This window comes from Uloborus diversus, chromosome 1 (assembly GCF_026930045.1).
Source record: "Uloborus diversus isolate 005 chromosome 1, Udiv.v.3.1, whole genome shotgun sequence".
Lineage (NCBI taxonomy): Eukaryota > Metazoa > Arthropoda > Arachnida > Araneae > Uloboridae > Uloborus > Uloborus diversus.
In genome coordinates this window covers 166915432-167059610 of record NC_072731.1, presented here as the reverse complement: position 1 = coordinate 167059610, position 144179 = coordinate 166915432, and the positions used below count along the sequence as shown (strand labels likewise).

Sequence of the window (144179 nt, the reverse complement as noted above, 5' to 3'; positions counted from 1 at the left end):
TACAGGTTGGATTTCTTGTTTTTACACATGGAATGGAATGGAAATGGCCAAGAAATTGGCACCCGTCATATTATGACTGGTGATTTTCGAGAATAATCATTACGAGGCATATCCATAAAAAAAGAAATAGTGGTGAGGATGCGGTAGTAAAGATAAAGCTTTTATGACCGATATCCACCAGTACACTTCTCATAAAGATCATTTACAGCGTATAACGTGATGTATTTTTATTTCTTGTCAATCTCAACTGATGGGAATCAGTATTCTGGAAATTTTGTATTTAGACCAACGTGACTCAGCTTAAATTATAGCGAATCTTTCTTACCAACTGTGATATGGTTGATTACGCAGAAAAATTTTGGATCTTTATACAATGACGTAGGTCTGGCGCTCACGGGCTCTTGTTCTATATGGTATAGCACACTTTTCTAATACTTTTGAGAACGCATTTGAGAAACGTTTCGGAGACTGACAGAGATCTTTTCGTTTAGAACACTTTGTGGCACACTTTCTACAGCACTTTGGAAACACGTTCCCCTAAGTTTTTGTGAAACAAATAGTATCGGTTATCAACTGCTGCCGGGCAATTGGCGACCTTCGATCAGCGGGAAAGGCAATCCTTTTCGGCGCATTCGCGAAACCAACCAATCGCGATTCGCTGCAACAAAATTTCGAGGAGTACCATATTGAGTGATTCTATGACTGGTAGTAAAATGTTGTTGAAATTATATTTATACGAAAAAAAAAGCAGTGATTTCATGAGTGTTTCTAAACGTGTTCCATATCTGTTCTCAAATGTGCCCCATTCTGCTCTCAAATGTGTCCCTTAGTTTAAATTTAACAAATATCCTGAGCGAGGCACAGTGGGAACAGATTCGGAGCACGTTTCCGTGCACTTTCTTTCTAACGCAGCACATTCGGAACACGTTTCAGAAGGCAACTGGAACACCTTTTCTGAGCAAAAGTGTTCCAAAAATGATCTTAATGTGTGCTCGGAATTTGCAGTGTTTCTGCCACAATATGTATTTGTAATAACTTTACTTTTTCAGAGTTTGACTGGAAAGTATGTTGCGCTCGAGTTTCTGCACTTGTATTCATTTTGATCATGGGATTAGCGATGCCATTTTTTGGAACACTCTTACCATTCATTGGAGCATTTTTGGTAACATTTGTGAGCATAGTACTACCGCCAATTTTCTACATTTCACTGGTACAGCAGAAAAATGACGATTTTCCTGAAAGGTATCGTTTTACTGTTTATATATTTTCATTTTGATGCTAAACAGCACTATCTATTGAAAAAAAAAATTGAACTTTGACATCTTGAATTCAAATTATGTTTTTCGCAATCACGAGTGTGTGTAGGTGTGTTTGTGTGTATGTGTAGGTGTCTGTATGTGTAAGTGTAGGCAAGAAAGTGACGCAATCTACAAACGGTTTTTGATAGAAGAGTAGCATTGTGAGGCGGCCGGCCGACAGTGGTGCTGCAGAGGTAAGCGGGGGGGGGGGGGCAGAATAAAATAAAGGAATTCAAAACAGTCAAGTGAGAACAATAAGCAATCGTGATTGCTCAAAAACTGGTATTTAAATAATGTACTCTGAGTAGTACTTGAACAAAAATTATTGTTAAGTTAAAAATTAAAACTTCAGACTTCTGTCGGCCTTACCTCGTATTAAAACTCGTATTATATATATATATATATATATATATATATATATATATATATATATATATATATATATATATATATATATATATATATATATATATATATATATATATATATATATATATATATATATATATATATATATATATATAATACGAAAAGCCTTAAACCTCGTATTATATATATATATATATATATATATATATATATATATATATACTAGGAGTACCCGCACGGCTCTGCTCGTGCTATAAAACTAAATAAAAAAAACTCTTAGAGCAAGTGTAAATTTCCCTTTCCACTCCGAAATAAAAAGAAAGATTCTGTTTCGTTAGTTAAAATGTGCACATATAATTTTGTCTGAGCTCCAAACATAGTCCATAAAGTAATTTTAAGAAAAATTTTGATATAAAGATTACACTTGTCCGTCAAAATTCTCTCGAAAGAATTTTTTTTCTTTAATTTATTGGAATGATTTTGTAAACTATATCACTCATTACGCCTCATTCATTATGCGTTGGGGCCTTCGTGGCTTTGTGGTAGAAACTTCGCTTCCAATACCGGTAAACGTGGGTCCGATAACCTCGGATGCTCTGAGTGGTGTATTTCCTTTCTTTACGCTAAAAATCTTTCTTATGTTGTCTATGTGTGATTAAAAAAAAAGTCCAAAATCTCGAGGCAATGGCCCTAAATCCTTCCATGGTTATTAACCATGGACACGTAAACAACAGCAGTACTGTCATATAAGTTAAAGGCAACTATTTTTAACTTAAATAAAAATATCGTCTTTTTTATAGCAATGAATGGACTTTAAAAACCACTCCACCGCAGTTATTCGGTCAAAACACATAAACTTGAATTTTGTCAACCTAGTGCATGAAAAATTATTTAAATTAACAGTTTCTTATTGTTACTTCTCTATCACGAAAGTATTCGTCAGTTAAAAGATTGAATTAATACACAATGTCACAAAAATATCCAAAAAGGCCAAAAACTTGGTTCAGAAAAGTGTCATTTCATCACGGAGCAGAAAATAGCACAAACATTGATGAAAAAAGAATAGAATTTTTTTTCTCTGTCTCGTTTTTCATATTTTAACAATGAAGTGCAGTAAAAAAAACAGCTGAAATGAAAATAATTTCACTGTAATCGCTTAAACCTTTAAAAAAAAATAAATAAATAAATAAATAAAATTAAAAAAAAAAAACTCTTTCCGTTACACATGAAATTGCTCTGAACTAAAAGGCATTATTTTCTCTATTGTAATTAAAATAGCAGGGCTGTGGAAATTACCGAACGCTGTGGATCGCTGTAAAATAAAATCCCAACAAAACATAAATGTGAAAAGGAGCCAAGTTCGATCAAAATGAGGCCCTGGGTAGACGGTGTCATCGATAAAATAATTCAGATCTAAACGGGTACCAAGTTCCATAGATGTTCCTCAGAAGTTGGATTGTCCCATGTTTTCCAACTCATTCAGTGGTCGTCAAAAAATAATTTCCAAAATATGTGCCCACTCCAATTATACAGTAACTTGGCAAGTTTAAATCCGGAATGAAAGAGAGTAAAAAAATGTTTTCAAAATGAATTGAAGAACACGGGGCAATCCAATTTCCATGAGGAACTGCTATGGAACTTGTTATCCGTTGAGATCTGAATCTTGTCGGTGACACCGTCTACCCCGAACCTCATTTCGATCGAACTTGGCTACTTTTCACATTGATATATTGTTTGGATATCATTAAGTTTTGAAAGCTAAATCATAGTAATGTTCTTCTTTACAGTTAAATGTAAAAGCGCGTAAGGAACGCTTTTTCCTTACCCATAAAAGTAAAATGGCAATAAATACGATGGACAAAATAGCACTCTATTAGAAACGAAAAAACGGCAGTTAAGAATATACAAATTTTTATTCCAAAATATGAGGAAATTCCAAAATATGAATTTAAACTTCACTTGTTTAAAACGATTTACCTTTTTTTTTTGAAGATATTCTAAAATCGTCTCTATATTGCTATTGAAGAACAAAATCTTAAAAAATGTAGCCGCCCGTAATCCCTTACTGCGATTTAAAATGTTACGAAATTTGCGGTAATCGTTTTGAGATACCTTGGATAAGTCTCCCGCTCCCTACTTTGTAAAACTGTGTGTTACTAATTTTATCGAAGAGATAGATAGTGTCGCCAAATACTGAGATACTTCCGGTGACCTTGAAATGATGCTATCCGAAATGTTTCCAAAATAAGTAGTAAAGTTTGGCAATTGTGCTTGAAATTGTGCGCAAACTTGTGCTGTTTATGGATCTGATTAATTTAGTTGGCGGATCATTTTACATGTTAACAAATGATATAAAGAAAGAAATATTAAAGAAATGGCGATGTTTTGGTTACATAGGGAAAACAGAAAAACAGTATTCGCGTAGTTTTTAGCTTCAAAAACAGCGACAATTGAAAAAGTTGCCACTTGCCTTAGCTATTGAAGAGATTCCGCAAAAAAAAGTTTGCCGAGATTCCTGCTGGTCGATCAAGCACCCAGTCAACACAAATAAATTTAAAAAAATAATAATAATAATTTGAATTTTGACATCTTTGAATTCAAAATATGTTTTCCGCAATCACGAGTGTGTGTATGCAGGCGTGTGTGTGTGGGGGGGGGGGGGGGGTATGTGAGTTTGTGTGTAGGGATAAGTGTATGTGTGTAGGCATGTGTGTGTGGGGGTTATGTGTATGTGTGTAGGCATATATGTTTGTGTCTGTGTGCAGGCATGAATGTGTGGGTAGTTGTGTGTATATGTGTGTGTGTATGTGTAGGTGTCTGTATGTAAGCGGTTGTGTATGTGTTTGTGTACGGGTGTTGGTGTATGTGTGTGTGTAGTTGTGTATGTGAGCGCGTGTGTGTAGGACATGGATGCAACCTGGAGACGGCTTTCGCTATAGGAGCAGCATCGTGAGGAGCCGGTCGACGGTGATGGTGCAGAGGGTGGTGGTGGGAAAATAAAGTCATAGGACATCAAAACAGTCAAATGAAAGCAATAAGCAATCGTGATTGCTCAAAAAAACCCATTAATTGCCTGAAAGTTGCGTAAAACTGGAAAATAATCAGCCAAATCCATGTATTATTTGCCTATCTTGTGCAAAAAATCTTACTTTGAAATTGAATTTGAGAAAAGCCTTAAACACTCAGACGAAAAGCAAAAATAGTCAACAATGCAACAATTGTCGCTATCGACAGGCAGTTGAGATGATACCCTAAATACTATATTGTATTAAGGAAAACCTTCGAATATGGAACTAAAAAGCTCATAACTCATTTTTTATTCTACTTAGAAGTACGGAACAAGTGCCATCTTCAGCAGAAAAATCCAAGCTTTCGATGGACATATAATGTTAACATGTGCAAGTATTTTTTCATCCTCATGTTCGAGAATTTATACGAAAATTGGGTTTTATCGCCCCCTAGGGGGTTTTGCCCCCATATCGGGGTGAAAACTACCCTATGTGTTACTCTGATGCATAAACTATATTATTGTAAGGTTTCATCAAAATCCATTCAGTAGTTTCTTAAGCTGAAAATTTCTCAAAGCTCAATATGAGTACTTCGTGCTCGGTCTGCTTATTTAAATGCAGAAGCTGGTTGGTCGGCACCCTACTTTTCGCCAACATTTAAAGTTTTCTCCCTCCTTAAATATATCAAAAGGTGAGGTTGAAATTGGGAAGCAGGGGGGGGTGGATTAGTTCTCGGCGAAAAGTAGGAGACGCCGATTGGTCGTTGAACAACAACGAAAATACCAAAACTCTGGCTGCAATTTTTGTAGACATTTACTATGAAGAAGTGAAAGTTACAACTTTATACTGCACAAATCATTAAAAAATATGCATGCACGTGCTTCAGAGTTAAAAAAAAACTTTTTTCAAGGCAAGCATCAAAGGTGTAAATTATTCGTTGCTCCTCCCACGTTTAATTTTGCACGAAAGTAATCATTCCATTTTTATATAATCACTGTAATATCTATAAAAATAGTAAATTTCTCAAAAAAAATCTTTTTAATGTCGAATGGGTAATATACATACTCCATATTTATATGGTATAGATTTGGTATAAATTAAGTTAACTCATGATAAATTTTATTAATATAACATGATAATGAATAAAAGTTAAACACGACTTTTCTTGATAGGCGTATCAGCATCAAGGAATGGATTATGCTCATTCAAACAATAGGCATTGGTATCCTTGCCGGATGCTATGCGACCTATGCTTCCTTTGGTATTTGGTGGTCAGAAGAACTTCATTGGTCGTTGCTTGGACCATATTCCCTGAACATTTATTGCGTAAAAATTAAGAGATGAGAATGCAAAGTACAAGAGTATTTATTTTGTGTGTAAATAAATTTTTGCAGGTCTAGTCTCAATCTATTATTATTGTTATCACTATTATTATTTATCGTTTTTGAAAAATTCATGTAGGGCAGACCGACCAGTGAATGAACAATTCGCATTTTTTTTTTTTTTTTTTTTTTTTTTAAGAAGTAGAATTATTTTTGATATTACCGATCAGTTTCTCATTTAGCGTGACAATTAATGCCACCAGACGAAGTGCGCATGAGAGGATAATCCTTCGACTTCAATATCCACCTTCTGGAAAAAGTTAATGGAATATGCATTCTTTTACCTAAGAAAATCTTCCCATTTAAATGACCTTCTAAGGTCTACTTTTCGTGAAATACAGTAGAACCCTCGTTTTACGCGGAGTTACGTTCCACGGAAAATGCCGCGTACATTGAAACCGTGTAAATTGAGACCTAATACTAGTGTTAAAATAAGGGTTTGGTTCCGTAGATAACAGAATATTTCATTCTAGTAAAGACTAATTGTATGATAAGTTTAATGTCTTATATCGACTTTTATGCACAACATGCATAAAGAAAAAATAAATTAATTTCGAGCCCTGTTTACAAAGAGGAGCTGGCTATGATAGTCTTTTGGCAGTCATTAAGATGTTTTCTTTGTAATTCTGCAGAGCATTAACGCATCCGTGATCACTTGCGTCATTTCCATGATAGAATCTTCCTTCACTAACAAATCAGAAAGATCATTTCTATTGTCTAGGAATGGCTCAAATTTTCAATGTGAACACTTTCGGTGTGTGTCACCGACGTCGGTATCCTCGTAAGTTTTGGTCTCCTTTGTCACTCCTAAAGCTCTTCTTCCAGTGAGTTCTGAACTGTGTGAGTTTAATAACTTTACTTCCGGAAAGAGCTCTGGAACCAATCGCATAAAATGTCTCCAGTGCCCAAGCTCGATTATTAGCACGCCAAAATGCAGTTGATTACGCTTAATCTGCAATCTCAGGTGTTTGGATTTTGAAAGAGGGGAAAACTTTATATTTGCATTGCCTCATCCGCGTAAAACCGAAACTCATCCGCGTAAAGTAAAATAAAGGTGTCAAATCTTAAACCGCGTATAATGGAAACCGCGTAAAATAAACCCGCGTAAAGCGAGGGTCTTCCGGTGATGGTGCTGCCATCTATCGGTATATAAAATAATGGAGGCAAGGCACTTAGTATGCAGTCCTCGACATAAATACAGTTGAAGTCCGTTGTGACTCTAGAATAGAATAGAAAGCGAGGGTCTGCTGTAGTGAAAGAGCTTGAGTTAGAGATTTAGTTTAAATGCAGGTAACAGCTCACTCACTACTGTGCAGCTCTGGTTACTTGAGCTGTGACCTTGACTATGTTTACCTGTTTTAGGGGAGTTTAGTGAAAAATAGACGCGTTATTGGCTCGGATTTTAGTAGGTATATTTTTAAAAAACTACTAAGAAAGTTTCTCAACTCAACTTAGTGCCAATTAACGCTTCCTATTTACCGAAACCGAGGTAAACATTGTCAGAGACGGAGCTCAACTTCTCAGAGCCTCACAATAAAAGAGTTCAGGAAAGGTTTCACTCACTGTGCCATCTAGCACTGGTAGCAATACTATTATTTTTGCGGTGGCCGATGAACAAGTTCGAACGTTCACTCCTTCGGCATCAGTTTGGTTAAGGATCATTTGTTATGAAACCCAGTTTGAAATGTGCATTTTATCATTTTCTTGTGCAGGTCCGTACATTAAGTGGATGTCTGAAAATTTCAATTTCTTATTGCGATGCATAGTGTTGCCCAATATAACAGAAAATACCCTTCACTAGGGAAAGATGCTTACCCGTTTGCCATTAATATAAAATAGCCTTCTTCCCACTGAAATGCATATCCGTTGGCAAAAAAGTACACTGCCTCTTATACCTACATTCTTTTACCATTCCAACACACATTTAGCAAATATTCTGTAAAAATGGTTTATATATAAGTAGCAGTAGTGGTTTTTATATTAGTACCAGTAGTTGTTTATACATAAGTATGCAGTATTTATCAGCAGCAAATCTTTATAGAATGTTAAAAAATATATTTTAGTATTAATAGTTTTATTTGCAAGTTATCCCAATAGCATAATAAAATATGTTTTTAATGTTGCTTCGTAGAAAAAATCTACTTTAGAGTAAAAGTCTGCACTATTGATATAAAAGTAACTGAAAACTACATCGATAGTGTGACAACTAATAGTTAATCCTGAGCATAGTTCTTATTTGTACGCTCTCTCTACTTTAAGTTCATACACAAATATTCTGCTCACATAGGTAGAAATAATATTGATTTTTAAAGGTAAAAGACCATGGCTTCTTTTTTATTTGAAAATTCACACCTTATTCAGGACACATTCAATAAGTAATCATTATTGAAACAAAATCGGGCCGTGGTAGCCCGATCGGTAGAGTGTCGGATTCGGGGCCGGAGGGTCCTGAGTTCGAACCTCGATGGTCGAAGACCCACCGTCGTCATTAAAGGGGACTGGGCGACGTTGAATATGCTCGTGGTCTCAATGTCCTCCAAGTGAAACGATACCACTGGGGGTGCTAGCACCAGGTAGCTATTAGCTCCTGGACTAGTTCTAAATTCTCATTTACTGTTCGATCCGGTGATGGTGCTGCCATCTATCGGTATATAAATAATGGAGGCAAGGCACTTAGTATGCAGTCCTCGATATAAATACAGTTGAAGTCAGTTGTGACTCTGAATAGGAATAGGAATAGGTATTGAAACAAAATGAGTAAAAAAGAAATTTATTTCGTCTTCTTAACAGTAAGTGTGTAAATCACTATAAATAATTCACTGTGTATACAGTAATTCACTCAAAATTGAGTAAAAGTTGCCAGCAACTAAAACAAAACAACTTGTTAGTTTCGAAGAATACCTACATGAAAGGCATGGGAAACTTTTGGTAGAGATGGTTTTTGAGTAACGCAATTTGTTTGTACCTTGTTAGCAAACGAGAAATATCCTTTTCCGCAAATGTAAATGTTTGAAGAAGGAAAAATTGAGGTATGATATCGACATCAACTTATATACAATTAACAATTTTAAAATTATGATGTATTGAAGTAAAATTCACTAAATAGTACCAGAAATACACCAAATTTATGAAAAATTAGGGCATTGAACAAAATCTTCATAAACGAAAGTACAAAGTGTTGTAGAAACATGGCGCAGAGCACTGGGACTGCCTCTTCCTCAAGCTTGGCGTGCGAAAATACTTAATTCAACGCTTGGAAGAACGTAGCAAAACCTTTTACAACCAAAAGTTTACTAAGACATGCCATTTACACGATGTAGAAACAAATGTTCGTCTTCTTCTGAAGTAACTTTGTATTGTAGGAACCAGTTCAGTCCATTCCTGCTGCTGTGATATTTACGTAACATGGTGGGTTAAATGACTCTGGTTTTGCAATGTCTACTATCGCAGAATAAGTAGCTATGCCGCCTCCTACAACTCCAACCACCATAATTACCCACAGATACACTTTTTCATAAGTCGGTATGCGCCTGAAATAGTAATATAATTTTAGATTAAAACCTTTTGTTTTGGGGTTGAAAACAAAAAATTCCAATAAATAAATTAGTCATGCATTTACGATATATTTATTTTAGATTGATATTAGCAAAAGAACAAAATTTCATGCATTTTGCTACTTACAGGAATTAACATGAAATTAAATGTTTAAAAAAAAAAAAAAACAGATCCTGAGGGTCGACCTAGCATAAGAACTTCGTGTATCAGAACATATATAAAAACTTATACATTAAACATATTACATTTTTTAGATAACATGGGAAAACACGGAAAAGGAAAGATAATCATAGCTCTACTTAGCATTGCCAATCGCAATGGAAAATTAAGAGGAAATATTGAAAATCATTTTAAAAGCTTTGCATGCAAAAAATAAGTCGTTTATTGGTTAACAAATATCAAATGGCAACTCAACTTATAAAATTTAGAAACCATTCAGATTTCTCGACTTGTCTAACAACAATGAAATCCAGTCTACCAAAAATTATGACAAATCGTGTGAATCAAGCCTTGGAATTGTATTTAAAAATCTACTAAAAAGTTATAATTTCACTTCAGTAACACTTGGAAGTTCCCAACAAATTCTATCATACGCAGGAAAAGAAGTTAAAACATTAGTACCAATTGAATTGATTGTTTCAGAAAGGGGCAAAAGTCTTACGGGAATCCATTGGACTTACGCCCTTTCTGAAATAATCGATTCATCGTACTTTAGATTGGCACTAATATTTCAAATTTCCGAGCAAGTCTTCAAAGCCAAATTGCGAAATAATGCTAATTTTCATAGACCAATATCTGAAAGTTTGATAAGAACACTCGATCAAGTCAACTTTCGAGCAAAAAAAAAAAGCTTCAAAATTGATTCATCTGTTTAGGAGCTACGATGCCCCACAGACAGATACACAGATACACAAGCAAGTCAAACCCATAACCCCCTTTCTTTTGCGTCAGGGGTTAAAAATTTATTGTCGGTGTAATTTTTAATTAATAAAGTACTTTAGATCAAGGTTCGTGATAACTGCTATAGTCTATACGCAACCTTCAATGTTATTTCTGTACTAGAACGTCGCCCGTCAAGGTATGACGGGTGAAAATTGCTTCTACTCTTCTACATTTGAACGAAGCAATTGCCTGTTTGGTGATATTTTGATATTTGACATTTTAACCCGAACACCAGTTGTTAGCGTTCATTGTTGACCGTTTTTTCGTTTCTTCATTCCCCTGAAATGACACAGTCTTACCAGAAAAACAGTTAAGTTACGGGATCGACTTCAGCCTTGTCACAATAAAGACTTTCCTGCATGTTAAACTAAGGCTTCACTTGATACGCGTCTTATCAGGCTTAGTCATTACTCAAAAGATCAAAAGCGCCGACTTGCCCCTAAGAGAGCGCTGTAGTATAACCGGGGAAAATCATTTGTTTATATTAGTTAACGCATTATTTCTGCTGTAAAAAGTGATGCTTTTTCAAACTTTAACGTAAAATGTCATTGATATAGTTAACCGATGTGTAGTACAGGGTGAATTGATGCCGGAACGCCGTACCAGGTCTGTTTTTCAGGGAGCACAAATACCCTTTTCAGGTAAAGTTGGTCCCAACTCAGGATTCAACTATTTCTCATTGGCGTTCACTTCTGGTAAAATGCATCCCTGAAGCACAGGGGACTCTAAAACATTGTGGGCCTTGAACCTCACTTTTAGTAAGTCGGGCCTAGAGATTACGTATAACTTTTTTGAGACATTTAATGTGAGTTGATATCGAGAAGGGTTCAAACATTACTCTTCTTCTAAATTAAAAAAATGTCAAAGAAGGAAACCTTGCTGTTTATTAATTATATAGTACTTGCAAAAATACCCGGCGTTGCCTGGGTCAGTAATAACTATGAGAAACAATCGTTGCTTGCACTTTTTTTCTGTTTTAACTGAAAGAATTCAAAACACACCTTTTTGATTTGATAAAAATCGAGCTTCTTAATTACTCATAAAACTAAAATAGCAATAAGTATAAAGAGCAAAATAGTATTATTCAGAAACGAAAGCACGACATTTAAGCATATACAAATTTGAAGAATTTCCGAAATATGAAATTAAACTGCACTTAATTAAAAGATTTATAAGTTAATACTTTTTTTTTTACAATGGAGTCTTACCTTCTCTGTACTTCTATTGAAATCCGAACTGTTAAAAAAATTGTAGCCTCCCGTAATCCCCTTATACTTTCTTCAGTTATTTTGGCAAATTTCAATTATTGTGGGTTCTTCACTGTAAAAAAAATTCCGATACGTTACTGGGTATTTCCGTGCTACGTTTCGGGATTTTGATGCTTTTTTACCCACTTCCTGGAAAATCAAGTATCATTGTCAAAAAGTTTCCTGAATTGCTACAAGTCAAACGATTGCAGACTTTTCACTGTTGTGAAAAATATTTTTAGCTCCCACTTTAAATATTAACTGAGCGTGCTTATAAAGTGAATCGGCTTGAGTTCAATTACGGCCCGTTCATGCTAATTAAGCTCTCAAAGGGAGCGAATAAGTATGGACTACGTTGCTTTTCAAGAATTGCAGGCGAGTAAAATTCTCGTTACTTACCAGCAGTTTTGGCTTAGCTTTAGCATGTTTGCAGTAATGCTTTTGGAGCTTCCTTGATTAATCAGGAAGATGCCGAGCTATTGTATTATGCCTTCCTATGCTTTCTCGAATTTTCCAGAGACACGACTGGCTTTTAAAGGGAATATTTCTGAATTTCTCAGGAGGCTTTCAGTTTAATGTCAGGAAGGAAAAACGTTCCTGGTTTTTGCAAGATATCTTGTTGGCAGAAATTGGGCACATCAGTTGCCCATTATTTCCCAGAAACGTTCCTAAATCCTTTTATAGTGTTGGTTACTGTGGATGTGTTGGAAAGTGGATAACTTTCGTGGCGCATTATTTCTATGTCTCTTCGTTTTTTGACCCATTTCAAAAAGAAAATCCTTCAATGTTTTGAAAAATCTGCAGGGTTTTATTTAGAACAACATAGGAATGATGTGAAAAAATATTGGACTTCATATTTGAATTCAGTTTCGTGTTATTTTGGTTTTACTAAAAAAATTCAAAGTGTACGGACACTTTTGGGAGCCACTGCATATAAATTTTACTGCACATTAAAGGAGGTATTTAATGGCGCAATCGTCAAGATTTCGACAATAATCGTTTTATTCTCACAATATCGGTAAGACTGCAATATATATTTTCTCTTTTGATATTATTTCGTTGTAGGTACGTCGCTTGGCTTGGTAAGTTTTCTCTTTACCTTGACGAAAACGAAAAAATTGCACTTACATCATCGTCGGCGAAAATTGAAAAATAAAGCTTACATCGTCGTATGTTTGCTTCTTTTTCTAATTTTACAAATTTTACAGACTTTCAATTTTTATTTATGACTCGGTTAATTTATTCAGCTGATTATGTCACATAATAATGGAGAATTGAAATTGGTTTAGCGAAATATTTTAACGAGATTCCTCATATTTTAATAGCTCGTGTTTTATTTGGCAAATTATTTTACTTTGTTTTGATTAAAAATCCACGAAAACGACATAATAACATACTGTTTCGACAAATAAATAAATTAGAAGATCGAAAGCAATTAAAGTTTTATTACATATAGCTTTATTACCTATATATTTATTATAAGTTTCAATAATCCTCCCAGTAAATGAAACCACCCACGAGACGACATTCAAAGTTTCAGTAAAATGTAAAAAAATTCCCTAAACAAACTATATTTGAGAACAATAAAAGCTTCATTTTAATAAAACAAAAAACCAAATACGGGGGACAACAAATAAAATGAAGAATAATCGCCAAGATTTGAAATGCATCGTGACGCACATACTGTCTGACCACGGATTGTATGGAAAAACAAAACATCCGTTTTACATTCGGAAATGGACGAAGCTATTATTTTTTACCCGTGTCAGCTTTTGCAGAAACAGAGTCTCATTCAAATGAGCGGAATACGCGCATTACATTTTTACTTTTCCCCCTTATTCAAATAGATTGGTCTTATCTGGACATTTGAAAATTCCATGCAATCCGTGGTTGGACAGTATATGTAATCCTTTGGCGTCACAAAATTTGACAACATTATGTTTCCTGCCATTTAATATTTACATTACAATCGCGGTGAAATTACCTCCTTGCAGAACATTTGAAATTGGCGAAAACATTTTCTATTGCTAAAATTGCTGCCGACAATGTTGTTCTTCTGATACTTTGATGGAACTTTTATGCTTTTGAAGTAATTGATATATTTATGTGGCGAATTATTTTACACTTTAATTGTTCTTTGGCTGGATTACAGTAACGTGGTTGCTTCCTAACACTTTTTAGTTTTGATTTGGTGGATTACTAAATAGTTTAATTTAATTTTCCGATAAATTATTTTTTGAGCAATCACGATTGCTTATTGTTCTCACTTGACAGTTTTGAATTCCTATGATTTTATTTTCCCCCCGCCTCCATCTGCGGTCGGTCGCCTCACGATGCTGTTCCTCACACACACACATTCACGCCCACTAACAAACACATACACACACACCTAAACATACACACAACTACCCACACATAAACATACCCCCACACAAACACACAACTACCCACACATAAACATATTCCCCACACACACACAAACACGCACGTCTACATACACACACACTCGTGATTGCGAAAAACATGATTTGAATTCAAGATATCAAAGTTCAAATTAATTATTTTCATTTTAGTGTCACTTTTTGTGCTTTTTATACCCTTTTGTTTTAATTTGATCTTTAGCAAATAATTTAAATGTTTGTGGAATTTTTCGTGTTTTTTTATAGCACAATTTATTTATGTGGCGAAATTCTCCCCTTTAAATTTCCTCACAATGTGTTAGCATTTGAATACCGTTTAACTTCTTAACAGGTTTGTTTTTATTTTTTTAATTGTTATTATTATTTTTCTATTTTTCTTTATTTATTTTTTCAACAAGCAAAAGTTTTGTTCTAAAAACATTAGAAGGAATTATTATTTTTTTAATACTGGAATATAGGTTTATAAAAATCTTCAAATGAAAAGTTGCTATCTTTTCCTTTTTTAAAATTTTTATTGGCATGTTTTTCCTGGTGAATTCATTATTGTTTCAATGCACTTTTATAAATGATTTAAATTTCTTGTTCTTTAACATACGACATACTCCTCAATGATATAAATTGAATGATGATCGATACTAATGATCAGTGTTAGCAAAAAATTTATTTGATACGTTTTCTACATAATTTTCTTTAAAATAATTGTATCTCCATGCATCATTTGTACATTTTATTAGTTCTTATTGTGAAAAAAAAATAAAGATATCAAATTGAGCTATTCACAATTTTCAGTATATGCCATAAAAAATAACTAATTTTGAATTAAACTTTAAAGTAGGAAAAGAAAATACTAAAATCTTTTTGAATATTTCCATAAATATATTTATCAACTTGCAAAAATATCCGGCGCTGCCTGGGTCAGTAATAATTATGAGAAACAATCGCTTCTTTCATTTGTTTTCTGTTTTAACTAATAACTATATATTTATCAATTGTGCTTGATGAAGCATATGTAATTATTTTTTGCATAATAAAACATAAAAAAATATTTTTTCTTGATACAAATTATTGGGCATAGTTCATATGTTTAATAGACAGTATGGTTTCCTCCATAAGATGCAATGTTTAATTTTATAATATTACGCATAATTTCATTCAGAACCAAATTCCCAATATTTGTCTCTTGTTAATTGGCAGCAGAAATTATCACCCCCCCCCCCCCCCAAAAAAAAAAAAAGAAAAAAAAAACAATATTTCCAAGACATTGTATTCACATACGTTTTCAAACAGAAAACTTCTTTTTAAGCTCATTCGAAATTGTTATTTAATGTATAAATTGCAATAAATGCTAACTCCTATTTATATTTACTGAAGGTTTGCAATTACATTACTCAAATAATTCTGAAACTGCTTCATTGCGAAAAGTTAAAATAATAATTTATCACAAAAGTTTTTTCATACACGGAATTTACATTGATTCAACTAGAAAAACATCTTCCTCAGCTTACATTCATGTGATTTTGTTTCAAAACTTAATTTTTCTTGAAAATTAAAGTTAAGAAAAGTTAAGAAAATTAAAGTCATATTTTTTCACTTTTTACCTAAAATATCTTTTCAAACACTTTTCCTCAGGAAGAAAAAATTCGCTTTTAAATTAACTCCAATACTTTTGAACTCAATTTTAACTACCTATTCACTTTAAAATAAACTTATCTAATGTTTATATCGTTAAAAGTTGCCACAAAATCTAACAGATGTCGCTGGAATCTGACCGGATTTTTTGTTTGATTAATTGATTTCATACTACAACTTTTATTGAAATGACTAAGCCCGATAAGACGCGCATCGAGTGAAGCCTTGGTTAAACATTACCAAAACATATTATCAAATTATCATACCGTGGTGCGAGTTTCATTGTTGATACACGCTGGTTACTCGATCATCGGCTATTATTTACATGAGGATTTCCCTAGCAACAACAGTAACAGACTTTGATTACCACATTTTCAAATACTTTTTGATCAGCGTAATCCGTTTTATGTAACTGCTGAAATGGTTGTGACAGACTTTTTGTGTCATTTTAGTTAACTTTGCAGAAAATCTCAGTGAAGTAACAGCGTCCTCATTCCCCCCCCCCCCCCCCAACCAATTTTTGTTTACTAATGAAATTTATAATAACATCCCGAAACAAGATAAATTTGTAAGTAAATAAAAATAGGTTCTCGAATATAACAGCAATGAATCAAGCATTGACTGCATTCTCAAAAGTTCCTTAAGGAAAAAATGTATTGTTTTAGAAATATAGTTAAATGCTCCTCTGATGTTTCTTTTTCGGAATTAAACAGTTGCGGACACCATTTTAAACGCGTGGAGTGAATCATACGAACTATCAAATCTTTCAAAAATTTATACTTTTAGGAGTTAAATATTAGATTAGAAAGGATTTTTTTCGAATAAAAAAAGGTTCTAAGAAATTCGTTTTCGGGAAATTGAGTGAAGCAACTCTTGTCAGTGCTTAGTACTCGTAAAATTCTGTTCACTTAGTTTAATCTAAGAATGGACAAACTATATAGTATTAAATGTTAAAAGCATGCACAGTATTACTTATATTTTACGGGTGAAAAAAAAAACTACTTTTTAAATTTCATTGCTTGAAAGTTATTTCAAGCAATGAATGAATTTTAAAATATATGTCAATTGAGCGGAAGCATGGATCATTTTGCATGTAATTGGCCAAAACTTCAGCCTATAAATTTTAAAATACTCATCACCATTGGTAAAAAAATGTACTGTTAGGGGTTCTTTATCGAAATAAAAAACTCACCTTTCAGGCCATTCAGGATTTTGTTGAGAGCAAAGCTTCAGATAAAATAAGCATGGAAAAATGGCTGTTGTTAGAGTAGTTGTTGATCCTCCAACCAAATTCAATACTTTTCCAAATCGGGGGATTGATTGGGCTATGAAAACTACGAGGACCATCATGCCCGTCCTCAGTAAAACACGTTGCCATCCAAATTCTGTAACGAAAATAATCTTCACTAATAAAAAAGCTGTCAGTCTGTCTGGATGTCTGTATCTCTGTGACGCGCATAGTGCCTAGACCGTTCGACCGATTTTCATGAAATTCGGCACAAAGCTAGTTTGTAGCATGGGGGTGTGCGTGCACCTCGAAGCGATTTTTCGAAAATTCGATTTTTTTCTTTTTCCATTCTAATTTTAAGAACATTTTCCGAGCAAAATTATCTGAAGATGGACGAGTAAATTACTAAGTTACCATAACGTGGAACCGTAACATGGGGAAGCCAATTGGCGAGAAATTCACCATACACTATTTGTAAATACACGCAACCAAACGACCTTTTAATTTTCTACTACGGACAAAGCTGTGCGGGTACCACAAGTATATACATATAGAGGAAGTTCACTAATGTCGAATCCCCAGTAAAGGGTAAGACCCCCGGCTTTTATTTGCTTATTGCGTGGCGCATACTATCGGTAAATGTCTTAACTAGTTCAGTTCTTTGTCCCCTACGGGATCACCATTGCTCAATTCGAGTCAATCGTCTGAGAGAAATGTTTGGATGTTTTTCAAGCTACTCCATGTTAGTGTTCAACGAAATTTTTCAACTGTGACTTTGAAGCATCATCACTGACGAAAGAAATTGACTATATGAGTTTTGAAAACAGTTTGCAACCCTTCATAACCAAAACCGACAAAATCAAATTACCCATTGGGTAATTTGATTGGGTAATACCCAAAGCGCTTACTTTTCTGAAGTCCCTATGCCTTCAAAAGTAGGGGCCTCCCCCCCCCCCTCTTTTTTGTGTGTGTGTGTGCTCTTTGAATTATCCGGTAGCATATTTCTTTTGAAAGAAAATTTAAAAAAACATAGAACTATGTAATGAAATTGAGAATGTATCATTTTCGTATTGGAGTAGCATCATTTGTCTACAGAGTGTTCCGTTTTAACCTGCAAGACCTTTATTTTCACAACCGTTAGTCCTAGATTCATACTTCCAATTGCAAAAATGTTCAAAACTAGATACAGAGTTAAGAAATTGAAAATTTGAAGCAAAAATAAAAATGAGTCAAAAAATACAAAATTTAACTTTTTTTCCGGCCCTAGGTCCCCTAACTTATATTTAGGTAAATATTCTCCATTCAAAGATATTACTAACACAAAAAATTTGAAATTTGTGCAACCACAGCTCACGGAGATGTTCGAGTTTAAAGTTTTAAGGGACGGTATAGAGGATGAGAATTGAACTAATCGCCCTATCAAAAGAATGACAGGTTGTCAAAGTTAAAAAAAAATTATAAACATTTTTTATTGCTATTCAAAAATAAATGCAAATGTTATGCCCTGATGCGCAAAAACACACTACAAAACCTCTATTTATTTGAAAAACCACTCTATGCACACGCATAATATTAAACCTTTGTTCACTGCTATATTTCCCCCCAAAAGGTGTTTTTGACGGCGAGTGTAAAGTAGTGTAAGTCACAAAGTAAAGTAGTGAAAGTCCAATTTTGCTTGGACTTTAAAGAAAATCTCCTGAGTCTTCTAGAGGAATACAAAATGATTTAAGTCAAATTACATTCAAATGAATAACCGATGTATTTACAGAAAAATGCATATGCAACTTACTGTTTGGCACTTTAAAAAATTCCTCGAACTCTTGAGCAGGAGCATTGATAACGAGAAGAAAGGCAAAGAACAAGTGTAAAGCCAATAGGACCTCAATCGCAGACTTGATCGAAGAGTTGGGAAGCGACATGATAACATCAGACTTGAGATTATCACCAAACACAGCGTAGCCCATTACTGCCACCGGCAGATACAGCAGTAGCAACGCTATAATAATAAGAGTAACAAATTATTTCTCTCCTTTTTTCCAAATACATGTGAGGTAGAGAGAAGCAAAGGGATGTATGGCTGCGTTCAGAAATAATCCACCGGTTATACCACGTGGTTAGTCCGGTGTGGTTATGACGTATCTGGAATTTCGCAAGGGTGCCTGGTAGAACAGCTATGTTTCCGAACGTTCGTGGTTCCACCGCGGTAGTTCTAGTTCAGCAGCAAACGACGTTCCAATCAAAGCTTAATTTTCGTGATGGGAAAGTCACGTGCGTTACGATCAAAGCATGAAACACGACCGGATTGGCCAATACAGACTTTGTGACGTTTATGATCTCGCTAACCGCATCTATAGGAGTTTTTTGCATGATTAACAGTCGAACAACCACCTATTTGACTCAATTTAACACATGCTAAAGAAATGTAAACATAAGCAGCAATGCTACCGCTACGAAACATTGGATCAAGTTTGCTCCAAAATGGCGGATGCGTCGGCTCCTCCACTATAGGGGCCTTAACCGCGTCCAGACAGCGGTGCGACAGGTTGCTACCAAGTCGAACGCCAGAAAGCGACCGTAGCGTTTCCGAACGCGGTTAGGTGATGTCATCGGTTCAACCGCAAGCGTTTCCGAACGCTTGTGGTGGCACCGAGGCGACCGATCCTTGTTTTCGAATGCACCCTAAGTGGACATTTCCAAGTTTTGAGTAAAACGCGTTTACAGTTGCGGTCTTAGGTAAGCTTTCATTGAAAAGGTTTTCAAATCACGCTGTACGGCAGTCGGAAGTTTTGGTCAACTCTTTGGAGCATGTCGACCGGTATATTGGCAGTTTCGGCTCGGATGCGGTTCTTCAGATCCTCCAGGGTTTGTGGACGATCGTTTTAAACCCGCAACTTCAAATAAACCCACAAGAGATAGTCACGGGGGGCTAAATCAGGCGTGCGTGCAGGCCAGTGTAAGTCCCCCTACGGAACGAGTGACTGTTAGATACATACGCCTTACAGTAAAAGCGCGATGCTGTCTCGATCAAAGCATGATGGCAACTGAAAGCATGATGTAACAAACCTTTCTACACTCAGATCTTTCCGTTCAGCCTCTCCCCACCGCTCTGTGATGCTCCACACTTTTTAAACGCCAAATTGAAAAAAGGAAGTTCCCGAGCGCCACCCTGTAGTTTAGTACTATCTCTTGCCTCAAGACAGAGGAGAGGTTCACTGACCATTTGTCCTGGTTATCTCCAAAGTTTTAATTTGGTACTCACATTCCTTAGCTTATCACTGCTTTATACATCAATTTCAAGCAATATATCTTGACAAATGAAAGAAGACAGTTTTGCGACAGCAAGCAGTAACGAAGGAAAGAGACTTAATATGCAACTAACAAAGCTGAGGAGGGTTCACCGATTTTCGATTTGAATTATTCTCCAGCTAAATGGAATTGAGCTGTACTGCCGTGGAAGGTAAAAGAGTAAATTTTCCATTCTCGCCCCTTACCCCCTTTTTTTTCGCATTTTGTCATCTATTTTAAAGATTTATTGTACTATCTTGTTATTTTATTTCCACTGAATAAAGCACGACAAAAAATAATTTAAAAAACTAAAATATTACGATTTTGTAGCAATATGAACTAAAAAGTAAAAAATAGTCTAATTGTTAAGTATGATGAAATAATTGACCAAACAATTAACTTTAAAAGAACCGTGGGGTGCTGTCGATTTCCATTTTTGCTAGAACAACAAATGGAAGAAATTGAAGACAACTGATATAAAATTCCCCACGCTATTGCGCAGACAACGGGGAATTTTTTTTTTTTTCTCCAAAATTTATCATCAAAGAGGGGATGCTAAATACATCTTCAGCTTGACGATACGGAAAAATTTTGTGCATGTGTAACATAATTTTTACTTTCTCCACTAGTAAATGATGCAGAATTTGAAGAGCAAAGAAAAAGAATCTATAAAACAGTTTTTGTTGTTAGCACAATATCTTCGCAGAGGAAACAACAACCTGTATTCGCAAAATTCGTTTGAGAAAATTCGCTTTGTATACTATTTACGTGTCAGAATGACTCTGATAGCGTACATTTTAGAAAATAAGATGCACAATTTCAAAAATAAAATATAAAATTTTAATCTTTATATATTATTAGTGGTACCCGCACGGCTTTGCCCGTAGTAGAAAATTTAAAGTTCATTTGGTTCGCCTGTACATTTACAAATAATGGATGACGAAATTCTCGCCAATTTGCTATGTTAAATGGCTCGCCCACGTTACGGTTCCACGTTATGATAATTTCGTAATTTACTCTTCCACGTTATGACAATTTTCTGGGTAAAATGTTTTTATAATTGGAATAGAAAAAGAACAAAATCGAATTTTTGAAAAATCGCTTCAAGGTGCACACCCCCATGCTAATATGTTTGTAGCATGGGGGTGTGCCAAAGGCACCCTTTGGCCCTTGGGGGCCAAATTTCATGAATATCTGCCGAACGTTTTAGGCGCTATGCGCGTCACAGAGATCCGGACAGAAACCCAGACAGAGATCCAGATAGAGAGACTTTCAGCTTTATTATTAGTAGAGAATAGGCAAGCCGTTTTCTTTCGGTACCGATTTCTCCTCTGTTTGTGAATCGATTTCACAATTCTTCTTTTGTTCAGTAGCTATTGCCGGGTTTTAGTGTAATCGATAAAAAAATTGAAATTGAACGCTAATTAACAGATAAATTAATTAAAATCGCATTTTCGTCCTAAATGGCTCTTTCTACGCGAACGAATGATCCAATTCTTTCGAATTTGATATGGTTGGAAAGGTCTTTAAAAAATACTCCTAACGAAGAAATTGTCAGGGCGCCCAAAGCCTAATAACCTAAATCCACTAGAAAAAATGTTATGAACCTTTTTTAGTTAGCGAAACTCAAAAATTTTAATTTTATCTCTTTTCCAATGTTGAAATTCATTGTTGGAAGCGTTAAACGAAAAGTTTTCATTCATTTTTTAAACCGCTTTTTCTACACGAAAAATACATTTCAGTGCTTCAAGCTTGGTATGGTTGGAAAGCTCGTGAAAAATACTTCCAAAAGCGTTTGCCTCCCGTTTACGGCTAAAAAACGGAAACCTGCTAAGATGACAAGAAAATTAGCTAGAAGCAATTATACGTCATCGAAAATTCATTTTTATTTGCTTTTTCACGTGACATAGCGTGAAGTAATTGCTGGATTGTGTGTTGCAGTTTCGCGCTTGAGCATAAAGAAATGAAATTCTTGCATTTGTTTTTATTATTGAGACTTCTTGGGTAATTACAGGAATTTAAAATATTTTCATTTTGATTTTGTTTTCACGATTTTAATATTTAAATAAATCATTTTCCAGAGAGAGGGAGGACTTTCAGTTTCAACAAAATTACCTTCTTAAATAAAAAATAAATAAATAAATAATAAAAATTAATTTGAATTTTTACATCTGGAATTCAAATTATGTTTTTCGCAATCACGAGTGTGTGTGTGTGTGTGTGAAGGCGTGTGTGTTTGTGTCTGTTCGCAGGCATGAACGTGTATGTGTGTGTGTGCATATGTGAGTGTGTGTAGGTGTGTGAGTGTGTAGGTGTTTGAGTTTGCAAGTGTGTGTATGTATGCGCGTGTGTGTGTGTAGGATATGGACACAACCTGGAGACTTTTTTCACAAGAGGAGCAGCATCGTGAGGCCGGTCGACGGTGGTGCCGCAGAGGGAGGTGGGGGAAAATAAAGTCAAAGGACGCCAAAAACAGTCAAATGAGAACAATAAGCAATGTGATTGCTCAAAAAAAAAAAAAAAAAAAAAAAAACAGCTCACAATAATACCTGCATTTGCTATCACCAGCAACAGACATCAAGGTGAAACTTTTGATAAAATTGGCGTATTATTACGACGTCCAGTGCTTTCGCATGGACAATTATATGTTACCTCGAGTATAGTTCGTTCATTTGACTGTTGGAAATTTTATATTTAACGGCAAAGGTCATGCCTACTAGAATATTGTTTATACAGAAGTTTTACGTATTAAACGAGTTTTGCAGTATCATTTCAATCAGCAAGACTTCCATAATTGCGAAATTGGCAAACTTTATCCATTGGTGACAACCTTTTGACACTAATGCTAGTGCGAGAAATATTTTTCTTTTTCGTTCGTAAAAAAAGCGTAGAGAAATGTTTATTAGCAAGGAGCTGACGACGAATAAAGTCCCTCTTTAAGGCGGGGCTCATTAAGTTGTAACAGTTCGTGACAAAGGGGAGGAAATAAATGACAAAAGGGACATACAATAGGAAAAATGTGACATCAAGCCTTTTTTTGATAAGAACATTTATTAAAAACAGTATGACATGTGGCAAAGGGAACAGGGGGTATGGTAAAGTGTGAAACTTGGTGACAAATGGGGAGAGGGATTAAAATTTTTGAAAATTACATTAATCAGTTACTCCCTAAACGATAAACAAATCACAAATACGATTTTTTTTATAAAATTGCACTATTATTCCGACGTCCAGTGTTTCTGAATGGACAGTTTTTAATGTAGCAAGTAGGATTCGTTCATTTGACTGTTTGAAATTTTACATTTCTAATGGAAGAGTTCAAGGCAACTTACTCAATAATATTAAACTTTTTGGAAGAAATATTGTTCATGCAGAAGTTTTACGTATAATCGTTTTACGTTTTGCGGCATCATTTCATTCGGGAAGATTTCGATAATTGGGAAATTGGCGCTCTTCATCTGTTGACTTCAAGTTTTTCGCACCAATTGCAGCGCGAAAAAGTTTTTTCTTTGCATACGTAAACAAAGAGTTGGGAAATATATACTTGCATACGGTTACCACAAAACGGGGGCTGTCCACGAATGAAGTTCCGCTTTAAGGTGGGGTTCATGAAAGTGTAACAGTTTGTGACTAGGGAGAGGAAAGAAATGACAAGAGGGACATACAATGGGGAGAATGTGACAACAAGCCTTTTTTTAAATAGGAACATTTATGAAAAACAGCGTGGCATGTGACAAAGGGAAGAGGAGTATGGTGAAGTGCGAAACTTTGTGATAAAGGTCGAAAAAGTTGAGAAGTGTGACATCAGTTATGCACCGCCCTTAATTATAAACAAATCTCAAAGACATTTTTTTTAATTGTACTATTATTGCGACTTCCAGTGTTTTCGAATGAACAGTTATATGTTGCCACGAGTAGAGTTCGTTCGTTTGATATTTGGAAATTTATATTTCTAATGACGAAGAAGCAACTCTTACTCAGTAATAGTAGACGATTTATAAGTAATATTGTTCACACAGAAGTTTTAAGTATAAACTGAGTTTTGATGCTTCATTTCATACGGGAAGATTTCTAAAATTGGATAATTGACGAGTTTTATCCACTGGCGTCAAATATTTTGGCTCCAATGCCTGAGCGAAAAATGTTTTTCCTTTGCATACGTAAACAAAGAGTAGGGAAATATCTATTTGCATAGGGCTAGCACAAAGCAACATGGTATCCAAAACAAAATTATTCAAGCCAAGAATTTGACAACCACACCAATTCCTCAATGGGGTTGTTTTCTTCAGTCAAAAGTACTTCTTTTAATCACTGAAATTAATAGAATAAACAAAAAAAAACAAAAAAAAAACCTGGTGCCAGAAAAAAACTTTAAATTTCCTGACAGTTATTTTTTATTATTCTTTTTAAATGTTCGATTTTGGAAATGAAGCGTGGGCTTCATGACGTTACAAGGGATGTACTTTGGCGTGCTACTCCATTGCCACGCTAAATGTTTACGCTTTGCTGTCAACCGCCTTTCCAGGTTATGGTAATTTGCGATGTGCGCTAATGGCATTAGTGAATGGCATTTCATCGTTTTTGATGCCATGTGCAGAAGCGAAAAAAAAATTAATATCAATCTGCTCGCCAATTAAAAAATTTGTTAAAAAATATTAACTGTTTTTCAAATTATTTAAAAAATGGTTTAAAACTATGTTTTTAAGCATGTTGTTTCAGAAAAAAAAAACTTAAAATTTCGGAAACGACCCCATTGCCAAAATATGTCCTTTTATCCATTTATTTTGAGATTAACAGACAAAAAGCAAAACTGGAATAAATTATTACTGTTTGGTATTGTGTTTACATATAAAAATTGTATGTTTTCAGATATGCAGGAAACATGAGTAAGAGTAAAAATAAAAAAGTCGGAAATAGTTAAATTCATTCAAGTTTTCTCAAACATTCATTTATGAGTATGGTCGAATTTCGACCACTGGGCGAACACTAGTAAACATTTAATGTAGGATATTCAGCCGGAGGATTATTATTATTTTTTAATGTTTTCCACGACTATTACCTTGATGAGCCGAATAATGCATAAGCTCTTCACATGTTAAGGAGCAAATGAGCCGCACCGAACTTTAATACGTACTACGTTTGATAAATGACATGTTATCTTAGATTTTAGATGTTTCAAGCGATTTCTAGACAAATATCAAATATTTGACGATTTACAGAAACATTTTAGTGGTATAAAAAAACATATAAAATCTCCTACATTCTATCCAAGTTTTGTCACGAGGGAAGGTAAGTGACAGTCAATAAATTATGTGAAATAAATAAATTAGGTGACTAATTAATAAAGTTTGAGCGTAACTGAAAGAAAGCTGCAAACAATTAAAGCTTGAAGTGTGGTTTATTGAAGCATATGCTGGTGTCGTTTATCTAAATATTTTTTGTTCATTTTCACAGAAGCGTCCCGTGTGTTCGCATAAATATATTTGACTTTCTTTTAAACCTTCAGAGCTTGAGCAGTGAGTGAAAAAAAAGAAAAAGAAGAAGAAAGGGATGTATCCAGTATTCTATGCTATGGGGGAGGGGGAGAAGGTGCTGGTTTCTCTAACTTCTCCTTGTAACCTACTCTTGATTCCCGATATCCCCCTTGTTTCGCAATGATTAATCTTTTTATGAATGTAGTGGGGGTGGAGTGAGGTGGCGTCGTTATCGGACTGGATGAAGTGTGAGTGTTGTTTGCATCGCGTAAGTTCAATTGGAACTATCTTTTTCGAATTCGCGCGTGTTCATAACGAGCTAATGAGATTTGCCAAAAATATGTTTTTATTTTGTTTTATTCAAAATTGAACCAGGTATGTACCGCCCAATCCTTTTTGAGGTTCAGTCACAGGCCTCAACGTGCGGATGTTTTCCTGGGAGGTTACGGGGGGTCGACTCCTCCAACTGCTAGTCCATGTCCCCCGGAATCGATTGTATTTACCCCCGACCCTCTCGTTTTTACACAATCATCTTTAGACAAAAACAGCATCCACCACATATCTGGCTGGCATTCATTTGAATTTCGACATCTTGAATTCAAATTATGTTTTTTCAATTTTGGCTGCGATAGGATCCATCTGTAGAAACAAAAAACCCAACGAGTAGGATCCTATCACATTTCGTGGACGCAAAAAAAAAAAACTTAATTTAAATTCAAAATGTCAACATTCTAATTAATGCTTGTGGTTGGATGCTAGATGTTGCAAGCTAGATTTTGTTTTTCGCTTTTGTTTTTAAAATTAATTTCAAAATCAACTGCTAAGAACATATTGTTTCATTTTGTAATTACATAAAATGTGCTTAACAGATTATTCAAATCAGTGGAAATATCATACATCCAAACCCAATAGAAGCAGCTTTTGAAAATTGTGTTCTGTCTCTCATATCATTCTGGAATGTCGGAAATGACGCCGCACCACCGAATGAGAAAAGTATCGTTCCAAAGGCCAGGAAGAAGGACAGAACATCAGGCTTGTCGTAGGTAGCATGATGCGATGCCGCCTTTTCTTTTCCAATAGCCACCATAAGTAGAACACACGCAGTCACGGTTGTGACCAACGCCATGATTGCCGCGGGCCTTTAAAAAGATCTGCGTTAAAGATAACTGCATTAAAGATGCATAAATTGAAAGAACAAAAATGGTTTTCTATCATAATGATATTTTTATAAATTGGTCCTCATGATACATGCAGATGTGTTCGACAGACAATATACAGGGTGTTTCAGTTACCTGTTTCAGAACATCTGCGAAAGGTAGGGTGCATCGTGATGACTTGAAATCATAAAGCAATATGTGGTCGGAGATGCTTTCCTGAACACAGAAGCACCACAAAGAAAAAAAGGTCGAAAGTGAAAATGTTTTCAATAATATATGTGAAAAAGTCAAAGATACATGAATGATAACAGAATTAAAAAAGAAAAAAAAAGCACTTTTCAACTGCACTCAAAAGGAAAAAATAACTTTTTTGGATCAGAAAGGACAATTTAAGTATTCCTGTAGTTTTCAAAAATTCCAAGAAAATGACACCAGATACAAAGGAAACTGCTGCTCAAGCTATGTAGAGAATTTTTTTTATCGTTATCTGTCGCTTTCAATCATAACTTTGAGTGTTGAAGCATGCATATTTTTCTTATTGGGAAGGTTTGGTTTGAAATGACTAGAACCACACTTTTCCTCGTTTGTGGTGTCATTTTCTTGGAACTTTTGAAAACTACAGGAATACGTAAATTGTCCTTTCTGACCCATTAAAGTTATTTTATCCTTTTGAGTGCATTATGAAAAGTGCTTAGTGTTTTTTTAAAAATTCTGTTATTTTATTCTTTTTAGTGTAAATGCATTTCAGAAATAGAGTAATGTGATAATCACGAAATCTCACCAAATTTTTTCGTGTAAATGCCCCGTACTAAAAGGAAAAAACCTATACACGTGTCTAAAACTTTAAGCAGTTGGCACTAAAAATGAATCATTGTTCGTCTCTAGGATTTATTTGTTAATTTAATTAACACCATATGAATATTAAGGGTTTGCTAAACTAATTTATGTTTCAAAACATACAAGTTACTCGTGATAAAGATCCTCATTCGTTACTTAGCCCCGTTTTTGATTATTGGCATAGATGAGGGTAAAAATACTAAAAAAGCAATGATTGTGGATAAATTTCATGCTTGCTCCAGAGAAGCCTTGATTCAAAATTTTTATCATGATTACTATTATTATTGCTGTTGTAAGGAAACAAAATTTGTAACAACGGGTTTTACATTTAAACATTTAATGGGGAAATTACATGAAATTTGCTGTTTTCCATCCTAACCCAAGAGTGCTCATATAAGGGAGCAAGGGGGGCTCGAGCCCCCCCCCCCTTTGAAATTAGAACTTCCTTGCTTTTAGTGCTTTTTTCTTTGCAAAAATGTAAAACCATTTCTTCTTCAGCCATTAATGAATAAGTTATTAAAAGTGTCAAATTTAAATGACTCAAATCTGTTCTGAAATCAGTTTCCACGGGGAAAATATCCAGCTAAACTACGGGGAAAATATTTGAGCCCCCCCCCCTTGCAACTTTGCATATGGGCGCCAATGTCCTAACCATAATAATAATTTTATTTTAGAATTGAATTTTTTAGCGTTGAGTTGTATTTAAGATTAAGCAAATCATTTAGCGAAAGCCCGAAGTCTCCAAGTGGTCTAGTTGCTGAGATATAAGCAAAAGCAGGCCTCAGATATTTCCGTGACAATGAGGCCAAGTATAATAAAAGTGCTTAAAAATAAGTGTTTTAAGTTTCTTTTCCAACCGGCTACAACGCACATTTCACACCTTCGGTACGCAGAACTTCAAACAGTCTAGAATGCTCTCGGCATATATCACATTTCTCGCTTCTGAAAAGCATTCCCGACCCCACATTGCTGTATGATTTCGAGTCGTCACGATGCACCCTACTCCTCTGAAGAGTTCTGAAACAGTCAACTGAAACATCCTGTATGTATACAAATATTCCGATATATTAGGACCACCTAGAGGTCATGCCAACCTAATCGGAAACTAGAGGCCCGGCCCTTAAGCCCCTAATTACGACTGATCCCCCCCCCCCACTCGTAATCGGAGTAGTACAAATTTTATAAGCTGGGGGGGGGGAGGGAGGGTGCACACAATTGAACTGATAAGGGGAGCGCCCGGACTCTTGGCGGATACAAACCAAATAAGATTGAGAGTCCTAAATTTGATAACAGATGTGCACTCGATAAAAACAACTGACTTACGTATGAATACCCGCCATTTTTTATCCCTTAATCCGATTTCTATAAAAATTCTCCATTATTCACACAAAAAATCAAAAAGACTTCAATGAAATAATTTTAAAAATATTGTATTTACACTAAAGTTTTGGGTGTTGAGTCCCACTTTAAAAAGACGTAAGAAAAAAGGGGAACAGATATTAATGAAAACAAAAATCTGGAGAAAAAGTAAAACATCGTAATATTTTTATGAAATAATTCAACAAGATTAAGTTTAAATTCGCAAAAATAAGTACAAAATTCCGACATTTTTTTCCTTAGCAAATCTATGTTTTAAGATATTTCACATATGATGATGATTATTATTATAATTTAAAAAGAACACAGATAATTTTCTAACGAGATAATACAGTTGTTACTGTATCAAGTTAAAAATGTGATATCACTACATTTTTCGTATCAACTTCTCCATTCTACTTTTGAAAGAATTTGTAGTTGTCATTTTTGTACTAATAGTACAATGTTATGACGGTACATTTAACTCAGTTCATTTTTCACAAGAAAGCCTGCATCGTAAAGTTGGTCATTTTGCAAGGTGGGTCTTAAATTTGGTATGAAATAAATGCAATGACAATACAAGCATACATTGTAATGCAGAAATGATGTGTATTTTACGGAAAATCAATGAACGTGACTTCATAAAGAAGAAAAATTTTAGCCAGGATAAATTGTACCGAGACTTGGCACTTGACTTTTTTTTTAGTATCTCTACATAGTATAAAATGAAGTCCCGAAAAAGCGTCTGTGTGTTTGAACTCGCAAAACTCGAAAACTACCCGGCCGATTGCGCTGAAATTTTCACTGTTTGTTCTTTTAAGTCCTGAAAAGGTTTGCAAACCAGATCGAAAAAATTCGATGAGTAGTTCTTTTTTTATTCCGATTTACGTCCAACTTTCACATAAATTCTCAAATATGGGGATGAAAAATTACTTGCTCATATAAATATTACACATCGTTAGAAAGGTTAGAATTTTCCGCGTTCTACGCAATTTATGACAATGCTCTAACTTTATTACGGCTGGAATTATTTGCGTTTTTAGCTCGAATTTTTTTAGGCTTAGCTGAAATTTAGGCACTACTTTCTTCATTAAATAAATCAATAAGAGCTTAAGGAAGGAATTGTCCCAAAGCTTCCTTTTTGAAGCCATTGGAAAAAGCGACCCTTTTTACTCCAGATCTAACTCGACCTAAGGTCGAAAAAATAAGCTTTTATCTCGAAAGGAAAAAAAATTACAAGCATTTTTAAATCAAGTTTCAGAAATCTCGATTCCATTCAAATTGTGAACCATTTTCTTTCGCATTTTAATTCCTTAAACTTATTTCATTTTGTGTTTCCATGGTTACGCATTTTAAACCCATCTTTTTGGTTTTAATTTCTTAAAAGTATTTTAATATCTGTCGTCGTTGTTTGGAAGGGAAATCATGATGTTTTTTTTATTTATTTTTTACGCCTGATTGTTGAATGTACGTCACTTGACACAATTTTTATTTTCAAGGTAGACCGGGCAAAGCCGGGCAACGCAGCTAATTTCAAACTAAATGATTCCTTGCTGAATGGCAAATGCACGTTGTAAAGCACAAAAAAACAAAGAAAGAAAGAAAATACTACACTTTATTACAGTGGTTCTCAACATTGGGGACGTAAATTCAGAGGGGCGTGAGCAGATAAAAGATAAAATAAAAAATAACACAAACAATAGTTTACCCAATTTTGTGGTTACGTCTGAAAATTAAATAACAGGGTCAGCCCTCATTAAAGTTGTGAAAGTCACTGACGATGCAGTCCAACTTTTTCTAGATCTTAGATTACTTCAAAAAAGTTTGTATTCATTTTTATAAAAATAATATGTTCAATATATTGTCTTGTACAGTCAAGTTAAATTTTGTGTATGAAGTTATAGTTCATCTCTCTTAACACGATCACGTTTAATACGAAACCACGGCTAAAAGGAACATTTTGTTCGTTAAGTTTGTCTAATTACATTAAAAATTTCACACATAATACGTGCAGTAAATTGAAAGTTTCGGTTAAGATGAACAAAAGTTTCTCACCTCTTTACTTGAAATGTTCGTGGTAGAATACGGTAATTTTCTTTTTTAGAAATTATTCATCATTTTGTTAGGTGAAGTCCCATTGTGTATCGAGAAGAAAATATTAAATATTTTTCATATAAAATAAAGCTCGCACACTTGTTCACCTGTGGACATTTCAATTTACTCGGAGATAAAACTTCGTCTTCGATTGCAGATAACAGCCTATTCCGCGATATTCGATTATCATCTTCCTTTCTTCAATATTTTACAAAAACATTCATTTGCAAGAAATAAGAGATTTTATTTTTCTGAATATACTAACATATTACAATGTGTCTATTAATAGTAATAATGTCCAAATACATAGGTAAGCATTTCTTCGTTTTTTCACAGAATCACTCATTCACGGTTGTTACGAATAACGGCTAATGCGAATAAAATCGTGGATTTTTGACATTCCGTATTAACCGAGTTTAACTGTATTAAGATTTTTACTTAATGTCTCCAACTTCAGATTCCTTTTGTACACGTTGGCTAGGGGAATGTAGGACAAAGTGAGTGAAATATTTACTCTGCTTTATGCACCACCTATCTAGTTATATTTTAACTATGTACTAACACATGTAGTCTATTCCAGTCAAGAAGAAATTACCTCTAAAAATCAAAGAATATGATAATACAAACAATTTTCAAAAATTGATACTCGTACTGTCATATTTTGTTGTAAGTCAAAAATTATTTTTGTTATCTATATACATAAAAGTGACGGTGCTTCTTTGTTTGTTTTTTGTAGCAGACCCCATAGCATAGCACCTACAGCCCTGAAACTTGGCACAGAATTCAAACGTATCCCGGGGGTCGGCACATCAAAGCCGAAATTCTAAATTTCGAATTAGTTTTTTCTAATTAACTGATTAAGATAAACTTCGTCTAATTAAGGGGTAAAAAAATCCCCTACCCCCTAACATTAGATATCGTTGGAAAGAGTTTTAATTTCCGAACAAGATGATGTTTGTTCCATTTCTCTCAATTAGTTAGAACAGGAGATATAAGCGAATCTAATTTAGCGAATTTTCAAGGCTTTTCTTTCGAGAAAAAGCTATAACACTATGTGCATTTCCCAGACAATTTCGACCATAGGTTGAGAGAGATCTGGAGCAAAAAATGTCGCTTTTTCCAATGTTGTCAGAAAGAAAACTGTGGGACAATTCCTTCACTTTTTATTGATAGATTTAATGAAGAAAGTAGTGGTAAATTTCAGCTAAGCCTAAAAAAGTTCAAGCTAAAAACGCAAATTACTCCCACCGTAATTAAGTTAGAGCAATGACACAAATTGTTTAGAATGCGGAAAATTCTACCCTTTTCAACGATGTATAATATTAATATGTGCATGTAATTTTTCACTCCCATATTCTGGAATTTATGTGAAATTTGGGCCTAAATTGGAATAAAAAAGAACTGTTTATCGGATTTTTTTCGAATTATAGCCTATGTCACTCAGTAAGAAAGCACCTTTCATATAGTGAAGGAATGTTTCAAATAGCTGCAGTGGTTCCGGAGATTACCTGGAACATATAAACACACAAGAATCCGCCCTCTCTCTTTATAATATTAGTATAGATTTCATTTACATTCCTCCCTTTAATAATTCCCATATTTATTCATTCATTCACTTACTTTCTTATAAATTCACTATTTTACTAACCGATTTTTTCTCATTTATTCCCTTTTTATTTTTTTGCTCGTTTATTGTTTCATTTCCTTTTCATTTATTTATTCAGTCCTTTATTTACTCAATGATTGAATCAAAAATATCTATAATAATCGAATAGAAAATATTTCATTAGAAAAGTATTTTAACTTTTCCCTATGAAAAAAAGAAGCAAAAAAATTCCACCTTTTTTTTGGAGGTACAAATTTATTGCCAAAAAAAAATAATTTTGCAATGCAAGTTATATTATAAAGTATATTGTTCTTTCCTTATGTCGGGGAGACCGGGGTTAGTTGCTACACGGGGTAAGTTGTTATATTCCAATTTAAAATTAACCACCCGTAGAAATTGACTTTCCTTGCACTAGGTTATAGCACTCACCCATCTGCATTCCCTGACAGTCACTGTAGGGCTTGCAGTCAGTAGCAGGGACAGTGCTCAAGGAAAACGATTTTTTGAGTCTGGAAGTAATTTTTCTTTCCGCTGTTATTTTTCTATTTGTGACGAAAACGTTGCATATAGCGGATTGATTTCTGTACCATGTGAAAGCCTACATTTTCCGGTAAGTGCTAACATATTTAAAAGTTTTGTGCAAAGATATACTAATACCAGTAATATGTGCCAAGAACTAAAGTTGCGTCGTATGGGGCAAGTTGCTGCAATTTTGTTGGGGTTAGTTGTTACAAGTAACAACTTTCCCCATGCAATTTTTAATTTAATATTATGTTTTCTTTTTAAATGTGTTAGGCGGGGGATTATAAAAATAAGACAGACAGGGGCAAAACATCTAAAGAAACATACTTGGATGTGACTAAAATGTAATTTCAGGGAGCTCATTACGAAAGGCAGCCGAAGAATTTCATGACACTAGAGAGATTCTGCAGTAAGATGAAAAATGCTAGTAGTGATCAGTAGCATTTCTGATCTATTTTATTGCATGATTTAATTCATATAAAATACTGTAGCTGGATGACGATAGTAATAATAATAGTAATTCTGATCTCTTTCATTCTATGATTTAATTTATTGTTAATATGTATGGTTGAATAAATAATAATAATAATTACAACAATGATAATAATAATCAATAGCGTATTATTCGAATGAAGGTCTTTCTCTAACGCTGCAGGCAGTGCAGAAGTGAAGATGGTTCGCCAACGGAAACCATAGATCAGCGCCACTCTAACAGATACACCAGTAAAAAATGTTTTGCAAGCCGAAACTGGGAAACAAAAATCTGTGAAAAGGAAATTGTGTCTAATAGAGAAGAAATCAACAGGCGCAAAGACAAAAAAAGTGGAAAAACTTGCGTCCAAACAGTGCGTCTTTAAGATGAAGATGATGAATATTGGTACTGTATGGAATGCGCTAAACCGTACTCAGCATCCAAAAAACCAACTAAATGGCTTTAATGTCGTAATTGTGACAAATGAGCACATGACCGATGTGCTAAGTTTGATAATTTATATGCTTGTAAAAATTGTAATTCAGACAATGATAATGACAGTTTATTAGAGTAAGTCATTAATGAAGTAAATCTGTAAAGCCAAAAGAGTTTTTGGTTTTTAACGTGGTTAAGAATTTTTAAAATTTAACAGAATAAACCAGAAAATGTGTAAAATTCATTTCATTGCTAAAATATATCTCATGTGACAACTAACCCCATATACTGTAACAACATGCCCCGTGGTGGGGTAAGTTGTTACAATCTGCATCTATTCAAAAAACTTGAAATATTTTGGAGCAGTGACTTTTAATCATTTAAAAAAAAATATGTTATGAATGTTAAACAATCTAGATGCATTTTAAAGTTTCACACGTGTAAATAATTGAAATAGTTCAGCGTAAAAAAATATTGAAAAAAATTGTAACAACTAACCCCGGTCTCCCCTACCATAATTTTCAGAACAAATTTCCAACTTTCAATCATTACGAAAAAGGTAAGTTATCTTTTACCATTTCACTTTACCCCAAATTCCCGTACTACTCGTATCAACCATATATGTTGTGTGTGGGGAAGGAACGTAAATCTCAAGTCAATGCTCAACGGGGGAATAGAGCCTGAAAGGGGGAGGACCTCTACTTTATAATGTCTGTATCATGACATTGTTTTTCAATGAACTCTATTTTACAAAATTGGCCATAGTCTCAATACTTTTCAAATGATACTTGAGGAAATACACAACATTCTTATTAAACATAAAATGTTTTTAGACACATTAAGAATAGATCCATTGAAAATCTTATTAAGTACGTTTGATAAACTGGATTTAACAATTATTGAGAAAAAAATTACTTCACCAAAAATCTTCTGGTGTTCCAAGCCACATGAGAGGCCAAAGAATCAGTGCTAAGATGAGAATCCAGTAACAAAACGAAATTCCCCATTTTGCGGCCAAGTTTCCAATAAGTTGAGAAGCCAGAAGCAGAAATACTGTAGACACTCCAATAAGTGTAAAGTCTATACAAAATGATACCACGTATCTGCAAAAAAGTATGAAAAGTCAGTAGAAATTACTAAGTGTTACATGAAACAAAGAAAAGAAATTGGTCAGGAAATCCATTTTACTTTCGTACAGGGTGTTTCAGAAAGTAGTACTCTACTTTGAAATCAGCAAAACAAAGAGGGATTGAAATTGAAATTAATGATGCGTTTATAAATAGTCCACCGTTTACATCACGTGGTTACTCAGGTTGCGCTTATGACATCACTGGTATTTTCTGGTGAACACGATAGAACAATTGCGTTCCAAACACTCGTGGTAACAGAGCAGTGAGTTCTGATTCAAAAGCAGACGACGCTAAAGTCAAAGAGAACATAAAACTTGCATCGTATCTCATTGCAACGAGTTCCATATGCCTTTAACAGCAGCAACATGATGGGTTCAAAGAGTTAAGGCGAAGTAACTTGCCTCAAACATTGTAGCAAGTTACTTCGAACTTTTCCTTTCGATTGCATCCTGTTACGCCTGTGAAAGTGGGCCATAGCGAACCCATTGCAATGATATTTGACCTCTGTTCAATCAGCACACTTTCACACACTTTTTGTTGTTGATGATGTATCCATAAATAAAAAAAAACTATTCGAGGATTGGGTGCCAATACCTCAAAAGGTTGAACTTCTTTATTTATTTACAGAAAAGACAGCAGGAGAAAGACTTATGGCACAAGGAAAGCAAAGAACGCAAGAACGCCTAGGGAACCGGTGGGAATCGAGCCAGCGACTTCTTGTACTGCACGCTGATTGCTCACACAAAAAGGCCCCTTATACAATATGAATACAGTCCCCTCTAATTCATAATCATTATTTTGAAAACCGGCGTATAAAAAATTCCATATGATTCAACTGTCTATCTCTCACTTTTTTGCTTCTATGTCATTTCTAAGCATAGAAGCCCTTTCTGAAACACCCTGTATGTCTAGCATTGATTTTTATCATGTGTACCCTGTTCTTTTCATATACCGGGTGCTCCGTTTTAACCTGCAAGACCTCTATACATCTAGGACTAACTATACCGTTAGTCCTAGATGCATATTTCCAATTGCAAAAATGTTCAAAATCAGATGCAGGGTTAAGATATTCAAAGTTTGAAGCAAAAATAAAAATCAGTCAAAAAATACAAAATTTAACTTTTTATACGGGCCCTAAGTCCCCTTACTTATATTTAGGGAAATAATCTCCGATGAAAGATATCAACACTGCTTTTGTTACGGCTGCACAACACTGCTTTTGTTTTGCTTTATTTGTTTAACTTACTACCTCGAACAGGTAAAAGTAAACGGAAGAAAGTAACTAAAATGTTAAAAGTGTGAAAAATTCTCTAAAATGTAATTATCAAATACAAAAGAAAAAGAAAAAGAAAGAAAATTAGTAAATCGAATAAGAATTCGTAACAAGCTATGAACATTTATGATAGAAGAAAAATGTCGGTAGGCCAGTTTCAGACTGTCCCCCTCTTTTGTGGGAACAACGTGATTAAGACAGAGCTATTTTTGTTAATCCAAAGTTGGGGCAAACCTAACATGCAAGCGTCGTAACGCTGTACTAACACAACAAATTTGATTGACATTTGTGCGACCAAAACTCAAGCAGATATTCGAGTTCAAAATTTTAAGGGACCATATATAGAAGATGAGATTGGAACGTATCACCCTTTCAGAAGAATGACATGTTGTCGAAGTAAAAAACAAAGTATTTCTATTTTTTATTGCTATTTTAAAATAAATACAAACGTTGTGCAATGATACGCAAAAACACACTACAAAACCTCAATCAATTTGAAAAACCACACTCAATGCACACATATAATTTTAAACCCTTGTTTACTGCTATATTTTTCCCCAAAAGGAGCTATTGACGTTCAATTTTAGTGACAAAAAGTACTATTTTGGACTGAAGGAAACAACCCCATTGTAACAAATGAAAGAAACAAAAGGCAAATGATTTCTATTGAACTTATGGATGCATGAATACGAAAATCATGTTTCTGGGGATAATAAAACACTTACTGCATTTTTACTCCAAATGCTCTGTAGGCGATAGCAGGGTACGGATACCTGTTTTTTTCTTTTTTGTATTCGTCATATCGTTCTTCTAGTATCATCCAACACTTTCCGAGAACGATTCCTGAATATAAAGTGCTGATGCAACAGAACAACAGGAGAGCTACTCCACCCCATCCTTTGAAAAAAGCACAAATTATGTTAAACATTGAAAATAAGAACTTTCATATAGAAAATGTATAAATATATGCATGTTACCGTAAAGCTCAAAGTTGGAGAATGTCGACTTGCACCGGTGATTCACCGGAAGTATTCGGTCTTTCATAAATGTCTTTGGTGCGTGAATGTTGATATTAACCGGCTAATGTCGACATTCGCCAGATTTCAGACTTTTACAGTAATATTTTTTTTTAACATCACAACCTAAAAAAGAGAGTAGTTATGATTTTGATTTATTTTATTTTATTTTATTTTATTTATTTATTTATTTTTTTTTTTTTTTTTGCACCTTTCAGTCCAAATAACATTTTGCTTTATTTGTTTAACTTACTACCTCGAACAGGTAAAAGTAAACGGAAGAAAGTAACTAAAATGTTAAAAGTGTGAAAAGTTCTCTAAAATGTAATTATCGAATACAAAAGAAAAAGAAAAAGAAAGAAAATTAGTAAATCGAATAAGAATTCATAACAAGCTATGAACATTTATGATAGAAGAAAAATGTCGGTAGGCCAGTTTCAGACTGTCCCCCTCTTTTGTGGGAACAACGTGATTAAGACAGAGCTATTTTTGTTAATCCAAAGTTGGGGCAAACCTAACATGCAAGCGTCGTAACGCTGTGATTAGGATCTGCTTAGCCTTCACAATGCTGCCAAATTAGGTGTGCCCTATACTGCCGTGTGCAGGTAAAGGGCAGTAACTGCAATATTTTCGTTTTTCATTTTTTTTTTTTTTTTTTTTTTGTCATCTATTGTACGTTATCCTTATTGTACAAGCTCACTTATTTGGTTTCTGCTGAAAAAAAGTGCGAAAAAAACGTCTAATTCCAACATTTTCCTATTGTTAGTATTGAATACAGCACCTCGAAAGCTCATTTCAGCAGATACTGCCGTTTACCTGCACACGGCAGTATAGTTTTATTAAGGATCTTCATCTCGCATGTTTATTCGATTGAGAAGCCTACCGCTCGCCATTCCTCAAAACTGCTAACGCAGTTTCCATCGGACAGCTTCGTGAGTGTAGCTCGCTTCGCTCGCTCATCACATATTAAAATATTTAGTGTAATTTTTTTATTGTCCCTGAAAGTATTGGTTCATTATATGCCAAAAAAAGGTTCTATTTGCATACAACTCCACGGAAGAAAATAAGCATGGCAAAACTTGAACACTACCGTTGTATTTTGATTTCTGAATCAACATCAGAGAGAGAAAGCCGAATAAAGATTAAACGGGGCCCTAAACTATTTCAGGTACGAGTATCCTTTTGCAACTCGAGAAACTTAATGTCAGTGGCAAAACATGGCATTTTTAATTTTTTTTTCCTTCTATGTGTATGTGTGTTTTTAATGATACATAAACCCATGTTGTTTTTGTCATTTCTTAATGCTCCAGCTGTCTTTTTTTAATTGACCTTGGAGTTTTTTTTATAGATATCATTGTTCTCAACGGGTAAGATTTATGAATGGAAAAAAGCGAAAGTAAGTAGCAAAACCTTTTTTTTTTTTTAATGAGAAGAAAAAGAAGAAGGAAAACGGACATACTTCCCACTTCAGAAATACAGAGTGTCGCTAAGATAAAAAGAAAACACTATCGCTGCCCGAACAAAGTACTTATATCACTCGATAAACGTTAAAATAATCGAGACCAAAATGTCTGTTATCAAGAAATGTTATGTAATATTTCATAACTTCTATTTTTAACACCCGACACAGAAAGAAAGGGAGTTTGTAAGCCTGGCGAGTGTGTCTGTGTGTCTGTCTGGGTCATCGCAGCTCCTATACTGATGAATCGTTTTCGATTTTTTTTTTTTTTTTTTTTTTTTTTTGAGCAAGCACGAATTGCTTATTATCATCACTTGACCAAAGTTGATGTTGCTTTGATTTTTCAGAATACCATGACGACGGTTGTTTAAATATTTATTTAGAAAGTAAAATGTTCGTCGTCAAAATTACAAGTCGCTTGCGGTTTGATTTTATTTATATTTTTTCAGGGCTTAAATCAAGCAGACTTTATGTTGAAAAACGGGTTTTACGTGTAAAATTACGTTTTTTCAGAAAAACACATACACACACACACACACACACACACACACACACCACCACCACTCACACACACACAGAGATATATGGGAACTAAAACAGCAAAACTTTATCTAAATGCAAACTTCCAGCTTACTAATTCCCATCGTTTGAGATTGATAAGAAATAAAAATGCATGAGATTACACGCTGTAAGTAATCTTCATGATAAGTGTACTGATGGATATCGGCCATAAAATCTGTAACTTTATTACGGCATTCTAATCACGATTTCTTTTTTTACGGATATGCCTCGTATTACTTATGCTGAAAATCACCAGTCATCGACGGATGTAAACTTCTTGGCTACGTCTATTCTATTCCTTTTGTAGAAACAAGAAACACAACGAGTAGGGTTCCATCGCAATTCGTGATTGCGAAAAACATAATTGGAATTCAAGACGTTAAAATTCTAATGAATACTGGATGCTGGATGTTTTATTTATTTATTTTGAAAGGGTGATTTGATTAAGAGTGTTATTAGCTAATTTTCATCTTCGCATAGTTTCCCTACGGTTTCCCCATAAAGCGTAGTTTAAGCTTACAATTTGAATGGCTAGCACGAGATATAAACCTGTACAAGCTGAGAAGAATAGTAATAAAGATAAAGCTTACCAGAGTCTGCAATTGCTCTTGGCAGTGCAAGTACACCACTTCCCGCCATTTCACCCACAACGAAAACTGAAGCTAAGCCCAGAGACAATCCTTTCTTCACACCTGTTTTTTGTTCTTCTGAGCTTGTGGAGTTTTTTCGAGTGCTTAGAATGGAACAACCCTGGAATGAAAAATCTCAGTAACGTTTTTTTTTTTTTTTTTTTCCTGCAGTGGTCTACAACAATTGTGTCCAACCTTTTACTGTCCGAGGGCCGGACCTCATATTAAGGGGAGTCAGTACCCTAAATACTTTCAAAAATTCGATGTTTTGATTTTTATATATTTTGAAACTCCATTTCAATACAATTTTAATGATACAAACTTCTTGATCGTGCTCATATTAGAAGTAAGTTAAAAAAAGCTTTGAAAAAATGTAAACCTATTCTGATGAGGTATGATTTTCCCTTTTAAATTGCCATATCTCGAAATGGTATTTTTGAAACTAAATGTTCTTTTTTCTCAGAAACTAAATTGTGTTAGGGTTTGAAATTTTTACCACCTATTCCATACATTTAATTGCATATACTGAAGCAAATTTTTTTCTCATATTCGAAAAATATTTTTTATAGAGCTGATTTCGTGTTGCAAAATGGCATCTTTTGAAAAAAAAAAAATACAGGGACTTACACATTAGATTTAAAAAAAAAACTAAGCTTTTTTTTCTGTAAAACTTTACTTCAGTATAGAAAAAAGAGTCTACTTAAGGTAGAGAAAAAATATCATAATTGTATCTTTAATAGATTTTCAGAAAAGGTACATGAACCTGTGCAAATTAACATTGACGGTATAGGGGGTACTGACTCCCCTTAAAATCATTCTTGCGGGCCGGAACACATATAAAATTCCAAAATATTGAACTAATTTCCAAATAACACTGAAAAATATGAAAAGGGGAAGAAAATAACAAACGGATATTTTTGTTATCAATTACTTGATATCTGTTCTATTAAATGCAGACTTTTCAGAAACCAATTTATGAATATTTGGTTCCTTGTCAGGTAATCAAGCCTTCGGTTTGTAACAATGAACAAAACAACGGGACTCAAGAATCAGCTTCGTATGCCGTAGGTTGGACACCATTGGTCTACATTCTATTGTCCGTTTTTCACGAGAAGGCACTTCGCCACGCCCCCTCTAACGCAGAGTTCCATTTCACGCGGGGGTGTTCGGTAAGCAATCCACGCGCTTCTAAAGGAGACAACCAGACATCCTTAACTTAGGCGTGCATTTTAATGTGCAAAACAGTCTTAGTGTCCTTCACATCACTTGCTTCACTTGTCTGTTGTTATTTTAGTTATTCTTACGTTTTGAAAACTGCTGCTTTTACAACAAAATGCTATGATCTGAACATACCTTCTGCAGAAAACAGCGAAATAGAATCATCGGATGCCACGTGACGAGGGAGGAGTTAAGTGAATTCTTGTGGAAAACGGACAATACAACATACTATTGCAGTGAAAAATGTTCTAAAGAAAACCAGGTTCAGTAATACGTAAGTGGGCATAATGAAGTCACTTTAATGCTTATGTACACGTTTTGATACAAATTGTACCAGTACCAAGTTACGAATAAAATTGCATTAAGAAACATAACTCTTGAATTATGAACAAATTTAAAACCACCGCTTGCTCAAGTTTCCAAGTCTCTTCCTTTAGCGTATTCCTATTGCTTCGACTGTAAGTAGATGTTTTTTAAATACTTTGAACAAATTCTTAAATGCAGAAAAATTACGACAAATCTTCGATTACCCATACAGTTTTTATAGTTTCCGCTCAAAACAAACGCTAAAATACAGCATTCTACAATTGTACTTTTGCGTATCAAGAAATGCGGATTTCCCAGGTAACAAAAATATGACAGGTCAGTCGGACTTTGTATACAGCTATTCTGTTCGAAAAACCCTCTTGTTTGCAAAAAGAAAAATTGTTATTATCAAACTTCAAAATTTTATGCCTGTTCCATTTTTTACTTCAGATAGCAAATTGCAAACTTTGTTCCTAAATTGTTAAGGAAAAAAATCCGAATACTTTAAAATATTTAAGAAAAAAATCAAATATTAGGTAAATAAAGTGAATGTCTGTTTCTCAAACCATTAGTTAGGCATTAAAAAGGTATAATTATTGATTTAAATTATTATTACAATTATTATAGACCGTTCGGCCGATTTTCATGAAATTTGGCCCAAAGTTAGTTTATAGCATGGGGGTGTCACCTCGAAGAGATTTTTCGAAAATTCGATGTGGTTCTTTTTCTATTCCGATTTTAAGAACAGAACTATCATAAGATGGACGCGTAAATTACGAAATTATCATAACGTGGAACCGCAACATGGGCACAAGTCAATTGGCGAGATACGAAATTATCATAACGTGGAACCGTAACATGGGTATAAGCCAATTAGCGAGAAAATTCACCATACATTATTTGTAAACATACAGGCGAACCAAGAGACCTTTTAATTTTTCTATTACGGGCAAAGCCGTGCGGGATCCACTAGTTAATAATGTTATTACTGTTATAAATATTATTAACATTATTTACTTGATAATAGTACAATAATATTGAAAATCCTTTTCAAAACATTTGAAAAGGTTTAGATTTGAATCTGGAATCTAGATTTAACTAGAAAAAAAAAGTCATGTTTACTTTACTTATTTGTAAATACCAGTTTGCTTAATAAATTTTACGTTAAATTCCTCTTATGTATTTGTTTATATCTAACTAGCAAAAATACCCGGCGTTGCCTGGTTCAGTAATAATTATTAGAAAAAATCGTTACTTGCTTTTGTTTTCTGTTTTAAGTGAAAGAATTTAAAACACATCTTTTTGACGTGATTAAAAATCGAGTTTCTTCCTTACCCATAAAAATAAAATATCAATAAGTATAAAGAACAAAGTAGTATTGATTTAGAAACGAAAGCATTATACTTAAGCATATACAAATTTAAAAAAACATGAAATTAATCTTCTCATATTTAAAAAGATTAATCTGTTGATACTTTTTTTTAACATGGAGTCTAAAACCTTCTCTGTATGGCTAATAAAGTACGAAGTGATTAAAAAAAAAGTAGCTGCGCTCGTAATCCCCTTATACTTGCTTTAGTTATTTCGGGAAATTTCAATCATTGTGGCTCTTGGTGCGATTTTACCGAATTTGCGAAAGTCGTTTCGGGGTACCTTCGATGATGCTCCCCCATTCTTTCCTTACTTTGTAAAACGATATGATATTAATTTTCGTTACAGAGATATCGTCGCCAGATGCTGAGATATTTTTGGTCACCATAAAATGGCGCTAAACAGTTTCATCCGAAATGTTACCAAAATAAGTAATACAATTTGGTGATTGTTTGAAATTGTGCAAAAAGGAAAATTAATCGAAGTTTTTGTGCTGTTTATAGATTTGCCTAATTTAGTTGCCGGATTATTTAACACAGTAAAAAAAGTCTTTTGAAAATTCTTTGATTGGCGATATTTTGTTTACATGGTGAAAGCTGAGAAACATTATGACGTAGTCTTCGGCTTCAAAAACAGCAACGTTGAAAAAACTGCCAAATGCATCAGCTACGGAAATCTTTCTGCAAAAATTTTGGCGATCTGCTGGTTGTTTGGATAATGAGTAAGTGTTCAATCAGCATAAATAATAATAAAAACCATTAATTACATTAAAGTTCCGTTTAAATGGAAAATGATCAGCCAAATCATGTATTATTTGCCAATCTTGTGCAAAAATCTTACTTCAAGATTTGACTTGAAAAAAGCCTTGAACAATCACGAAAAGCAAAGATAGTCAACAATACAACAATAGTCGTTATCGACAGGGAGTTGAGATGATACACTAAATACTGTATTGAGTTGAGGAAAGCCTTCGAACATGGATCTAAAAAGCTCATAACTCGTTTTTTATTCTACTTAGAAATTTCGAACAGGTGCCATCTTCAGCAGAAAAATCAGAGCTTTCGATGGACATATAATGTAAATATGTGCAAGTATTTTTTCATCTCAATATTAGAGAATTTATACAAAAATTGTGTTTTATTGCCCCCCTAAGCGGGTTTTGCCCCCCATAACGGACGAAAACTACCCTATGTGTTATTCTGATGCATAAGCTATATTATTGTAAAGTTTCATCAAAATCCGTTCAGTAGTTTTTGCGTGAAAGAGTAACAAACATCCATACATCCATACAGACAAACTTTCGCATATATAATATTAGTAAGATGATATTCGTAATGTGTATTTATATTTTTGTAGAAAAGCTATTAATTTAGCAACGAAAAAAATACTATTTTTTTAATGGAATGTTTTTGACCCACGAATGAATCTTGAAGTGTTTAAGAGGTTATGGGGGTCATGACCTCCGCAGTGATCGAATTTCAACTACTGGGCAAACACTAGTAACAATAAAATGTGTGTGTGTATTCCAACCCATTAAACCAATTGTAACTTCAGGATAGCATTATAAAATTGAATTATTAAAAAAATAAAAGGGGGGGGGGCAAAAGATTTTTTATAAAAAATGGAGGGTAAGTATGAGTTTGTAAACCACTGTTTCAATAACTTGCGTAACTTTATCACACGCAGGGGTGGATACAGAATACCATTTTAGGGGTGGGGGCACGGTGAAAATGAAAAATGTCCCTCCCCCCATAAACGAACCTACGATTTCGGGTACGAAAAACTTCTGAAACTGTTTGCGTGTCAATAAAAAGCACCAAATCCGCCTGGAATAAGGCGCTTGATAGGGAATAAACGTTACAAATTAATTTCATAAGCAATGAAAATAAGTAGTATTTCAAACATTTACTTTCAAAAATAATTAATGAGTTGAAAATATTGCTGCAATCGCCTACATTTTATTCATAAAGTGTTTGAACATTAGTTAATTTCATAAGCATAGAAAATATGTATTGTTTTAAATATTGCTTTTAAAAATAATTAGTGAATTGAAAAATTACTGAAACCGTTTACACTTTATTCATAAAGTGATTGAACACAATGTGGACAGATAATATTGTCAACGGTTTATGGGAGTCATGACCCCCATGATCCTCCCCTTGTATCCGCCCCTGATCACACTCACGAAGATTTTTAACCCAAACTCGTTACATTAATGCAAAATGGTTACAGTGTTATCGTTATTACAAACACTTTCTATGTGGAGAATTTGAAAAATAGATAAAAAATAGAAAACGAAAATAATTTAATAAGGCGTTAAAAATACAGTTCATAAAAAGTCAAAACAAATCTTACGTCATTTCCTGTTTCGATTTCCATGACGTCTGGCAGCGCGGACATATGTGTCAATAAATGGAAATATGGGCGGAATGAGAGCTGTTCGTACTCCGCAGGAAAACGACATCCGCAGCAAAAAGGAAAATTTTGATTCCCTTTTCCGCATCATAAACAGAAAAGTCACGGGATCTCTTTAACTGTTTTACACATACAATCAGAATCGCATATTTCCGACGCTTGATAAGACACTCATTGTGTTTTATAGCACTTTCTTTTATTGTTGAAAATAGATATCGCGGAGTGATTCCTCACATTATTCTGCTCCAATAAAAATTATCACGGTATGTTTGTTCCGAAGCTGTTTTGTCCTGCTTACAGAACGTTGAGTTTGCCACTAATATATTTGATGGCGACAATTAAGGTGGCAAACGAAATTTTTTAACAAAAAAAGTTATCTTATCGTTAAAATTAAATGCATACGACCTTATGTCTATTATTTAGGGAGCACAAATAAATTTTATAACGTCACTAAAATCATCAATGTGTGTTTTTTTTTCTCTTGTTTCCTAAAATAAATAAACGCAGGAAAGACTTATTCTTCGCTGGCTAATATGAAAGTGCATTAAAAAACGTAAATATTTAGCTAAAAGCTTTTCTACTTCCACACGAAGGAAGCAAAGGAAGTATACCGCCATCTCCAAAAACTTCTCACCGTAATTGGTCAAACCAGTGTGCTCTGACTTATGTCAAAAATATTTTGATCATAGTTGAAAATTAATGAAAATTTCAAATTTCTAAGTTCTAAAACGCAGTGTAAAATAGTTTTTTCCATGAACTAGAATTGCAACAGCACAGTTCAACAACAATCCAAGTTAAGAAAAAACCTTAAACGTACACATAACTCGTCATTTACCATATACAAAATTTTATAACCACTCTGTATACAGACAGAGTGGTTTATTATTGATTAATCAATTTATATATAATGAGACGTTTAATATCAATACCAGCTTAATCCACTTTTTCAAGTTTTACAGGAGAGACAGAAAACATTCACGGTTTGAGTTGTTTTTCAAAGTAGTTTTTTTAATTGATTGCACTCTAAATTGCTTTGAAATGTAATGGTATCCACTATGTTGAGAATAAGTATCAAAATTATGAAATGAAAAAACTTTTAAATATTCAGGGATTAAGCTAGTTTTGATACTAAACACCTGATACATCCGTAGTAATTTAACAACCATGAAATTCAAAGTCAGTCAAGTGTAAACCATAAATATATAGTTGAAAGGAATTCTTCCTCGAAACTATAAATCAACAAAACAAAACTTTCCTGGTTGCCAAATTTTTTCCTTTTTTTTTTTTTTTAAATTAACTGTTGTGATTGCCATAAATAATCCAGCGCTGAACTTAATCGCAATCATTTAAGAATTAGTAAACAATACTCTGTTACTAGACAAGATCTAGTTCTGCCTAGAATAATCATCTTATATATTATTTATGTAGCCTGTTTTTTCGTGGCTACGCGAGAACTTTCTCATTTCTTGATCAAATTCAATAATTTTACCCCTATTTGAAAGCTTATCGTGCAGGCTAATGACGAATAATAATAGACCCACGTCTAAAAATTGTTTTTTTTTTTCTGTCAAAAACTGTTTAAAAGCATCGGACTGAGTTTTTCGATTAAATTTATGAGATTAATTTGCGCTATGACCGACAGAGCTGAATAGCTCAATCGGTAGAGCGTTCGCTTGTTAACCAGTTGCACCAGAGCTCTGGCCTCACCGGGACGATCTGTCAGTATCTTAAAACTAGACCATTATCACGCACCACATGTACACTTAACATACAATAAATAACACACTTAAGGCAATAAAATAAATGAGACAGGAACCCTCCCTACTGTTTCGAAACCATGATGCATCCTGTAGTTCAGCGTATCTTAAGCGGGGAAACCAGTTTAGACGGGTCAAAAAATACATTTTTTATGTCATAAAATGTTAGTAAACTATTCAAGAAAATGTTGCCAAAATTTCAATTCGAAATTCCGTTTAGTTCCAATGCCATGAGCACTTAAAAAACTGAAAAATGATCACAGCAGTTTTTTTTAATTCCGCTTTACTCGAAACGACTTTTTTTCCAACTGATGTGCATTCTAGCGCAAAACGTTATAGGCCAATCATTTTGAAATTTTGGGTGAATATTTTTTATTCAATTATACTCTATATGAACCTAATTCTAGGATGATATTAGTGTTAAAAAAATTAATACAAAAAAGTTTAACAAAAATGGTAGAAAATCGTGAATTTTGTGATCAAACACTTCAAAAGCATGAAGTGTTTTATTTTTTTTAACCAGAATTAGGTTCATATTCTGAGGTAATATGTTGTTGACGGTAGAAAAAAACTATAATGATTACTCATAAAAATTGACTTCAGGAATGCACACCAGCAACAAGCTCTGGTAGCGATCATCCATGGACATCAGCTTCTAACTCTTCTATTTCTGGTAGAAATGACTTGAAAAATTACTAAGTGTACTAAAAAGTATGAATAAAATATTCTTCAAGTTTGAACAAATTCTATTTATTCCTTCCCTGTTGAAAAAATTCACGTAAAATACTAAAATTTGTGCCTCCTAAACTGGTTTTCCCCCTTAATTTCTTTGAGTAGTGAAACCCTTTTAATGCTCACTTTTTTTGTGGAACCCCTGGTTTTGCGTCAATAGTTTAAGGTAGACCGGGGCACGTTTACGTGGATTTATGAAGTGATAACTTCTTATGGGAGGGTAAACCGATTTGTGACATAACGCTCGTAACGGCGCAACTCTCGTCTGGCATTCCTTTCGTTCGCGCATAGAACAGAAGCGAACATGCTCGGGGAAATTTTGTTTCTTTACTCTTTGGGTCAGTTTTAAGCGTTACGTGATGGTAGAAAAAGTAATGAAACTAACAGAAGATGGATGATCGTCCTAACGAAAGGCGAGTATAATAATACAATATAATATCAATAACATTTTAAACAATATATATTCAAAACAGCAGTTAATCTTTAAATCTATTTTCAAAACAAAAACATTTTTGCGATTACTTATACTAAAAATATCTCGCTTCATTTAGGCTTTCGAACTGTGATAAGGTATACATATTTTAAACGAACTTCATCCCCGCAAACTCTGCAACGCGGGGGTTGGGGAAGGCCGAGAAAGCAAAAATAATAAATAAACGTTTAATTTGTTCATCACAGAGTAAAATCTAAAATGTTTCGTAAGTTTGAGTGTTTTTCCTGATAAACGAAATATTTAGAAACGACCCGTCATTTAATCTACTGTTTTTGCGCCGACATCAAAACTTATGTTTAAAAGTAGTCTGAATGGTGATCAAAGAATAAAATTATTTTTTATTTTGAAGCCGGTTCTTTTTTCTTTTTTTTTAAATAAAAATTTAACCAGCAAACATCTCTCTCTCTCTCTCTCTCTCTCTCTCTCTCTCTCTCTCTCTCTCTCTCTCTCTCTCTCTCTTACGTATTCAAACGTTCAATATTTATTTACAAATCATTATTTTAGGGCTATTCAAATGAAAGTTTTGCCTTGAAAATGATGATACTAAATTTATTCCATCTTTTAAACGTATCGTGCAATTAAAGCGTCAAAATATAAGAGCAGGAGGCGTAGCAGTTTATCAGAATGATCTTGATTGCATAAATATTGTCACTCCAAATGTAGGATTAGATGTTAATAATGCTACAAGCTACACAAAATGATATTGGTGAAATGTGTATAGTGAAATGTCTCAATGAAGCAAAGCAACAAATTATTATTGCCAACATATATATATCTCCAAACAATAGCATTTCCCCCCTGAAATGTTTATCCTAATATTCTCGACTTTTCCTTCAAGAAAGATCGGCGCGGAGCCGGTCGATCACCAATACAAGACTTTGTCCCAGGGAATGTCAGTTTTCCCTTTTTCTCCAGAGCATTGTTAGAAAAAATTTTCCCCCAACAGAACTTCCTCGGTAGATCGGAGACGATATTGGATTTTAATTCACCCATGAGTGAACCCATGATCTAACCCCCACACTTTTTCAATATAAAATCAACAAATTATCGTAACAATATGCGGTTTGCGCCGTAACACGTCACAGGTTCAGGATTGTTTTTAACGACATCGTAAAAAATGAAATTAAATCAAAAAGGAAAACATAAAGAAATAAATAGATTTAAAAGAAAAAGTAATTATAGCTAATCACTGTATCGTCATAGTAAGAAAAACAATCGTCGTGTGAATTGTTTAATCACTTTATTAAACAGAAAGCAGTACCTTTCAGTACCAGAGTTCAATGTGTGCACTGTTTGTATTATGGGAGGACCTTGAGTTTCGTTAGATGTAGTTTGTCTTTTGTCCTCTTCCTTTCTTACTTTTTCATTCCTTTATGACACCTTTTTTTGTGTTTTCCAGAGAGGAGGTTCTATTTCATTTGAAAAAAAGTTAAAGCAACTAAAGGTCCGGGACCAGATAATATTTACCCAAAAATTTTAATTGAATGTGCAGAGGAATTAGTGGATGTTATTTTAAATATTTGCAATGCTACTTATAACTCAGGGACAGTGCCAGGGGACCGGAAACTGGCTAACAAAACGCCGCTTTTCAAGAAAGCGCTAAAGGCAATACTGGGAATTATAGACCTGTAAGTTTGACTTCAGTGATTTGTAAAATTTTCGAAACTTTGATCAAAATTAATATAATGAATTTCTTAGAGACTAATAGCCTGTTGACTAGTTTGCAGTGTGGGTTCAGGAAAGGTAAATCGTGTGCTACTAATTTATTGCATTTCTACGACAAGGTTACCTAGGCTTTAGATAACAAAAAGTGTGTGGATGTTGTTTATATTGACTTTCAAAAAGCTTTTGATAAGGCATGTTGCTCTTCTCAGCAAATTAGCTGACATAGAAGTAGGAGAAAAAACTTTACTTTGGGTTAGAAATTGGCTGACTGGAAGGAAGCAAAGAGTAGTTGTGAGGGGAAATCGTTCTACATGGAGCGATGTTTTGGGCTGGTTTCCTCAGGGTTCAGTTTTAGGCGTTTCTTATTTATTATTTTTATGAATGACATCAATGAGAATATTTCTGGGAGCATGAATTGTTTTGCTGATGATGTAAAAGTTATGGGGATTGTAGAAAATGAAGAACAGGTAAAACAGCTTCAAGAGGATTTAGATCATATTATTAAGTGGGTAGATCAGTGGGGTATGACAGTTAATGTAGGGAAATGTCAAGTGCTACAGTTTGGTCATCGAAATAAGCGTACGGGTTAAAGTTTACAGGGTTCAATCAAAAGTCAGGCAAAAAATGTTATTGATCTGGGTATCTTAATAAATCAGGATTTCAAGTTTAGTCAACAATGCAGCATTGCAAGTAACAAAGCCAACAGAATGCATGGGTTTATCAATAGATCTATTTCAAACAAATCTAAGAAGGTTCTTCTACTTTTATTTAGGAGTTTAGTAAGACCTCATTTTTGAGGTATGCTGTACAGTTTTGGTCGCCTTATCTGAGGAAAGATATTTGTGTATTGGAAAGGGTTTAAAGAAGGGTAACTAGACAAGTAAGGGGACTTTCAGGTTTAGAGTATGATACCAGACTTAATAGGCTTAATATGTATAGCCTGGAGCAAAATAATATCAGAGGGGACATGATTCAGTTGTTTAAATTTATCAAAATGAATGATATTAATGGATTAAATTTTTGCACTGAACGAAGGGATCATTGTTTTAAGCTATTCAAATCTCAAGCTAGCCTAGAAATAAGGAAAAACTACTACTTTTGTAGGGTTGTGGGCACTTGGAACAGCTTACCGGAAGAAGTGGTAATGAGCAAGGGGGTGGATAGTAGGGTGGATCGAAAAAAATGAAATTTCGAATCTTAATTTGGAATACCTACCAAAACTGTGCATTTGTAAGAACAATACACGTGTAAAATATTATCAAATTTGAACAACTCCTTGAGGGTCCTACCAAGGCTTGAATTTCTCCAAAAATAGGAAAAAAGGTCAATTTTCCAAAATATTTATGAAAATAATCAGGTTCAAAATTTTTGTTCTAATACCATTAAAATGTTTCCTTTTAACACGCTTTTCATGTCGCTTCAAAATTATTTACATTCTTTGCAGTATTAGATTCGCAAACAAATTCATGAAATTTCGTAAAATCTCCAAAAACTGACTTCTTTCAAGCCTTTTTGCACATTGCAATATTTTTTTTAAGTCCATTCTTTTTTTTGCAATGACTGTGCAGAATGCAGTTTTAAATGGAAATGAAATTATGCTTTATTATATTAACAGCCCAGCACTTACGACAAGGAGCGTAATTGCTTCAAACTGGACCAGTGGTAAATTGTCGCACCTGTCTAGCAATTTACCTATTGGTGCTGCAAAAATTCACATGGACCAGCAGTTTCACCATCAAGTAATGTGAACAGGTAACGCAAAGGCTGCTCGTATGCAGTTTGCAGATAACCATGGGACAGGATGTCCAATTTTATTCTCTATGGCCGCAATTGCACCGTTCTTTTTTCTGGTTTTCGTGGCCGTGCCATCACAGCCAAAAGCTAAAAGATCCTTAAGGCTTAAACAAATTTTCAGTTCAAAAATCACATTGCTGTCGCGACATGTTTCCCCGTTCCAGAAGTTGGCGTCAAATGACCCAAATAAAGAGAATTGGATTTTTCAACCATGGATTCCTCGCTTATGGTTCTTCTACGGTATCTGTCTCCAACCATTTCTTTTTGTCATAGTTCTGTCTTTTCGGCTCTCCTATTTTAGCTGCCATATCTAATGAAAGTCTTCAACAATAGATTGAAAGCACCAACGCCAATTTTGCGTTTGTTTAGTTCTTCTGTCGCACTCAGGTGGTGGAACGCTGTGTTAATATGGTGACAGAAGCTTCTTTGTTTGTGATTAGGTCAATCGGCAAGAGATATGACTTCATATGAGCAAAAATCAAACCTCGAAGTATCGTGTCATCGTTTGAGTCAAAAAAAAAAAAAAAAAAAAAAATTCAAAGAGGTTTTATGAATGGATGTGACGAACTGACTATGTTATGTGGCTTTGACTAACTGATACTTTTCAAGTCCCTCATTTTGTGAAATATTGATGTTAATATGTCAGAGCGACTGTGTGTGAGTAAATATACATTCTTTGTAACCAATGCACTTCTATGTTTTTTTAGTTAATACAACTAAATCATTTTGATAATTTACTTCTAATGTAAAATGAATAATACATTTATACTTAATATATGTGACTCGGCAGATGGAAAAGGTAGAATGGAACTCAAATTGCAGCCATTTCTTTTTATTGGATTCTGGACTGTTAATGTAATAAATTTTAACTTCACTTCTGTTTAAAACTGCATTCTGTACAGGCGTTGTAAAAAATGAAAACTGGACTTTAAAAGCAAAAAATATTGCTATGTGCAAAAAAGCTTTAAAAAAGTCAGTTTTTGGTTAATTTTGCGAAATTTACAAATACAAATACAAATGTGACGACCAGCAACAGGCTCTGGGCCCAGCTAGGCTGGTCCTAGTCAATTAATTAGTCCCCAATGAAGATCAATGGCCCTCTTAAAGCTATCCACTCCCTTGCTCATTACAGCCTCTTCCGGTAAGCTATTCCAAGTGCCCACGACCCTGCTAAAGTAGTAGTTTTTCCTGATTTCCAAGTTAGCCTGAGATTTAAATAGCTTAAAACAATGACCCCTTGTCCTGCTTTCCCCGCAAAAATTTAATCCATTTACATCTTTCATTTTGATAAATTTAAATAACTGAATCATGTCCCCTCTGACTGTCCTTTGCTCCAGGCTATACATGTTAAGCCTATTAAGTCTGATATCATAATCTAAATCTGAGAGTCCCCTTACTAATTTAGTTACCCTTCTTTGAACCCTTTCCAATACAAAAATATCTTTCTTCAGATAAAATCTTTCTTCGACCAAAACTGAACAGCATACTCCAAATGAGGTCTTACTAAACTCCTATATAAAGGCAGAAGAACTTTCTTAGATTTGTTTGAAATAGATCTATTGATGAACCCAAGCATTTTGTTGGCTTTGTTACTAGCAATACTGCACTGTTGACTAAACTTGAAGTCCTGATTTATAAAGACACCCAGATCCATAACATTTTCTGCCTGATTTATGACTGAACCCTGTAAACGATATCTCATACGCTTATTTCCATGACCTAAGTGTAGCACTTGACATTTCCCTACATTAACTGCCATACCCCATTTATCTGCCCACTTAGTAATATGATCTAAATCCTCTTGCAGCTGTTTTACTTGTTCTTCATTTTCGACAATCCCCATAACTTTTACATCGTCAGCAAAACAATTCATGCTTCCAGAAATATTTTCATTGATGTCATTCATAAATATAATAAACAAAAGAGGCCCTAAAACTGATCCCTGAGGAACCCCACTTAAAACATCACTCCAATTAGAATGATTTCCTCTCACAACTACTCTTTGCTTCCCACCAGTAAGCCAATTTCTAACGCAAAGTAAAGTTTTTCCTCCTATTCCAATGTCAGCTAACTTGCTGAGAAGAGCAACATGCGGTACCTTGTCAAAAGCTTTTTGAAAATCAATATAAACAACATCCACACATTTTTTGTTATCTAAAACTGAGGTAACCTTGTCGTAGAAATGCAATAAATTAGTAGTACAGGATTTACGTTTCCTGAAACCATACTGCAAACTAGTCAACAGACTATTAGTCTCTAAAAACATCATGATCTTAATTTTGATCAAAGTTTCGAAAATCTTACAAATCACCGAAGTCAAACTTACAGGTCTATAATTCCCAGCAATACCTTTAGACCCCTTCTTGAAGAGTGGCGTTATGTTAGCCAGCTTCCAGTCCTCTGGCACCGTCCCCGAGTTATAAGAAGCATTGAAAATATTCAAAATAACATCCACTAATTCCTCTGCACATTCAGCTAAAATTTTTGGATAAATATTATCTGGTCCGGGAGTTTTAGTTGCTTTAATCTTTTTCAAATGAAATAAAACCTCCTCCCTGGAAAATACAAAATCCTCAAGCTGTATAATAGCTTGTGTCTTGTTAGTGTCAACTGTTGAGATACAGTTATCGTTAAACACACTGGAAAAAAAGTTATTTAGAACATTTGCAATATCCCTATCGTTTTGGATTAAATTTCCATGCTCATCAACCAAAGGCCCAATTTGACTGTTTCGAGCTTTCCCAGAATTAGCATAAGCAAAAAACCTCTTAGGGTTCCCATCAATGTCATCTGCCAGCCTTTGCTCCAATTCCCTTTTCTGAATCCGTACCAAATACTTAAAATTTCGCCTTGCCTTACCATACTGGAGCCTCTCCGCACTCTGACCAGTTTCTTTAAACTTACGAAAAGTGGCTTGCTTATAATTAAGAGCTTCTTTAGTCTCCCTGGAGAACCACATGGGCCAAATTTTGGTACTAACACCTTTTCTCCTAAATGGAACATAGTCCCCAACGGTTTTAGCAAGTTTATCCTTAAATTCCGTCCACTGCTGATCTACGTCGCTATTTTCCAACCCTGACGAAAAAACATCTTTCAAGCTCTGCCTAAGTGCAACAAAATCAGTGTTTCTGAAATTGGGCACAAACCTAAAATTATCATCTTTGCACACTTCAAATTTAACCCGGAACCTAATGCTGTTATGATCACTATCTCCAGTATGCTCCCCTACACTCAACCCCTGAACAAAACTACCTATGTCACAAAAAACTAGATCCAAAATTGCCTCCTCTCGAGTTCCCTGAGTTACAACTTGATCTAAGAAACAGTCACCAATTACTTTTAAAAATTCCTCTTCTTTGCCATTACGAGGATAAAAATTATTCCAATCAATACCCGGAAAATTGAAATCCCCCATTATGATAACAGATCCCTTACTGGACATGTCACTAATAATACGGTACATCTGTTCATCTTGTCCCTGGTTTGAATTAGGTGGCCTATAAATGTTTCCAAAGCGTAGCTTTTTGCCCTTACTGCTCGTCAACTCCAGCCAAACCATATCAATATCAGTAGGCTTATCATTTATGACCAATTCATTGCAAATAAAATTGTCTCTAACATAAAATAAAACCCCACCACCTCTTTTACCTACTCTATCCTGTCTGAACAAATTATACCCAGCAATATGTAATAACTCTGCATCAGATTCGGTAGCCCATGTCTCTGTAATTCCAATAACATCCAACTTCTCATCCATAACTATGCTTTTCAATTCATCCATCTTGTTCCTAATACTGCGAGCATTGGTATAGATAACTTTAAGCATGCCTAAGTTGCTTTTATTTAACACAGTGAAATTTCCTAAATTACAATTGTTAACATTACTACTCTTGTTCGTCACTTTATTTCCATTTCTAGCAATACCCAAAAAAAATTTCATTCTCTCGATACCTGATGCTTGAACCATGCCCCCCATTCCAACTTAGTTTTTTGACTCCGAAGCCCTTAAAATTAATCCACTAACCATTTTGACCCCTGTAGAGCTCAGATGCAGGCCATCCCTAGCAATCCAATCCCGTTTACAATGACTCCATACATCAATGAACCTGATACTGCGCTTTATGTGCGAACTTAATGGTGCAAAGACTGTAAATAATTGAGAAGATACATGAAAAGAGTGTTCAAAGGAAGCATTTTAACCGTATTATAAAAAAAATTTTAAACACTAGTAGTTTCATAAAAATTTTGGAAAATTGACCTTTTTTTCTATTTTTGGAGAAATTCAAGCCTTGGTAGGACCCTTAAAGAATTGTTCAAACTTGATATTATTTTACATGGGTGTTGTACTTACACATGCACAGCTTTTGGCAGGTATTCCAAATTAAGATTCAAAAATTCGTTTTTTTCGATCCACCCTAGTGGATAGCTTTAAGAGGGCCATTGATCTTCATTGAGGACTAATAGATTGACTAGGACCAGCCTAGCTGGGCCAAGAGCCTGTTGCTGGTCGTCACATTTGTATTTGTATAAATACGTGAAACTTCCCGCATGCCATGAGAGGCAGTAAAAAAAATAATAATAATACCAACAACAAAATATACATGCATCCAACGATTTATTCTTCAAACTATCTATAATTTACTAAGATATTGGCAAAAGGAAAGCACATGTAAAAACAAGCATGAAAAACGTAACTGTATAATGGACGTGACAAATCAGGTATGTGGCTTATCTTTAGCCAAAATGCGAAGAGATTTCACTCTAATGTCGACTAGCAGCAGTGATATTTACGTAACATGGGGGAGTGAAAGAGTCTGCTTTAATTATGTCCATAATGGCTGAATAAGTTGAGATGCTTCCTCCTATTAAGCCGAAAAGAATGACTGCAATGAGATACACTTTCTCCCAAAGTGGAATTGTCCTGAAATAAGACCAAAATATTTTTTAATTATTACGAAGCATAAAATGAAGTCAAATAAAAACATAATCAACAAACACTGGCGGGAGTTTGGGGTTTTTTTGGTTCATTAATTCATTTTATTTTCTAACTAGTAGTACCCGCAAGCTGTTTCTCGTGCTAAGAATTTAAAGAAAGTTCGTTGAATACAAAAATCCATGACCCCTCCCCCTCCCCCTTCTGATGTGAAATGATCATTTTTCTTCAACAAAAATGCGTACACAGCTTTTCAAAAAAACCTATTAAAGTATGTTTGGACTTTAAAACTATTCGCCAAAACTATTCGCCATAAAAAGATAGCCGCATGCGGCGACCAGCTGGTTCGCCTTTCTTTGCAAGCAGCCTTAAAGGAAGGGGGTGAGGTGTACTCTCAATGCCCGTTTTGTCAGAAAATAACCAAAAGCACGTCCACCTTTATGTGAATACTTTATTTTTTTTTTTAAGTCGGGGGGGGGGGGCATTAATCACCTGGTTGAAGTTCAGTAAATGCAGGCCTGTCTATCTCTTACTGACCATCTACCTATATCAACCCCTATTTATCTATCTATCTATACGATACATGCATATCTACCTCTGATGGTAATTAATAATCTTTTTCTATGTATATAAAACAAAGATCATGCAAAAAACTGCGAATTTCATTTATTTAATTAAAATAGCACAAAAAAAACTTTCTGTTTTCCGTAGTGAGCAAATGGTTAAAAAAAAAAAAAGAAAACCCTTACTGCTTTTGTTGAATTAAATGCACACAAATACATAACGTGAAATAGCAACAGTAATACGTCGGGGAAGGGGGGGGGGGGGAGAAATAAATAAAATTCCTAAATGGAAATAAAAAAAGAAGCAATGACGTCCTTTCCATGACGTAATGTCCATCCTAATTTGAAGATGGACAGAACTTCGGCTATGCTTGGAAGTCGTGCCGTGCTCAGCGTTAAAAATATTGTAAAAATATAACTCTTGAGTATTTTTGAAAACCTACTTTTTTCTGAAGAAGATGAAATGGCTTCACTATTACACAGTAAAATTTCAGAAAAGAGGCTTTTATACTTTTGGCAGGATGAGTTTAGAAAAAAATAAAACCAGGAATAAATGCAAAATAAAACTTTTTTTCAAAAATTCATAAAAAATACAAAATCTGTCTGCAAAAACTTTTTTTTTCATCATACTTAAAAATAAATTTGATACATTTTAGCACAAAAAATATTTTTCTGACGCAATTGATTCGGGATCTGTGGGGTAAAAAGTACTAAAAAAAATAAAAATAACGTAAAACATTGAATAACTTTTTTTTCTAATTGAAACATAATAAAAATTGTGGCCTACAGCTGTCCTCAATAAATAGACTATTCAACTCAAAAAGAATTTTTCAGTTTGAACCAGTAGTTCCTGAGATTAGCGCGTTCAAACAAATAAACAATCTTTTCAGATTCATATTATTAGTATAGATTTAAGAACCAAAACTAGAAATTATAAAAAATGCGAAAATTTCAAAATTTTCAGAACATGATTATTTGTTTTACTTTGTATATCTGTTTACAAAACATTATTTAGCACAAGTAGTAATTTTTAGTTTCTGTATTCATTGTTTAGATATTAAAAATAAATTGTTTTACTTAAAAACAAGCCATATTTGTTTAATGAAATTATTACCAAGTGTTAGTGACATCTCAAAATACTTTGGTGTAAATGTAAGTCGAATTCATGTTTAAATGTTTCTCCGGGCAAAGTCATTGTATAAAAATTCATCAAAATCTTGATAAAAACGTGAGTTAAGTTGCTAGATTTACGTCAACTACCACCTATCTGCTCTCAAAACCAGAACTAGAAAAATTGTTTTCATTTTTTGCTGCCTCTAGAATTCCTACTGCTTTTAGTAGTGGTTCCCCCCCCCACTTTTTTTCAGTCCCAATCGCTGCCTCTGTCAACAAAAAAATTATTTCAAAAAAGGGCTTGCCATCCTTTGCTTAAAATAATTTAATAACTCAAAATTCAGCACTCTGACACTGCTTTCTGGCTCTGCAGTAGACATGTCAATCAACGAGTTCCACTTTCCGTAAAAAGTTCTGATTTCTGAAATTTATCTGGCACACGAATCCACTTCATTAAGTCTTCCCTGCTTCACGATTAATTACTAAAAAAATTGTAGCCGTACTAATGGCGAATTTAACTGCACTGTTAGTTATTTTACTGCCCATCCCCTCCCCCCTCAGAGCAAGGGAGTACACCTCCCTTCTTTTAAATACTACCAAAACCCCCAAAATATGGCGCCCCTTCAAAAAAGAGAGAAATACCCCTTAAAGCACCCCCCCCCCTAAAAGTTTCAATTGTTCAGTCTGCACCATGACCCTCCCCCTCCTCCCCCCTAGGTGGGCACCGTTGTTTTTACTAACTGGTTTATACCATTGAGAAGGAATAGAAGTTGGAGAGAGTAAAGCCTTAAATTCGTGAAGCAAAGACCCCAAGTCAAGCAATTTGAATGCAGTAGCGGATACAAGGGGGGGGGGGATCATGGGGGTAATGCCCCCCCCCAATCCCGCGATAATGTTTGAATGTTTGCTTGAAAAAATAAAAAAAAAATGTCAAAACCATGAGAAAAAATAAATGTCTTTAGAATTTATTTTTTTAGAGCAGTGGTTCCTGAACTTTTTAGGCCACGGAACTCTTGGTGCTTTACATTTACTTCAAGGAATCCCATTTTTGTTCGTGACTGGGAAACAAAATATTTGCGATCTGTAATTCAAAAAGTTCTGTAAAAAATCTGTAATTCACACGGTTGTGGAAAATCTTTGACAGCGTTAGTTGAATGGGAAATTTTTCAAAAATCGAAATCTTAAATACGCAATAGTAAGAAATCACAGATGACATCAGAAAGGTTGGGGTTCGGAAACTTTCCCCCGGAAGTTTGTTGATTATTACAGTATTAAAAACGAAAACTTGGACAATTTTTAATAATTTTGGCGTAGTGTTAAGGTCGGAGGCGCTAATTCCGAAATTTTCTTGAGAATGAGGTATTAGAAACAAAATTTTAGCTGAGTGTTGTGTCTTGAACCTGGCAACAACTATTTATTAATATTTTACCAAGCTGTGTTAAGTCGTGGTTGCCATGGTTTCCGTTTGAGTTCCATTCTTATTCGCAAAATTATTAGATTATGTATCTGTAGTGTTCATGTTGTAGAATTGTAAAATAAATGTTTGTCGTGTGTGAATCGTATCCTTATAGTTATTGCTAAACACGACAATAAGTTGGCGACGACGATGATGGGATCTTCCAGCATTAATTTTGAGTCATTTGATGTTGCAGTGGAAGATTGGCCAAGTTACGTAGAACGACTTGAGTCTTACTTCTTAGTGAATGAGATTGAAGAGACTAAGAAGGTACCAGCCATTTTGAGTTTAATGGGAGCTACTACTTACAAATTATTGAAGAATTTGGCTACGCCAAAAATTCCTTCTGATCTGGAGTATGATGACATTGTAACATTATTAACTGAACATTTGAATCCAAAACCGTTGGAGATGACGGAACGCTTCAGATTTTACAAGCGTAATCAATTAGAAGGTGAGAATATTATTACATATTGCGCTGAATTACAAAAATTGTCGATGAACTGTAATTTTGGCGACAATTTAAGTACAATGCTAAGAGATAAATTAGTCATGGGTTTAAGGAATGAAAACATCCAGAAGAAGTTGTTGGCGCAAGATAATTTGACTTACGCCAAGGCGAAAGAAATTGCTTTTGCTATGGAATCGGCACAACGTGATGTGCATGAAATTCAAAATAAAATGGTATATATTAATAAACTGTATAGTTCGGAAGATAAAGTTGCTAAAACTGTTTCGAATAAATTTAAAAAGTCAGAATTTCAAAGAAAAGCAGCAAAATCATCTCGCAAATGTTATAGGTGTGACAGTACGCTTCATTTAGCCCATGAATGTAAACACAAAGACACGGAATGCCGAATTTGCCAAAAGAAAGGACATTTGGCGAAGGTCTGTCGCTCAAAAAGAAATAAAACTGAAATTGTGAAACAAATTGAATCGTGTTCTGACAATGCCCCTGTTCTTAATGTAAAATCTGCTACACAAGCAAGAGATAAAATATATTTGGAAGTTTTTATTGAAGACCAAAAGTGTGACATTGAATTAGATACTGGAGCCGCAGTCACATGCATGAATGTAACTGATTTTAAGAAACTGTGTCCATTGGTAGTGATTAAACCGACGAATATGATACTCCGTAATTTTGACAACTCTGTGATCATACCCGCTGGAGAAGCACATGTCAAAGTTCGGTATAAGAATCAAAGTAGCAACAAGAAGATTTATTTAGTGAATGAAAAAGTGAGTGCAGTATTTGGAAGAGAATGGTTAAGAAGTTTCTCTCTTGACTGGAAAGAAATTAAGACTGTTTGTGCTTACAAATCCGACTCCCGTAGCAATAAACTAGTGGAATTGTTACAAAAACATGAGAAAATATTTACTCCAGGGATAGGAAAATTGGAAAACTTTAGCTGTCGTCTACAAATGAAACCTGGTGTCAAGCCAGTATTTTTCAAGCCTCGACCAGTACCATTTGCTTTAAAGGAACGAATCGAAGCAGAACTCGTTAGATTAGTATCAGAAGATATCATCGAACCAGTTAAATATAGTGATTGGGCAACTCCAATAGTACCTGTTGTAAAGCAAAACGGAAAATTGCGAATTTGTGGAGACTATAAAGTGACAATAAATCCTGGACTTAATATTGAGCAGTATCCCTTACCTAGGATCGAGGACATTTTTGCGAATTTGGCTGGCGGAGAGACTTTTACTAAAATAGATTTAACCGAGGCATATTTACAAATGATGGTTGATGAAAAGGATCGTCATTTACTTACTATAAATACACATAAAGGTTTATTCAGATACAAACGAATGAACTATGGAATCGCCTTAGCCCCTGCTCTTTGGCAACGTAGTATTGAACAAGTGTTATCCGGAATCCCAGGAGTGCATGTATTTCTGGATGATATCACCGTAACGGGCCGTAACGATCAAGAACATCTAAGCAGATTAGAACAAGTATTAGAAAGACTTTCTGAACATGGACTTAAAGTTAACAAGAGTAAAAGTGAATTTTTCAAAGATTCCGTAAACTTTTGTGGTCACAAAATCGACAAATATGGACTGCACAAAACTCAAGAAAAAATTGAAGCAGTTTTGAAAGCGCCTGTTCCGAAGAACGTTTCTGAGTTAAAGAGTTTTCTAGGGTTAGTGAATTATTATGGAAAATTCATACCAAATTTATCCACTTGTGTTGCGCCACTAAATAAGCTACTTAAGAAAGGAGCCAAATTTTGCTGGACCACAGAATGTCAGAATACTTTTCTGAAGCTAAAAAAAGAAATATCATCAGAAAGAGTATTATGCCATTACGATCCGAAGCTACCCATTGTACTGCAAACAGACGCATCACCAGTGGGAATTGGAGCTGTGTTGAGCCATATTACTGAAGACGGTTCGGAGAAGCCGATTATGTTTGCTTCGAGATCCCTGACAGCAACAGAGCGCAATTATTCTCAAATTGACAAGGAGGCTCTAAGTATTGTTTGGGCAGTAAAGAAATATTACCAGTACCTGTTTGGACGCCATTTTCACCTAGTCACTGATCACAAGCCCCTAGTATCAATTTTTGCTCCAAATAAAAGTTTACCATGTCTTTCTGCTACAAGAATGGTTCACTATGCACTGTTTTTACAAGCTTTCAGTTATACTATTAGGTACCGAAACACTAAGGATCACGGAAACGCAGATGCTCTGTCAAGATTGCCATTGTCAACCGGGAAGGTAGAGCATATTACAGATGCAGATGCAGCTAACATTTTACAAGTTGAAGTGCTTCCAATTACGGCAAGTGAAATTGCTAAAGCGACCAAAGTTGACAGCAAACTGTTTGAACTTTATGAAAGTTTACGAACTGGAACTGAGCTGCCTTTACCCTGGAAAGGTAAAGAATCCGAATTTTCTTTGCAACAAGGATGCATTATGTATGGTCATCGAGTTTGCATTCCCCAGAAGTACCATAAAGCTGTCTTGGAGGAGCTCCATGTAGGACACCCTGGAATTGTTAAAATGAAAGCCCTCGCAAGAAGTTACTGCTATTGGCAGGGTATAGATTCGAGCATAACTAGTTTTGTCCAAAATTGTGCTGCTTGCGTGTCAACTAGAAATGACCCATCAAGAATCAAGCGACATCCGTGGGAATGGCCGAATGGCCCATGGCAAAGGATTCATGTCGACTTTGCTGGTCCATTTATGGGGAAAATGTTTCTAGTGGTTGTTGATGCATTTTCTAAATGGGTGGAGGTAATGCCAATGAAGAATATTACATCGAACTTAACAATTGAATACTTAAGAGTTCTATTTGCCCATTATGGACTTCCATTGACGATTGTGAGCGATAATGGTCGAAGTTTCACTAGTTACGAATTTCGTCAATTCCTGAAAATGAATGGCATTAAGCATAGTCCTTCTGCTCCTTATCATCCTGCTACGAATGGGCAAGCAGAAAAATTGGTTCAAGGTTTTAAAGCATCATTGAAATCTAGTCAAAGTGAACCTGGAGATATTAATGTGAAACTCCAAAGATATTTGATGCAGTATCGAATAACCCCACACTCATTAACAGGTGAAACTCCAAGTTTTCTGTTTTTGAAACGATGTATTCGTACCAGGCTCGATATTTTGAAACCTAATGTTAGAGAACATGTGATGCAAAAGCAAAGCTCTCACTGCTTAACAGAAGAAATTACACGTGAGTTTGTCGAAGGGGAGAAGGTAGCCGTGAGGAATTATGCAGGACCGCCTAAATGGAAGATAGGTACTGTGATCAACCGTGATGGATCTTTGAATTATAGCGTACAAGTCGGAAATGAAATATGGAAACGACATGTTGACCAGCTAAGGAAGTGTGGACAATCCTTGGAAACAACTGGATCAACACTTGAAAATTGTGTTCCTACAATTTCAGGAAGTACTGAGGAACCAGAGGCAATATCTGATTCAAGTGGGGTAGAAAAGCCTGATCTTTCTATTACTGCATCAGAAGCCTCATCAACCCCGATACCTGTGCCTACACCTGAGCCGAGCCTAGAAGTTCCTTCCCCGACTACTGTGCCATTGCGACGCTCGACCAGAATTAGAAAAGCACCTAAGAGATTTGGGTTGTAACGTTATATTTAGTCGCAGAGGGACTGTTGTGTCTTGAACCTGGCAACAACTATTTATTAATATTTTACCAAGCTGTGTTAAGTTGTGGTTGCCATGGTTTCCGTTTGAGTTCCATTCTTATTCGCAAAATTAAGAGATTATGTATCTGTAGTGTTCATGTTGTAGAATTGTAAAATAAATGTTTGTCGTGTGTGAATCGTATCCTTATAGTTATTGCTAAACACGACACTGAGTTTCAATGATGTGGGAGATAAGTAGTTGACAAGTATTCCTCTATATAAATGTTTTCTAATTAAAGTCTTAAAACTGTAACTGTAGACGTTCTTCGTGATTTTACGGAAATGTTTCGAAGTTGAAGCACTAAAAATGAAAAAAAAAAAAAAAAAAACGATATTTTTTTATGATGTTGGTGAGGGATAGAGTCAGAGACATACCCGCGTAAATTTTTCCGAAGTTGAGATCTCAAATACTCCTTTGTAGGCCATCTTTGATAACGTTAGAGAAAGAGGTATGGTTTGGGACGCTCCACGATTTTTTCAAAATTGATGTCTTAAGTACGCAATAGTAAGCCATCTTTTTAAATATCTATTCTGAGTGAAATGAACCTGTTAATTTCCCCTGATTTAAATTAATTGAATTAATTATCACAATATCACTAGTTCTAGATTTTCTAGTTTAAAAATAATGACTGCTAAGGCGTCGGCGTACCGGGAATGTTCCGGTACCTCGGCAGCCCAGTACGCCACAGCTAATGACAGCTAATAGTTACAATTGAGGCCCCTAGTTTCAAAACCGGATACTTGTAGAAAACCAAATTTTACAGGAGACGTAAAAGTCCGGTTTTGAAACTGAGGCAGACCTTCCCGCCCCATTTCAAGGGGGAAAGAAGCGGTTTTTGAACCTAATATTGCGCAGGCAAATAGGCCTTATGATTCTCTACAAGATTAACAAAGAAAAAAAAAAGAACATCGAATTTTTTGCAAGTATCCGGTTTTGAAACTAGGGGCCTCAATTGTTGCACAACATTTCGAATTTTGACTTGTTTCTTTTATTTTTTCCTCAAATTACTGTGGATTTTTTTGCAACAACTGTAGCGGAACCCTTCTCATCCTTCGGCGGAAACCAAGGGTTCCGCGGAACACATTTTTGGAATCTCTGTTTTAGAGCATGAAAGAAGTGATGGATACAAAGGAAGGGGGGAGGGTTCATGGGAGTCGTGCCCCCCCCCTCCCTCCAATCTGCGACAATACTTTTTAATCTGTTGTAAGGTTCATTGCATTTGACTAGTGAAAATGTGATTGCTTGAAAATGAAAGAAAAGAAAACCTGATCGAAACCATAAAAAAGCTGCTGTAACCATGGACATAATTTACTTTGCAATTTTTGCTGGTCTCTGGGAATGGATAATCGATCGGGAAAAATTTCTGGCAGAATCTACAGCTTATCATCTAACTTGGCAATTTTTAACCGACTTCAAAAAAGGAGGTTATGATTTCGGCTTGCGGCTTTTTATGTGTGTTTTCGAATTACTTCAAGAATACTGGATCGATTTGAAAAATTCTTTTTTTGTTTGGAAGGGTATGCTTCCCAGATGGTCCCATGTTAGTTTTGTCTGGATCTGTTGAGGAGTCTCGAAGAAATCTAAGAAACTTTAAATTTCACACGTTGTGGCTACGTAGACCAGTTTTCGTCACTGCGTGATAAGTCACAGGAGGTCACGTGGTTTTGGCGTTAACGGTGCATTTTTTCGACGAAGGTATCTTGTTTTGAACAATACGTATATAATTCTCTCGCATCGGGGTTTGATTTTTCACGGCGCCGCCTGCTAATTTTAATTTTGTCTTACTAATGTATTTCTTACTCATTTAGCAAATCAGTAAATGAAATGCATTTTGCTACGAAAATAGTTGAATTTATTATGAATTTTTTTGTTAATAAATAACTTCATTTAGTCATCAAAGTTATTTGTTCATTTTTTTTTTTAATATTTCAGTTTTGAAATATATTTAGTGTTAAATTCAAGAGGAGTTTAAGACAAAAATCCCCCCCCTCCCGCCGCTCCCTCCGAAGATTAAATTTATGTTCCTTAATAAATATATCGTAACTGGCGTCCGATTTCTGAAATTTGACTAGTATTCTAGATTTAATATTTCATGACGCCGTCAGCTTAATTTCCAGTTAGGGTAATATTAATTTACAGACTTAGTTGGAATATTTTTATGTACTATGCTCCCCGATTACTAGAAGACGCCTGTACAGATTAGGAAAATTCTTTTTCTGTTTGAAACGGTATACTTCTCCCTGTCGTCTAATGATCTTCAAGTCCGGGTATAAGGGATCCTGGAGAAACCGAGGGATAGGATAGATTTAAAGACTAATTTCGCGTTGAGTTAAATTAGTGTTCAACTCAGGTGAGTTGTGAGTTACGTTATGTAGTAGTTTATAGGAGGCCCCGACTTCAAAAGGTATAAAAAATTAAGCGATCGTATATAATTAATTAGGTATTAAAATAATTCATCGTAGAGTAATTAAAATCAGTGTTTATTTTATAACTGGGTGTTTAGTTTAGTTGATTTTTGTACTGGAATTATAAAATAAATTTCATACTCGCGCTTTGTTGTTTGTAAGCTCATAGCGTCTCACTTAAAGAAACGATTTTTATGTTTTATTTTTATTTTTTTGTTTTTTTGTTTAATGCATAGAAGGGATCTAATTTAAGACCCAAACCTTTGCTTCACCATATTTGTTCTTTAGAAAAAAGTTATGGGCAAAAAAACAATAAACTTCATTCAATTTCAATATCAAACGATTAAATAAAAAAATCCATTGTTAAAGAAAGCGCCCCCCATAAAACAAAGGTACTTTCTTTACTCAGTGTTAAAGAAAGTACTACTAAACATTAATATTAGTCAGGGGCGCCCCCTTATGGGTGAGGGAGGGTGTTTTGAGGGGTATTTTTCCTTTTTAAGGGGGCTCTTCCTTTGGGGAGTACCTTCCTCCCTAACTATTTCCCTTGCATTAATCATTTGTAGTCACATCGCAATTTTTGAATGAATACTCCTCTGAAGCAAACAGGAAATTCATTTAGTATCTCATTGTTCTAGTAGTATTTTGATCTTCATATATACAACATCACAGTAGATACTCTGTTTCTAGTGTGGTATTGACATTTAAATGGCTATAACTAGATTAACGCACAAATAAATCCTGTAGAGCAACAAAGATCAGTTTTTAGTGTCAATCGTATAAAATGTTATGCGCATTAAGAATTTTTCTTTTTTTAACCGACTTCAAAAAGGACGTTCTCAATTCGTCAGAATCTTTTTGTATATGTCCCCAGTAAACTCAAACACGCATAGACCAATTTGGAAAATTCTTTTTTTTTTCTCTCGTTTGAAAAAGTATATACTTCCCAGGTGATTCCATGGTCATCAAATCAGTACCTAAAACTGGAATCCTTGAAAAATCAAGAAAACTCTTCAAATTCTATGGGCAAAGTCAAAGCGATTTAGGTTGTTTTTTAGTGACTCGTGAATTGTTTTCGGAAAGCATACTTTAATAAAGTCAAACTGATAACGAAGACAATTTTCTTTGTAAATAAATTTGTAATAATTCCTCCTAACGTAACTGAGTAGGTATAGATTTAAAGACCAATTTCGCGTTTAGTTAAATTAGTGTTCAACGCACATGGGTTGTCAGTTACGTTAGGTAGTAGTATATAGGAGGCCCCCGACTTCAAAAGGTTATTTAAAATTAAGAGATCGTATATAATTAGTTAGGTATTAAAATAATTCATCGTACGGTAATAAAATCAGTGTTTAATTTATAATTGGGTGTTTAGTTTAGTTGATTTTTGTACAGGAATTGTAAAATAAATTTTATTTATACGTTTGGGTAAAAAATCGTATGTAAGTATGATCCATTATTTTTTACTTTTCAGTTTCTTTTTGTTTTTTGAAGTCGGTTCTTTTTTTATTTGAAAATAATTTATTGTCAGGTGGAAATCTCAAAGCTTTCAGCCTCAAAAAAAATTTCTTAAAAACCATCTTTTTTATCCGTGGGTACAACAACCCGTTCACCCCGCGGACAGGTGCCTTTGTACCCATGGCCATATAAAAAAATAATATATAAATAGGTCTGAGGAACTCAATTATGCTCAATACATTTTCATAAGCCATTTTACATTGAAATACTTCAAACATGTATTGAAAATAACATTATATAAAATATCCAACAAAAATTAAACTTTGAAAATTAATCGAAGGTTTTTTTTCCCTTTTTTTAATTTTCCTTAATCTTTAACATCAATGAACTCTTTAAAAAAGTTATCAGTCTAAAGAAAGTTAATGATGTTATGAATAATTAATGTGTTTTTAAAGAAAAAAATAACTAGATTCATGATAGTATGGCTCTCTATGTACCTTCATAACAACTTCAATTTATATGCAAATTGAAACCTTTAACCAAAATTGACCTATTACGAACAACTCAGTTTAGATTAAACCAACAAAAACCTAGAAAAGTCGACTTCAAATGAAAATAGGTGGGATTGACGGTCTGTAGATCCTACAACAGGTGGGGGTTACTTCAACACTATATTTTCAAGCCCTACTTCAAATTCATCATCATTGTTTAAAGAATATTTCGGACGTTGATCACAAGGCACCATTTTGAGGTAATTCACATTGTAAGAAGACTCAGGTGTGACCCAAGGAGACTAAAAATTGCTGTCCGTGGGTACACATGGTTGTGAGTCCTTGGGTACAAAAGTATGCCAATTTTGGTTTTGCAAGACAGTCACATCGACAGGACCACAGTTTTACAACATTAAAAATCAGAAGCAAAACCTTCAAAATATAGGGAATCATGATACCTACAACAAAAATTAAAAAAACAATTCACGACGGACGAAAAAAAAAAGAAATTGCTCATATTTTTTTTACTTAGATCCAACTAAAACCGAAAAAATGTGACAGAATCTTAAATGTTCGTTTGATGGCGTTGAAATTTTCTGGAGTATGAGAGAGGGTTGTGACATACACGTTGAATTCCAATTAGGATCTCTCTCTGCTATACCTGGAATTTCCCGACCAACGTCCGTAGGTACAACCGTCCGTGGGTACAGCAGCTTCCCATAATAAATAATTTTTGAATTCCTTTTTTAGGGGTATTACGTGTCAGTTTTCTATTTAATGGTAGGCAGTGAAATAGCTTTGTTTGAGACAGTCTGTCTTCAGGCACCAGTATAATAAAAGAAGGAAGTGTCTGCCGCCCGATCGCTTTTTATAGAACAAATTTAATCTCCGATAGTTATTGTAATGTGTAAATATTTCTGTAGATTATTATTCTTCTCTGTTGTGGTTTGGACTTATTAGTGTCGGGCAAGAAATGTAAAATTTTAGTATCGTTTTTGCCCAAAACCTCGTCATACGAGGGTTCCCGTCAATTAGACCATCATATTAGAAGAAAACGGTGCTTCTAACGAACACGGCTTTTTTCAAGCCGTGTTTGTTAGAAAAAGGACTACCTGTAACAAAAACAATGAAACGTTCGGATGACAAAACATTGTTGTCTTTTTTGAAAAGATGAAAAGAAACTTTTGAACCCAAAACCGATGGAAACATATTCGGACTTCCTGTATCAGACTTTGAGACTGCCACTTTTTCATTCGCCTCTGTCCTGTGTCGAGCATTATGCTAATATTTGATCAATATCTAAATTTATCATGTTCGTATAACATTTAATTTTTTAGATTTTCGTAGTATTTTTTTACTGTATTTTGTTGGCTGGTGTGAATACTGGTCTGAACAGATTAGAATACAATTTAACTAGATCATTTTAGTGTATTGAATTATTATTAATTAATTACAATTAATAATAATTTAAGTATTTAATTTATAATAGTTAAAATTAATTACGTTTGCAACCAACTAATGGCCGATTTTGAGCTTTTGTTTACACCGAAAGAAATCAAAGATCAGGAAAATTCTTGTACGTAAGACTACTTTCTTGAGCATGCCCCCCCCCACCCTCCCTAAAATGAAATCCTGTATCCGCCCCTGTTTGAGTGCAAAGTTTTGAAAGATATCAGATTTCTTCCACTCGTTTCACTTAAAACGTATATCTCAAAGTTGAACCATGTGACTTGATATCTTTGCCTCCTCATTTATTGAGTCAATGATTGGACTTGCTGCCTCCAGTTATTCAATTATCTGCTACGTTTTGCAAATGTAATTATAAGATTGAGAGTTTAGGAGTGGTAAATAAACAGGGAGATGTAAAGTAGGATTCGTTTTTTTCTCATATTTGATGTAAAGATAATGGTTGATTCTGAGTACCGTATTTACTGGTAAGAATCATTTTTCTTTTTATTTAATTACAGTAGTGATATGACATTTTACAAAAATCGTAGTTATTCCTTCTTGCTGAAAAATATCAACTCTGGGAAATAATTTGAACTACTATTTCGAAGTGAAAACGCCAAACTGAAAACTCTTTTTGATTCTGGGGAGAAAAAAAATATCTTGATCACACTTCAAATTAAATGTTACAGAAAGTGTAAGTGAGCGTGGGAATTGAAAATTAAAAAATATCATATCATATCGAACAATAATTGTTTACAACTAGCCAAATAATGTGTACTCAAAACTATGTTGTAGCTTTTAAAAAAATATTTTATAAAGGGTTGCCTTTTGGATCCCCCTGTATTTTGGGATTAGTTCACGGTTTAGAAAAAAAGGAGTAAACATATTGAACTTGATTTGAAATTACGTAAGGTAAACGAGCCAATAATGGCAAGCAGGGGCGGCAAATAGGGGGTGCGAGAGGGGGCGGTTGCACCCCCAAATTTTTCACTAAGAATAATATAAAATGGTAAAATTCAATTTAGATAACTTAGAAAATCATTTACCTGAATTTTCAGAACAGAAAAAACTGATGGAGGATAAGTGTTTGCCTTAACTAAAGAAGTAATCTCTTCATAAGGGTTAAATATTTCAAAATTGAGTAATCTATGTTATGATGGTGCGACTTGTATGAGATAACCGTACAGTGCTGTGCAATTTTTACGCGTAAATTCCATGTCATTTTACATAAATTTTTATGCTCATAATATAACTTAATGTTCATCTAGTAAATGTTCATTGATGCCATGTACTAGAAACACATTTTAGCAACTCGGTGTATCATATGCTTTCATGGAAACTTTTTGTAAAGATATGCTATTTTTGAAAAACATCTCACATCAAAAAATACTTTCACATCAACAAATGTATCTTGAGGCTCTTTACTTGACAATCTCTGAGTGACACAAGATGGTCTTCAAGAGTTATAAAAGCCCTTTGGAAGAATTACTGGAAAGCGACCTTTTCATTGATAAAAAATTTGATGTCATTTTAATATGTATGCCTTTGTCTGAATTTTTCGTTTACTTTATTTATACTGCGGAGCGTTTTTTTTTTTTTTTTTTTTTTTTTTTTTTTTTGATAAATGCTACATTCTATCATAAAAATTTTAATTCGCTAATCTTAATTCTTGGATTGACAATTGAAACTCTTAGTAATTTTCGCATTAATGCATACTTGAACCTGGTGTGGAACTTTGTGACAGAACTTTTCGTAACAGTTTTTAATGTATGCCAATGTGGAAGAGGTGACAAAACCCAGATGAAGTTTTAGTCAAAATATTAAATCAATATTTTGAATAAACTGATCAATTCAGTTTCTCAAGAAATTGAGACAGGATTTAATGAGATATATTTATCATTGGTCTTAACTTCAATATTATGTAGGTCGGTTATAGAAAGCGAAAAAGAAAATATTACACTTATAAGTAATAGCATGAGGGAAGAGGATTTGTTTTGTGAATTGTGACTATACTTTTTAATGACACAAAATAAATACTAGCCTATTTAAACCGTTTCTTGGTTACTTTAAAGAGAGGAATCTAAAGGAAATGTGCTTTTTACTTTCTTCTATATCTAATATATAGAAGAAAGTATTAGATTCGTGCAAATTTTCGAATTTCGAATTTTGACGGATTCGAACGTTTTGAGGTGTGCTGAGTCCATTTCAACTATTTTTGGAAAATGTCTGTCTGTCTGTGTGTGTGTGTGTATGTGGGTGTGTGTGTGTCACGTCTGTGTGTGACCAGTTTTTTGTGGCCGCTCTACAGCAAAAACTACCGCATGAAATCGAACGAAATTTGGTACACATATGTGCCCCTATGTGAACTTGTGCCCATTGGTTTTTGGCGCGAATTCCTCCAAAGGGGGTGGAGCAATGGGACGTTTTTTGAGTTACGCGTGCTTACTATTCCTCAGGAAGTAACTGGCGGAATCAAACAAAATTTAGTCCATATGTTGCCCTTAACAGGAGCAGGTGCTGATTCAATTTTGGTGTCAATAGCTCAAACGGGGGTTGCGTTATAGAACGTTTTTTGTCGTCAATTGTGACTGCTGTATCTCAAGAAATAACGAACGGAATCAAACAAAAATTTTTTGACAAGTAGCCCTTAGTGGGTATAAGAGCTGATTTTATTTTGGTATCAACAGCTAAAAAGGGGGTAGCGCAATCGCCCGTTCTTTTTTTCCATTGTGAGTACCCTATCTCAAGAAGTAATGCTACGTTCTGGTTGAAATCTGGAATATATGTGAATCCATACGTAAACAGGCTTTGGTTCAATTTTGACTCCAATCGCTCCAAGAGGTGTTGATTTTTTTTTTTTTATTTTTTTTTTTGCGAATAAAAATAGTTTTATTAATGCAACAATAAGAAAGATAAATCGTAATAGATTGTCGTCTGCGTATATCTCGTGATTTTAATTGTATGGAAATGATCGGAAATATTATCTCAATGATTTAAAAATTTTAACTGTTGCCATCTTATGTTTGTTAATAAATAAAATATTTGTAATTAATTCAAGTAAGGCTTTTAAAGTAACTTTAAATTTTCGCTCTTTGTTTTGTTTTTACAATAATTCAGACATTCGGAACTCCAGCGCTCGAATACGCTACCTTGCGGTGATTTACAAAACTGCAAATGAAACTTAAACATTGCCACGTTGCGTTCCACGTTTGTCAGTTGACGTAAACACAAGCAGTTTGTTCTGAGTATTTATTAACGCAATCGATGTGTCTTAGTTTGCTTTCAGCTACAGAAATTAATTCGTCCCTTAGTAGTATTCTCGAGCTTCTCAAAATAATGTTAGTTTTCATTATTTCCTTAATAATTGGTGAAAGCGAAAATTCTGGATTAACAAACTTGGATAACGTTATACAAGGTAAAAAAAATTATTGTTTTGTATGAATTTGTAAGAATATGGGGTTTTTTTTTAATCTTAAATTAATTAAACTTACCATATTTTACAGCAGCATTTAGTTGGAATGGACAGTATGCAAAATATTTTCTTGAATATATTATCGTAGAACAAAATGAATAACCGAGAAAGAATTTACTTTATTCCTTTTATTCTCAGCTGAAAGGTTTCGCCAAATTTGTTTAGGGTTATAGTATTAGTATAGTGCGAGCAAAGTAGCCTTGGCGAGATTTCGCGTTTTTAGTTAAACCATTTTTAATTTTTATCATGAGTGGAATAAAATGGTAGTAAGATTACAGAATTCGATAAGTGAAAGGAAATAATGGTCAATCAACTGAAAAGAAAACTACCACCATATATCAGTGAGAATTTTGTTGATGATTTGCATAACATGACACAATTAAATCGTAACTCAGAAATTAGAAAAATCGAAACAGAAAATTTTTAAATGAACCGATTCGGGAATTCGAGAGAAATAACTCAGCTACAAATGGAAAAAAAATAAGCGCAAGCCAAGCAAGGCAAAAAAGTATCATCTTCTTTCGATAACAATTTGTAATGCCACATTGAATTTTCTAGCATTAATTGTTATTCTTGTCAGGCCACAATTATTATTTAGTTTTATCAAGAATTGATAAATATCGAATTCAACATCGTGGAAATAGCTGCTTAGAACTACGAACTACGTAGTTTGCATTAATCTTTGACGTTTAGTAATGCTTCTTGAATTCTCATTTCTTTCTACGTGGGCCAGAATATCCACAAGACTTTGAAAATTAATTTAAAAAGAATAAAGCGAAAAAATCATACGTACGAACAAAAATCACAACACTTTTAGCATTTTCTTCGTTACCATGTGCGTTTGTTTTAGTTTTCAATTCCGCCATTAGACAGTGACTTCAGTGCCCCCTATAGTTCGTTGGAGTTGCGAATTGGGATGGTCGTCAAGTTTTTGCATGTATAATTTTGTTTTTGTTAGGACATGGCCCCACTGAATACTTAAAGGCCGTGGCAATCGCTGAAACTCATGGCAACAAAGAGGGCGCCACTGGCTACCCCTGTTTTTGTTTCCACTTGGCGTGATTGTGAGCGTTGGCGCTTTGGCATCTGTGAATACGTGCTTTCTCGACTTATTATCGGGCGTACGTCATTTGACGAAAATTTTAATTTCAAAAGAAGAAAGAATGAAGAGAAAAAGTGCTGAATAAACATTGTATTACAAAGGTGAAGATCATTTCTTATTGTTATTTTAATATCATACCAAAAATTACGCGTAATAAAAAATTTAAACTTTACACAGAAACCTTATGATTTTTTTTTTAAATATTAATGTGTAATTCTTAATATATTTTTTCAAACGCCTTTTTTTTTTTTTTTTTTTGAGAGAGAGAGAGAGAGCTTTGCAAATAATTTTCAAATTTTTTATTGAAAATCCCTTGGGGTTTCTTTTCTGGATACAACAGTTCTGAGATTGATGATATATGGCAGGCAGCCCTCATTTCTAATTTTACATGCTCATTTACATGCGAATTTTTTATGATCAATAAATTACATCGAAAAAAAAAACACGCTCCGCAATCTGTAAATATTGTCTGACCACGGATTGTATGGAAGACAAACATCCTTTTTACAGCCGGAAATGGACGAATCTATTATTTTTTACCGATGTCAGCTTTCGCAGAAGCAGAGTCTTATGCAAATGAGCGGAATACGCTCATCAAATTTTTACTTTTCCCTCTTATTCACATCGATTTATCTTATCTGGATGTTTGAAAATTCCACGCAATCCGTGGTTGGACAGTACATTCATTTCTCAAAACTTGAGACGGTCTTTTTATTGCCCCTTTTGACCCTGATGAGGGTTAGAGGGGGGGGGGGATAGGAATTTACGTTAACAACTGCCATTCTTTTCGCTCGGAATGTAGTGTATCTTTTACAACGATTACCAGAATTTAATTAAAAATGTACGCTTGGAGGCGCGACATTTAAAATGGGGGGGAAGGTTTTGTATTCGGGAAAAAACAACAAAATACGAGCAAAAATGCCTAATTTTAGTATGTTTGTAAAATTTAGGGGTGTCATAATGGCCCCCTCCCCCCGTGATATCCCCACTTGACAGGCCTGGTTAGGAATATTCTTTTTCAAATGAAGAAGAACAATAGAAAAGTTAAAGATATGATGGCAAATTTAAGAAAATAAACCATAAACATAATTTTAAAAACATTTAAAATCAGACTTGGTTCTACGACGGGTCCGTGGTTCTCGCACCTATATTTTACGGACACCAAAATAATGTCATTTATCTTTTTCCCCTTCCATTTTTAGCACATCTCATGTTATAATAACTTTAGTACAGATTTTAGTAGTATATCAGTGCACAATAGGCATAGAATTGCACAAACGTTTAGTGCAGATTTTTTTTTTTTTCCTTACGAAAGGAAATTCATAGAATAATCAAAAAATAAGTAAAAATACATGGAGCTAGAAAAAACTTTCATTTTCCCGACGCTTACTTTTTAATTAATCTTTTTAAATGTCCGATTTTGAAAATAAGGCATGGTCTTTATGACGTCACAAATGATGTACATTGGCGCATCTGTCTACCGCGTTTCTATGTTATGATGATCAAGAAGCGAATTACATATTGCACTTTACGCTTACTATCAATCATATAGTTGCCAACACATGTGAGTAAATAAACTAATTGAATATTGTGCTCTGTGAGTGGCATCAGTGAATGGCATTTCATCATTTGTGATGTCATCGGCAGAAGCGTAAACAATGAAAGCGCACCGATTAATTCATTTTTTTTAACATTAAACTTAGTCAAGTTATTTAAAAAAAAATGGTCAGATCCTATGATTTTAAAAATGTTCTTTCAAAAAAAAAAAAAAAAAACTTAAAATTTCGGAAACGACCCTGTTGATTCACACGCTTTGAGCATTAAAATATATATATATATATATACCCAATCCTTTTTTTATGCGGTAAATAGAGACCGCATTAAAAAATCGCGTAAAAAATGCTTGAAACTTCACCAGTAGCTTTAAAAAGTTTTCGCAACTGAGTTAAAAAATATTTTTTATGCGGTGGATAGGGACTGCATAAAAAAAGTCTCACGTAGAAAATACCCAAAATGTTATATTTAAACGAAATCAAAATAAACCAAGCGATGATAATTTTGCCGACTCCCGAAAAATTTCCCGAATTAAGAAATTTTCGGAAAGTCACAGTGACTTCCCATCGGATATCCCTGTCGACCCTTGATGATTAGGGTGGAACGAAAAAAACAAAGTTTTTATTTTCGAATTGTAATAGTGCAGAAAAGTTGCGATTGGTGAAGACTTACAAAACAAAACAAAAATTTTTAAAATCGGATAATACCTTCCGATCCCGCAACGAGCCTAAAAATTTGAAAAAATGGAAAATTTCCTGTGTTTTTAGCGATTTTTTAAAAACTTTGCTCCAACGTTTCTTTTTAATACTCTAAGACGGAACAGTTACGATTGCTGAAGCCCTCAGAAATTTAAAAAAAACATATTGAAATCAAATAATACCAGGAGCAATCATGAAAAGTAAAAAAAAGGGAGAATTTCATCTTTTCTTAGTGATTAAAAATAAAATTGTTCTTGTTTCCCCGGTGTTACAGGGAAAAGCCTTTTAAAAAACCCTATATTACACATAAACATTAATTTATTTCTTGACTTTTAAGGTATCTTCTAAACATGCAAAACTACCATTCTTTACAACAATGAAACATTTTCAAATAATACAAAGTTATAAAATATTTACCAAATTTACAATCCAGTATGCAAGTCTCATTGTTTTAAGTGTTACTTGTTGAAGCTAATTTATAAACAGATTTTTTGGAAAATTCGGGCATAATTGATCTAGATTTCAATGTTGCTCTTATGTAATCATATCTTGATTTAAATCCACACACTTTGAGTGAAGCCTCCGTCACTAGCTTCACACATCTTTCGACAGCTTGCGTATGGCAGGGGAATATTTTTATATCCCAGTCGGGTATAGTGCCTGTTGCAATAAGGTTTTCAATGTCTTTGTTGGGAACTTTTCGAAGAAAAGGTGGAGAAGATAGCTTTGTCGTGTTCTAATTGATAATCTCTGTGTAATCTTCTGCTTCGAAATTTACAGATGGAATGACAAAGTTTCTAATGCTTTGGCCTTTAGAAACAGACTCCCTGGCTTTTAAGACGTTTTTAAACGCTAGTTCTCTTATGTGCCTCCTTTCATCAAACACCATTGCCATTAATAAGTTTTCGGAATGCACAAAGAAAGAGTTTCTTTCAATGACAGGGTAAACAACTTTTTTTAGATTGTCAGGTAAGTATCGACAGGTTTGAATTGTTCTGTAAACATGAATGGCACTGTCTGTGAAATTTTTGCGGTTCTTTATTTCAAACCAGACTGGCATGTAACATCTCAAAATAAAAGTCACTATGTCTTTTAACTCACCTGATGGGATCAATACACTTACGTACAGTCTAAGGACTCTATTTGCACAAGTGAGCCATCTGGAATGTAAGAGTGTCCCGGGGTCACGATTTGACAAATCATTTGGGCAATTGCCACCCTTTATTGCCTGAGATATATCTAAAAGATATCTTTCATCCTTGCTCAAGCACTTTCTGTTTACATATGGAATTGTACAGTCAATTACTTGAAAATCTATTACTGGCAGTTTTTCACAACCTCTGAGTTGTTCTCCTATTGATCCAGAAAACGAATTTGAGCCAGTTGTTCCACCATCCAAATACCGAAAAAGATAGCGAAAAGGCAACTCAATGAAATGTAATAAACAAATAACCCATTGCAATGGTCGTCCAATATAAATTTCAAATTGACGAATCGCGCCACTTTTCCACCCAGTATTGATTTTAGTACCATCGCAACCTACGATGGCTAAATCATCGAGTGAAATTCTTTGTTCATTTAGATATGAAACAATGCTACTCACTATGTCTTTGGCTGATCCAGAGTTTGGAGACACTTGGCCAATATAAACGGAATCATGTTCTTTGATAATAGAATAATGCTCTTCTTTCACTGTTCGACGAAATTGCTTTGATTCAATCTTATCTATATATAAAGTATTATCTTTTCTTCCGTCAAAATCAATACCCTGAACGGAGTCTAGTTTAATGCCACTTTGCAGATCTTTTCTATTTTGGATCTTTTCTCCTAATTTTTTGTCTATCAACAACTTAGGAAGTATCTGTTTCAGTCACTAAGCCAACGTCTTGAAGCACACTGGATGCTATGGCAGCAGTTGCACGATCAGATACGCCGTAACGATCCCTACTTAGTGCCGTAGTTTTCAGCTTAATCCTCATCTGCCACCGGGTTTTCTTCTCTGGGTCGGTTGACTTGTAATCATTATCAGGTCCTCTCTTGACTGAACAACTTGGTTGTTCTTCATTTGAGAGATCAGATTCATCTTTCATGACTGAAACGCGCTCAGTAACTTTTCGTTTTAAGGCATAGGCTTTTCTTTGAAAGCTTTTTTTCAACCTTTTTGTTTCCTTTTGGTCCAAATTTCCAATTTTTCCTATGCCATGTTTCCTCTAAAGGTAGAGAAATCTTTGTTCAGAGATCGGTATCTTTTTAGATTTTTCACACGTACACTTCATGTAAATTGGACATTCAAAACTGTCTGGTGTCTTTTTACAAGTGCAAATAACATTCATTACGCACTTACACGCAGATACGTCAAAGAGTTTCCTTGCTTCACTTTTAAATTTATCAATCCTTTCTTTAAACTTTGGTTTATCCTTGTCTCGGTTGTAAGATCTCATGAAATTGAGATATTTTTTGTAGAAGATATCAATGAGCTGGGCAATTCTTTTCAAGGAAACTGTAGGAATCGAGGCCTTATCAAAGATACATTTAACTTTTTGCGCCACTATGTTCTTAACAATGGAAAAACTCACTTTCGTGTTATTGACTTTTCTAGCTAACTCAAATCTCTCTTGAAAGCAACTTTGAAGTACATTTTCATAAGTAGGGAGCTTATTTGTTGGCAAATATAGGGCACTCAAAGGACTTTCCCGTAATTATTTTCTGTAAAGACGAATTCATGTTTGAAACACGTTTAGCAGAGCAAATCGACTTCACACGCACATTAGAAACATTGAGAAATACTGATGCCAGCACGACTGCTTTATTCATATAAGTAAGATACCTATAGACACAAGCCAACTAAAAAGCTCATAAATTCAAGATCGTGAGGCGCTAATGGGGCGTATTAAATGCATACACTGTACTGAGCGGCATAAACAAATATGTCTCGCGGGATTAAAAGGCCATGTGGACAAGTTCACAGGCAGGCTAATACTAAAATATCACATTTGTTTTATAAACAAACGTTCTTCTATTAGTATTTCATACCGAACTTATGAGGATCGTTAAACTAAAATAAAAAAAAAGGTGAAAAAGGGCTTAAAGTTTACATTTTTTCAAACATGTCGGTTCGTTGTGCGATCGGAAGATATTGTTTTATTTCAAAAAGATTATTATTATTATTATTTTTTTTTTTTTGAATCTTCACTAAACGTAACTTCTCCGTTCTGTAGCCTGAAAAAGTACATTGAATCAAAAATGTTAAAAATTCGGAAAAAAAACCTGAAATTCTCAATTTTTTTCGATTTTTTAGGCTTGTTTCTGGATCAGAAGATATTATTCGATTTCAATTTTTTTTTATTTCTGAAGGCTTTACCAATCGTAACTTTTCCGTCTTAGAGCCTTAAAAAGAAACATTAAAACAAAATTTTTGAAAAATCACTAAGAAAACACGAAATTTTCCATTTTCTCAAATATTCAGGCTAGTTGCGGGATCGGAAGATATTATCCGATTTTTTAAATTTTTGTTTTGTTTTGTAAGTTTTCACCAATCGCAACTTTTCCGCACTATTACGATTCGAAAATAAAAACTTTGTTTTTTTTTGTTCTACCCTATTGATGATACTACCACGCACTCGTTTGATAAATAATTTTCTCTCGTTTTATAATTAATTTTTATAAACTACACAAAAAAAAAAAAAAAAGACCGTACAAAAACAGATTTGGGTGTACACACACACATCGGAAGGCGCACAGACCGGAGAGCGTTCACTTTAACTCAGGTTCTATCCTCACTCCACCCTCCCGCCTTACCTATAACATTCCAGGTGCTATTACTTCAATATATAATTCAATTGTAATAAAGTGTTCACGCAGTAAATAATATTTATGATAAAGTGTACTGGTGGATATCGGGCATAAAATATTTATCTTATTTACCGCATCAGCATTTTTTTTTTTTTTTTTGCTAATGGATATGCCTCGTATTATCTATTCTAGAAAATCAACAATCATATTATGACTGGTGCGTATTTCTTGGTCATTTCCATTTCATTCCATTTGTAGAAACAAGAAACCCAAGAAGTAGGATCCTATCGCAATTAATGATCGTGAATAACCTAATTCGAACTTAAGCAGCCGAAATTCAAATTATTATGATTTTTAAAATTTATTTTTAACGTTTAACAAATCATGCAACAGGGAAAGAAACTCCTCAAATATCTACACATAAATTTGTGAAACTAATTAAAAAAAGGAACAGATAATTTTATAAAATATCAACACTGTTGATGTTCTAAAAAATTCTAGCAGGGGAGAATTCCACATAAAATTTATGTTGTCCTTGCAAAAGTAAAACAATGATATGGAAATTTTTTACTTGACATTTTTGCGATATTTTTAAACATATTTTTAAGAAAATTAAAATATTTAGCGATGTAAAATTCTGTAAACATTGAATTCTAGTCATAAATAACTTTAAGCATGAATGAGAAAGGAGCTTTGAACTAGAAACTTTGCAGGAAATTTGATCGCCAAGTTTGGCGGAAATTAGGATATGAATTTTCTGTTGGAAAAATAAAATACGCACACACAGTAGACCGTCAAGAATCCGCAGGAGTCTAAGATCTGCTTACAAATATTTGTAATTTGTAATCTAATTGTATAGCATTAGGTGCAGCGCTAAATATCTAGCATTTCTCAAAAAAAAGGGAGGGGGGGGGTAATTTTCCGTTATAGATACGTAGCGGTGTATTTTTTAACATGGCAGTTATTTAATTTTATTTATAGTCAGGGACAATTTCAAGTTACATATAAAGTACTTATTTGGCGATACCATAAATTATTTTCTCTTAAAATATTTGTAAGCGAAGCAAGCCAAGAAACAAGATCAAAAAGTCCATTAAAATAAAAAATAATCCTCTAAATAATTAACTTTCTCCATAAAGCGTAAAATAATACAACAAATGAAACACAAGCTATAAATGAGCATGTAAAATTAAATTAAAACCTTTAATTTCAAAATTAGCATCTTGCGAACTATTCGGAACTCCAGCGCTCGAATACGCTACCTTGCGGTGATTTACAAAACTGCCGATGGAACTAAAACATTGCCACGTTTTAGTTCCATGTGTGTCTGTTGACGTAAACACAGGCAGTTTGTTCTGAGTATTTATTAACGCAATCGATGTGTCTTAGTTTGCTTTCAGCTACAGAAATTAATTCGTCCCTAAGAGTATTCTCGAGCTTCTCAAAATAATGTTAGTTTTCCTTATTTCTTTCAAAAAAGTATTAAATGGTGGACGCGTAAACAAAAAAACTCTGGATTAACAAAATTGGATAACGTTATACCAGGTAAAATTTTTTATTGTTTTGTATGAATTTGTAAGAATATGAGTTTTTTTTAATCTTAAATTAATTTAACTAATCATATTTTACAGTAGCATTTAGTTGGAATGGACAGTATGCAAAATATTTTCTTGGATTTATTATCGTAGAACAAAATGAAAAATGTTTAACCTAGAAAGAATTTACTTTATTCCTTTTATTCTCAGCTGAAAGGTTTCGCCAAATTTGTTTAGGGTTATAATTTTGGTATTGTGCGAGCAAAGTAGCCTTGGCGAGATTTCGCGTTTTTAGTTAAACCATTTTTAATTTTTATCATGAGTGGAATAAAATGATTGTAAGATTACAGAATTCGATAAGTGAAAAGAAATAATGGTCAATCAACTGAAAAGAAAACTACCACCATATATCCGTGAGAATTTTGTTGATGATTTGCATAACATGACACAATTAAATCGTAACTCAGAAATTAGAAAAATCGAAACAGAAAATTTTTAAATGAACCGATTCGGGAATTCGAGAGAAATAACTCAACTACAAATGGAAAAAAAAATAAGCGCTAGCCAAGCAAGGCAAAGAAGTATCATCTTCTTTCGATAATAATTTGTAATGTCATATTGAATTTTCTAGCATTAATTGGTGTTCTTGTCAGGCCACAATTATTATTTAGTTTTATCAAGAATTGATAAATATCGAATTCAACATGGTGGAAATTGCTGCTTAGAACTACGAACTACGTAGTTTGCATTAATCTTTGACGTTTAGTAATGCTTCTTGAATTCTCATTTCTTTCAACGTGGGCCAGAATATCCACAAGAATTTGAAAATTAATTTAAAAAGAATAAAGCGAAAAAATCATACGTACGAACAAAAATCACAACACTTTTAGCATTTTCTTCGTTACCATGTGCGTTTGTTTTAGTTTTCAATTCCGCCATTAGACAGTGACTTCAGTGCCCCCTACAGTTCGTTGGAGTTGCGAATTGATGTTTGTTCTATGTACCATAAATTAATTAAAATAAACAAACTTTGAAACTTGTCGTTGATTGGTGGATGCAACCGTGGGTTGTGGCACCTCCTTGCGGTCAGAATGGGCAAATATGAAGTTTTGAAGTTTTTCCATCTAGTGTGGCCATGTTCAAGTGCAGAAATAGTTGCCCCGGTTTAACACAGGAAAGTCAAAAATAGTCAAGGCCTGGTAAGCGCCAGCGCATTCAGTGGGGCCATGGTTAGGAATATTGCTTCCTCGTCAAGCATGGGGGAGGGATCAGAAAAAGGAAAAATATAGAAGAAAGTTTCGTGATGGCCACAACATACTAGTTTTGACATAACTTTCTTGCTTCCATTGTTTTTTGACTGTTTCAATCAGGTCAGTCATTTGAAAGATGACTTTCGTGATTAAATTGAAAAACCGACGTAAATAAAGCACAAATTTACACGAAAATACAGCATATAGCTATTTCAAGGCTACAATAATGGAGCCTCTTCATTGGTGTAAAAAACTACGCACACAACCAGAAAGTTGTAGGAGAACTGAACGTCAACCAATTTTGACTTTCGTGTCTCAGGAGGTTAGAGAATTGCCTTCGAAGCGCAATGAGGCAAAGCAAGAACTTCCTCTTTAGCTATACTGGCAATAAATTAAGTTATTGGATATTGATTAACTATAGTTACAAAATTTTCTGTTCTTCCTGACTCCAAAAATAGCAGATTAAAACTTACTAAAAAATAAAAACTAGTACCGAGATATTTTGTGAGATAACTTATAACAGAATAAATTTAAAGCTTCGGTCGAAAAAATTTTAATTGTTCTTTACAAACCTAATTATTCTTAACATTAAAACCATTTAATTATCAGTTCTTGTGAACCAATATGTATTTTATACCGTTCTGAGGAAATTCATGTTCAAGAAACTCGACCCCCCAAACGAAATGCTGAAATGCCGCCCCTGATGGCAAGTGCTTCAGTAGTGACGACTTCAAGGTTTATATTTGAAAAAATAGGATTCCAGGTCTCCCAATGGATTCATGTGCGCTTTTGAATCCATTGGGAAGAACGAGGAGGTATTACCAAAGAATTGCACGTTTGAATCCATTGAGAAACATGGATTTCTATTTATTCAAATATAAACCTGAAAGTGGCCACTATTGAAGCACTCTGGAGCACTGGCGCTGGCCGGTTTGTTTACGTTAAATGTTTAAAAAATGAATGTATTTTGGATCATTATTAAAGATTTCAAAATATGAGTCAAAACTGATAAGGACTCAGCTGGGTCAAGTTTTAGTGTTATTTGTCTGACACTCATAAATGCAGTTTATAGAAAATGTTTAGGAAAACTCTGCGATTCTAACAATTATTAAAATAATTAATGAAACTTAAAATATTTTAAAAACCTATTGCTATTGGCTTTGTTGAAGTTAAGAAATGCAAAGCCAGGGGAAACAAAATTATTGAAAAGTAACTATTAGACTCAGCAAATTGTTTTAAAATAAAAAATGCAAAAACCAAACATTTATCATATTTGTTTTTCAAAACATTAATAATTAATTTAACAATTAACTGCATGTTAATGAATTGTATGAATGAATAAATATTTTTATGTTCCTACATTGCACAATTTTTCTTCTAAAAAACAGATCTTTTTAAATGTACCAATTCTTAAATGATAGTTGTAATCTCATTACTATCTCTGCTTTTAAAGGAGAAAAGACATTTTGAGCAATACTATTTCAAAAAGAATCTATAAAATAGGATCGAACTCTGACGCTCTGTGACCTTAATTTGATAGAATTTTTCTTTGTTAAATAGTAGTGAGATAAGTTACAGAATATCTATTTTTGCATAAAGAGATTACATATTTTCTTGTTATCTGACATGGAATCACTAGTCAGATTAATTACGAAGTATCTTATGCAAGCACAATCGCACTTTGTATCCAGGCAACTAATGATATTATAGACATTTGAATGACAAAATAATGAGAAAAATGACTCCTAATTGTTTAAAACATTTTCTCTCTAACAATGGGAAACAATTTGCAACTTAGTTTCTGATGAGTCCGATTTTGAGCTGTTTAGTCAAAAGTAAGCATATTAGTTTCAAAACCGTAGTTAACTTTCTTGTACCACATCAGGTTTTTTTTTCTCTACGTCTTGTGTGAGTGTGACTATTTTCCGTGGAAGAGCGGGTATTACAGAAAGTCCTGCGTTTTTCCTCTTGGCAGACAAAAACCTTTAAAAATTAAAACAATGTATTTCTTTCTCAAACTCTTCCATATTAAAAACTGAGCATCTTCGTATGTCATCGCTACTCCTAGTGAACGACAGAAAACTGAGCATCGAACCAGGTATCGATACATTCGTAATTTTCTTGGCTGCATGTTTAGCTTTGTGGCATAGCCGTGCGATTTTAATTAGCGGAGATATTAATAAAAAAACGATTAAAAACCTAATATTTTTCTCATAGTGGGTCTTCCTTCGGAACACTTTTCCTTGTAATTTTCCCCATCATTCTGAGAGGGCTAGAGTGGTGCTAGAGGGTGGAGGTGACTGGCAGAGCGAAAGTTCTTCTTTCTCAAGGCCACGTTATTCTGCATTCCTAATTTCTTTCCTTTTTTTTATGCTTAAAGAGGAAGTTATTCAACAGTTCGAGTTAATGGTTTAGTTATGGAACGCAATCGAATAATTCTAGAGCTGCGCCGTGAAAAATATTAATACACTGTTTATTGATTAAGGAACCGACGCAGGCGATGTGTTTTGTAATGCGATATTTTTTTCCTCTTTTTCCTTTGAATAAATGCAATTTACGTACCGAAAAGTTCATTTAAATTTCTTTCGCTAAGCGAAGACAAAGAAAGTACAGCACCGAAGGCGCTGTACTTTAGTACTTCGGAAGTACAGAGTTGTACACCAACCCACCGGAGGCGGATTGTCAGAGTCACCACAGGCGGCAAGAGGCTAGTATTATAATTCTAGCGGAAAAAACTAAAGGAGAGGAATTCATAATTCTGTTTTCATTATTATCACAAAAAGGTAACTTATTTAAATGAATGGTGCTTACTTTACAAGTTTTTTGTCCTGTATTGTTTTAAAATTTTCATATATTTTGTGAATTAGTCGCTTTGATCTCTATGTCATTTTGGACGCTGACTGGTTTTCTACGCAGACTCAAATGATTTTGAACTCAGCGGCTATGAGTCAGGAAAAACAAGTCATAGATTTAAGAGAATCAAGTCGTTTCTCCCCAGTATTATCTACACAAATTTGCAGAAATACCAACAAATTAAACTTAATTTTAATCACATTCCATGCAGAAATTTCCTCTTTCCTTTAGGGTGATACATTCAGATAGAGATTCTTCAGTTATTTTTATCTTTAGATTTTAGTTTTTGAAATATTAAAATTGATGATACCTTTTATTCCAACCTGTGTATTCCTGGGAGCACAGTTTCAGGTAAAAGAAACACGGAAAGACTGACGTAGTGAAAGCCGTCGTAGATCCTCCGATTAAGTTAAGAAGCTTCCCAAAGTGAGGCATGCTCTGCCCAATGAAAATGATTACAAGCATCATTACTGTTCGAAGAACAATGCGTTGCCATCCAAAACCTACAGAAAAAGAAATGGTTTTCTCAGACATTTATATTTTCAGTTTTGACAGACATTCATAGTTATTAGCATTGCTTGATGCCTCCTAGGCAGTGCCATGTAGCCGCATGGTAAAGTCAGACCACGAAGAGTTGGCCCTTGGTCCCGCCCTGTTTCAGAAGTGTCCAATTTCGAGAAGGGGTGTTATGGAGAGGAAAGTTGAAGAACGGAATCTGCAAATGTGTCATTGGTTCTAGAGCTTGAATACGTCACCTTGGAATTTCATAAATTAGCCAAAGAGGTGCAACATTTAAATTTTGTGCGACCAAGGCAGATGTATCAATGGACAAGTCACATCCTACGTAAGAGCATGGGTCTTGGTTTTACTTCTTTCAGTAGCCAGTAGCCATTGGTCAGAGAAAACAACGACTCCTGCAAATAATTTCAATTGAAAATTCACGATGGTAGAATTGCAATAAAGAATGCAAAGCTTGTCATTTTTAATTTTTCGTCAACTCAATACAGTTATTGCTGCAACGTAAACATTTCAGGTCTAAATAATCACGTACATAAAATATACTAGGAGTACATTTTTTTCCATATCGCCAAAATGTTGTTAAACTCGAAAATATGGCAAGCGTCATTTCTCTAATGATTGACAAGGGTCATTTGTTCGCAATCGAACTGTACTTCGAAGGGAATGGTATGGTGAAGCAATGCTTGTGGTCGAAATTAAACATATTGTGCTCAGCCTCACTCCACTCACCTCTTCGCATTTCCACTCGATCAGAGAGGGTTCTTGGAGTCATTATACCAATGTACGAGTATTTTCTGCTTACATTAAGATGGAAATATAGGCTTCTACTTTTAAAGTTGTGGTTTAGAAATTGTACTTCGAATAATGAAAATTTTAAGCAAGCGAGACTTTTTCGTCCCCAGCACAGGGAATTTCGGTGAAAAGTTTGCTTGAAAATGAAATAAAAGAAGGAAAAGTCGAATTTTCGAAAAGTTGTCCCAGATTGATCCAAATTTTATAACTCTCATCATGAAAAAATATGTCAGGTGGGGCAAGATGACAAAAAAAAAAACGCTTTTTTTGTTCTTGGTGACGTATTTTTAGTATTTCAAAAGAAAATAACCTGAGTTTCAATTTTTTTCTGTTAAGGGGGGGGGGGGAGTAGGGTTTTCAACGTCAAAAAATTTACTTTTTTTAGAAATTTCTTTTAAGAAAACGGTTTGATTAAATTTATTAAAAACTTTTGCGCATTATTATGTATGGTTTTATGAATATTCTATAATTTTTTTATCAAAAAATATCCACCGACAAGCAGGTGACAGAGCTTTTCCTGGAGCACCTTTGGAAAAAGATGATTTGCGAAATTAACTGTATCTTATCTTACATGTATCTGAAATCAAATAATATTTCAATTTAGTCAAAGTATTAATTAATCCTCCCCCTACGTTCTCAGAGATCTTCTTTTGCTTGACTTTAAAATATTTTGCTGCAATTTGAAGTTAAAAGCGCTATTTTTTTACGAAAAATTCCGCTTTTTTGTGGGCAAAAAAAAAAAAAAAAAAAAAAAACTCAAACTCAACGTAGGGGAGAGTTTTTTCCATATGCAGAATGTGTGTACGAAATTTGAAATGAATCGGTCAATTGGTTTTAAAATGGGAGTGAATAAAGACTTTGAAAAGGTGGTTTTGAGAAAAACGCGTTAAAAACTTTTAGCATAAATTCCAGCTCTAGAGAGTACAGTCCCTGTAGCAGCTTCAATCTCCTCAGCCTCTTCTTTTTCCATTATTTATTTATAGTATATTTAACTAACCCCAAGCAAGCAGCACTGACATTCTGAGCGTCTGCAGCTGTCAGAACTACTCCATTCTTCGGCAGCTATCGGAGCAACAGTTTGAAAGAGCGGAGACTAAATACTTGATAACTTTGAGAATTTTGCTCGGAACGACTTCAAATTTTGGGAATATATTTTTGAAATCACTAACTACAAGACGAAACAAAAAAGAAAAATTCACTTTTTCGAAACTGCAAAATCCTACCCTCTCCCCCCCCCCCCCCCCCCCAAACTTAATACTTCAAAGAAGTCGCGGATTTAATGTCCAAAATTTTAACGCATATTTTAAAACGAGAGTTTTTTTTTTTTTTTTTTTTTAAGCTTAAGTTTGTAATTTCACCAATGATATAAAAATTTGGAAGGAACAGAAAACCGCTATTAATATTAAGTACAAAGTTAAAGCTCCTAGTTTAAAATCTTCTGAATTCCTTGTACATGGTCTTCCATTGATTGTCTGTTGCTGTACAAAGAGAAGCAGGAAAATTTTATTCATTTCTTAATCGCTGCTTGGAAAGTTCGATAATATATCTGAAAGTAGAGTTCGCAATATCCATAAGTAAAACCATCGCTTATTATAAGTCTGATGAGTGATAAGAATTTTTAAGGATAGTATAATTCTGGTTTTTAAACGTTCCACATACAAATTTGCAAAATCCCTAAAACTGTATTAATAAACAACTATAGTCCGAGATTCGCTTGACCAATATCCCGAAATTCCCGTATTGCAAGAACATTAAAAACTTGCTTCGAACTGCTAACAAATTTTGCTGAAAACTTTATTTTTGAAAACGAACGAGAAACGGGAATCCTGCAAATAATAATAATTTTATAATGTATTTCGTGAGCAATTGTATCAGAATAACAAAATTTGCAATTTCATCAAAATTTAAAAAAGTAACTGTTACAAATATTAATCATTTTGTGACAGTATTTCAATAAAAGTTTGAATAACTTTCATCTTAAAGAAGCGAGTAAAAATAAAATAAAATCATCTTCATAATTTTAATATGTACATAATTTAACTTTTTTTTACATACCTATGCCAACACAACCGTTCAAAGTTTTACCCAATATCAGTTTAAAAAATAATTTCTACAAAATTATTATTTTCCCATTAAAAAAAAAAAAAGCTATTCAACTTACTGTTTGGAATTTTCAAACATTCTTCCAGTTCTTGTGCCGGAGAGTTTATGACCAGAAGAAATGCGAAGAATAAATGCAAAGCCATAAGAATTTCAATCACTACTTTTACGGACGATTCTGGTAATGAAAGTATAACATTAGTATCTAACGTATCACCGTACGCCTTGTAGCCCATGACGGCAACTGGAACGTACAGAAGCAACAGAACTGAAAAAAAAGGAATAACATGTAATGAAGTCTACATAAAATTGAATCTTTTTAATAATAACCATTGCAAGTAAAGGTCAAATGCATGGCAAGAAGGATTGGAATAAATAAATTTATTTGACTGGAAAAAAGGCGAGTATTGGTATGATAATATAAACATATTATGCACAATAGATCCACCTGTACCTATATCAAAACGAGCATTTTCTATTCAACATAAAGACGCTCTTACTGCCCAAAGCTGTTTATGTTAAACGTTGCTTCTTTGTAATAATTAAAAACAAATATGGTCAAAACACTATCTGGGTGTGATAAGATTAAATTAACAAAGTACATAAATAAACAAAATAAATTTAAAAAAATAATAATAAATGACAAAAATGCATCACAACAAAGTAACTTCGAATGAATATATTTCCAAAAGTAGTAGGAGTGACACTAATTTTATTAGTTCAAATGTTAGACAAACGTGTTGGTTATCAAACTTAATTAGTTTCAGATCTCTGCTATGAGGGGGCTAGTTGTATTCAGATTAGCAAATGGTCAACTTCTACTATTTCTCCGGGATACTATGTTTTCCCAAGCTTTAGTGCTACAAAATTACCAGACATTAATAAGAGATGACCGTCTTTCTGAAACTGGGTGATTTGATTTGTTATGTTTTCTTTGTTTTAGTGTACGTCATCCTCAAATTATGTTTCAGATTCTGAATGCTCGCTATATAATACATTATGTTCATCACTACTTAAGACATTATATTATAAATAGTTGCATTTTTAATATAAATAACAGATTAAAAAAATAGTATGGTTAGAAAAATATGAATATTAGTACGACTATTTTAGCCATAATGCACATTACACAATACGTCCATCTGTACCTATATCGATTTACTGTATTTCTAATGCTTTTTATAAAGCTTTTTTTTATAAAAAGCATTAGAAGCATATTATTTTAGGTGTCACTACTGTAATTTTATATTAAAGTTTAAAACAAACCGTGAAAAAAGCCATTCGAATTAGAAAAGTCTTTTTTTAAAGAACTCCATAACATACTAATTTCGGATGATTATATTTCCGAAAGTAATAGGAGTGACACAGATTTTTTTATCTCATATGTTAGACGAACATGTTGGTTATCAAACTTAATTAGTTTCAGATCTCTGCTATGAGGGCGAGAATAGTAGTTAGATTTTAAACATTTGCATTTTTGTGAAATTTATCACATAAAAGTTCCAATATCTTCTGTCGCCCTTATAGTGACACCAATTTTATTACATATTTTTGATTTATGCAAGTGTAGCTAGGAATTTATGTAAAAACGTTGGTGTCATCATGAAGGCGCTTTGAGAAAATTGGCATTGAATGTAGTAAAAAATTCATTTTCGGTCATTTTTAAACGGAGTTTGTGGCCGTCGCCCTCGTAGTGACACCGATTTGACAGCTGTAATAGTATCTAAGAAGACCATATAATAGTATAGAATAGAAAAATCCATGTCATTATAGGAGCACTTAAAGCAACAAGAACTTTAAAATCTGCAAATTTGAAAAACACGCAAAAATGTGCCACGCCTCCTAAATTTAAAGATTTAATTTCCCAAAAACGGTAAGGCAGACAAAGCTCATATTTTGCACAAACATTACATTCATGATAAGGAACAACATATGTGAAAATAAGAAAAATTAAAAATGTCAACAATCACAAATGCCGTAAACTGCCTGATTCTTATAGATATTGGCTCTTAAATACCTAATTTGCACTTATATTTGGTTAGACTAAACTTGTTTCCGAAAAGTGGGAAGTATTCTATTATTTTGAATTTGAGTTATATTTGATATGAAGATATAATGAGAACTATCTGGAATTATGTTTCAGTAAATTCAAACTGTTAATAGGGGAGTATAAAGCCCTAAATTGTAAAATAAGTAGTGACAAGTCAGCAATCTTGAGGCTAAACCATGCTTTCTTTCTATGTCTAGTATGGTGAAGTAGCGTGTCTTGCTTCTAGATTGTGTGGTTTCATATTAACTCTACGTTAATATACAATTAAGAAGCAAAACAGGTTACTTCACCATAGCAGGAATAGGAAGAAAGCGGCATTTAGCCCCAAGATGGCGAACGTGTCACGACTTAATTTACGATATAGGGCTTTGGGTTATTCATAACAGAAATATCTTAAAATCAAGCAGTCAAGCACATATTTTTAACATATAAGGTTACAAACATAGGAAAGACAAAAAAAAAACTGAGTAACAACAAACATTTCAAAAACTTTCAAAATTTATTATTTAAAAATATATGGGTTGCCCAAATGAAAAGTGGACAAGTGCAATAACATCAGAACGAATGATTCAATTAGAGCGTCACTGCACAAGTAAACAAAGGGTGGTACAGTGAAACCTGTGTAAGTTGACGACTTGCGGTGCACTACTTTAGTGGTCAACTTAAACAGGTGGTCAGCTTACAAAAGTTGATTTATATGATAAGGGCCAATTCCGTGTCTGAATAAAGCGGCCAACTTAGAAATGTGGTCAACTTACAAGGGTAGTCAACTTTACAGGTTTTATTATATGAGGTATGCATCTCAAGTGCCGTTCAGCGGTTAAACCTGTTTGCAGTAGAGGAAATTGTACGAAAGGAAAGTCGTGCTATCCGTGGATGCGTCCAGATCGGAAAGCTCGGTAGTAGGGTTGAGGACGGCACAGGACATCAGAACTGCCGAGACCGGGTTAAGCAAACATCGTGATCACCAGTTATTCCATTGCCTTCCTTCGTTAATGAAATGATCGGAGCTAATCGAAAGATTAAGAGACCCGTGAAATCAGTGACGAACTCAACCTGAGTAAAGGAACGATTCACACTATCATTCACAAAGATCATCCCAGGAAACCCAGACAACCCTAAACAAATTTTCCGTTGGGAAGTTTTGGAACACCCCCGTATAGTCCGAACATGTCAACCTGTGACTTCCACATCTTTGGGCCACTTAAGAGAGCATTACAGGGGAAACGTTTCCATTCGGACGATAAAGTGAAAGAAGCCGTGCACCTCAGGTATCAGCCCCAATCTTTCTACAGGGAAGACATCGACCTGCTGCTGCAACGCTGGGATCTGTGCCTCAACGCCCGTGACGATTTCTTTTGGTTTACACTAAAATTGTTATTTTCATTCAACTTGCCCACTTTTCATTTGGGCAACCCCATATATATATGAATATCAATACATAGTCAAATATATAAAAACAATGCAATAACTACTTCACAGAGACATCCCAACTAGATAATGTTGAAATTACAAGCCTTTTCCTATTTTAATTGCTGTCAGAAAACAAGATTGAAACTTAAGGTTCAAAATAAGAAATTTACATCATACAAATTACAAATATTAAAAATAGTAAAATTGTTTCCAGCTCTATCTACTGCATAAAAAATTAGTGCTTTGAATTTCTTGAATCCATCAGTACCTTTGTCAGCGCATTTCTAATTTTAATTCCTACTGTTTACTAAACAAAAACGAAAAATCCCCTAAGATCCCGTCGTTTTCTCGATTTTTTGGAGTAATGAATGATTTTGTGTCATTGGTTTTTTGGATAAAAACAATTTCTTTCGTGCGTGATAATATTTCATTTTTCAGGTATTCATAAAATACTTTTAGAGAAACGGAATTAAAATCCGCTTATATTCAAATCCGCTATATCCACATCAAAGTACTTTCTTATACTAAAACTTGCTCTAGGCAAGTCCGTTCGTTGAATCAAAATTTATATGGGGCTCAAATTTCCTCGCTCAACTTAATGTATTAAGCAGTGTTGATGAAGTTTTTACCGTCTCTTGCGTCCAATATTGTCCGAAAGTGCCCAAAATTACATTTATAAAGACACTGTATTTTGTAAGAAATTATCAAAAACAGAATAAATGTGTTAAAGTTATGTTTTATGTTGAATATTTATTCAATGTGAACATTCAGGTATAAATATATCTGAGGCAGTGAGAAGCAAAGGGATGTAAGTGGACATTTTCAAGTTTTGGGTAAAACAATTATAAAGATAATGTGCTAGATAGGCTTTCATTGAAAAATTTTTTTTTTTTCTGAATCATGCTGTACAGCAGCATTTACCAGGACTACTAGTATGCCTCAAGACAGAGGAGGGGTCCTCCTCCCATTTTTACTGGTTATCTCCAAATTTTTAATTTTGCCACTTACATTCCTTTGCTTCTCATTGCCTCATATGTAACTAATTTATACAGCTGATTCTAATCTAGTTACTTAGAACTTAAATTCTTCGTTATAAATTTCAATGTACGAATGAAGTTTTTTTTTTTTTTTTTTTTTGATAATAGTAACCAAACTTTTCTCGACATTTATGCATGTATGCAAATGAAAGTGTTCAAAATATAGTGCAATCATTGTCTTAAGTGTAATAAATGACAATTTTTGAACTGAAAGGGAAAATAAATATTTGAGAGTCTTTTACAGCTTTGTGAAGATTTTCTTCTCTTGACTTGTGCCATTTCATGATCTAAAACTAAATCACCACCCAAACGACTTTAAGAAAATGCCAATAATTTGTTTCTAAAAATTGACAAACAACTATTGTTTTTGTCTATTGTAGTTACAGAAGGTATTATATTAAAAATATGAATTAAAGAAAGAAATTGCATAAGTTTTTTTAAAAAGCGCAAAAATTTAATCATTAATTTATTGTTCTTTTATTTATGATTTAAAAAAGTATTTTCATTAAAACGTCATGTAAAACGTATATGCAAAAACCATTTAAAAAATTAGGTTTTTTTTTTATTTTTTTTCGCACCTAAATATTACACATATAATAATAACATACCTTTGTGTTATAAATGGAGCTGAAATTAGTTGTCTCGGTAGTGTTGTGAAATTCCTTTCATAACTCTACCAACTGTTACATAAGAAAGTTTTTATGCAATATTAATTGGCAATTTTTTAAAGTAAAATATTTTGCAGAAAAATATTATCAAATACTCATGAGTCAAAATTTATTAATATTTTTATTTATGCATTACGAATACTTCAGTTTATACTAATTGATTAAATTTCACCGCTTTAGATTTACATACTTTTGGACAGTTTAAGACACTTTCGGATACTTTTGGACAGTTTAAGACAATTTTTGGACAGTTTTAGGCAGTTTTGGACGGTAAAAACCACCTGTCCTGTCCTAAACCAATTTTGGACAGTGCAAAAACTCAACCTTAGTATTAAGTTTTTAGTTTTCTTTCTTTTTTTTTTTAAACATAACTGTTCAAAATTCTGTATCTCAGAGCCAGACTAACGTAAGTCCAAAAATTGCAGTTTTCCGTTTAGTAGTGCATTGTATTCAGAAGATCTATTCCGCATCGAGCCATGTGAAAGCAAAAAAAAAAATAAATAAAACCTTTTCAGTTTTTTAAAAGGGTTAACAGAGCGCGCGTCCCATCGTTTGCACATGCACCAAAAAAAAAAGTTTTCCCTCTCTCCTATGAAATCACCATAATGTGACTTAAGTCTTTCTAGCTCTGAGATACAGAATTGAATAATATTTTTAGCCAAACAATGAAATAGTAAATAAGGTGTTCTGGTCGATATCTTTCCATTCTAAAGTGTTGTTTATTATTCCGTCAAAAGTTGTAAATATCCCTTAGGGGACACACACACTCAGGGCTCAATCTGCATAGGAGTTCACAGGAGTTGATCTCCTTCACTCCTTTTAAACTTTATGCAAATTTTAACATTTCAGGGGAAATTCATGCTTTTTATGCATAAAAATAAGTTGAGGGAACTATTAAGGCACCTGTACTTCTTTTGATAGAAATTAAGCGCTGCACACACTGACTCGCTTCAGAAGCCTTTCCCATACCACCCTGCTTCCAACCGTGGATCGCCATAGATTTTCATTTTGAAACGATACTACTATTTAATAAAGTACATTGATTATTCATATTATCTTCGTAGAAAGTTGTGAAAGTTAAATTACATATTTATTTTTAAATATTTATCACTAAATTACATTAAAGTTCAGTTAATAAAACATAACGTTCTTTTAAAGTAATTTTCATTTTGAAGAATAATTTAAAAAACACCGATAAAACCTCAATAAAAAGTCAACCGGATAAGTGGCCACTCCATTTAAGTCGTCGTTTTCCTGTGGTCCCGAGAAGGTCTCATTCACAGTAGGGGCATTCCACGGTATTTTTGACATTTATGTAAAGTCCGTAACGTGACCTTTTTTGCCATAACTTTTTAATTTACTGTTTGATTAGCATATTATTTCATTTTGAGCTTTTCCTACCAACACACCAGCTCAAATTAAAATAATTTGCAAATCAAACGGTAAATTAAAAAGTTATGGTAAAAAAGGTTACGTTACGGACTCTACATAAATGTCAAAAATACCGTGGAATGCCCCAGTAGCATAAAATGATCCTCCTTTACTGGTGTCACCAAATTTCATTTTCCCCCTTTAACTAGTCACTTAAAAATTGTTTTCGAAAATTCTCTTTTCCTATTGGAACATAGTCATCGCGTCGGACTTAGTTCAAATACTATTTGATAGTCATTTTTTCTTGAAATTTCGCTCCTCGCTTCTCAAAGCATATTCAAAGCATATTTCTTGCTGCAACTCTGCCTGTGTTGAGAATATGAATCGAACTCTACCCAGCAAGACAGCAAGACAGACAAAATCTAATACCTGGAGAAAGTTTGACAGTATTTAACATCCGTTCATGGTACAACAGATGCAGAATTTAAAGCTCGAAATATGAAGAGATAGTTCTTTTCAGTAACCAACAACTTCATCAGTCACCATTGATGGATTCTTTTAAGAGAAAATCAAGCATGGTAACTATAATAACAAGTGTTTTTTCTTTCTTTATCTTTTTATGTTTCATGAACTATTGTTTTTCTCACTCAATTCTACAGCTATTTATGAAAGTATTTCAGTAATTTCTAAGGAGGTTTTTTTTTCCTTTCTTTCTTAATCACCCACTCCACATAAGTAGTCACTCTGTTTAGGTGGTCAAAAATTTTTGGTCCCTCGAGTGACGACTTAACTAGGTTTTACTTATTTACCTCGGTAATTTTTTGCTTTCATACAAGTTAGTTCTTTATTGTGATTTTTAATGTAAAGATTCATAGTTAAGAAAAAAAAGGAGATTACTCCTCATCATCGCAACGCTAATATTTTGCACAAAGTTCTGTCATCAATTTGGAAACAATCGAAACGGTTAATTTCTTAATTATAATGTTTACACGTTTGTAATCACGCCGAGTGTGAAAAAAGGAATACACTGCATCTAAAAGTGTTAGTACTACACATCGTTTATATATATAGTTTTAAATAAGTTCTAATTCTATCGATACTCTGAAGAGAATACTGATAAATATTTTCCATTTCAATGCATGGCAATTCTTTCAGCGTAGTTACCTTGTCAGATTTGATTCAGTCTTTTGCATTTCTGTTGTTTTACCTAATACCTTTGTTGTGTATTTATGTGCATCGCTTTTTTTTTTTTTTTTTTTTTGAGCAATCACGATTGCTTATTGTTCTTATTTGACCGTTTCTGATGTCCGTGCCTTTTTCAGCTTGGACCAGGGGGCTCTGCAGCACCACCGCCCACCGTCCTCAGCAGGCGCGGCTCCGAGCACTGCCTCCTGGAATCAGTTTCTCCTGGTCGGTGGTGTCCATGTCCTACACACACGCACGCTCATGCACACACACACACACACACACACACACGCTCATACACAAGCCTTTACACATATACACACACGCCTACGTGCATACACACACGTCTACGCACACAAACAAGCCTACACACACACAACTATACACACGTAACCGCCCAGGAGGAGGGGCAGGCTTGGGGGGACAGGAGCCGTTTCTAGAAACTATAGCCCCCAATGTGCAGGGTCCTGTTGTAACTCGTGATTGCGAAAAACATAATTTGAATTCAAAATTTCAGAATTTAAGTTAATTTTCTTTCTTTTTTTTTTTTTTTGTTAATTCTTAGATTGATTTGATATAACCTCTTCATGTATGATACCTAATTTCTCTCTGATTGTCTAAAAATTTCTCGCTTCTAATATTCCCAACACATTTCAAAACTTCACTCACTATAATTTTATACTTATTGAAGACAGTCTCTCGTTCTTTTAGGAAATGCATAGCTCGGTAGAGATCTTGCGGCACAAAATTTAATTCAACCATAATTTATTACCAACCTAGAAAGAGTTCACGTACTGTAATCAAATAAATCAGTGCAACTTTTAATAAAACCACAACTAAATGGACGTACCAGAAAACCCTGCTATAGCAGCTTTCGAAAATTGCTTGCTGTCTTTCATGTCATTCTGGAACGTAGGAAATGTAGATGCCCCTCCGAAAGAGAAGAGAATAGTTCCATATGACAAAAAGAACGATGCGATATCTGGTGATTTATGACTTGTCGATGCAGACTGCTCCATGGAAATATCAACCACGATCAGGATACATGCGGATACTGTGGTAACTAAAGCTACAACTGCAGCAGGCCTATAAAATATAAACTCTAGTAAAATAAGAATAGCTCGATAAGAAAGTTACAACAGCTAAATTTATGCATATTTCTTAAATGCAAAAGCAGTTCCGTGGGAAAATATTCGCAAAAATGGTTGTGAAATACGATTGATAAAAAAACAGACTCATTTCATCAAGTGCTGTTTCCTTTGTTGCTTTACGTGTTAGGTTTGTTTGGCGCTCATTTTTTCAAAAACTTGTTTCAAATTTCTTAAAATGAGTTTCCAACTCCTATAGAGGTCATACATTCTTCAGGTAAACATTTGCAATTATGCATCTTTATTCCAAGGGCTAAATCTTCCATTATTTAACCTAAGTTAGGGATACACAGCACTGCTTCCACTGCACATTTGGAAAATTGTTTGTTGTTTGGCTCTGCCCCCCCCCCGTGACGTTGCCTCCTTTTCTGCTCAAAACCTGTAAATGATTCATTATCCTTCAATTAACGTTTTCATTTTAAAACCATTTTTCTGTTTGTTACTTAATTATTGAGATAACGTGTAATTTTTAAAATAAAATTTAGTTCCTTAAATCTTTTCCTCCTGTAAAGCTTATCCACGGATGGCGGATGATCTTGAAGCGGAAACATCATTTATAACATCTGTAATGGATAGCGAGAACGCGCCTCTTATTATTCTAACTCTCTATTTATTACAAAATAATAACAAAAAACCTATTATAAATAATAAAATGATGTTTCTGCTTCAAGCACACTCGCCATCTCTCCGGGGGTCCAAAACACAAAAATCGTCAAATTTTGCATTTTTTTTTTTTATATATAATCATTTGAAAATTACTCCGTTTTCTTCTGCTTAAAAAGGACGTTTGAATCTTGTTTCTATCTTAATTAGAACGAAAGATAAAATTATTTTTATTGCATGCACCTAACTTTAAACGCATTTTTCTCCATGATGCAATTTTTCACGATTTCTTGCATTCAAACTCTTATAAGTCAGGAACCGATAAAGACAAAGTAATGAAATTTGGACATATCTTTTTCAAACAGTTTACTTTAATTTTTATTCGGCGAATTTGAAAAAAACGTATACTGCAAAAAATATAATTTTTTTTTAAGTATCTTCGAATTTTTTGAAATTTTTCTTCAAATATTTTTTATTTTTTATTGTATTAATATTTTTTAAAATCGCCGAATAAAAATAAAAGCTTAGATATTTGTGCATAATTTTTTGAAAAAAAAAATTGAAAACTGACCAAGAATATTTTGAGTCGTAGCAAATTTACAGCAACCCCATTTAAAAAAATTAAATTTAAATAGAATTTTTTTTTAATATTTATGTTATGATTTTGCTTATTAAATAGATGGTGAATCAGTGCAAAAAATTTCAAAACTCTAAGGTATTTAATAAAAAAAATTTCAAAATGTGTCCCGGACCCCCTTAACAGAGTTAGTTTCGATCCTTTGGATACGTGCTAGAATCAGGTATATGGCAGGGGTGAGCAGTGCTCACCTAGCCACCTCACGTTCCTATTTCATGTTTCATATAACTGATTTTTTTAAGCACTTGTCATACATAAATATGTTCAAGTAATAAAGTTACGGTTGTAGTACATACTTCACACCAAATTACGGTACTGTTGGAAAAGTGAAGTAGCTTAGCTGGCACACGACAACAACAAGACCAAAACCGGATATGTAGTTGATACACTTTTTACACTTTCATTTTTCTAATTTTGTTACTAACGTTGCGAACCAAAGTGAAATTCCATGTAATCCTGTAACTATTTCCCTGTCAAATAATGATTTCAATACCTTTGTTAACATAATTTACTTCATGTAAAAAACATTTTTAATTTTGTTTGGAAACATATCAACTACCTATACCCACAACATTGGGCCAAGTTGATAAACAAATGAATAAGTATTGGCTGACGTAATAATCAAGGAATTGAAGAGTTATTTTGATAAAAGACTCTCAAAAAATCTTTGAAACTTTCATTTTAGAGTTAGTTGCTAAATGTAAATTACTTATAGTTTATACTAACATAAGTACGGCCATCTTCTCCTACATACACTCTTTCAGATATTTCAGGGGGAATTTCTTTCATTTGAGTTTGCTTGGTCATGTTTAAGCATTTCTGGAAAGGGGAAAACACTTGTGAGTTAATACGGTATCAACTTGATGTCTGCTATTCAAGAATCACAGTATTCAAGGACCACAATAGTCTCTAACTTAATATGGCATAATCACTTCAATACTCTACACGGCAATTTAAAGCAAACCATAAAAATTTTCTCTTGCGCATAAAAAAATAGTAATAAATAAATAAAAATATATGAGAGAATAAGTTTAAAGGAAAAAAAGACAGGTTTTCTCGCGTACTTATATCAAATCTCAGCAAAAACAACTCTGTTGTAAAAATTTCCCCGTCAAGAAAACCTATAACTCTTCCCCACAAAAAAGAAAGCCTTCATCCTAAACCCAAAAACCCTCAGCCTTAAAAAGTCATGATATCTAGTTTGTCCGCCAAGTATCTGCCAAACTATCATCCTCCCTGTTCTCCTCTTTGATCACACCTAGTTCCGTTAGAACCTCCTCCCACCTTCAACTCTTCAGAAATATGGATAGATCCTTTAAATTGTTTATCTTGTTTGGCGGGAAGCTTTCCTAAGTGGGGTGGTTGTTTGGTGAGCAAAAAGCTTCTCGCGATCTATCCATATTTCTGAAGAGTTGAAGGTGGGAGGAGGTTATAACGGAAGTAGGTGTGATCAAAGAGGAAAACAGGGAGGATGATAGTTTGGCAGATACTTAGCGGGCAAACTAGATATTATGACTTTTTAAGGCTGAGGGTTTTTGGGTTTAGGAAGAAAGTTTTCTTTTTTGTGGGGAAGAGTTAAAGGTTTTCTTGACGGGGTAATTTTTACAACAGGGTTGTTTTGCTGAGATATCGCATCTTTTGGCATTGATATTATAACTTTGTCTGTATTTTTAGAATTGAGATTTTCAAGTCATAAATATTTAATTGAAACAACGTTGTTTTGTGTTTTTAAGGAACAATAATGGCAAGTTTAATTTTACGTCCTGTTATTTTCTGACCGGTAAGATTCTATGTTCGTTTGGTGAGAATTGGGTCGCTTAAATTTTATTGCAATCCTTGTATTCTCTGTTGCAAAGAAAACTGATTGGATAATAAAATACAATTCAGTAAATTACCGCCCAATAGCCAGGGCTAAAGCAGAATTACATGAAATACACCGCCAGCTCAGTCATTTCCAGCCGAGGACTGCAGTTTCGTGCTTATTAGCACTCATCAGCCCGGCATAGGAAAGTGACTGAGCTGGAGATGGAAAACCTCTTGAGGAAGCCAAGAGTGCACAACAAACTGGTAGCTAATATAGAATTAGCGCAGACCAGACGAGTGACCGAAGCAATGGTTCGGTTCAACTCGAGGATTGAAGGCAAAGGCATGGTATATTCAGTAAATTACCGCTGGAAATGACTGAGCTGGCGGTGTATTTCATGTAATTCTGCTTTAGCCCTGGCTATTGGGCGGTAATTTACTGAATAGCTATACATTGCTTCGGTCACTCGTCTGGTCTGCGCTAATTCTATATTAGCTACCAGTTTGTTGTGCACTCTTGGCTTCCTCAAGAGGTTTTCCATCTCCAGCTCAGTCACTTTCCTATGCCGGGCTGATGAGTGCTAATAAGCACGAAACTGCAGTCCTCGGCTGGAAATGACTGAGCTGGCGGTGTATTTCATGTAATAAAATACAATATTTTAAATCATATTGTTTTGAAGTATTTTACAACTTCGCAATAAATTAATTCTACTGCAGCTTCTTTATTCGAAGGATTATTCAACATTTTCATGAAGTTTTTTTTTTTAATGTTTTACAACTTGCGGGCTACATTAATCTAGCTTTTCAGTTTTTATTTAATGACTTTTTTTATCGTGGATTATTTTACGTTTTATGGGATTCTTTTAATTGTTGCGTGATTTATCTTTCTTTTGATGGAACTCTTTGTCTCGTTTAATACCTAGTTTTGTTTAAAACTTCATTAAAAAGCCAAAATAACGTATGTTATCACCAAGCAAAAGAAAAAAAGTCTTTAAATATTTTAAATTTGAATGTGTCAGAAGATAATCGTATGCAACTGTACTCTACGTCAAATCGCGGATATCACAAATTTGCCACAGCGAGTGTGCATGAGCATGGACTTGGCTCATTTCAAAAGTCTTGCTCAAATTAATTGCAAAAATTTTGTCTGTTAACAAATTACTGCAAAACACGGATATCCACTAGGGTGGTCACAAGGTACATGGGGAAAAACTTTTTTCAACTAATCTTTTGCGGCACCTCTCTAAAATGTGACAATATACAGGAAAATATGATTTGCAAAGTTTCAAGTCATTTCGATGACATTAACACGTGCCGCAAAGAGGCTAAAGTTATGAAAAATAGCAATTTTTAGCAAAAAATTGTAGTTTTTCATCTGTAAAACCAAAACTATTCATTCTAGAAACTTCGTCTTGGTCTCATTTTGTAGGGAATTTTATTCTCTTTGAGTCTAAGTTCATTTAAATTTTTGTAAAAATTGATTGAACATTATTCTGGGTTTGTAAAGTCAGGTCGTAGCTAATATCCTCCAAATCGCGTAAAAAGAATGAATCATGAAAAAATAAATTGTATTACTTATTTTAGTTAATGGCTGTAACCCCCTTACAATGCGAAGTAATCAGAGCAAAAACAGCAATATTATCAGAAATGTATACAGTGAAACCCCGTTACAACGAATACCGATACAACGAAATATCCGATTTAACGAAAGAAATTTTCAGCCCTGATTTGATTTCCATTACGTTGCTTGAATTTCATTACTACTAAAACCTTGTTACAACTAAAATTTTTGGTAATTCAAAGTTCGTTGTAACAGAATTTCACTGTATTATAGTTATATCTCTAAAACTCAAATCTAAAACAAATAAATGCGTGTAAAACTTTTGAAATTAGCTGTAGAGGCCATAAATAAGGAACGCTGCTTTATTCCTCGGTAGTCAGAGCTAAGCAATAGATTAAAAATCCCAGTCTTGTAAGGGCTTTCTACCCCCCCCCCCCCCCCCCCAGAGAAAGGAAAAACTACGATTCCCAAGAAAGTGGTCTGTGTTCTTAGACGGGGACTTGTTTGGGCTTCTGCAGTGCAAAACTGCGTTTTGTGAGTGCAGTTGTTACAGAAATAGTTTTTGTATTTAGCAAGTCTCTACCACACGTTAGAAGTTGGTTTAAAAGAAGATTTGATTTGCAAAACTGGTACGTCCACTAGTCCTCCTCCAGATATTTTTCAAGAATTTCAGGATGAATGGTATAGATAAGAAGCAATCCAAAGCAAGTATAGAATATTAAAAACAAAATATGCAATTCTGGTGAAATTTCAAGTTTTCTTTTTGAGAAATAAAATCAGTAGCAGCCTAGGGATGACTACAAGGAATTCATTCAATTTTGCCTAACTTGTTTAGGGAGTCTTTCTCCAAACAACGTTGATTTTCGAGTACCTGGCGCTATTCATCGCACCAGATGGATGACTAAGGTCATATGAGGTAGTGAGAAGCAAAGGGATGTATGTGGACTTTCTAAAGTTCCTTATAAAACGCGTTTAGAGTTCAGATCCTGGGTAGGCTTTCATTGAACTTTCTTTCTAAATCATGCTATATAACAGCCCCTACCAGAGCTACTAGTACCATCTCTTGCCCCTAAGCAGAGAAGAGGTTCCCCTATTATTTGTAATGATTATCCCCAAAATTTTAATTCTGTCAATTACATCCCTCTGCTTCTCACTGCCTCATATACTCTTTAAAAGTATTTTTTTTTTCATGGTTCAGCTTTCCTTAATCGATTTAGAGATAAAAGGTATTGAAGATATTTGGTTGTTTATCATCGATGTTTACGGAAAAGTATGGTTTATTGTCTGCAATCCAGCTTTGGCCCCCAACAGCAATCTACAGTTAGTGAAATCCTTGGTTCAATAGTAGAGTATTTATAAAGATGAAGTAGGCTGCAAAATTAAAATCCGGAGTAGGAGATAATAAAGATGATTGTGATGATAGGGATACAAAAGCACAGCTCAATCTGAAAGAAGCTTACTTTATTGGACAAAGCAGATTTTTTCATTTCTCCTCAAACTGTTTAAGAGATTCAATTTTTTTAAAGGGATTAGAAATCGATTAAGTTTTTAAATACTGATCTTGATGAATAGTGTAGAAATCAATATTATATTAAAACTAAAAAGATAGTAAACAGTTAAAGGGTTGTCAATGTCACAGCTGAAAGAGATGTAAAACTAATTTCTAACTAACAACAGTTTCTATTACAAGTTATGTCTAAATGCAGGCACATTTTTCCACACTCATCAAAATCTATCATATCGTAGCCATTACCACTTTAACTTGTCAATGAAAAGTAGTGACATAATGATGTATGTCTCTTCAGTGTATGTCATTTAACAATATTAGTAATAAAGTGCATTTGATTTTTTTTTCTTTTCTGTAGTTTAAACTCTTTGCTTTCTCTTCTAAACAGCTTAGTTCCTTTATTTTAAATCAGCAATTTGTTCCATTTCATTTTTAAAATACCTTAAAATGAAGCCTTTTTAATGGATAAATTAAAATTAACAAAGAGTAAATAAATGTAATTGAATATTGTAATGCTTTTAGGTCTTTGCATGAAAATTCCTTGATATCTTCCATAACTTGACCTGAATAATGCCAAGTACCATTCTGTAACTTTTATTTAAAAACAATGGATAACCATCTCATCACGAGAATAAAATTTCCTATAAAATGAGACCAGAACGAAGTATCTAGGATGAAAAGTTTTGGTTTTAAAGAGGAAAAACTACGATTTTTTGCAAAAAATCGCTGTTTTTCATAACTTTAGCCTCTTTGTGGCACGTGTTAATATTATCGGATTAAGCTAAAACTTTGCAAATCATGTTTTCTATTCCATTTGCACATTTTAGGGGGGTGCCGTGGAAGAAATTCGAAAGTCGATTTTTTGTGACCACCCTAATATCTACATACATATTTTATATATTTCAATTCATAATGTGTTATGTTTGTGAAAAATGCATTAATTTAAAAATAAGCAAACCAATAAATAAGTGCTATTTTCGCTTTCAATGATAAAGTTAGATGTATCATATTCGTATGCGTACAGTTACATATAGTATGTCACGCAAAATATTTTCATGTTCACCCCAATTAACCCAATTTCAATTAACCCCAATTTCGCCGACATTTAAAATGTCTTCCCCCTTAAATATATCAAAACTGAAAAACAGGAAGGAAAGAAATTTCGTATCGGCGAAACTGGGGGGGGGGGGGACAGCATTCTAATCTCATTCATTAATTTGTTTATCTGCTTAAATATAAACAAACAACATCGAATCTTAAAACAGAGCGCGCATGCGCAGTCGCCGTGGCAAATTTGTGATATCCGCGATTTAACGTCTAGTTGCAACTGTTTTTATTAGTCTTGATTGAATTTCATTTCCAAAGACAATTTTGAATAATTGTTAGATCTTAAATCTGTTCTTGCCTTGCAATTGCAGTCAGAGATTAACAAACCCTTTAAGCTAAGAGTAAGTAGGTACACATGAATTTAGGGGAAATTCATGTGTACCTACTTATTGACTGATTCAAATCAGTCAATAAGTAGGTAATTTGATTTGATTTTCAAACTTTAATTACTCCGGCTCATGATGTTCCTGGGGTTTGAATTTTTGTATATGTCCTCAATGGCCCCCCAAAAATATGTATACAAAAAAACATTACCATAGCCCCCCCCCCTCCCGGGGGGCTGCTACAGAACCCCGGGAAGGTACGATTTGGGGAGTAAAAGCAAGGGGGGATGGGGAGGGGATCAAATGGCACAAAAGGCACATCAGTAGAGCACAATGAATGTGTGTGCTAAATTTCAGCTCGATTCCTCTTCTCGTCTGGGCTGTAGCCCTGTCAAAGAAAGAGTAAACTTTTTTGAACAGCGATTTTCTAACTTAAATTCCTCCTCCTCCTGATGGTCCTGAGGATTGTGTTTTATTTTATGTCTTCAGGGGCCCCTAGAGATTGAGTATACCAAAAATCAACTTCGGGGGTCTTAAAGGGGCTGAGATACAGAGGGGTGAAAAACCCAGAAAACCCCAACTTGTTCTGTCGTGTAAACTGTTCTTGGTCGTTTTTATTTTCTTTCGTCTTTCTTGACGGTGGATTTGCTTTGTTGGCTGCTGACGTTCGGTTTTCTTGGCGGCCGGGACGCTCCCGCGTGATAAGCACAAATAAGTAGATTTTTTGTAAGACTTGCACATACATAAAATAAAATTAAAGAACCTGTACCAATTTAATCCTGTATCGACTGTACCCGGTCTCCGTTACTTTAAAAGAATGTTCAGTATTTCCGAAACTAAGCCTTACCAGAAATCATCAGGAGTTCCCAACCACATAAGAGGACACAAAATGACAGCTAATATTAGAATCCAGAAACAGAAATCAACACCGAGTTTTGATGCTAAGCTGCTAATTAGTTGTGATGATAGTAGAAGAAATACTGTTGCCACGCCCATCAAGGTCACTTGAAGGCAAACAGAGACGATGTATCTGAAAATGGTATAAAAGAGAAAATACATTCTATCATGCATTTTAAAACATCATGAATTAATGGTCCGTACAAAACGTTTAAAGCGAGTATAAAGACTCGATTACAAATGAGTTCAATTTTTCCATAGCAAACAAAATCTTTCTAGATCTTCAACGCTAATTTATGAATTCCAAAATTAAAATTTTCTTACAAATATTAACTGCATATCGCTGTTCCGGTGGAATACTGACGCAACTGCAAAAAGTAATTTTACAGTAGAACCAAATATACATGGCACAACTTCACACAACCTCATACAATGAAACATAGTTGAGATACTGCCTTGGTGGCTAAAAGTTGAAAAACAAGTCTGTCAATATTCCTTCGTATGGGTTGATCCGGTTGGCCACGTTAGGACCCAGTGACGACAATATTTCATTTTCAATTAATTTTGCAGCTACGTCAATGTTCCACTGGAACAGCGATATTATCTTTCAAAAGTTTAGGAGACATTTTGAATGTCATAACGCTTCACAAAATGACCTTTTAGCTTCGTTTTATGTACTTGAATAGATTGGTACTTGAATAACTTACACTCTTTAGAAAAAGTATTGGGACACTTTCAAATATTCACATTTTTAGGGATTTCTCGAGAAATTAAAGACCAATTGCTCTGTATTCTTTTTCACATAAAAAGCATACTCTAACTGTCATTTTCCAATAACAATTAAGTCTGCTATTCATTTAGGGGACCAGTAACAAATTGAGGAAACAAAAAAATGTTTTTGATCATTTTTCATTGTAAATAGCTGAGAATAAGCTATAAATTTCAGAAATAAGTTAAAAACATATCTAGAATTTATTTTTATATTTTCGTGAAAGTATATCTGATACCCACGGAGATATAAGCATTTCTTTTAAAAATGCAAAACTGTTTTGAAGTTTTTTGGCTCATATCACACAGAGTTTTCCGTCAAACGTTTCTCAACTTTCAGAATATTTGACAGCATATTAGAGAAACATAATAATAAAATTTGAAGTTAAAATATTGAAAATTAAATGAAATATGAATGTTTAAAGTAATTTTTCAATGCGCATGCGCGAAAGATAGCAATTTATCACGTTTATAATCCAAAGCTCAGATATATCCTACAACTCATAAATAAAATTCCATTTCAATAGCTTTAAAATTTAAAAAGTTATCTGCGATCTAATGAACCGAATTTCTATAATTCTTGGATAGGCGACGAATGGTAAGGGGTCGTTCGCAAACTATCAACACTTTCCTGCTATCATTGCAAAGTGATTCATGATAAGAACGGATTATTTGCGAACGATCCCTCACGATTCGTCGTTTAAACAAGAATTATAATAGTTCGGATCATTAGATCGCTGATAACTTTTTAGATTTTAAAAATATCAAGGTGGAATTGTTTGCGCATTGCGGCGCCCCCCTCAGTTTGTGTGTTATAGATGCACAGTCATAAACAGGGAATCATTGCAATAATTCTCTATGTTTTTCTAGTACACGAAAACATTCCTCTCTCCCACTCTCCAAAACATTCATTTCCTTTCTATCAATTAAGCAGAAACAAATTCTGAGAATGTAACTGTTTAGAGTCAAACAAAACACCCCTTCTCAATTATGCCCCTGCGTGCAGTGACAAACCAGTAAAAAGTTTTGGGGAGGAACATTGGGAAAAAAATTGATCTGATAGAAAGGGAAAAGGGGGGGGGATACGGTCAAAATTTTGAAACTTTTAGTTTTAAAATTGCAATTTTAGACTTTCTTTGCAGATGTTACGGGGGGGGGGGAGAGGTATAGGGATCTCAGCGGAAATTTCTAGAAATTGAAACCTTAAAAATGCTATTATAGGCCGTGTTTACTGACGTTAAGTTAAGAGATGGAGTTCAGGAACTGTTCCCGATTGAGTTTTTAAAAAAATAGATTGAAATCAATTTTTGCTGCCCCCTGCAAGTTTTTGAAATTGAACTTTCAAATATACAATTTTGGACAAGCTCTTACTATTTTATAGGAAGAGGGATCTGAAACCCTTTCCTGGAAAATTTTATAAAATTGCAGTCCAAAAAACTTAAGCAATGTTTTACATTGGCTATACACCCTTATATTTTTTGTAAGCGTCGTTTGAAAAACCAATTGCTTGTGATATTGCAATTGTAAAGAAAGGCGGTATGGGAGAAGGGGATCCTTGCCCGAATATTTTCTGAAACTCAAGTCTTAAAAATGCAATTGTAAGGTCATATATATATATATATATATTTTTTTTCGGTTCAGTAGTTTTTTGAAATTAAAGCTACAAAAACGCAATTCCAAGCGATTTCCGATATTGTTGAGTATTTGGGAAGCTTTCCCCTGAAACTTACAAAATTTTGATGCAAAAAAATGACATCTTTGTTTTTAACATATGAAAGCTGGTTAAATTGGTACAAGTAAAACCAAAAAGTTCTTGAAAAGAATCATTGAATGAGTTCAAATCTAAATTTAATTTTAATGTAATTTACTTCGATAAATACAATTTCTGTTTGTAATCAACATATTATTGATTCGCGTTCTTAGTAATCTGAGTAACTAATTCAGTTTTAATTGTTTGTTTTTTATCTTGTGGGGTAACAAATTACAAGATAAATATTTAGATTTTAAACATTTCCATTTTTCGAAAAGTTTTTGGAGCATTAATGTATGAATAATAAATTTTAGAAACAGATTCATTGCTTGCGTTTTAATTTGTACTATCCATACTCCTCTGATTGTTTTGTTCATTATTATTTAAAAAAAGCAAGAATGACGCGTATGATGCGCTAATGTTATAATTAACTTGATTTTTCTGCGTGTATCGGGGGAGGGGGGGAGCGCCAGGAAACTTTCGCCCCGGGCGCCGCGCCGTCAGCTCTTCGGATGGCCCTGGTATTAAGAAATGATAGCAGTTAGAAAATGGCTTGTATTTTTTTCCCCTTGATCTTTAGAGCTATTTAATTTTTGACTGTAATCAACTAAATGTTTATTAAGAACATAATTAAAATATTACTACAGAGATGGCTTTACACTGAGAAAATATTTTTTAATTTCACTTAGCCCCGTTATTGCACTTTTTTCCGCATTCTAGTACTTAGAAACGAAAATAATGAAGAGAGAGAAGTAAATATACATTCTTCCACATAGTCATATTATTCACACAAAACACGCAGTAATACGGTAATATGTACTATTTCATCCATGAATTTTTTAAATTTTTTTTAAATAATTGTCAATTATTGCATGTCATTTGTACATCAATTTTACATCAGCTCAGCCAAAGAAATGCCAGAATTCTGCTTTACGTTGAAATGTGTAACATAAAAACAATAAGTAATGATTCGTCGAAACAATGAGCAATCATCTGAAAGATATTTTAATACGAAAATGGATGCCAAATTTATTTTTGTTTATTTCACTACACATTTTAAGGTTTCTGTAAAATTAATATTCTATTCATTTCCTGAATAGAATATCGATTGCGAAAAGACACTTACCTCATTTTAGGGCCTACTGCTCTGTACGCAATTGCAGGGTACGGATACCTGAACTTGATGTCTTGATACTCTTCGTACCTTTCTTCTAAAATGGACCAACATCTTCCCAGGCAAATTACTGAGTACAAAGTATTTATGCAAATCACAAATAGCAAAACTAATCCACCCCAACCTAAAAAGGCATAGAAATTTTGTTTTTATATACATGCGTCCATCATTACACATTTTATATTTCTGTGTATACACTACACTATTAGTCCAGTCAATGAGTGCTCAAAACAGGGGTGTACCGTGCATGGAATATGCGATAATTTTTGACTTTAGAATATTGTTAGGGGAAGTTAGTAAATAAATGTATTGAACGTCCCCCACCCCTGAGGAGTGAGATAAATGTGGGAGGGAGGGGGGAAGTAAATTTTGGTGGGTTTAAATATATGTCAGAAACGGTGGAAAAAAGGAGTTCAAAATAAAAATTCAAGCTACATAAAGTTCCTATAAAACTGTCAAATTTCCATTTTTAGGGTATATGTTATGAAATCTCGATGATTTTTGGAGAAATTCTCTCCTTTTTTCTAGTGCCTCCCAAGAACAGTATTCATGAAAACTGTCAATGACAAAAGTTGTAGAGCTTTAAATTTCCTTCAATTTAACATCCTACTTTCTTACATTTTATTCAACCAATCAAGTGTTATAGAATAGAATTTCAAACCCGCACCTTCACGGCAAAAAATGAAACACTTGCCATTCACGAACATCAAACTGACTCGAAATGATCTCCTGCGCACTTCCGCTTTCCTCAATGAATTCGACAATCCTGATTGCCAATGAAGAAGTATTTGTAGATTACTACAACAAAAATGATGTCGTACTTCCCGGGGGAGGTTGGTTCGGAGAAATTGTGACTTTGTGACAAGGAGGAAGAGTAAAACGATGTGTGACATCAAGCATTTTTTAATAAGAATGTGCTTATGAAAAGTCGCTTATGAAAAGTACTTTGCGACAAAGGGGGAGGGGGTCAAAAATGTTGAAAAAATGTATGACATAATTTATGGACAGCTCCTTACCGAGAAATCGGACGAAGATTTGCAGAATTCGTATATGCAGTATGAATTAGCAACATACCCATGGCATTATTTAATGAAAGAAGACTGAGGAAGTGCAGGAATTCGGCACTTCCTCAGTAGGAAATTTGTTAGAAGTAATTAATAGGTAAACATTCTGAAAGTCCCCGAACCTGTGGGGAGGGGGTGTTAAAGGTGGGAAGGGGGGAACCAATTTTTGTGGTTTTCGAGTGAATCTCGGAAACGGCAGAAAAAATGTGTTCCAAATGAAGTGTAAGTTAACTAAATTTATAGTGATATTGCATTCATACATATATGTCACATTTCCAAGGGTTTTTTAGGTATACGTTTTTTGAAAACCAATAATTTTTGGGGAGGGGGAATTACATTGTTCTTTTTGTCTCAGAGTGTCTGTGCCAAACAGGCACTCAAGGGATTTGGAATGTGCTGCAATCATGTGACATGGACCCTCACGGATTTCTGTGTTTCGAAAACGCACTTGAACTAAGAATTCAAACCTGACACCAATGAAATAAGAAGTCAATGCCCAATCACCGCGACACGCAGCTGATAACAAGCCATCAAAAATTATGAATTTCTAACAAGTATACCCAATTTAGTTATTCTTATTGAAATAAATATGTGACGCTATAGCATGATAATGATTAATACTAGACATAAGGTCTAGGAAATTGAATTTGAAAAGAATTGACACGCAGCACATTTTTTGTAATTATAGTTTTTATTACAGTATCTCTAATCATATTTTGAAAGTGTTTTACATAGAATATGGACTGACAGTAATAAGGAAATGAAAATATCATCCTTTAAGGTGATGTCTCGGTTTTATTCTCAGGCGGAAAGGTCGAAGTTCATTCATGTCCACCAGCAGTGGAAAAGTTGTTCTAAGAAATTGGTAATGTATTTCTGCGTTACCGTAGCGCGCAACATAGGCATATATGCCGTCATGTTGCGACGGTAACGATTGATGTCATCGTCGTCCTCTTCGTCCTGGATAAATATTTTGATTCCGTTGTTGCAACTACCCTTGAAATGCAAGCATGCGACAATGGACTTTATTCATGGTTTGGCAACGGTCCCATCAGCGGTCCGTCTGCGGGTATTTTGACCAACTACGTACTGTCAGCAGTGCTAAAAAACTCGTTTTATTTAATGATTACTGGACTCATGCTTAAGGCTTGTACAGACTTATGACTGCATGAAAAACGTCGAGAAAAGGGAAAGTAAAAAGTGAATTTAAGTTTTCACCATGTTTCTGATGAGGAACCAAAGAGGCTTAAACCCATGAAAATACGATAATAAAGAGAGTATTTCGTATCAAATGAATCGTTCATCATTCTTTTACAATGTTTCTAAGTTAGAAACTTAAAAAACCTCCCATTTTGGAATAGAAAGAAGAGTTTATAGGCCGCACAAAAGCAAGTGTTATTGTACGCTGTAGTACCGGATTTTCGTCTGCTACAGTTCCCACAATGCACCGCCGTGACGATTTTGACCCTCAGTGAAGTCAGGTAAATACTGTCCTTTCCAAGAGTTTCGGCACGAGTTGGTCATTCCTCGTTTCCCAAACCCCAATCCGGTACTTCATTATTAAGTTCTTAGCTACAGTTGTACCTGGGTGTTTGCTGCTACTTTGATAAATGATTTGTAGCAAGGGTGCCCATATGGGGGGGGGGTGCAAGTAGGGGCTCAAGCCCCCACCCTTTGAAATTAGAACTTTCTTGCTTTTAGTACTTTTTTCTTTGCAAAAATGTAAAAACATTTCTTCTCCAGCAATTAATGAATAAGTTATTAAAATGTCAAATTTTAATAACTCTAATCTGTACTGAAATCGGTTTCTATGGGAAAAATATCCTGCTAAACCATGGGGAAAATATTGAGCCGCCCCTTAAAATTTTGCATATGGGCGCCCTTGATTTGTAGCAGAGCTCGTTGGAGGGACTTTTCTGTGGCTGGAGCACTATACCATGAGAGATACATATGACCCCAGGAGCCTCAATGGGTTCAGGGGAAGAACTGTTGATATATACCTCAGATACATGTTGTATGATTTTAGATTTCTGGTACATTTTGACAAACTCCTTTCTGCTGAGGTACGCTGTGGATCTTAAGTTCCTCTTCCAGATTTTACCAACAGAATGTTGTGATCAGTTGGGGATTTGGCTATCAACAGAACAACTAGGAGACCTTCCTCTCAAATAATGCAGTGTTCATGAGCCCCTTAGTACCTATAGCACTGCAAGTACAAGTTAGTTTAAAACCCGAGAAAGGGAGTGCTTTTTGTTCCAAACTGAACTCGTAACGCGTTTCTTTCTAATTGATGAATTAAATCTTATCAAATAATATTCAAATCTTCGGGGGTTCGTAACGGCAAACGAGCTGGGGGCGGAACTCGCAAGTAGTATAAAAAAGAACTAGCCATTTAAACCCTTAAAAATGTTTTTGAAATATTATTGTTATGATTACGTTCATTACTTATTTATTTTTTTTACTATCCCCGGAGTAAGTAAAAATTCATGGGCATGCAACAGCAAAACAGCATGCAACTACATTATCTAAAACTACACAGAAATATTAAAAGTCAGATTTTAAAAGACAATAAAATTAAACAATACACACATTATATATTGTTTAATTATACATAATATAACTAAACAAACTATAACATTTGAAACACTTAAAAAGTCAAGAGTCTAAAAAGTTAGTTGAAAAAGAGTTCCCTTCCTGTTAGCCCAGTATAATCAAGAATGTGTTCGAACAATGCTTGCTGCTTATTACATATCGTGCAAGTATATAAAACTTTTTCACCGGCCATGAACAGAAGTGGGTTTAGACTACGTTCAGGAAACACAAGGTCACATGGTTGATCTAGGGTGTCCTGTACGTGCGAGTAATATTACCAATATTACTCATAACAAACAAAAGTGTTTCTATTGAAATATGCTTTGTGTGATTTCTGAAATAATACATAGTTTGAAAATGCAATTTATGTTATGGAGAAATGTGGTGTATGTCATGGAGAAATGAATTAGAAAATATTTAATGTGATAGTTAAATTAATTTTATCTCTTTCTGAAATCTGCTCCTGGGTAAATTGAAAAAGTTAAGACAATGTACCTTTTTTTCAAACGAACAAATTATAATTTTGTTTTGAAAGTTACAGTAAATAAAGAAAGAACAATTTAATCTTTTTAAAAATTTGCATTAAGACATTATTTTATTTTTTTGGCAGTAAATTTGCACCTTCAAAGAAAAAGTGGAAAATTTTCACTTTTAACTCATGGGGCAAAATTAAAAATAAAATATTTCTTTAATCGCATATGAGGCAGTGAGAAGCAAAGGGATAAAAGAGGACTTTTTAAAAGTTTCGAGTAAAACGCGATTAAAATGCAGATCCTAGGGAGGCTTTCATTGCAATTTTTTTCTAAATCATGCTGTATAAAAGCACCCACCAGAGTTACTGGTACCAACTTTTGCCCTAAAACATAGGAGAGGTTTTCCTACCATTTGCACTGATTATCTCCATTATTTTTAAATTTTAGCAATTGTATCGCTTTGCTTCTCACTTTCTAATATTTTCTGTTTGATTTTTAAAAATATTTTTAACAGATGAATGAGTTAATAAAAGAAAAAATGAATAATTAATTTGACTTCTGAAATTTTGAATTCAAATTATGTGTTTCGCAATCACGGGTTGCCACAGGACCCTACTCATTGGAGTTATTGTTTCTAGAAACTGCTCTTGTCCCCCCCCCCCAAACCTGCCCCTTATCCTGGATGGTTACGTGTGTATAGTTATGTGTGTGTGTGTGTGGTGTGTGGAGGCGCGCGTGCATGCGTAGGCTTGTGTGTGCATAGACTTTTGTATGCACGTAGGCGTGTGTGTGTGTGTGTAGGACATGGACGCCACCGACCAGGAGAAGCGGATATCAGAAAACATTGCTCAGGACTGGAGGAGCCGCGCTTGCAGAGGACGGCGGGCGGGGGTGCTGCAGAGGGAGGCGGGGGGGGGAAATAAAATCAGCGTAACGCCAAGGACAGTCAAATGAGATAGCAACAAGCAATCGTGATTGCTCAATAAATGAAGAGATGAGGGGTTCCCAAAGTGGGTGCCGCGACGACCTGGGGTGCCTCAGGTAGAGGTGAAGAATACCATATAGGCATGGTTCCTTTATCTATGCATATAATATGGAGATAGATTAGGGTGCCGTGAGAAAACTAATTCCTCAAAGGGTGCCACGAATCTGAAAAGTAAGTTTGGAGAAGGAAATGAACAATAACCGAATAAATAAACAAATTCATTAATTAACATAAGAGAAAAAACAAATGAATGAATAATATAGTGAATGAATTAGAAAATAAGTGAATGAATGAATAAATAAGCGAATTATGAAATAAACGAATGTAAATGATATTGTTAACAAATGAGTACGTAAGTGATTTAATCAACTATTAAATAAGTAAACGAAATGAGTTAGTATTTCTCTTTGCCTCGCATACACTTGACTAAGTGCGGTACCAAATATTAGTAGCGCTCAATTAATACTTAAAATGTTTGGAACAAGAACTTTTATCATTTCACAATAACAAAAACAACTTTTGTCTCGCAACAAAACATTACAATATGAATATCAATTTTTGAAAATTGCTTCTATTATCATATGCTTTGTTCTTCGTGGTAACTTTTTCCGCACTGAAATAGACTATATTTGTTACTAGTTGAATTATACCAGATCCGTAGCCCTAAGAAAATAGTAAACGTTTTACCATTTCACTTTGCCCTGCTATTTCACTTTGTCCTACATTCCCCTGCTAGAAAGTTCAGAATTCTCCAACTTTTTGTTTTCAGCGAGAAGAAATCAATCTCCTTTTTATAAGATATTCGGCCTAAAAAATGAAAAAGTATACCAGCTAGCAAGTACAGCGTTAAAAATTCATCACTTATCCTCATCTAGTAGTATATGTAAAAAGGAAAGTTTACACCAGTTTACATCTATTTCTACTTATTAATCACAACTAAACTCCCAATTTCGTAAATACTATTTTAAAACATACACATAATTGAGATTTCTAAACCGCTGTAAAGGTAAATACAATATAGGGGAATATGGGGCAAAGTGAAATAGTTAAGATGAATAAGCTTTTCCAAAATAAACAACTTTTAAATTTGTTTTGAAAATCACAGTACATAAAGAAAGAACATTGTACAATAAAACCTGCATTGAAACAGTATTTTTTCCTTTTGGCCGTCAATTTTCGCTTTCAAAAAAAGAAAGTGGAAAATTTTAACTTTTTTTGCCGGGGGGCAGGCAGAGGGAAAAATGAAATATTTTTGTAATGAAATATTCTCTATTCGATTATAAAAATATTTTTGATCAAATGAATCAGTATATAAAAGTTTGAATGAATAAATGAAAAGATACTGAGAAAACTAAACGAATAATTAAATTAATTAATTATATAATGTATAAGGACAAATAAACGAGTGATTAAAAGAATAAATGAATAAGAAAATAAATGAATGAATAAGTGAATTACTAATATAAGGTATGTAAATAAAGTAATTATTAAAGAATACGCAAGAGATTTAATAAATGATTGAATAATAAAACAAAATTAACTATTTCACTTTGCCCCATCCACTTTGCCTCGCATGCACTTGACTAATTGTACAAAACATTGAAAATACAAATAAGCTAAATATTAATAAATAAATACTGCACCAAATATTAGGTCTCAATTAATATTTCAAATCTTAATTACAAGAACTTTATCATTTAATAGTACCTAACATAATTTTCGACTTACAACAAAACATTACATGTGAGTATAAATATTTGAAAAATGCTTGTATTTTCATATTCTATGATTTTCAGAGGTATTTTTTTCTTGACTGGAATAGACTACATGTGTTATTACATTAATAAAATATTGCTAGAGAGTTGGCTCTGTAAGTGGAGTAAATATCTCCCCATTTAACTATGCCCCGCTGCTTCACTTTGCCCAACATTTCCCTACATATTGCGCTACTGTAATTACGTACAGTAAGCTTGTTTACGCAACGAATAAAATTGATGTTAAAATGTGTTCAAAAAATTTAATGGCAATAAGTCTAGCGAGATAATGTGAAAGATTATACAGAACTATAATTCATTAAAACAACAAGTAATTAACTATCTTTATATATTAATATGCAAGCCGTGTTCTTTTGGTACCGATTTCTCCTCTGTTTGTGAATTGCCAAATAATAATCAAAAGGGGAAATTTTCACCTCAAAACGAAAACAAAATTTTATTTAGTCCCAGCGGGGAAAAAGAAAAAAAAAAGTGGCAACCTTCTGAACGCTAATTTAAAATGAGATCGCACAAACGATAATTTTCCGATTTAAAATTTCTGATCCATTAGGCTTAGCAGTGCTTCTTATTTTTTCCCGGTGATTTTACTGCCTTTTTTTTTTTTTTTTTTTTTTTTTTTTTTTTGAAATTTGAAGGAAATGATTGAATTCTAAAGATGTTTTCCACGCGCTTTCGAATGGCACCAAAATCAAACTGATCGGAGAATTATTTCGGGTAGAAAGAGCCATTTAATGCTTTTTTCGGGCCCTAAAATTAAAATTCGAACGGTTCGATTCTATTTTGGCTACTAAAATCCCCTTATGTTCCTTCTCGGGTGCACAAGCACCTCCCTGCCAAATTTTGTCGAGATCCGACGTAAACTGTGGATTTGTATAGGGAACATACGCACAGACATATTCTTTGTTTTACTTATATCTTATCTTATATCTTTAAACGAGCAATTCTTGTGACTATATACAGTGGCTCTCAAAAGTGTTCGTACACTTTAAAATTTTTTAGTAAAACCAAAATAACGCGAAACTGAATTCGAATATGAAGTCCAATATTTTTTCACATCACTCCTATGTCCTTCTAAGTAAAATCCTGTAGTTTTTTCAAAATATTGACGGATCTTCTTTTTAAAATGGGTCAAAAAACGAAGAGACAGAAAAATAATACGGCACAAAAGTCATCGTACAATCAAATATTTTCGAATAAATTCATGATTAAAATTATTATACATCATTTTTTAATTATTTTTAATTGTGTTGACCCTTAAGAGTCATTTTTCTTTAATTTTTTGTTTATTTATTCCTTAATATTGTGCTTATTACTTTAAAATGGCTGGTACTCGTAAAAAAAAAACCAAAAACACCATTCGAAATTTGAATTTTTTCCTCACAGTGGAGATAAATTGGTTTGAAATGTCTCTAAATTAGTTAATTTATTCCATTCTATAGTAAAGTGCTTGATAAAATGCTTTAAAGAAAAGAATCGGACCAAAAACAGGGCAAGGAAAGGTCAACCGGCAAAGTTGACAAAGCACGATCGGAGATTTACAGTTTAAAACAATATGAAAAATACACATTTGAGTGCTGTAACAGTTTCTGCAGAATTTAATGAAAAAACTTTCATTTAATTTTCACCTAAAATTGTTCGCCAAGTTCTCTGGTTAACTAGACTCTTCCCGAAGAAATTTCTTGTTCGTGCGAAAAATGGAAAGCTTACGCTTTTTGACGCAAATAAATAAATAAATAAATAAATAAGCTCCAAAGCGTTTTGGAATAACGTCTTACTTACAGATGAAATTAGATTTAACATTTTCGGTTAAGTTGTACTCAGGGGCGGCATTTCAGCATTTCGTTTGGGGGGTCGAATTTCTTGTACATGAATTTCTTCAGTACGGTAAAAATACATGATGGTTAGCAGGAAGTGATAATAAAATGGTTTTAATGTCAAAAATAATAAGGTTTATTAAGAACAATTAAAATTTTTGCGACCGAAGCTTTAAATTTATTTTGTAATAAGATATCTCAGAAAATATCTCGGTACTACTTTTACTTTTTAGTAAAGTTTTAATCTGCTATTTTTGGAGTCAGGAAGAAGAAAAAATTTTGTAACTATATATTTAATTAATATCCAATGCTTTGCTTTATTGCCAGTATAGCTGAAAATGAAGGTCTTGCTTGCCTCATCGCTCTTCAAAGGTAATTAATTCTCTAACCTCCTGAGACACAAAAGTCAAAAGTGGTTTACGTTCAGTTCTCCTACTGGTTGTGTGCTGAGTTTTTTGCATCGATGAAAAGGCTCCATTGAAGCCTTGGAATAGCTATATGCTGTATTTTCGTGTTAATTTATGCTTTATTTATGTTGTTTTTCAATTTAATCACAAATGTCATCTTTTAAATGACTGACCTGATTGAAACAGTCAAAAAACAATGGAAGCAAGAAAGTTATATTAAAAAACACATTTCCTTCTAATTCCTCTCTTTAAAATAACCAAGAAAAGTTTTTTATTTGGACTAGTATTTATTTTGCGTCATTAAAAAGTATAATCGCAATTCACAAAACAATTCCTCTTCCCTCATGCTATAAATTTTACTTATAAGTAAATATTGAACTTAAGATCGATGATAAATATATCCCTTCAAACTCTGTCTCAATTTCTAGAGAAACTTGAACTATTTATTTTATTCAGTCATTGATTTAATATTTTGACGACAACTTCATGTGGGTTTTGTTACCTCTTCTACATTGGCATACTCTAAAAACTATTATGGAAAGTTCTGACACTAAGTTCCACACTTTGATCAAGTTGCATTAGTGCAAAAATTACTAGGAGTTTCAAGTGTCAATTCAAGAAATAATATTAGCGGATTTAAATTTTTATGATAGAGTGTAGCACTGTTCAAAAAACGCTCCACAGTGTAAATAAAGTAAACAAAAATTCAGATAAAGTCATACATATTAGAATGACATCAGATTTACTATCATTGAAAACATTGCTTTCCAGCAATTCTTCCAGGGTTTTTTACAGATTTAACTCTTGAATACCATCGTGTGTCACTCAGAGATTGTCAAGTAAAGAGCCTCAAGATATATTTGTTGATATGAAGCTATGTTTTGGTGCGGGATATTTTTCAAAAATAGCATATATTTACAAAAAGTTTCTATGAAAGCATGTAATACTTCGAGTTGCTAAACTGTGTTTCTAGTACAAGGAATTAATGAACATTTACCAGCCGAACATTAAGTTATAATATGAGCATAAATTTTTTTGTAAAATGACATGGAGTTCACGCGTAAAAATTGCGAAGTCTCAACACTGTACACATCTCATACAAGATTCACCTTCATAACAGAGTACACAAGCTTTAAATATGTAGCCCATCTGAAGAGTTCTTTGGTTACGGCAAACAATTATTCTCCATCAGTTTTTTTTCCCCTGAAAATGCAGGCAAATGATTTTCTAAGTTATCTAAATTGAATTTACCCATTTTTTATTATTCTTAGCGAAAAATTTGGGGGAGCAACCGCCCCCTCTTGACCCCCCTATTTGCCGCCCCTGGTTGTACTATAATTGTCAATAGAAGAAAAAATGAGGAACTTGATCTTAAGATCTTAGTTGGATCAGTTTATTAGGACTGTGAAATAGTTCTTGTGCGAGGGTGCATATCAGCATCAGGACTTGGCAATTTGGAATTTTTTGATGAAATAATAAATCATGCTGTTCATTTAAACATTTTTAAAACCAAATTTGAACTCTTAGCTAAAAATTTGGTAAGTGGAAACAACTTTGTTTTTTATCAAGATAACGATAAGAAGCACCGGTTTTCAACGTTTGTGTCTAGTGCCTAAAAAATTTTCCTAAAGTTTAGAAAATATCCCCTCAATCTCCAAATTTGAACTTAATGTAACATATCTGGAGGCTAGATTACGAAAATACGGCTTTGAAGCGAAAATAGAGCTAGAAACAGTAACACTCGAAGTGTGGTTGAACACTTACTCAGAAATTACGCAAAAAAAAAGGGGGGGAGAAAAAAGAATGAAATCTATTCCCAGACGTTTAAAAGGTAATATTGATACTGCATTAAAAGTCGTAGGTATACGAACACTTTTTGGAGCCACTGTATATATACAATATATATATATATATATATAGATTAGGGTGGTCCTTATTTTTGAAGTTTCAGATATTTTACGCGACACCCCCTCAATTTGTTCCATTGTACAAATAAATGATAACTGTAAAATTTAAAGTCAATCCCTGAATATTAACACGTGCCCCTAGGGCCCCCTTCTTTGAGTTTCGAAGAAAAAATTGCGGATTTTCTCATTTTTATGTAAAAATATTCCAACGTTTTATATTTAAAGTAATTTTGAACCTCAATAGGTGCTACTACTTCCAAACCGACCATTCTCTCACTTTCATTCTGTAAAATTTAACATGTTACAGAGAATAAAATGTACACCAATAGCCTTGGGTCAAGCGTACCGCTCTTCTGCGCTTGTTCCAACCAAGCGGCAGGGGAACGTTTCTTCCCATCAAGATGGACACAAGGGATTCTATAGTCTATTAATGAATGGCCTAGGCCATTAGTGAACGATCTTTGACAACAACAAATTGCCTCCTCCAGGCTTTGGGGGTGTTAATTTACAAAATTCCCTGTGTGTGTAATAGGTGTGGCAAATAGAGTCACAAGGTTTCAATGCTATAAATATAAGTAATTGCAATTATATTTTAATTCGCTGTTCTTTAGTTATAAACATACCTAAATGCTTATGCAATTATTAATTTTTAAAATATAAATTTCGAAAAATCCTCGATTACTCCTAACATAAAAATATATTGTATTTTCCATAGCTAAAATATAAATTTTAAAAAAATTATCCCGATCGGAACAATGTAGAAATCTATACTTTAAATTAATTTTCTTCTATTTCAGTACATAGTGCTTTATTATCATCAAATTCTTGTGATTCACAAGATTTGGAAACCGTAATGGGTATATATCCTAACCTGTTGAACTTTTGCTTTCTACAACTGGTCTACCACAATGCAAAAAAAGCTTGACAACTATTGATATCTGCTCGCCTTTCATCACTGTTAGACAAATGCCATATTAGGGATAAAGATGTTGTTCATTTATTTACAGCCTATGTAGATGCTGTAAATTTAAATCCAAATGACCTTGTGATTAATCGTACATTCCTTACGAGAGCAAAAGAAAATCTTCGAGAGGTAAAATTAAATTTCATGAATTTAAATTTAGATTTTGTAGTTATTCACTGGGATACAAAGCTACATCCAGATGTAACTGGAAAAAGAACGCCGACAGGATTACCGTGATAGCTTCAGGTCCTAATATTGAACAGCTACTCGGAATTCCTTAGCTATTTCTTCAGTTGTATATGATATCTTAGATGATAGCTCTTTATTGCTAACTATTCTAGCTGTAATGTTTGATACAACGACTTGCAATACCAACCGTATAAATTGTGCATGCAATTTTTCAGAGCAAAAACTGAACGATGATATATTACATTTGGATTGCCATCATCATGCACTTGAAATCGTACTGCAGAGTGTGTCCTTAAAGAAGTTCTTGCCTTTCTTAGTTCTAGATCAGATATTCAATTATTTAAGCCCTTCAAAATTTTGTGAAAAGATCTCCATCATTCAGAACTTATAACATTTCAATCAAGTACAAATACCACTTAAATTCTAAAAGACGAAGTTGATGACATATTATTGTTCGTAAAAAGAGGAATTAAGAAAAATTATAGAGAATTCTCATAATTTGTGATAATTTTTCCCGGTGAATTTCCTCCTACAGGGATATGTTTTCGGCAACCTAAAGCTTAACCCTGAGCCACATGGGTGGCAAAAGGAATTTCTGTTTGAAAATTTTTATATTTTGGAAGCAATTTAAATTGACCTTACATGAAAAGAAAGCCCTTCAATGCTGTTTTGCAATTAAATGCTGTATGAAGATATGGTTTTTCGCTGCAACCCTATCGGGGCTCCTTTGAATAATATAATATGTCTGAAAAACTAGCAGCGTACAAAATGACGACAAACATGCAGCAGAAGCAGTGATTGGAAAATTCATAAATCACTTAAAGTATTTAGGGGATAAACTAGTAGCTTTGTCCGTATTGGATGAAGGAATTAACTTTGAAGATAGGAAAAGACTAGACCAAAAAATGCTTGTGATAAGGAAGACGTATCTGATGACTGTTTAACAAATTTCAGATAACAATAGATGATTTGGAATATTTTCTTAGTAAAGATCTTCCTCTTTATAGAATCAATTACGAGTCAATAAAACTGTTTGTATAAGTTACAAATACTAAAAGATTTTTTCCTATTTGATTCTGATTCACGGCAAAATGAAGGAAGCTATTTGAAGGGAAGAGAGATCGTTAAAATACTGAAAATTGTGAATAATACAACTGAAAGAGGAGAACAATTAATCGAAGAATTTCACCACTAATTTAGCAAATATGAGTCACAAAGCAATTTATTTTACAGACCGTCCAAGACTATCGAAAAAAAATACACACTATCGAGATACATTGAGAAAAGAGTACGATTAAGGAAAGTTTCTAAAGCATTATTTCATTCTTATTTCTTCAACGTAAAATCTTTAAATGATATTAAGTAATTAAAAAGATCAATTTTAGTGCTACCTCACTGAAAAAATATTTTTCAAACCTAGGAGAAACGATATACTGGGTCTGAAGTAAAAACTCGAGGATTTGTGAGAAAATTATCAAAAGTGTAAAAGTTCAACGGCCTAGGGGCACGTGTTATTATTGACCGATCGAGTTCAAATTTTGCACACGTTACTTTTTATTATAGTGTCACAAAACTAGGGGGCGTCGTTGAGTTCCGAATTTTTTTTTTCCCATATAAATAAGAACCACCCTAATATATATATATATATATATATATATATATATATATATATATATAATCTCGGAAATGGCTCTAACAATTTGAATGAAATTTTAGATTTAATTGTAGTTTTGCTTTCTAAATTCATCTACATCAGTGTTTTTCTGTCAAAACGCGATTCTTTACAAAAAAAAACTCGTTTTTTAATGTAAAGTCTGCCTCGATTTCGCCTTGAAAAAAACTATGAATTGACATATAAGGCAGACGATTTGCAACCATAACAATGAAAATTAGTGTCCGAACTCGTTTTAAAATTTCAAACTTTCTCAGAGTGTTCAGGCTTGGCTGATATTGCCACTTTGGCTAATTTCAATCAAACTTGGCTAAAAACAAATTCTAAAGCATTATGTAAGTCGATATTAGGCATTTTAAAAATTTGTATTGCGAAACTATTGTTTAAGTGTCTTATTTTATTTTATTCATTTGTTTTCTTTTTTACACTTCAAATAATTTTATATGTTTTTTTAAATCACGCATCTAAATTTTATTTCGATAAACATATGTCTGGAGACTGTTTCAAAATCGTCGGAGCTCATCAATTTTTATGGACAGTATTTGGTTTTTATGCTGTGTGTAGCGTTTTCTGGTCCAGGTTGGCCCTCCTAGACGGATGTCTGTGGGGGAAGGAAGGCCTATATTCAGTAGTAGGCTTCTTATAGCTGAAATGATTATAATGCTGATGAAGTGTTTTTTACATGTATATCACCCGTTTCTCGGAAGCATATACGACTGGCGAGAACATTTGATATTTCGGTAACGTGATGCTTTTCAAGTGTATTTAAAAAGTATCGAACCTTAGAAAAACACAAGTTGACAAAAAAAAAAAAAACTTTTAAAGCCGAGCGAGGCTCGATCGTCCAGGTACTATATTTTTATTTATTGACTGTTCGTTTAATGTCGTTACAATTACGATAAAAAGAGCAAACAAAATTCTGTTTACTGTGAAATGCTTCAACTTTATTTCTCCTTCTTGTTGGTTTTTTTTTTTTTTTTTTTTTCACGCTGATTATAGCTCTCGTAGATGAAGAATAAAATTAAGTTTTTTAAAAATAATTTCCTAATAAATAGTTTTTCCAAGCGTTCTATATGCCACACAGGCATACTGAACAGCTTTAAGCGTTGAAGTTACATAAAATTTGAAACGTTACGGTAACTTTTTCGTGTAGAAAAGAGCAATTTTATAGTTCAAAATTAAGAACCGAACTTTTTAAACTTTAAAAATCTACTACTATTCTCTACACTTTAAATTTTCTTTCTAGACAGGTGATTTATTTAATGAGCGACTGTTAGATAAATTTAGGAGCCTCTGTGACCAAGCGGGGGAAAAAACTTGCTTTCTAGGGTTATGAGTTCGATTCCCGCCGGTGCCCCAGGTGTTTCTTCCTCCTGGTAAATCTTTCTTGTGTTGTTCTGAGTGTAAATAAAATAATTGTTACATGAAATACACCGCCAGCTCAGTCATTTCCATGTATTTCATGTAATTCTGCTTTAGCCCTGGCTACTGGGGCGGAAATTTACTGAATATAAAATAATTGTTGTCTAACTAGAAGTCCGCCCTCCTTGTACGACAATGGCACCTCTCTTTTTCCCACAGCTGTGAGGAAATAAACAACAAACATTGGATTCATACAATATGTCGAAATCTGGCGAACAGAATTCGATAAAAATTAAATAATTGTGCATTATACTAATTCTTATGCTAGACAAGGTGAGTACACTATTTGCAGGGTCAAAATCGAGCACTTTCAACGACTTTTCAAGACTCAACTCGCAGAAACAAAAGGTGAGGTACGAACAAAATTAATGTAACGAAAAACAAGTTGCATTAGAAGTCAAAAAGATGAATTTAAAACCGTAATTTACAGCATTGTAATGAATTAACTTCATATTGTAAAATCACATCAGATTGCTAATTTGATAGATTTTTATTCTAAAAATACATTCTAAAAAAATCACCTGAAAAATTTAATCTTTACGTCAGTCAATATTTATACATTTAGTCTAACTTAACCAGATCCTTACAAGGCAAGTGTGATTGTTTTATTTATCCAAAGTACCCACAATTTTTAAAGATACAAAAAAATATAAAATTTAAATTTTATATATTTATTTCAAATCGGTCGGCATATTATCTGAAAAGTGCTAAAGTTTTGTAACATCCCAGTAATAAAGCATCTATATCATTGCCAGGGTGATTTTTACCGGTTCTTTTTATCCCGCTCGTTCTTCGGCAGAAATATTATTGGTCTATCTATTGTGGGAGGAGCTTCCCGGAGCTTCCTACTTCGATTGCTTTGCTAATGGGAACAAGAAAAATCAAGGACTCTCTAGATGCTTTCGTACATTATTCCAATATTCTAGCATTTTCATGGCCTTGGAAAAAAGTATACATGAAATTGAAGGACTCTCAAGGTTTTCCAGGTCGTATACGAACCCTGCAGTGAACTTGAATATAGTTTTTTAAGGAAAAGTTACTGACGCATGCATTCTGTTCCAAGAGAAATTACTTGAAGTTTTGGGAGAAGGAATTTTGGCGGAAACGAAAGGTGGAGCAGTGGGAAGAAAAAATTTTACTGACTAAGATCAGCGATTCCCAACCTTTTTGTACCTAAGAGCACAACTAGAATACCGGCCGTATGGCGGGCACCATTAATGTTCTCAAGATGTTATAAAAGAGGTCGACATAGCACAAATATATACACATTTGAAAGTAATTTCCAAAAAATGAGTGAAAAAAATTCTTACATATAAAACAAGTAAATCTTACTACTATTATATATGCGAATGTTTGTCTGTACGGATGTTTGTTACTCTTTCACGCAAAAACTACTGAGTGGATTTTGATGAAACTTTACAATAATATAGCTTATGCATCAGAATAACACATAGAGTAGTTTTCATCCCGTTATGGGGGGTAAAAACTTCCATAAGGGGGTGATAAAGCACAATTTTCAAATAAATTCTCTAACGTAGGGGTGAAAAAATACTCGCATACAATGGTGCGCAAAAATTAAGGACGAGACGGTTTTTTCAATATAACTTTGTACAAAAGCTTTCCAAATCAACACATTTAATACCCTAAGATCCCCAATACGTAAGGACATGTGTAATGTAAGCAACACTTACTAAAAGAGAAATCAGAGGGATAATAAAAAAATTTTGAAAAAAAAATAGAACCGACTTCAAAATTGCTCTAAAAAGTGAAAAATAATTTTATTCTTTAAACACCATCGATAATGCTTTTAAACATAATTTTTGAAGTTGGCGCAAAAACAAAACGTAAAATCAAGGGTAACCATGCTTTGTTCATATTTTTTTTCAGAAAAGCATCCAAAGTTACGAACGAAACATTTATATCGTTATTCAAATTTGCTGTCATCAATGCATAATGTATGTGATAGTGAAGAAACTGGGCCTGGTTAAATTTATAGTTGTATTTGAGTTATGGCTGTGAATGATTTTATCCATCGTTTTTGCGCCAACTTCAAAAATTATGTTTAAAAGCATTATCGATGGTGTTTAAAGAATAAAATTATTTTTCACTTTTTAGAGCAATTTTGAAGTCGGTTCTATTTTTTTTTCAAAATTTTTTTATTTCATTCTTTTTAGTGTAAATGTAGGTATTTCAGAAATAGTAAGAAGTTACCATCACGAAACTTCACATTTTTTTCTTAAAAATGCTCCATACTAAAAAAAAAAAAAACTCTTGACACGCGTTAAACTTTAAGCGGTTAGCACTAAAAACTTATCTTTGTTAATCTCTGGAAATCATGCGTAGTTAATTTAATTATAACCATTTAAGTATTGCTGTTTTCCTAACAAATTTACGTTCCACAGCATCTAAGTTGCTCATGATGCAACCCTGTATTTTCTTACTTAGCCCCGATCATCTGTTATCGGCACAGACGATAACGATAAAAATACTACAGAGTAGTTGAGGCAAACCTAATGGTAGCATTGTGAAGGCTAAGCAGATCCTAATCACTGCATCACCTCGCTTCCAGGTTAGGTTTACCCCTACTATGTAGCAATAGCACTGAAGAAAGGAAGATTTTGATAATTCACATAGGGTTACTATAAATCAGCAGGGTTACTAAAATAAAATTATTTACGCCAAAAATGAGGCGACAGCGCCAGATTCCTCATTATCGAAGTATCCCTTGAAGAAATTTAATGCTTGCTTCAGAGAAGCCTTCATTCAAAATTATCATTACAATTACTATTAATATTACTGTTATATGGCACCAAACTTTTATAACAATGAGTTTCATATTGTCGCGTAGATGAAGATAGCGAAGACAATGTGAAAGCCAAATGAAGCGAATACTCGTTAGTCTCAACTCGAGATCTTTATTCAGAACCACGAATGAACGTTACATCTCCTTATATACAACTTGAGAAAGTGCTGGAACCTTCCCGACTTGGAAAGATACAGAAATTAATAGAACATTCGAGAAAATACGGGAAACAGTAGAAACGAAAATTTAGTAAAATTCACTTTGTCCTAGTCGGGATTGGAACCCGGGTCGCTCGTGTGGGAGGCGAGAATTCTACCACTGAGCCACCGTTTTCCACGGATGAATAGTGCGAACTTCGCTACAATATCATTTAATAGGGAAATTGCATGAAATTTGTTGTTTTTTGCCCATAACTTTTTTTCTAAAGAACAAATATGGTCAAACAAAGTAATGGGACCTAAGTTGAGCCATCCCCTATCCATTAAAAAAAGAATCATCAAAATCGGATCACTAGGTGAGACGCTATGAGTGGACAAACAAAAAAAAAAACATACATACGGTATGAACTGATAACCGCCTCCTTTTTGAAGTCGGTTAAAAAGAAGCTTTATTGAAAAAGTAGCATGGAGCACAATGCGACTGAAGGCCGAAACATCCCTGTGATGGGTGTCCAGCAAGAAACATCCGGTCTATAGTAGGGAATATGATCTCCCCCGACTGCTAGGCAGGTTTCACAGCGACTGCCCATGCTGAGAATGAGGGTGTCAATGAGTTGTTGAGGCATTGCTGCCCATTCGTCTTGCAGCTCCAATCGAAGCTCCCGAATCGTTACTGGTGGTAAGGTACGAGCTGCCAAGCGTCTGCCTAGAAAATCCCATACATGCTCGATGGGATTGAGATCCGGAGATCGTGCCGGCCAATCCATACGTTCAATATCTTCACTCTCTAAGAGCTGTTCGGCAGCTACTGTGCGATGACATGGTGCATTGACGTCCATGAAAAGGAACTGCGGACCCATAGCGCCTCTAAAAAGACGCACATATGGAAGAAGAATCTTGTTACAATAACGGGTCCCGTTGATTGAACCTGCGTCGAAGATGTGAAGGTCTGTACGACTACCAAGCATGATGCCTCCCCAAACGAGAACACCGCGACCTCCATACCTGTCCCTTTCAATGATGTTCGAGGGATGATTGCGGCTTCCCCGCTCTCTCCAGATGAGTATGCGATGAGAATCGCTACTCAGACTGAATCTGCTCACATCTGTAAAGAGTACTCGTCCCCATTCATTGTCTCTCCGATTCCGGTGTTCCCGGCACCACAGAGAACGCCTTCTCTGATGGGTAGGCGTTAGAGGTACACACCGTATAGGGCGTCGTGCAAACAGACCACCACCGTGCAGTCGTCTGGCCTCGGTAAAACGCGATATCGGTCGTCCAGTCGCCTGTGTCGTGTGTCTAGCGATTTCTCCCGCTGTCTGCCGCCTGTTTCTTCTGGCCTGTAAGACAATATACCGGTCATCTGCGGGTGTGGTTCCTCGTGGACGACCACTACTGAACCCCCGGATAGCTGTTCCTGTAGTTTGAAATTGTCTCCAAAGTCGTGAAACGATGCTTTGAGCTATTCCGAACTCTGCAGCCACACCTGTCACACTGCGGCCTTCCTCCAACTTCCCAATGATTCGACCTCGGGTAAAAGCATCCAGATGTCATCTAACAGATTGATTATTCGCCATTTCTCGCTGAGGTAGCAACTCGGTGTGATTTTAACTGCAATACGGCGTGCAATCTCTTTGCCAGAAATACTGACCTTACACCGATAACATGCTTTATACTACTCAGACACTCCCCCATTACGTCTGCCTGCATATCTGCGCATGTGCTACCGTACATCACCTTACTTAATCTACTGATTGGTCTTTCTGTCCGCTCTGCCTCTTCGTTCAGCTGATATGCTAATTTTTCGACTTCGTCCTTAATTTTTGCACACCAGTGTATATTAACATTATATGTCCATCAAAAGCTCTGATTTTTATGTTGAAGATGGCATCAGTTTGAAACTTCTAAGAAGAATTTAAAAGCGCGTTATACGTTTTTTAGTTCCATATTCGAAGGCTCTCATCAACCCAATTCAGTATTTAGTGTATCACTCAACTCCCTGTTGCTTTTCGTCTGACTGTTAAAGGCTTTTCTCAAGTTCAATCTTAAAGTTACATTTTCGCACAACTTTGTCAAGAAATAAATGGATTTGGCTGATTATTTTCCGTTTTAATGGAACTTTAATGCAATTAATGTTTTTTTTTTATTTAGTTGCGCTGATTGGACACTTACTCATTATCTAATCTACCAGCAGGAATGTTGCCACATTTTTTTGTGGAAATAATTCAATAGATGAGGCATTTGGCAATTTTTTCAACTGTCGTAAAAACTGTTTTTCGCTTTTCACGATGTAAGCAAAATATCGCCATAATAATAATCTTTAAATCTTTTGTTGAAATGTAAAATAATCCGTCGGATTATTACACACTTGAATTAAACTAGGCAAATTCATAAAAAATACAAAAACTTCCATTAATTTGTCTTATTAATTTTAAACAATCGCCAAATTTTACTTCTTATTTCGGAAACATTTCGGAAAAGAAATATTTAGCATCATATTATGATCCTCAAAAGTATCTCAGTATTTGGCGAAAATATCTTTTTGATGTAAATTTGTAACAGACAGTTCTACGAAGTAGGGAAGGAGAGCATTGTCCAAGGTATCCCAAAAACGATTACCGCAAATTTGGTAGCATTTTATATTGCACGAAGAATCAGCAATAATTGAAATTGCCTAAAATAACTAAAGCAAGTAATAGGAGGATTACGGGCGGTTACATATTTTAAAACCGTTTGTTCTTCAATAGCCATATTGATAGGCTTGCTAGACCTCTGTAATGTTCAACCGGGACACTAGAATACTCCGCCCCCCCCCCCCCGCCTCCGTAAAGAGTATTTAAAAGGGTACAAACCCTGTTGATTTTTAGAGAGTTTTAGAGGGTAGTTCATTCTCAATGCTATGAATGAATAGTTATTAATTATGAGCCGAAACCAGGGGTAATAAGTAATACATGACACAAGCAGGTATATTTAAACATTTCTATTTTCTACTTGTTAATATTTTTAAGTTACTTTAGTAAGAAGAAAAACTTTGAATGAGGAATAAAATTTGAACAATATTTACATGTTATTTGCATTGCCTAAGAACCTTTTTAGGAAATCTTTTTTGTTTTTAATCTTGCTGTAAAAATCCTCACAAGTGAATCCGATATTAATTTTACAAGTCAATGTTACAAATCGGTACCTCAGAGCCAGACTAACGTAAGACACATTATCACTACTTTACAGGAGACAGAAAAAACATTTGTCAGGCACAAGCAAAGGATAAGACGCGAGCTCTTTTAACATTGGTAAATAATTAGAGGATTTTTTTTTTTTAGAATTATGTTTTTATGGCTTAATTTGGACAAGGATTCTATATACAATGAATCGCATTTTTTGGACTTAGACAGTCTGGCTCTGAGGTACAGAAATGACAAAGTTATTTTTTTAAATAATCCTTTACAGTTAGTTATTTTTAGACTTTTTTGGTCATCTATAATCGAATTTCTATTTAACCAGTACGTGAAGTAAACCGGCCGAGACACCGGGATTTTGTTTGAAAACCGGGACGTCTGGCAAGCTTACAGAAAAGGTTATACTATTAAGGACTATGTTCAAAAAAAAAATAATAATAATTAACTGATAAATCATTTCAAACAATTGAAGTTTAATTGCATATCTTGCCAATTCTTAAAATTTTTGTTTCCTTAAATATTGTGCTTTCGTTTTTTAATGAATACTATTTTGTTCTTTATATTATTGATATTTTACTTTTATGGGTAAGGAAAAAGTTCGATTTTTAATCACGTCAGAGCGGTGTGTTTTGAGTTCTTTCAGTTAAAACAGAAAACGAATGAACGTAGCAATTGCTTCTAACAATTATTACTGACCCAGGCAACGCCGGGTATTTTTGCTAGTACTAAATAATTAAAACAAACTATACAAAGTCCGAAGCATAAACGTATCAAGTTCAAAGTCAACATGATTTTCGGAACTACATTTTATTGGTCATTGTTTCATAATTAGTCGAGTAGGCTAACTTTACCGGCAGTAAGCAATCGTCAAGGTGCTCACCTGAACTGCCGTGGAAAGGTAAAGCGCAGTTTCTACAAAAATAAGGTTTTGGGCCATTTGAAGAAACGTGTTTTGAATTCTATACCAACAACAAGGAAATGTTTGAATTTTACGTTTTTCTTCGTGCTTGGGTGGGTGTGGTGCCCACGGGCACAGCGTTGGGAACCCCTAACTAAAACAATTCAAAAAGTAAACCTAAAACACGACATTTTTTATAGTTCTAGCATAGATCACGAATAAAGCTTCGTTTAATATAAAACATATTTATTTGTCAAGCCTCATTTCACAAATATATGTACGTACTGCAAATTTAAAAGTTAAGCTCTCGTATTAAAAAAAAAAAAAAAAAACTTCTGTAAAAAGTCGAATATTATTCTGAATTGAGGAGAAAAAATATTTATTTGTGGTTGCATACTGGATACCTGAATTTTTGAATTCGATTCTTGAAGATGATTATTACTCAGTCAAAACCAAAGCTGAATATACGAACTAAACAAGCATATTATAGCGCTCTTCGTGTGTTTTCAAAGTTGCCCCTGCTGGCTGGAAACACTTGCATGTAAACAGGACATCATATCGCTTCTATTATTTCTCCTGTGAGGCCATTGTCAATTTGGGATCCTATTGAATTTACTTTTAATTATGATGTTTTAAAAAATTGGGGTCCAAAACTCACCCTGAATTATGGCCAATAGGAAAAAAACATTTTAAAAGGTTAAACAAAAAAAGAAAAAGAAGTTAGATTGTTTTTAAAATGAAATTTGTTAATTGAAAAAAAAGGTGGTTAGTATTAATAATCTTTGATGTTCAACAAATGCACACGAAGATTTTAAACTTTAAACTTTTATTTAACTAAAAAAAAGTTATATGAGAGCAATGTGATGAAGCCAAATATTGAAAGTGTATTGTCAAAACATCATGTTCAACCTTTCAAGTTTTGTTTGTTTGTTTGTTTGTTTATGCATGCAGTAGATTTTATTTTTGTACCCTTTTAATAGCTAAAATTTTAATAAAACTGCTACTTTTGTTTTTTCAAGTTCCGACCAATTCGCGTCTCTTAGCAAGCGATCACAAATGTGTTTGAAGTTGATAACTTAAAATTTTTCAGCGTTGGACAAAACATTACCATTTGATTCATTATTTTAGAATTCTCGAATGCAAATGATAGATTATCAAACTATTTTTGGAACTAGCTCTAAGTAGGGAATCCGCAAAACATAGAAAAAAACCAACAAGGGGTCCAAAGAATAATCAAGTTTGGGAGACTTTGTGCCAAATAGAGAGCCTCGAAATAGGTTGGCAACTTTTACATTTACGTATCTGAATTTGAATAAAGTTTTGTTTTGAAAATTTAATACTTCTTACCTGCCTCGGCAAGGGCTTTGGGTAGTGCCAGCACTCCACTGCCAGCCATTTCTCCCACAATGAAGACAGATGCTAACCCTACTGATAACCCTTTCTTTTCATTCTTCAAACTGTCGTCAGAGTCACTGAGACGATTTACCAGCAAAGTCCTCTGAAAAGGAAGAATCAAGTCAATATTGATGTAAATATTACTTGTTGCTTGTTGTCCAATTTTTGAATTGACTTTCAGTTTTAGAATGTTTTTATTACCTTTTCCTGTATTTCCTGGGCTAAAAATCCTAAAACTGCTAACTGTGCTGAATTGTTTAAGACTCTTGTTAATATTTACAGCAAAATGGGCTGTAGAACATTTGTCAATTTACTCACCCCCAATGCACATTTTGAAAGCGTCAAAAAGAGCACGGGTACTTATTCCAAGGAGCAAAGGGAGAACTTTTATCAGAACATGTATATTTTTAAGTCATTACCAAAAGCTTGTAATGAACAAATAATGGGGACTAAATTTTGGGACTATTTTGTTAAAGCAATAAGATATATACCAGCAAAACTATACATTTCTAAGTTCCTTATCAATGTATAGATCTTTAGTTGAAATGTATACTACTTATATATATATGAAGCATAATATTTTCATTTCGTCTTCAAGTAAGGAGAAACCCAAAAATGTGTGAGTTTGACTCAAATTTCAACTTTGCATTGTTCAAACCACAAAAACAAAGCTTTTTCAACGGAATATTTTTTTTTTAAAGTCTGTATGGTAGAATAAACTAGAAAATTACATTAGTTAGTCAGAAACAAAAATTGTAACGTGCATAAAGCACAAGTTATAAATGAACTGCAGCAATCAGCTGTTTCAAGTCCACAGTGGAATGATTTTATTAGTACGAAATCTCTCAGAAATATTGTTGAGTGAATTGTTATATCTCTTGTTCACATCTTAGCAAATAGTTTTTGACTATTTATTTAGGAATTTGACTGTTGGTTTTTTTAAATATATCAAGTCTCAGGTGTAATAATAGTCAGGTGTAATAAATTGTCGAAAAAAGTATTTTGTTTCTTTTTCAGGAACCCATATTGTTAAAAAAATTTAAAAAATTCAATATTTTTGCATACACAGAGAAAACTGGGGATGTGTGGAGGGTCGACATAATCGATTTTGCACGCTAATGTTGAGATGACAAATGCGGCGTGTTTATCATCGCACCCCAAAAGCGAGTGTAAACAGTGTCTAGAAAATCTGAAAGCGCACTATTAAGGAACATAAAATACGTACCGCCAACCAGGACAACTTTGCAAATGGCGACATTGTTGCCGGTTTTTGAAAAGGATGCTATTCGGTGTTTTACTAAATGCCAAAACTAGCTATTAGAAGTAGTAGTGTATTTGTGTAGCGAAACACTACCGCTTCTAATGGCTACTTATGGAACTTAGTAGAGCTAAATGTAATCGTTTTCAAAAACCGTCTTGGATGTGTCTGTTGTCCCGGCCCGGTATTGATCATTTATTACCAACATAAAACTGTGCCAAAATACTCACATTTCAAACTGACTTTAATGACGTTTAATCGTCATATTTTCATTCCATCAAAAAATACTTTAAATGCCTTACTTTTAAAAAGAAAAGAAAAGAAAAAATGTATGTCGTAAAGACGCATGACATATATAGATGTGAAACTTTTTTCTTTTCTCTCTTCTACGTTCTGAACTGTCGCTTCACTCGCACGTTATCTCTTGCGCTATGCTCTTGTTCTTTCTGCGCCTGACTTATGCATATGCACAATAAAATTTTGCATTTAAAGGAAGAAAACAGAGTATAAACAACGAGAAAAATAAACAATACTCAAAATCCTCTTTTTGATTGTTTTCAAAAACAATGAAAAATAATAGCAATTACAGTGGACGCCGGTTAATTGAATCATCTGCTTTAATGAATCAAATTGTAAAAAACAGAATAAAATCCAACTTTATGAGTTAGCCGCTTTATTGAATCAGTCGCTTTATGGAATCAAAATTGCTTAGAACAAATGTGATTCATATAAGCGGCGGCTACTGTATTGTGTTGATTTTGTTTATAAAAGTTAACAAACTAATTTCAAGGCTGAAATTAAGCAATGTGGATTACACTTTTAAACAGATGACAATAATAGCAATTACAGTGGGCGCAGTTAATTGAATCAGTAGTTAATTGAATCCGCCGCTTTAATGAATCAAACTAAAAAATAGAATAAAATCCAATTTTATTGAATTAGCCGTTTTATTGAATCAGCCGCTTTATGGAATCAAAATTGCTTAGAACAAATGTGATTCATATAAGTGACGGCCACTGTATAGTGTTAACTTTGTTTATAAAAGTTAAACTAATTTTAAGGCTGAAATTAAGCAATGTGGATTACACTTTTAAACAGATGACAATAATAGCAATTACAGTGGACGCCGTTTAATTGAATCAGTGGTTAATTGAATCAGCCGCTTTAATGAACCAAATTGTAAAAAACAGAATAAAATCCAGCTTTATTGAATTAGCCGCTTTATTGAATCAGCCGCTTTATGGAATCAAAATTGCTTAGAACAAATGTGATTCATATAAGCGGCGGTCACTGTATAGTGCTAATTTTTTTTATAAAAGTAAACAAACTATTTCAAGGCTGAAATTAAGCAATGTGGATTTCATTTTTAAACAGATGACTTCATGACGTGAATCAAAGAAATCTTCCAAAATCTGCATAATTTGGAAAGTGTAAAACAAACAAAATCCACAAATATATGCTTGCTTAGGTTCACCCTTGAAATTAATTTGTTAAATTTATCAACAAAACTAACTTTATATAATTACTATTATTTTTTATTATTTTTGGCAACGATTGAAAAAAACAGCCATATCGTATCCGTCACCCAAAAAGTTTGAGGATCAGAACTTCAATGCCCTCGAATAAAAAGTTTCACTTAAAAATATGTTCTTTTGTTAAGCTGCTCATATTAATTGAAGGTATTCGAAAACATTAAAAGTATCACTTTTTCATTATTGAGACAGACTAAGCTTCCATGCAAATACAATTTCAATTAACGCGATTATTTGAAATTTTTCAGCTGAGCAACAAAATGATTTCAGAACTTGAACCCCCTTCAGACCTGTCGTCTGGTATACCGGACATCAATTTTAAACAGCTGCGAATCATTTAATAATAATTTAAATTACTTTATTTTTTTCGTAGTTGACTCTTTACATTCTGCTCTTTACTCTTTACATTCTCATCTGTGAAAGGATTTTTTGTTTTGAGATTGACAAAACTAACTCATAGAGATTGGGAGTTAGAGAGTGACTCATTTTTCCAACCATGGGTTTTCGTCGCAAAGGCGAGCTTTTTTTTAAAAAAAATTTATATATGTAATCTTTTATTAATCATTTCAAACGCTTATATTATGTTTTATTATTGTTTGGAGAACATTTTACACTGAAGTTTGTTTGACATTTCATTGTTTTTTTTTAATCTGAAATATCAATTTCAAAAATATGAGTCCGGAATATTGGACGTATCACAATTCTCGTAATTTATTCACCTAAAAACTTGATGTTTTGTCTATAAGATACTCTTTACCATAGTACACTGCGTACCAAATATAAACATTTTTGGGTTAATTGTTTCATAATTTTGACTGAAGGGGTTTTAAAAGGCAAAAACTATCAATTAAATGTCATTATAATAACGAAGCGAAATTACCTCTGAACTCTCGGCAGTATCCATTGCTGGTTTAATCAATGTACACACGAGTAGAAAAGAGACATCCAAGAGAGAGAACTGCTTTCCGCCATAATCTAAGATAAATAAAAACGCAGGCGAAAGGTAAAAAAAATAAACGATGAAAAAATGGAAAGAAAGCGATCACGAGTTTCTTGGAGGGATAGCGTTGATAGCACTCGAATGGAAAACAAGTTTTCTAACTTCACACGTGACTGTTTTTTTAACAAGTTTGATCATAAATGAATAAATCATCATTAATTCGTCGTAACATAGGTAGCATTAGACAAATAACCGGTCGTCCACCATCTTGGGCCCGAACGTTAAGCATATTTAAAGTGAAACTGGTTCAAAAATGTCTTAAGTGGTAGGTTAGCGTTGAACCAGGATATAAATCCGTTTAAAACATAATTGTTTCTCAGTAAATTTTAGAACAGTGGTTCCCAACTTTTAAGAGTCCATCGCTCTCCTCTAGGGGTTGACTGACATCTATCGCCCCCCCCCCTTTTCTACTTTGAAAAAACCATAATTTTGGCAGTAGTGAGTACCGATATCATTAAAAATATAAATGCAGTAAACTCCCAATTAATCTGCAGAATTGGATGGCACAAGTGCTGTGGATAATAAAAATTTCGAATAAGCCGCAAAAAGGTTAAAATGGGGGACAAGTAATACAAAAATTGTACATCCTCAAAAACTTAGCTGTGTTGATACATAATGCTTTCCTGAAGCACTGAAAATATATACAGTGTAGTAAAAATGTTTTGTATTTTGGTACAACAGAACATAACATCAATGAAGAACAAGTGTATATACGATGAAGGAAGCACACAAAATATATAAATAAATAAAACAAAAATAACTGAGTTCAAATTTACAGGTTTTCGACAAAAACACAGCCATTGGTGTTTGCTTTTTACTGCGAAAATGTTCCTGATTGTTGATTGACTCGCAGATAATCGGGAGTTCGCTGTGCTTAATTTTAACTTGGAGTAAGATATATATGACAATGAAATTATATCTAGCCACTCCTAAACTAAAAATAAATAAATCAGTAAAAGTGCCTTAGCTTGTTGCTCCCCCCCCCCCACCTCTTCGTTTACAAAACGAACTGATATGCATTTGAAGGGAAATACTTAATTAAGATCATTGAAGTGCTTTTCAAAAGCAGGATGCAGGAGTACATTTTTTACGAAATTATTGTATTTAACGCGCTTTTATTAGCTTCACCTATATGTATGCATATTTATTTATGTATGTATGTATATGTATAACGGAATCGTGCAACTCAAGTTTCTCCCACTTCTTGTTATCGGATTCTTTTGAAATTTGGCAAGAAACCTCAGACCCGATGAAAATGCATTATCCTATAAGCAAATTAATAAATTAGTTATTAATTATTAGTTTATTACAAATTTTAATCAATAATTTTGATTAATTCCACTAATATGAGGACGAAAAATGCTGGCAAAAATTAGAATTAAGTATCGATAGAAGGCCTTGATTTTTCTGAATCAGATAAAATTTGTTCTAAGGTAATTAGAACGAGAGTTATTGTTTTTTTTAAACAAATTTCATGTTAAAATGTAGACAAGCCTTCAAATGAAAATTAATTGTTGATCACGGTCATTGTTGACCTACGATTTTATCAAAATGTATCTCAAACAGGCCCGGATCTGCATACCCGAAGATCCTGCAGTGCGAAGGGGAGAGAGGCAACGACCCAAGAAAATTTAAAAAAAAAAAAATGAACTTTGACATCTTGAATTCAAATTACGTTTTCCACAATCACGAGTGTGTGTGTGTGTATGTATGCATGTGTGTTTGTGTGTGTGTGTGTGTGTGTATGTGTAGGTGTGTGTGTGTATGTGTAGGTGTGTGTATGTGTAGGTGTGTGTGTATGTGTATGTGTGTATGTGTAGGTGTCTGTATGTATGCGTGTGTGTGTATGTGTGTAGGTGCATGTGTGTGTGTGTAGGTGTATGTGTAGGCAAGTAAGTGACGCAACCTGGAGACGGTTTTCGCTAGAGGAGCCGCATCGTGAGGCGGCCGGCCGAGGTGGTGCTGCAGAGGGAGGCGGGGGGAAATAAAATCATAGGAATTCAAAACTGTCAAGTGAGAACAATAAGCAATCGTGATTGCTTAAAAAAATAGTAGAGGAATATGGGGTAAAGTGAAATCGCGGGGCATAGTGAAAAGGTGAAATATTTACTATGCGCATAGAGCCACCCATCTGGTAATATTTTAACAATGCAGTTGCACATGTAGTCTATTCCAGTCAAGAAAAAAATACTGCCTAAGATTAAAGCATAAGTTAATACAGGCAATTTTCAGAAATTGATACTCTTATTGTACTATTTGTTGCAAGTCAAAAATCATTTCTGATATTATAAATTTATAAAGTTTTTGTTAGTAACATTTCAAATACTATTTGTGACCTTCTAATATGCGGTGCAGTATTTATTTAGTTAATATTAAGCTTATTTGTATCTTAAATAGTTTGTTCAAGTAGTCGAGTACATGCGGGGCAAAGTGAAATAGCTTATTTTGTTTAGTCACTCAATCGTTTACTAAAATACTTACGTATTCATTTGTTAATTATTTCATTTACATTATTTCATTTAGTAATTCACTTATATTTGTTCATTCATTCACTTATTCTCTTATTCATTCACTCTTTTACTCACTCATTTATTTTTCTTCATAAATTAATAAATTAATTTTATTATTTGTTTGTTGTTCTATTTTCTTTTCATTTATTCATTCCAAATTTTATTTACAGATTCACTTGATCAAAAACAATTTTTATAATCAAATAGAAAATATTTCATTAGAAAAATATTTCATTTTTCACTTTGCCCCCATGAAAAAAAAAAATGAAAATTTTCCTTTTTTTTTTTTTTTTTTTTTTTTTTTTTTAAGGCTTCAAATTACTGCCAAAAATTAAAAATGTTTCAATGTAAGTTACATTATAAAACTAGCTGCGTTGCCCGGTCCACCTTGGAAATAAAAATTGTGTCAAGTGACGTATATTCAACAATCAGACTTAAAAAAAAATTTAAAAAAAAAAAAGTTATGCAAAATTTCCCTCTTAAACAATGACAACAGATATTAAAACACTTTTAAAAAGTTAAATCAAGAAAGGTGGATTTAAAAAGCGTACAGTTTGACCACGGATTGTATATAATTTGACAATGTGCCAAGTAAAGACTAGTCCATTTCGGAACTCCAGCGCTCGAATACGCTACCTTGCGGTGATTTACAAAACTGCAAATGAAGCGTTCCACGTGTGTCTGTTGACGTAAACACAGGCAGTTTGTTCTGAGTATTTATTAACGCAATCGATGTGTCTTAGTTTGCTTTCAGCTACAGAAATTAATTCGTCACTTAGTAGTATTCTCGAGCTTCTCAAAATAATGTTAGTTTTCATTATTTCCTTAATAATTGGTAAAAGCGAAAATACTGGATTAACAAACTTGGATAACGTTATACAAGGTAAAATTTTTTATTGTTTTGTATGAATTTGTAAGAATATGCGTTTTTTTTAATCTTAAATTAATTAAACTTACCATATTTTACAGCAGCATTTAGTTGGAATGGACAGTATGCAAAATATTTTCTTGAATATATTATCATAGAACAAAATGAAAAATGTTTAACCGAGAAAGAATTTACTTTATTCCTTTTATTCTCAGCTGAAAGGTATCGCCAAATTTGTTTAGGGTTATAGTTGTGGTATTGTGCGAGCAAAGTAGCCTTGGCGAGATTTCGCGTTTTTAGTTAAACCATTTTCAATTTTTATCATGAGTGGAATAAAATGGTAGTAAGATTACAGAATTTGATAAGTAAAAAGAAATAATTGTCAATCAACTGAAAAGAAAACTACCACCATATATCCGTGAGAATTTTGTTGATGATTTGCATAACATGACACAATTAAATCGTAACTCAGAAATTAGAAAAATCGAAACAGAAAATTTTTAAATTAACCGATTCGGGAATTCAAGAGAAATAACTCAGCTACAAATGGAAAACAAGTGCTAGCCAAAGCAAAGCAAAGAAGTATCATCTTCTTTTAGTAATAATTTGTAATGTCATATTAAATTTTCTAGCATTAATTGTTATTCTTGTCAGGCCACAATTATTATTTAGTTTTATCAAGAATTGATAAATATCGAATTCAACATCGTGAAAATGGCTGCTTAGAACTATGAACTACGTGTACTTTGCATTAATGTTTGACGTTTAGTAATGCTTCTTGAATTCTCATTTCTTTCTACGTGGGCCAGAATATCCACAAGACTTTGAAAATTAATTTAAAAAGAATAAAGCGAAAAAAATCATACGTACGAACAAAAATCACAACACTTTTAGCATTTTCTTCGTTACCATGTGCGTTTGTTTTAGTTTTCAATTCCGCCATTAGACAGTGACTTCAGTGCCCCCTATAGTTCGTTGGAGTTGCGATTTGAATGAATCCATCAGGAGAGAGGGGAAAATAATGATGGGATTTTGATGCACACGTTTTATTATGTCACTAGTACTTTATTCATTTATTGCATTCTCAAAAATAAAATAAGGGAAACAAAAACAGTTACCATGGAAACAACAAAATGAAAAGAAAATATTTTCATTTCGTTCAGGAACGTAAAAGCAAAATGGTAAGCTCAAAACTTTGTTGTGAATAAATAAATCAATGAATTTTTACCACGAGAATATAGATCGAATATACTTGAGATTTAAAAAATGTTGCTGACAGCAAATTTTTATTTTTACAAAACAAAGGCTAAATAATAGAGAGGTAATAGTGCGCATCTAAAACAAATCAACTAACATCCCTATAAACTAATAGATACGCCCATTTCCGCCTATAAACCGGATATTAGCCTTTACATGTAATCGATGGTCAAACAGTAACCAAGGAAACACAAAATAAAATATAAGTTTAAGGAATTAAATTACGAAAGAAAATGGTTAACAATTTGAATGGTAATGAGATTTTTTGAACTTAATTTAAAAAGGCTTGTAATTTTTTTTCCTTTAGAGATAGAAGCTTAGTTTTTCGACCATAGGTCGAGATGGATCTTGAGTAAAAAATATCGCTTTTTCAAATGGTGTCAAAAAAGAAACTGTTTGTCAGTTCGTTCACTTTTTCATTGATTGATTTAATGAAGAAAGTAGTGCCTAAATTTCAGCTAAGCCTAAAAAAATTCGAGCTAAAAACGCAAATAACTTAGGCCGTAATTATGTTAGACCATTGACACAAATTGCGTAGAACGCGGAAAATTCTTCCTTTCTAACGATATGTAATATTAATATGTGCAAATAATTTTTCATCCCCATATTCGGGGATTCATGTGAAAATTGGGCCTAAATTGGAATAAAAAATGAACTACTCATCGATTTTTTTTCGGACCGGCTTACAAACTTTTCCGGTGCTAAAAGAAAGACACTGTGAAAATTTCAGCGAAATCGGCTGGAGTTCTCGAGTTTTGTGCGTTTACACAAACGGACGCTTTTTGGAGACTTTATTTTAAACTATGTAGAGATACAATGTTCTTTCTTTTTGTGCGGTAATTTTCAAAACAAATTTCAAATTTGTTCATTTTGAAAAATCTCAGCCATTTCACTTTGCCCCACATTCCCCTACTAAGACTTATTAACGCGTTAAACACACACTGCTGGGTCATTCAATGTCAAGTGACCCAAAGTTTTTTCATCACATTTTTGTATTTCTTTGAAATTTGGCTCATCGATTGTACCCTTCAAGGTAATCAAAAGTCCAAATATATATATATTTTTTAATCTCTTTTATTTTTTTACTTATGAGACTTGGATTTTTAGAAAAACAATCTTTTTTTCATAGATGCTTGAACATAAAATAGAAGATAACTCAGCACCAAATATAGATAAAAAGATTTGGTAAAAAGCATTTAAAGTACATTAGTTGCTTTTTAA

The 144179-nt window shown here is 34.0% G+C and overlaps 2 protein-coding genes across 2 annotated transcripts; both read right to left on the bottom strand.

Moving 5' to 3' along the window:
- Positions 1-8811: 8811 nt before the first annotated feature.
- Positions 8812-45760, bottom strand: LOC129222860 (uncharacterized). The gene is made up of 8 exons (XM_054857421.1): positions 45635-45760; positions 40346-40505; positions 37445-37616; positions 35237-35419; positions 26735-26976; positions 18868-19074; positions 17043-17235; positions 8812-9587 (listed from the first exon to the last, which is right to left on the bottom strand). Exons 1-8 carry the CDS (start codon positions 45677-45679, stop codon positions 9428-9430), a joined length of 1362 nt encoding a protein of 453 aa, XP_054713396.1. The 5' UTR covers positions 45680-45760; the 3' UTR covers positions 8812-9427.
- A 10981-nt stretch (positions 45761-56741) lies between these two features.
- On the bottom strand, positions 56742-138311 carry LOC129222852 (uncharacterized). Its single transcript, XM_054857408.1, has 8 exons — positions 138204-138311; positions 134486-134636; positions 110792-110963; positions 107098-107280; positions 98412-98647; positions 89899-90105; positions 86737-86929; positions 56742-57056 (listed from the first exon to the last, which is right to left on the bottom strand). The coding sequence occupies exons 1-8, from the start codon at positions 138225-138227 to the stop codon at positions 56897-56899; spliced, it is 1326 nt and encodes a 441-aa protein (XP_054713383.1). The 5' UTR covers positions 138228-138311; the 3' UTR covers positions 56742-56896.
- Positions 138312-144179: the final 5868 nt, after the last annotated feature.

Bases quoted from the DNA above. Each gene is read 5' to 3' on its own strand.
- LOC129222852 (XM_054857408.1), bottom strand. From the start codon at position 138,227: ATGGATACTGCCGAGAGTTCAGAG. The intron at 110,964-134,485 runs GTAAGAAGTATT...ATGCCTTTTTAG, and splicing joins CAAAGCCCTTGCCGAGGCAG to GTTGGGGTGGATTAGTTTTG. The intron at 57,057-86,736 runs GTATCATCAATT...GTCTTATTTCAG, and splicing joins TACACAGGTTGGAATAAAAG to GACAATTCCACTTTGGGAGA.
- LOC129222860 (XM_054857421.1), bottom strand. From the start codon at position 45,679: ATGTCCGCGCTGCCAGACGTCATGGAAATCGAAACAGGAAATGAC. The intron at 17,236-18,867 runs GTAAGTTGCATA...TTTTCGTTACAG, and splicing joins ATTTTTTAAAGTGCCAAACA to AATTTGGATGGCAACGTGTT. The intron at 9,588-17,042 runs GTGAGTTTTTTA...TTACTATTTCAG, and splicing joins AATCCTGAATGGCCTGAAAG to GCGCATACCGACTTATGAAA.